This window comes from Salvia miltiorrhiza, chromosome 1 (genome assembly GCF_028751815.1).
Source record: "Salvia miltiorrhiza cultivar Shanhuang (shh) chromosome 1, IMPLAD_Smil_shh, whole genome shotgun sequence".
Classification (NCBI taxonomy): Eukaryota; Viridiplantae; Streptophyta; class Magnoliopsida; order Lamiales; family Lamiaceae; genus Salvia; species Salvia miltiorrhiza.
In genome coordinates this window covers 63,108,000-63,230,129 of record NC_080387.1, presented here as the reverse complement: position 1 = coordinate 63,230,129, position 122,130 = coordinate 63,108,000, and the positions used below count along the sequence as shown (strand labels likewise).

Sequence of the window (122,130 nt, the reverse complement as noted above, 5' to 3'; positions counted from 1 at the left end):
CTGAATTACAAAGTTTGGGTTTCTCACGGGGAAGCACCGCTGTATATGCCGAGAGAACATGCTATAATGAATGAGGATGATGGATTATACAATAACTACGAAAGGATGGTGCATGACCATGCTGGACCTAGTAATTATCAAGATCCTCCGAATCTGGAGCAGCCGCCCAATAATGACGCTCAACAGATTTATAACATGTTGGATGCAGCGGATACTCCATTGTACGCAGGATGTGACACGTACACACAATTAAGCTGGATGACTCAATTCATGAGCATAAAGACTGAAAGCCACATGTCAGAGAGGACTTACAATCAGATGTCTTCGATGATGAAAGCTGCTTTACCAGAGGGTAACAACTGTCCAGAAGACTTCTATAGTACGAAAAGAAATCTACGTGGTTTGGGTTTGCCAGTAGAGAAGATCGATTGCTGTGTTAATAACTGCATGTTGTGTTGGGGGAAACTAGTGAGCTACATAGTTGTATGTTCTGTGATCAATCACGATATAAGGACAGCTTGCGTGCATCTGGGAGTCGCCGAAAGAAACAAGTGCCCGCCAAACAGATGCACTATAATGCTCAGCCACCTCCACCCCCTGATGCCGATGATGATGATGATGATGATGATGATGATGATGATGATGATGATGATGATGATGATGCTTAGGACTTTCCGTCTTTTATTACCATGCTAGACTTATATTTATGTATTCAAACAAAATTACATTTGCACTTTCTTTTCAAATTTATGTTTTATTGAACTATATATTTCAAGTGCTTTAATTATTAAAACTATATATGTTTTATATATTTATGGCAATGATGATGATGATTGCATTTAACATAAACAAATAAATTCAAATCACATTGATGAGGACTGAAATATGCACCAGCGCTGTGCACTATATAATGAGAACATTTCTATTTATGCTTATGATTAGTGTTATTATTATTAAGCTAACCAGTGCAGGTTTAATTGAAGACTTGGGATAGTAAAAGAAATAATAGAGCTTCCGGCGTAGTCAAGCAAGCATAGGCGATTCAGACCAAGGTCAATGTATTAAAGGGGCTTAAGCCCAATCATCTTAGTAAATGGGCTTGAGGCCCTAGGGCTTATTTACATGCTTATAAATAGAGACTTAGGAGTGGGTTAGAAGGGGATCATCTCATTTTTTATTCATTCATCTATTGTAAAATGTAATTCTCTCGATTATAGTGGAAAAACCCCCAAAACCCCCGTGGACGTAGGTCTTCTCGACCGAACCACGTAAATCCGTGTCGTTTAGTGCTTTTCTAGTTTAGGTGTTGGTTTCATAAAACACCACACATTATAATAATCAAATTAAAACACTTTTGGTGTATTAATGTTTAAAAAAAAATAAATATTAAAATTAAATATTAATTAAATATTTTACCGACGATAAAAATAAGGACCGAAACGAACTCGATCACTAATTAACAACATATTTCAGGTATTATTTCCACATATTCAAAGATTATAAATATATGAGTGAGTATATAGCATTTAAATGAATTAATAGATGTAGATATATCAATAATACGAGTGTTCTGTACTGGTGACCACTCGAAAAAAATTTCAAAGTTAAGCGTGCTTGACACAGAGCACAAGCAAGATGGGTGACCCACTGGGAAGTCGGGTCGCCGACTGGAAAGTTCGTCTAAAGTATGGAATACCGTATAAATACGGAAATAAATTGTGGATATACAATAAAATAAATAAATAAATAAATAAAACAAAAAAATTAAAATTAAAAAAAATACCCGTTTTGCCCTCGGTAAAAACCCGGGCCCCTCCGGCGAAGGGCCACCGGACGGTGGTGGCTTATTACCGACGGCGTTGTGCCGCCACCAATTAGCGGCGGCAATCGCCGTCGCTAATTTTCCGGCAAGGCTCCGCCGGACTCCGGTGGCGTATTACCGACGGCATTAATGCCCTCGGTAATTAGCGGTGGTTGCCGCCGCTAATTCTCCGGCATTGCTCCGCCGTTTAACGGCAGAAATTCCGGCGGCAAAGCCGCTGTTAATTGCCGACGGCGGCCGGTCGCCGCCGGTATTGTCGTTACCGACGAGTCGATTAGCGGCGGCAGCTTACCGTCGGTAACACTATTTACCGGCGGCCGTCTTTTGTTACCGACGGCATTTTGCCGTCGGTAATTAACGATTTTTTTGTAGTGTCACTCTCATACTTTATCACTTTTATACTTTATTAACTATACGGTTGAAATACTAATCTACAATTCCTTAATTCTCGTGCGGAAATCAAATATGTCAAGATTCGTGGAATTAAGAGAGTAATACATATTTTTATAGAATATTTCAAAATAGAAAAAAAGAATAGAAAAAAAAGTGCGCACTGTTATGACATGAAGGGAATAGATGAGATTAGTGAAAATGACCACTCATAGCTCCTCTAATTCGACAGTCTCTTTTACAATATGTAATCGCTACAATTTAGAATTGTTTGAGAATAATAGCTATTTATTTCCTTTATTTGCATTCAAATTGGGAAATAGTCATAAATCTTGATCACTAGAAAGAAAGAGTAAAAAAAGATTAATTATAATTTATGGTTCGAATTTTGGAGTCACTTATAAATATGATTTAAAATTCTAAAAACATAAAAAATAGTCTAAATATTAAAATCATTTATAAAAATGGCTCAAACTTCACAAAATATGAAAAAGAAAATGACATAAATTTTGGAGCGATTTCTAAAAGTAGTATGAACTTTGAGTTATTTATTAAATTGCATTAACTTTAAAAATACAAAAAATTCACATGAATTTTGAAAATATTTGTAAGCAAGTCTCGAAGGTTGAAGTCATTTGTAAAAATGGCATTAACTCTTAAAAATACAAATATAATTTGAATTTTGAAGATTTGTAAAAATGGTTTGAATTTTTTAAAAATATAATAAATAATTTAAATTTTTAAGATTTGTAAAAATGACCTGAAATTTAAAAAATTTAAAATGACTTGAATTATGACGACGTAGAAGGTTCAAAGTTGCTATGAAAAGTATGTGAAATTTCTTTGTTTGTGCGTAATTACTAATAAGGATTTTATGGACTAAAAAAAAATCGTGTTGTCAATAATATTTTACAAGATAAAAATTATTTGTGCGAGATTAGAATTCATAGGAGAATGGAATTATTATACTACTCCCTCCGTCCCACGAATCTTGACACGTTTTTCTTTTTGGGCCGTCCCACGAATCTTGACACATTTCCAAATAAAGTACTCCGTAATAATTAGTATTACTTTCTCTCTCCTACTTTATCACTTTTATTACCTTATCTTCTATACTTTATCACTTTTAATTATTACATTCTCTTTTCTATTTTATCACTTTTATACTTTATTTTTTTTTAGAGGGAAAACGTACGATTTTATTCACTTTTATATTTTATTAACTACACACTTAAATTACTAATCTACAATTTCTTAATTCTCGTGCCGAAATCAAACGTGTCAAGATTCGTGGGACGGAGAGAGTACTTTCTTATGAATATTACAAGTGGATTTATAATTTCCACATAATTTTCACGTGAATTTCGAATTTTTCACGTTGTCATAATTCGAATTTGAAAATGTAGCATGCCATTTTGATATATTTTATAAAAGTTGACGGCATTTTTTGTATTTAATAAAGTTCGAGTCATTTGTTTTAAATGACTTCAAAGTTCATGTCATTTTTTTTATTTTTTAAAGAAATGCCAGTTTTACAAGTAACTCTAAAGTTCATGTTATTTTTATAAATAAATTAATATTATTTTTTTCATAATTTTTAATATTTGAACTATTTTTACAAATAATTTTAAAATTAATTTTTTTATATATATTTTAAAGTTCGGCCATAAATTAGAACTGAGCTAAAAAATCATCATCTAATCTATTTACAATCTAAGCCTAGCCTAGTGTGGGGTCCATGTAGTTAAGGTCCATGTGGTGTTCCCTTTCACCCCTTATTTATTTAAATCCATCTATTTTTCCGCGTGGGTCCTGAAGAATCTTTTTGAATTTATTCATTACTTTTAGCCGTGAATTATTATAATCTTCTGTTTTTCTTTTTGATCATCAATAGACAATATGTATATTTTTGTTCGGATTTGAGGATTAGATTTGATCTAAAGATCTAAAGTGACCATGGATAAAGTGTAGCTACATCATAAAATGGAGGTTGAATATTCAAATTTAGAATGTACAAATTTATCTCAAAATTACATAAGAATCGGACTAACATTCTTGTGAACTTTCGTACTCAAATTTATCAAAAAAATTATTGTTATTACAAAATAACATAAAGTTTATTTCATAAGAGACACAATAACTAATGAAGATTATTTGTATTAATACAAGTTTGTTTCTTTCCCCTAAAAAATTATCACCGATGGATTGTGAACACACACTTGACTATAATTCTTTTACTTTCAAATATCACTACAAAAAAACGCACGATTACCGACGGCATTTTGCCGTCGGTAATAAGACACGGCCGCCGGTGATAAAGGCTACCGGCGGCGTTACCGGCGGCAACTCGCCGTCGCTAACCGGCTCGTCGGTAACCCCATTACCGACGGCGATCGACCGCCGTTAGCGGCGGCGAGATCACCGTCGGTAATTTTCACCGGACGGTGGTGGCGCACACGCCGGAGTTGTTCGAGGTATTACCGAGGGCAAAATACCGTCGGTAATTACCGACGGCATTTGCCCTCGGTAATATTTTTTAATTTATTTTTTTTTATTTTATTTATTTATTTATTTATTTATTTTATTTATTTATTTTATTTATTTATTTTATTGTATATCCACAATTTATTTCGGTATTTATACAGTATTGCATAATTTAGACGAACTTCCCAGTCGGTCATCCATCTTAGTTGTGCTCTAAGTCAAACACGCTTAACCTTGAAGTTCTTTTCGAATGGTCACCAGTACAGAACACTCGTATTATTGATATATATATCGTATCTATTAATTCATTTAAAGTCTACTTCGATATAAAATATCATATATATTCATAACCTTAGAATATGTCGAGATGATATACAAAAAATATTGTTAATTACGGATTGGGCTCGTTTCCGTTCTTATTTTTATGTGGGAAAAATATTTATTAATTAATTTATTATTAATTTTCGATTTTTTTTTTATCAATCTAGTTTATACACCATTCATAACCTTAGTGTTGATTGATGAGTGAATCACTAATCAAATTAACATTATTAAGTTATAATTATAAGTTTCTCACTAACAATTTTGAATGCTTAGCAATAATATTAGAGTAGTGATGATTGATGAGTGAATCACTAATCAAATTAACATTCTTAAGTTATAATTATAAGATTCTTACTAAGAATCTTGAATTCTTAAGTAATATCTTACATTAGTGATGAGTGATGTGTGAATCACTAATCAAATTAACATTATTAAGTTATAATTATAAGTTTCTTACTAATAATCTTGAATGCTTAGTAATAATATTAGATTAGTGATGATTGATGAGTGAATCACTAATCAAATTAACATTCTTAAATTATAATTATAAGTTTCTTACTAAGAATCTTGAATTCTTAGTAATAATCTTGGATTGAATTCTTAGTAATAATCTTGGATTAGTGATGATTGATGAGTGAATCACTAATCAAATTAACATTCTTAAGTTATAATTATAAGATTCTTACTAAGAATCTTGAATTCTTAGTAATAATCTTGTATTAGTGATGATTGATGAGTGAATCACTAATCAAATTAACATTATTAAGTTATAATTATAAGATTCTTACTAAGAATCTTGAATTCTTAGTAATAATCTTGGATTAGTGATGATTGATTAGTGAATCACTAATCAAATTAACATTCTTAAGTTATAATTATAAGATTCTTATTAAGAATCTTGAATTCTTAGTAATAATCTTGGATTAGTGATGATTGATGAGTGAATCACTAATCAAATTAACATTCTTAAGTTATAATTATAAGATTCTTACTAAGAATCTTGAATTCTTAGTAATAATCTTGTATTAGTGATGATTGATGAGTGAATCACTAATCAAATTAACATTCTTAAGTTATATTTATAAGATTCTTATTCTTACTAAGAATCTCGAATTCTTAGTAATAATCTTAGATTAGTAATAATCAATGTTTAAATTTTCACTTGTATTTCAATATATATTTGATTTTAATGTTTTTGTATTTTTATCTTTGATCAATTTATTAGATGATAAATGAAAAAAAAATAAAAAAATAAAAAAATAAAATTAATTACCGACGGCATTTGCCGTCGGTAATTAGCATTTGCCGTCGGTAATTACCGGCGGAAAAATGCCGTCGATAATTTTGGCCGGACGGCGGTGGTGCTATCGCCGGATGTCACCGGCGGTGGTGATAAGCGGCGGCCGGTTGCCGCCGGTAAATACCGACGGCAATTGCCGTCGGTAATAAATAATATATATTTATATTAATATATATTTAAATTAGCGACGGCGTAACCGCCGCTAATTAGCGGCGGCCCGTTTGCCGTCGGTAATGCGCCGGTAATAGTCAAAAGGCGGGTCGCCTTTTTTGCCGCCGCCGTGCCGTCGGTAATTGCCGGCGGCGGCGCTGCCGTCGGTAATTTTCGTCGGTATTTACGCGTTTTTTTGTAGTGTATATGCATGATTAAAGATTTGTGGCTAAGCTTATTTTAAAGATGTTATTTCAATGACTTATAATATATTTTAAGACTTATAAATTGTCAAAGATAATTATTTTATAAGTTTAAAAGAGAATTTTACGGTAGGAAAAAAATTGTTGGAGAGAAAAAATTAAAAAGAAAGGAATTTAATATAGTATATGATGAAAATAATAAATTATAATTGAATAATATTTATAAAATAATTATTGTATATAAAATATTGGAAAAATAAATTGAGTTAAACAAATTTATTTTTAAAAAAGCTTATAAACACTTAAAACCTATTTTTACTATTTATAAATTCTCTAAAGATTATTTTATCTAAACATTTTGAAAATAATTATAAGTTTCTAAATAATTTAGATAAACATCCTTTAATTTACATGAATGAAAGAATGAGTGTGATTCTATATTACAAAAGCTTTCCCGATTAATTCGTAATTTTTAAAGAATATTTGTGGATAAATTTTCAGCATTTGTACACTATAGAATGACAAATAAAACGGTATCTGAAAATAAACCAATAGATGAAACTTATTGACAAATGACAATGAATGGAGCCAAAGAGTGACTTTCTAGAAGGAAAATGGGGTAAATTTCATTTTCAATATTTGAAAATCAAAAGGGCGAAGGCGCCAGCTGTGACGTAATGGTGATAGGGGCGTGACGGTAGCGTGACGTATTGGAAAAATTATGTGATAAACAGATAGGATTGACTTGATAGCTTTGATGCTTACACCGAAAGCTTGTTTTCATTATTCCCAATACACGGACAGGCTTGTAGCCCAAGACTCTTCCGGCTTAGCCGGCTCGGCTAATCCATTTATTCATTTTTACATATTTCAATAAATCTACCTGACCATAAATTGATAAAATTTGATTTATTTAAAATTTATAGTTCAAAATAATAAAAATTTATTTAATTTGAGTATTTTGTATATATTGTAGATATTTTTTATTTTATAAATACAAAATATTAAACGATAAAAATTTGTATACAGAACACTAGAACAAGCTAAATCTTTTTTATCTTGATTAAAAGAATTTAAAGAATCAGGTTTCTTTCAATTAAATTAATTTATTGTTTATCATAATGTGGCCAAATAGCTTCACTCATAATTTATCAGATTTAAGTTCGGTTTCAATGATGCTATCCTACATCAGTTATTAATAAGTTACCATTGTTTTATTTGCTCTGATATCCTCCAATTTCATTTATAGAAAATTGAGCATATACGTTTCAAAATCAAGATTTTATTGAGTAATTAATGTGAATTATTTTATTATTAAAACATATTTTTCATTTATTTATATTTTAATTTATTTAATATTTTATTATTATTTAAATAAGTCATTTAATTTCGATGTGCGTCGTGTGCATCGCACGAATGAATGTTTTAATTATAATTATATACTAGTTTAAATAATTATGGTGGTGCTTTAAAGTGGACTAAGTTACCTTTAATGACTCAATTATTATTGTATTTGAAAGATAACACTTTACACATTTTTAACATTCTAAAGAAAATAAAAATAAAAAATAATTTGACAGTTATCATTTAAAGGTCCATCTAACATTATTTAGACGCTTGGGCGACCAGATCATTTGATCAGGTGACTAGATGATTAAGATGAATGTTTGTGTAAGAAATGCGCAAGATTTTTCATAAAAAAATCGGATAAATTTATCAACATCTAAATGTATTCAAGTATGTTCACTTAATTTTAACATAAAACCCTTGTGTATATAGAAAAAGGTACTTTCTATATACAACTTAAAAATTATGATATCTTGCCTATCAACACAAGTGATAAATGTCATTTAGTTAGTTTTGTCCAATGAGCGCCCATCAGTGTTGTGCTTAAAGTTATTTAATTAATTTATTGAAGTAGACTATATTTATCTCCGTCTTAAGTTCCTTTAGCACATAAGTATAAATGAACCATTCAAATTGATTTTTCATAAATTGTTTTACCGACACACAAACATATAGTATTTATTGAAACAGAAAGATTAAATTATACTATAATTAATATTATTAACTTTTAGGAAGACACGAAAAGAACAAAATAATAAAGTTAACAGCGTTCGTTACACAAAAACATACGTGTTCTATTAAAGAAATTAACAAAGAGGCATAGCTACAAATAAAAAAAAGCCCTGAATAAACAAATTACATGATTTATGCAGATACCACAACTTTTAATAGTTGAAATTAAGTCAAATTCTCCATTTAAAAAGTCAAATTATTGTACAGATCCTGGATTAACTTGTTATTACTCCCTCCGTCCCACTCTAAATGTCCCATTTGCCATTTTGGGCTGTCCCACTCCAAATGACCCATTCCCTTTTTGGCAAAACACTCTCTCTCTATACCTAATATTTAAATAATTTCCACCAACCCACTTTATCTACTTTATACCCACTTTATCTACTTTTTACACATTTCTTAATCTTCGTGCCCAAAAGAAAGGAGACATTTGAAGCGGGACGGAGGGAGTATATACTAATATGAATGGAAATTAATTGATTCACTGTGACACGTAGCAGACATCTCACAACCCCATGCTTAGGAAAATGAGTTGCGAGCTACGTACACGAGTGTATTTGAAAACAAATAAAGCATCATATCTTATTAATTATGAAAATAAGCGGAAAATGATTTCAGGAGTCAGGACTTTTCGATTCACATTTAAGGCAATGATTTAGAAATCACGCATACAATGAACTTTTAAATATGAATCATGTGCCACAAATTATAGCAATAAAATTGAAATAAAAATAATAAAGTCATGCGAAATAAATCCGATCAATAAAATTCAAGCTCGCAATCTCTTAACACCCTCAAATAATTAAAGCCACACAAGATATGCCATAGTTTCGTATTTCAGAAAATTATGCATACAATTAATTGTTATTTTTTGTTTTAAAGAATAATAAAATAAGATGAATTGAAAAATTCGTTCAACAACAGAAATGGAAAGTTTCAATTATTTAAAATTCTAAGATTTTACCTAACGTATATGGATATTTTAAAAATGCCACTAATAAATACTACACGAAACAAACTAAAAATTTATGTATTGATCCTGACCTGTGCGTCATCGTTTACTTAATTAATTGGACGTCCCACGTTAATCAACATATACGATGCGCCATATCTCATTGGACCACTATTGACTTCATAGTTGCTACCTCCAAAACTAAATATATTCATAAAATGCGGTGAGGCATTAAAGTATTTTTCTTGTACAAGATCAATACTGGTTTATGTCTACAAAAAGTATACTATTTTCTCTTTTCGAACATAATTCTACTTTTTATTTTTAACTACAATCATTCTTTTTTGTATGACACATATTCAATTCAATCATAACAACTAATTTCTACTCAACGCATATCTATGAACTATTTTCTTAAAATTCATCCATTTGTCCCACTATTTTTTTTTTAAGTTGCCTCATTTCAAATGTCATCTTTTTCTTGATGAAAAAAATTAGTCTAATAACAAAGTGAGAATTTTGGAGTCCACGTCAGCTTAATGGGACGAAGAGAGTATATTCTTAATGGACGTCGGATGTAGTATATAATTAAAATATTTTATATATTATATTAGTTTCATGATTAATTTGAATATATATGGTGCAATTTGTAGTATTCATTTTGATATAAGTTCAGATCCTGAAATTAAATTTCACAAAAAGTAATAATTTAGTGTATATGGATTCATAATTTTTTACGGCAAATTGATCAATATTGATTTACCACTTATTAGGTCCAATACATCATAGCTATATACTTTAGATTAAACAACAAAACCTTTTTTTTTTATCAGTGAAAGAGAAGCTTTATTGGCAAAGAAAAAGAGAGAATCCAAGGTACCAGGGATACCAAGAGTATTACAGAAAGGAAAGTTTGTGTTCACAAGAACACCAAGAGGAGAAGGGAACATTGACATCCACAAATTGGTAGATCTTGTTCCAACTCCAAACTCTACCCTTAAACTCCAAGACAAGCTTCTTAGCATCCCACACCCTACCCTCAAACCTGCTCTCGTTTCTATTTTTCCAAATCAACCACACAATCCCAACCCAAAGAGCAAGAAGCAGTTTTCTCCCTTTCTTCCTTCTAACACCAAAGACAAAGGATTTAAAGTGTTGAAGAATACCTTTAGGCTTTGCTGTTTTAATGTCCAGCCATTGAAAAATTTCATCACAAACCATCTCAACTTTGGGACAATGCAAAAAGATATGTTCCGCCGTTTCTTCTCGCATCACACATGAATTACACCAACTCTCTTCGACTACGACACCAATTGCAACATTTCTCCTAAGCAAATTATCGCATGTAGGCAATATGTTAAGCAAGACTCTCCATGCTGTCACAGCTGCCTTATGGGGAGTCTTAGCCTTCCAAACTTGAGTTGCGTCGCTACCCGTTTCCGTCAGCTGCCCGCTTTTAAAAGCTTCAATGGTATCATAGCCCGCCTTTGTTGAAAAAGCAACGTCATTGCTAGGTTTCCACCGCCAGTCGTCTGCCTTCCCTGCACAAGGAGTAATATGAGAGATAAAAGTCCTCAGCTCCTCCCACATCCCTCTTTCCCTCTCTCTCAACTCCCTTCTCCATCGGATCTCCCAAATCCAGTTCCCGTTCTCCCAAAAACCCGCCTCTCCCACCAATCCTCTTTTATTACCACATAAATTGAATAATCTTGGGAAGACGAATTTCAGAGGTTTACACCCAACCCACACCTCGTCCCAGAAGCTAATCCTCATCCCATCACCCACCCGACGAGAAATGTTACTTGAGAACCATCTCTCGTCCTTCTCCCCACTCTTCGCAATTAATCTCGCCCACCATCCCTTTCCACCACCCCTGTTCTCCAACCTGCATTCTCCCTCTATCCCCCAGCTCACCTCACCATAAATGGATTTAACCACCCTAGCCCATAGAGCTTCACCCCCCGTCAAATATCTCCATAGCCATTTAAAGACCAGTACCTGATTAAACCATTCCAGATTCCGAAACCCCAGCCCCCCTCTCGTTTTTTGTAGCAAAGAGCACTCCATTTGACCTAAGCAATGCCACTTGACTCCCCATTTCCCCCCCAAAGGAACTTACAGAACAGAGAATTAAGCCTACTAATCACAGTTTTTGGGATAAAAGAGAAAGAAAGTTGAAACACCAGAATGACTTGCAACACCGATTTGATCAAAGTAATTCTCCCAACAAGCGACAAGGTTTTTCTCTTCCATCCTCCAATTTTCTTAGCGACTTTGTCAACCAGGAAATTCCAATCCCCAATGCAGTTCCCTCGGCCGCCCACCTTAATACCAAGGTAGTTACAAGGGAAGGCGCCCGCCTTGCATCCAAGGATTGTTGCCCATCTCACAACTTTTTCTGCGTTCACCGACACACCCATGATGCAACTCTTCTCAAAATTAACCTCCAGCCCCGACAAGAACTAAAAGAGCAGAAGCAGGTTCTTGATAGCCAACACATTCCTCTCATCTTCATCAAGAAAAAAGATAGTGTCGTCTGCATATTGCAGATGAGAGATCGAAATTTTCTCTCTCCCCATCAACACTGGAACCACAATCTGATGAGTTGTAATATATAACTATCATAATAACACAAAAAATTTGATTATAGTATTAAATTAGTTTACAAAAGAACGTACAAACATGGTAGTATTAAATGCTCAAATAGCATTCATAAACTAATTCACAATGTAACTCAATACATTACGTACATCTCGCAGCCAGTAATAAATTTCACACTAATTTATATATGATCGTGATTATATATCTTACATGCATTAAAAAAAATGTAATTTCCTAATCCAATTTATCTTTCATATACAACTGTTAAGACTATTATATACCTCATTCACAGTATTATTTTCACTTCCATTTATAATAATAGGGTCCACAAGCTCTATTCACAACAATAGTTACTATTGGATCCAAACTCCACTCACAACAATACATATTACTATTAACTATTGTCCATCATTTTCTTAAAACTCGTGTCGTTCATAAAGTGAAAATGATACGTGGACAAAGAGAATACATAAAAAACGAAACGTGCCAAAACACACTCGGAACGAAATAGTATCATCAAAAAAAAAAACTACAACTTTATCTTGACACATTTTCCTTGATAAATAAAACATTTCCCATGAATCTTGACATATTTCTAAATAAAGTAACTTCTATCTCCTACTTTATCACTTTTATTACATTCTCTCTCCTAATTTATCACTTTTATACTTTATTAACTACACACTTAAAACATTAATCTACAATTTCTTAATTCTCGTGCCGAATCCAAATATATAAAGATTTGTGGAATGAAGAGAATAATATATTCATAAAGAAACAAAGAAATGATAAAGAAATTATTAAATAATAATAATAATAATGATAGTAAAAGATAAGGTACGGTCTGCTAACAGCGAGTCTTGTAGTAATAAGGCGCTTACTTTTAAACGAAAACGCGTTTTCTGCCAACGTCTTGTTTGTTTGTCTGTCTCGAATGAAAATCTTTGGCTGTCTGTTTGCTTGTCTGCTGCTGAAATCTTCCTTAAATAAGTATGAAAGCGTTCTTCGCAATAAACTTTGTCTGCATTCTCCCGTAATACAAAACTGCGGGGCAGTAAATTTTGACCAAATAAATCCAATTATTTAGGAGTATTTGTTACACGCTCTGCACAGATCGAATTTTGATGAATCATATGTCATTGATCATCAATCAGAACATTATTACCTGCAGCTGTAGAATTCCAAATTGTAATTGAGACTAATTTCTACTATGCTAACACACCTACTCATAGTCGCATACAGTTTTAATAAAATGATTGATTGGATTGTGAGTGAAATAAGAGTTCCACTTTTTATATAAATATTAAAATAATTAAAGTGAAATAAATTTTCTAAAAATAAAAAAATCGAATTTGAATATCGGATATATGCAATACAACCCAATATCCGATCGGGTATAGAGTATCGGGTGGAGATCGGGTATTAGGGACTAAAATATTCGTGTATCGGACATACCTGAATTACCCCATTAATATTTTTTTAAAAAAATTTCGATTAATTTTAATAAATTAATACTTCATCTGTCTCAACTTTTAGTATCCATTTGAGAGACACAAATTTTAATAAAATGGTTGAGTGTGTTATGAGTGGAATAAGAGCATTCACAATGGTGGTGTCTTAGAGGGGTGTTTTAGGAGTGGGCCCCACCTAAGACACACCCCTCTCCAATGCATTGTGTCTTAGGTGGGTGCTTAAATCCCCATTTCCACAAAATTCATATTTCTACACTTTTATTTTTAAATTTCTAATTTCATTAAAAATAAAATTAAACATTACAATAATTTAAAGACATAATTTAAATACCATAAAAAAAATAAAAATTACACTAATTTTCTAGGACTCAATCGGACCAAAATGAGACCAAATGTATTTTTAATTCAAATTTCATTAAAATTTAAATTAAACATTGCAGTAAAAATAAAAATTACACAATTTAAATAATAAAAAAATTACATAATTTAAATAATTAAGATTTTTAAAAAAAAAACAAAAAAAAAACAAAATTCCCCACCCACCTACTCCCCTTTTCTTCTTTCTTTCCCCACTGACTCCATTCCTCCCCCCCCCCCATCTGCGTCTCCTTCCCCCTTCCCCCCATCTGCGTCTCTTTTCCAGCAAAAATTCACTCCAGAGTTTTCCTTCGCCAAAATTCACAGGTTTCCTTCGCCAAAATTCACGAATTTAGAATTTTTTTTAAAAAAAAAACGGCGCGTCCTGCACACACGCCTCCTCTTCAACCCGTGTCTAGGCTTCGCCTCGGCCTCGCACTTGGCCGGTTCTCCAGCGCGGCGGACGTTTCTTCACGCCGGATCGACGCTCCCTTCGCTCCATGCGCTGTGGATGCTCTAAGGGTCTCACCTTTTATGTGGGTGTTAAAATAATTAAAGTGGAGTAAACATTTCACCTACTTTTACTAAAAATAGAAATGGATACTAAAATGTGGAACAACCAAAAAATGAAAGTTGGATACTAAAAGCTGAGACGGAGGGGGAATGAGATTCAGTGTATCACACCTTTATGTCCCACTTACTATTTAATTTATTTTCTTACATATTTTTTCTTCAATTTTAACTTTATATGCTTTAGCTTAATTTTGTGATTATTAACTAGGGTTATTCCATCAATCTAGGGTATATAATTATTTTTTATCATTTAATTTGACTTTTATTAGCTAATAATAGTTGATACATTCAAAGTTATGGTATATATTTGTTTTAAAATTAATTTTTTAAAATAAAAATTAAACATAATTCATAGTATTATAATAAAGTTTATTTTATAAAAAATATTTTTAAAATAATAAATAAACATGAGTTTAATTTTTTTATTGGGACGGAGAGAGTATAAAACTATATTACTACCCGAGTAGTTAGGATACTCGGGTAGCCCGAATCTTCTAATTCGGGTACCCGATTAATTGGAATTGTGGCCGCCGCTGTGAAATCAAACTTTGTCGGATACCGAATACCCGAGTCGGGTATCTGAGTTGGGTATTAGAGTACCCAATTATCTAATCGGTACGGGTACTGGCTACCATTTTCGGTAATTTTTCGTGTTCGGCACCCGATTTTTTCGAGTAGAGTACCCAAACCCGATTCCCACCTCTAAAGGGTCCTATCTATTTTTTATTAAAATAGAAATAAATTAAAAATATGAGACATTTAAAAATGAAAATATGGATTACTAAAACTTGGGACAGGGAGATTTTTTTTTTGCTACAATTTTATATTTTTTTGACTGTTAACATATAATGTGTACTTTTTTCGTATATTAATTGACATGATTTTTTTTAATCATGATATGTAATTTGGAATAATTATTTTGGCATTTTATCATTTTTAAAAATTTGAGGCTAATATGAAGATAATACTATTCAAGTGGTAGTAAAACTACATGATCATTGCCGTCGATGGAATAACATTGAAAAATAACTTTTGAAAATAATACAGTACTTCTTTCATCCCCAAATAATTTTCTAGGAGGGAGAGACATGAGTTCCATGTTGCATAGGTACGGAGGTGTGGATACGGGGGCGATACGATACGAGTACGGGGATATAGGTTTTTTAAAATTACAGGGTGCGATTCGGCAATGATACATCTAATTATTAAAATTTTATGATATATAATGCTTATAAAATATATACAATTTAAATTTTCTTAAATTAATTATATGTAATTTATATTTTATTTTATCCAAAAGTTAAGCATTTTCAATTATATAAGTTAATTGAGCAACAATATAATGATTCAAATATTATTAGTCCAATATATAAGTCATAACTGAAAATAAAATTATCAAAATAACCTTGTGTAGGCCTTTCGTGCACGAGATACGTGAATTTCACCTATGAAATTTGATAATCCGGTTTATTTTTATAAATTATTTTAAAAGATACGCCACGTGGCGAATCGGGTGCGAATCCGACGAGAATCCAAGAGAATCGCACCCTAAAAGAATCCGATTCGCCGTACATGCTAATTTTTGAAGAATCCGTGCATCATAGCATGAGTTTTAAGAAAAAAAATGTGAATAGTAAAAATAAATGGGGTCTTTATAGTGGTGAAAAAGCGGAAAATAAGAATAAATAAAATATTATTAGTGATGGAATATAATTTATAAAAAAAATTATTGGAGACAATTCAAAAATAAAAATTAGAAAGTTATTTGGAAATACAGGAAGTATTTTGGATGAAAAGAGGAAATTAGATAAACGCATTTCGAGCTTTTATAATAATGTAGAGGAATCACGGCATACTTATATATGACTCAAAGATTTTTTGTCCAATCATTTGTGTTCATTGTTATTGATCCATAAACCATATATAGTTATAGAATACGCACGATGAATGTGTATAATCATTTCCCTATATATATATATATATAGGGTGTGGTTCTAGAGAGAACTACATTATTTGTGAGAACGGGAGAACCATCAAATCTAATGCATCCACTGTAAAAATTAATTAATGCATTCGCTGTTAAAATTAATGCACTAAAAAAATAAAAAAAAAATGCTCCCTTCAGGATTCGAACCCGGGATCTGCATTCATCCAACAAGATGATGCATCCACCGTAGATCTTGATGATCGAATGGCTGAAAATGGTTCTTCGGTCTTCTTTTATTTATGGTTCTTTCCTGAACCTCTCCCTATGTATATATCTGTTCGTTTTTGTTTCACGAATTCTCTATTCTCTAAATATTTAGCATTCTCTGTTTAACCTTTCTCTCTCTCTCTCTCTCTCTATATATATATATATATATGTGTATATATGTATATATATATATATAGATAGATATAGGGAAGGACTAAAATAAGAGCATTTATTAAGATATAAAATAAGAATCATTTTCAGCCCTTAGATCATCAAGATCTACGGTTGATTCGTAATCCTGTTGGATGGATTTATGGTCCTGAGTTCGAATCCCAAAGGTAGCAAAAATTTATTTTTCACAATTCATATTTTTATACAGCGAATTCTTACGTGTTCTACATAAAATTAATACATTAAAAATTGCTCTTATTTCTTATTTTAAGATGTGCTCTCACAGTAGCTTACACACACACACACACACATATATATATATATATATATATATATATATATATATATATATAGGGAGAGGTTCAAATAAGAACCACTAAATAAAATTAGAACAGAGAACCATTTTAAACCATTCGATCATCAAGATCTACGGTGGATGCATCATCTTGGTGGATGAATGCAGATCCTGGGTTCGAATCCTGAAGGGAGCAAAAAATTTATTATTTTCGGATGCATTAAATTTAATAGCGAATGCATTAATTTATATAGTAGATGCATTGATTTTAATGGTTCTTATGTTCTCACGATAAGTGTGGTTCTCACTATAACCGCACCCTATATATATATATATATATATATATATATATATATATATAAGGGTTCAACAGAGAAGCTAAATATTGTGGAGAATAGAGAATTCGTAAAATAAAAACGAACAGATCTATAATTTTAATGAACAGATCAATGTACCGCATGAACAACAATTTGCCCCGGGTTCGAATCCTGCTGGTGGCGAGTTTTTCTATATTTTTACTAAATACGTCTGTTCATTACTTATGTTGATCTGTTCGTAAAATATATAGATTTGTTCGTTCTCTCGAAAAAGATAATTCTCTGTTGAACTCAACCATATATATATATATATATATATATATATATATATAGGGGGCCGCTCCAATGAGACCCCCTAATTTTAGTGAGATCTAGGGCACGATCTGGTGCGTTTATTTTATCAATCCTATGGCTGATATTGTATCTGGAGGATGATTTTTTTTCGCAGGGTTCGAATCCTGGAGGGAGCAGAATATTTTAAATTTTGTTATTCATCAGTATATACTGCATTGTTCATCAGTATATACGGCTCTGTTCATCAGTATATATGTCTTATTCATTACGAATTTTTTAAATTTTATTTTTCATCAGTATATACATCTTGTTCATTAGATATACGTTTTGTTCATTAGTATTATATGTCTTATTCATTGTACTCATGTTACACGAAAAATAGGGGGTCTCACTGGAGCGCGCCCCTATATATATATATATATATATATATATATATATATATATATAGGGGAAGGCTAAAATAAGAACGCTTCTTAAAATATAAATTATGAACCATTTTCAGCCCTTAGATCATCAAGATCTACGGTTGATTCATCACCTTGTTGGATAAATTCATGGTCCTGAGTTCGAATCCCAAAGGTGGCAAAAAATTATTTTTCGCAATTCATGTCTTTATACAGTTTATTCATGCGTGTTATACATAAAATTCATGCATTTTTGCTGGTTCGTAATTCTTAAAATAAGGGTGGTTTATTGAAAATAGTTCTCCGGTCTTCTTTTATTTATGGTTCTTTCTTGAACCTCTCCCTATATATATATATATATATATATATATATATATATATATATATATATATAGGGAGAGGTTCAAAAAAGAACCATAAATAAAAAAAGAACGGAGAACCATTTTCAGCCATTCGATTATCAAGATCTACGGTGGATGTATCATCTTGTTGGATGAATGCAGATCCTGGGTTCGAATCCTGAAGGGAGCAATTTTTTATTTTTTTTTTAGTGCATTAATTTGAACAACGAATGCATTAATTTTTACAGTGAATGCATTAGATTTTATGGTTCTCACGTTCTCACAAAGAATGTAGTTCTCTCTAGAACCACACCCTATATATATATATATATATATATATGAATGGAATAGCGGTATAAAACCCCTACTTGTATATCTCTGTAGATAGAGGGTTCAATTATCACAATATATGAGATTGGACATGATTCTCACTTGTGCTTCTTATCTCTAGTTTGTAATAAAATAGTTGAGCTTTGTAATGTTTAAAGAACGGAACGCTTAATTCAATTGGTAAAATTGAGACACTAAAAAATTCTTATTTATTAGAGATTTTAGATTCAATTCCGTCTGTGTGTAGTATAATTTTTTCACTTTTGTGTGAATAATTTTTCCACCTTTGTGTGAGTAGAGGTCCCGCCCGCGTGCAGGTTACTTATTTAATTAGATAGTAGATACATTTGATAATTCAAAAAAAAAAACGGCCACTTTTAAAAATTAATAATAGGCAATGTAGGTATTTCATGCCATGAGAGTGACTAGTGCATTACTTGAGACATTATTGTAACTTTTATAATACACTCGGTTATTTTTTTTATTTTTTTCGCCCTAAATGTGATTCATGGAACTATGCAATTTTTGTAAATAGGCCTCCCAGTCAAAAGACCCCGAATTTGGTTCATATATCAAGATCAAATGACTTTCATTTTTTGGATTTGTGACATTTGGGACCAGATTTTGACGTCAATAGTCAATAAGAATGACATTGCTCCATTTTATTGTATTTATTAAATATTAAATATCACGACTCTTGGTTGAGGCTTGAGGGCACAATCAGAAAATGATGTTGGTGTCAAGTGAAATGAATATTGTACTCCTTACTTTTGAATCAATTTACCAAGATTTTAATAAAAAAATAGTTTGTGTGTACTTACGTGCAAAAAAATATAGCCAAATTTAATTAGCGTCTCTATTTATAAAATAATTTAATGTATAATACTTCGATTCAGACTAATCAGAGGTACAAATTTATTAATTATACATGTTCGTTTGAATAATCGGCCTGATTCGAATATATTGATGTTAATATGATATAAGTATTGTATAAACTATTTTTAACTGCTCGCTTATGATTTGATTTATTCTTTTAACTGGTTCAGATCCATCTAAATCACGAGTGTTAGAGTTTGGTATATTCTACATTTTGATTTGTTATTTCTATAAACATTATGGAACGACGTTAACTTACTGAGATACAAGTTGTGTTACCTGTCAATTTCAGAATTTACACCAAATCTGCAATCTTTATGGATAAGCAGAAGAAATTTTATTCTAAGTATAATTCTTGTTGGATAAGCACTCGAATTTATCAAAGAATTTTATATGTGATGAACTTCTTTCATTAAAGGATAGATATCAAGATTATCATGGAGAAGTCCTACTTGAAGAATGAGTATATGATTCTGTTGGAATAAATGGCTTAATTAATCCATAATTATTTTGTAATTAATGGGATTAAATGGCATATTTGGAATCTACATTTTGAGTAGATTAATTTGGTATATTTACTTGTTCAAATCTATTAAGAATTGAATGAGTAATTAAATGCCAAAAGATAGCCATTGAAAATGGAATGTGGAGTGTCATCCCACATTGGAAAAATGAGGAAGTTGAAAGCTATTTATAAAGTGCTCTCCACCATAAAGGAACAATCAAGTGTGCTTCTCTATGGTGGACCATATGGTGCACCCAAGTGGGTTTTGACTTAGCCTTTTAAGGCTAAAACTCAAATTCCTACGAGCACCTTCCGAGGCCGAGCACGTGCACGTCGCACTTGTCGCAATAGGCGCTTTGTAGGCGCACTTTGCACTTAGTCGCGAGGAGCTTTGAGGAGCCTTTAGTTTTGACAACTGAAACGGTGGCTCGTGTGACGTGGCAGTGACGTGGACCATGTGGCTCGGTGACGTGGCACCGCGTGGCGGATAAGGAATCTGGGTGGATGGGGTTGCTGACGTGGCAGCGGATGGATCAGGAGGTGGGGTAGTTGGCTCGCACCCCTTGACCGAACCAGTGTGATGGTTCGGACCACTGCTTGGTTCGAACAGACACCCCTCTGCAGACACCTCTTCATCGCACCCTTCCTACTCCTATAAATACAGCCCTGCAGAATGAGATTAAACACACCAACAATTAATTCAGATAATTAATTCGTTCATTCTGTCTTCTAGTTCATACTCAAGTCCCGAGTATTCTGTAGTTCGCCGGAAGTTCGAGTTCCTAGTACAAGGTCTCGTACTCATTCAAACCGTTGTATCTTGGGGACATTTGCCATCAAACCGTGTGTACTGTGCGGGGCAATTTTGTCTTACGGAGAAAGAGTCCAACTCTTGCCTCGGTTCCTACATTCACATCGTTACTCTGTCCGCATTTCTACACTCATCAATAACAGATTCTACATCTATAAAAGACAAAGTCTTTCTAGAAGTTAAGTTCGACCGTTTTTATTTTCTTTTGTTATTGTATTGTTTTTGTGAGTTAGAGAGAGATCATACAGTTGATTGTGCGTATGATCTACTCCGTTGTTCTTTCGTAAGTTTTCAGATCGAGCTTTGCTTGTAAGTGTGTCCAGTACTCACTTTTTCGTGATGGCTTGAGCAAGATATGTTTGTTGATTACTTTCATTGTTCGAAGTATTGAGTTGTAAGGGATTAGGTGTGTTCGTCAAAGTTCACATCTAGAAGGTTAGTGTTATTTAACTTTCAATATGATGCAGCCCAAGGTTCGTCGTTAGTTTAAGAAGTTTAGAAGCAAGAATTGATGAAGAAATCAATTGGAGATGGTGGAGTTGGCGTGTTGGATAGTCCACCTTTGATTACGTGCATTTGGGTTTAAGTTGAAAGACTTTATTTATTTATTTTCAGCCTTGTTAATTTCGTATTTATTTATTTTCAGCCTTGGGGTATAGGGATTTCATCGCCTATATCATTATGTGGGTTAGATTCAGAGGTTTTGGGAAGTAAAAATGACGACGAGAGAGGAGCCCAACGAGTGGAGAGAAGTGAGACAGAGAAGGGTAGGTTCTTCCCGTCCCGAGCGCCCTCCGGCGAGGCACCCCCAAACAGCCAGCCATAGGTTCACCCCCAACCCCCAGCCTTTCGGAAATCGGTACGCAAAAGAACACCAAGTGAATGAAGCAACTTTCTTCTTCAAAAACTTCCCAGAAGGCACCAGAATCGATTGCCTGGAGAGATGCTTCAACAGGATTGCCAAGGTGACTGATATATTTTGTCCAAAAAAAAGAGATATTAGAGGAAATCCCTTCGGTTTCGTTCGGCTACAGAAAGCTTTTGATACAGAAAGACTCCTCGAGGAATTGAACAACATCTGGATAGGGAGCTATAAAATCAGAGCCTATATCCCCAGATTCGAAAGAACTATCTTCAAAGAAAACCCAAGAAGAGGTTTGGAGGGAGGAGACGCAAACCAACCCAAGATTCGTAGCGGCGATGCAGCGATGAAGAGAACAACTTTCAATTTTTCAGATTGCAGGAGAAAACCAGGGAAATCTTTCGCAGAAGTTTTAGGCGGCACCAACAACGCATATGAACCTCCGGCAGATGAGGTTCTCGGCTTTCAATCTACGGAAGAGGAGATGGAATGGCTCCAAAATTCCTTCACTGGTTTCGTGAAGGCAGATTATGTGTGGGAAGATTTTGAGACCGAAATTAACAGCGAGTGCGCAGGATCGCTTAAGGTGTCCTCCCTTGGGGGTAACCTTGTCCTCATCCAAAGCCGGAACCAAGAATCGGTTAAAGACTTAATGAAGATTTCGATGAATGGACGAACTTTTGGTTCGAATGGGTAAGGCCTTGGTCATATGTTGATGTGACCACACAAAGAGTGGTCTGGACCAAATGGTTCGGTATCCCTTTACAAGCTTGGACCTCGAGATTCTTCCACACTCTGGGAGCTCGATTGGGCATGGTACTGAAAATCCATGATACCACGACTGCAAGAAACCGGCTGGACGCGGCCTTCATTCAAATGTCTACTGGATTATCTTCACTCAACAAAGTTTTCGACTGCAAGATTAATGGGGCTTCCTTCAAAATTAGGATCGTAGAGGTCGCCGAACAACTTCCGATGGATACTTCACAGATGATAGACGAAGAAACCGACTCAGAAGATGAAGAAATATCTGAGGATGACGGAACAGAGGCTTTCTTTGGTCTTCCGGCAATAGCTCAGGTGGATCTGAACTCCGGCAAATCAGCTGACCCCACTTCAGTCCAACAGTCTCTCCCTCTTTCACCAATAGATGAGGAAGTCGTCTCGACTCCCCAAAAAGACTGCACGCCGCATTTAAAAGATCAATCATCTGATCTTGTCGTCCAAGAAACTACCAACACCGCCGAAAGACCATGCTGTCAAGAGATTGCACGCGGGAACCTTGAAGTTGTCGACACGCCAAACCTTTTTCTAGAAACTTTGGAGGTGGACCAGACCCAACACAGCCCAGAGCGCCCAACAAAGCCCACCTATCCGGATGAAGGTATGGATCATCAGAAAATCTTCGGGCCCATTCGTGATAGGCCCGTTCTGGAAGAAGTTTCTCTTTCAAGTGAAACCCAAATTGAAATCGGCCCAAATATTTCAATTTCGCCCCACACCTCTGCAGCAACAGAAAAACAATCCCTAGCCTCTCCGCCTCGGAAAGCCATCTGCTACAAGAAGAAATCAGGTATTGAAAGCTCTCTGAAATTGGGACTTAATCGATTTCTCCAAAAAAGATCAACAAAAGAAATAGCAAGAACTCACTCCAGGAAATTGATGGAAAGAGAAAAAGCAAAAGGAAGGGCTAGGCTTAGAGAAGCCTCTGGTACCCAAAAATCTAACACCAATCCCGACGATTCTGATGCAATCGACTCAAACCCACAAACCTTCTCTCCTGTCATCGAAGAAGGACTCCAAATTTGGGATTTTGGGAAACAAATTGGCCTTCTGAGCAATCATGGTGATCTCGATATGGCCAAACAACTGATGGTACGAGAAGAAAAGGCTGGAAACGAGAAGCTTGGAGATAGGGCAGTGTCTGATCAATGAAAGTTCTTTCCTACAATATCCGTGGACTTGGGAGCAAAGTCAAGAAAAGAGAAATCAGAGAACTCATCCAGAAGCAAGGTATCGATTTCTGTCTTATTCAAGAATCAAAGTTGGAAAGTATTGATGAAATTGTTTTAAAGACTATCTGGGGGACGGAAAAATGCGGATTCGCCTTTAGGAAAGCAGAAGGAAGGTCAGGAGGGATTCTTTCAACGTGGAACTCATCAAGTTTTCTGAGCTCCAGCAATTGGGAGATGCCAGGAGCTCTGATAGTCAATGGCAGATGGATCCCTGGTAACCTGGACTGTTGTTTCATTAACATTTATGCACCACAATCATTGACAGAAAGAGAGAATCTGTGGAACACTATTGGCTTGGTGATTGAACAAAGTAGGGATTTACATGTCTGCATTGGAGGTGATTTCAACTCAGTCAGATTTAGATCAGAGAGAGTCGGCAGGGGTACACATTTTTCAGAAAGAGATATCCAGAATTTTGATCACTTCATTAAAAACAACGATCTGACTGAGGTTCATCTTCAAGGAAGAAAATTTACTTGGTACCAACCACAGGGCCAGTGCAAGACAAAGCAGGACCGGTTTCTTATCAACGACAAATGGATTGGGAAATGGCCACATACAAAAGCGAGAGGATTGCAACGATCTGTCTCGGATCACATCCCAATCCTTCTGGAAACAAAGTCAGTAGATTGGGGCCCTAAACCATTCAGGTTCATCAATGCCTGGGTGAGCCACCCAGATTTCTTGGAAGTGGTCTGAACTTCTTGGAATCAAAGTGGCATCACGGGATGGAGGAGCTTTGTTTCCAAACAAAAATTTAAAAGGCTAAAGGAGGACCTCAAGAAGTGGAACAAGACAAGTTTTGGATCAATTGAAGAGAACATTGGAAAGCTTAAGAATGATATTTGTTGCTGGGATGCAATCGACGACACTATGGGATTGGAAGATGATGAAATTATTAAGAGGAACGAATCAGTGGCAAACCTCTTCCTCCAACTCAAAAACAGAGACAGCCTCCTTTTTCAGAAAGCGAGAGATCGATGGTTAACTGATGGTGACGTCAACAGCAACTACTTTCACAAGGTTATCAACGGCAGGAGATTGAAGAATGATATCTCAGGTCTTCAGGTGAGGGACAGATGGCTCGAGGAACCAGAAGAAGTCAAGCAGGAGATTAGAACCCACTTCCAAAATCAGTTCAGAGAAAGAGAAATGATCCGGCCGCATATTCCCGAAGACTTCGTCTCCATGAAAATCTCGAATGATATGAAAACAAAGCTTGAGCAGCAATTCACCGAAGAAGAAGTGAAAGCGGCAGTTTGGAACTGCGACGGAAGGAAAAGCCCAGGGCCAGACGGCTTCAACTTTCTCTTCTTCAAAACTTGCTGGGAAATCATTAAAGAGGATCTAATTGAAGTCATGAAGGAGTTCCATTCGCACGGGAAACTCGTGAAAGGTAGTAACCCTTCCTTTATAGTGCTCATTCCGAAAAAGAACACAGCATCTGAATTGAAGGATTTTCGCCCAATCTCCCTCATTAACTGCCTCTACAAAGTGATTGCGAAGATTCTTGCCTTGAGGATGAAGCAGGTGATGCACTCAATCATCTCAGATTGTCAAAGTGCTTTTGTTGAAGGGAGATTTATCCTAGACGGGGTCATCTCACTCAACGAAATCATCGATGAAGTTAAAAAGAGGAAAAAGAGACTCACACTCTTCAAAGTTGACTTCGCCAAGGTCTTTGACACCGTTGATTGGAAGTTCATCGATCTTATGCTTGAAAAAATGAACTTCAGCCAAAAGTGGAGAAATTGGATTTCAGAGTGCCTCGGTTCCGCCACAGCCAACGTTTTGGTAAACGGAAGCCCTTCGGGCGAATTCCGCCTGGGGAGGGGCCTCGGGCAAGGAGATCCCCTCTCCCCGTTTCTGTTTCTTGTTGCAGCAGAAGGTCTTCACCTTATCACGGAAAGAGCGGTTCAAAAAAATCTTCTGGAACCTGCTGAATGTGGAAATGGAGCCATTCGAATCTCTCACCTTCAATATGCCGACGACACGATTTTTGTGGTTTCAGGGAAAGAACAGAATGCGTGGGCTCTCAAATGCATTCTCAAAATCTTTGAAATGCTTTCAGGCCTGAAGGTGAACTTCGATAAGAGCTGTCTTCTTGGGATCGGCATCCCCACCCCTGCGAGAGAGCAATTGGCTGCCACGCTCAACTGCCAAGTCGGTGATTTCCCAACCAAATACCTGGGAATCTTGATTGGTGCACGTCTGTCTCGTGCGGAAATCTGGAATCATGTGGTGGAAAAAATCAAAAGGAAAGTTTTCAGCTGGCAACATCGTAAAATTTCGTTGGCTGGGAGAATCACGTTGCTTCGTTCGGTACTTTTCTCTTTACCGATCTACCAACTCTCTTTTTCCCTTTTACCCAAGAGTGTCCTTAAAAAATGTCGTTCCATCATGAGTAACTTCTTGTGGGGGGGGCGGGGGAGACGAAGCGAAAAAAAATTCATTGGGTTAATTGGGGTCTTCTTTGTGATAGTGTTAACGAGGGTGGACTTGGTCTTAAAGACCTTGAGAGCTTTAACAAAGCTTTGATGGTGAAGTGGATTTGGAGGTTCTTGAAGGAAGAAGATGCCCTCTGGGTTAGAGTGGTTAAGGCAAGGATGGGGGATTTTCAGTGGGATGAGAACGGCATCTGCTTGGCTAACAACAGACAAAGAATTTCGGGTTGGTGGAATAGGGTGGTGGCCTTGAGTCGGGGGGATGAGGGGAAGTGGCTGAGGGAAAGCTTAGAACTTCAGCTAGGGGAGGGCGATACTATCTCTTTCTGGCATCACTGCTGGACTGGAAACCATAGATTGAGGGACCAATTTCCAACCCTCTTTCGTCTTAGCACTAATCAAGATGGGGTGATCAAGGAGATGGGACTTTGGGTCGAGGGAGTTTGGGTGTGGAAGCTCGAATGGTCTAGAGAGTTAAGGGGGAGAGACTTGGGCTTGCTTACTAATCTTTTTGCTATTATCAACCCTTTCAAAGCTTGTGCAGGGAAGAAAGATGGATGGTCTTGGAAACACTCCTCATGTGGCCTTTTTTCCGTCAACTCAGCATACAAAGCCATCAGATCAAATTCGAACAGAACCGAAGCTAGAAGAAAAGATTCAGTTTACACGAAGATCTGGAACGCACCGGCACCCTTCAAAGCCAAGACCACCGCATGGAGGATCATGAAAGAGAGGTTGGCAACTTGCGAAAATCTTATTAAACGAGAAGTCATCAGTCCCTCGACAGAAGCAAACTGTATCCTCTGCGCTACTCAAACTGAAACACTGGAACATCTGCTCTTCACTTGCCCAAAAGCAGACGAGATCTGGTGCGACTTCTTGGGATGGATCGGGAAAAAAACAGCTCTTCATCGACGCACAAACGCACACTTTCTTGCTTTTACTAGCCTCGGAAGCAAGGCGGATGTTCAACTCCTCACAGGTATTTGGATTTGCATTGTCTGGAGCATTTGGAAAGAAAGGAACAACTGTAAGTTCAACCAAGGAGAATGGAACAGACAAAAAATTGTTGCGGAAATCAAAACGAGGATCTGGAGTTGGAAGTTGGCTTTCAAGATACAATCATCCTCCTTGGATTTTAAGGACTTCTTCTCCAATTCAGGAATCCTTTGTTGAAGTTTCTGGGTTCTTCTTTCTTTGTTTTTCAGCTGCTCTTTTTCCTATTTCGACTCTTCGCTTTTCTCTTGTAATGGTACCCCTGGTGCCATGACTCTCTCCCATTTTTTCTCTTAATTAAAGTTTCTTTGCCTGATAAAAAAAAAAGATTCAGAGGTTTTGGGATTTTTCATCCTTTTGTTCGTTATCAAGTCTTTCGTTTGCGTGTTCGTTTGAACGATCTGGCAATGATCGTATCACAATATTTCATCATTGTTGAGATTTTGGGAAGTTATAGACTTATAGTGGAATAGAAGGTTGGGTCTTCTTGTAAGTCCTGATTTAATCTCACATACACAATAAACAGTTTTCTCTCGACGAGGCTCTCCAGACATAGGTGTTCTATCATTGAATTGGGTTATCATTTTTGGTGTTCGTTTTTGATCTAGTATTTATTACTTTATGTGTTATTGTATCTTAGTATTAACGCAGTCTATTGCGAATTTATATGTGTAGTTGGACAGATAGCATTTTCAATAATTAATATTTTCCTTTCTTGCCCATGGTGTGACGGTGTCTAATCATACGCTATTATTCCCATTTTTAATATACTAGTATAAATCTATACTATATTAAAAATGAAGTTTTTAATTTCAAATCAATTTCAAATTGAGTGACAATTTTGTAGTTAAAATAAAATTGAAAGTTTATTTATAAGCTATACATCTTTTTTTTAACTTCTTATTTTTCTATTTTATTTCTTTTTTAAAATTGTGAAATTCAACTAATTATAAAATATTTGATATGCATATCAAATTAAAAATCATGACAAGAACTTTAATTTGATATATGTTATGTAAATATTGAATTTAAAATATAAAAATTATACTCCCTCCGTCCCAACTTTTAGTATCCAACTTTCCTTTTTTGGCCGTCCCACATTTTAGTATCCATTTCTATTTTTGGTAAAAGTAGGTGGGGCCTTTACTCCACTTTAATTATTTTAACTCTCACATAAAATGTGGGACCCTTATTCCACTCACAACACATCAATCAATTTATTAAAACCCGTACCGTTCTCAACTGTATACCAAAAGTCGAGACGGAGGGAGTATTTATTTAAAGATTAAAACTTAAGAAAATTCTCTCTCCTCTCTCCTCTTATTTTTGAAAAAATCTATATATTTTTTAATTATCTTTTAATTTATATTGTTTTCTTTTTTCACAATATCATTTTTTATTAATAAGAATTATTCTTCATTATTTTTATATTAAATTAAAATATATTTATCCTAAATTATAGTATTTTTAATTATATTTACAATATTTATATAATAATTAAATAATAATCAATTTTATATATAATAAAATATAAAAATATTTTTCGTGCTTTGCACGAGTGCAATTCTAGTTACATTAACATACGTGAAAGTAAAGCTGCCTCGAATTAATTATGATTTAATTTGCTCGCTTGCGTGATTGTTGAAAATAAGAAGGATAATTAGCGTATGTGTCATCGACTTTTATAATATTTTGAAAAATGTTCATAATTTTATAGTGCTTATTTATTTAATTTTTTTAATTTTTTGATATTTAAAAAAATATTGTAAAATCAAAATTCTGACAAGGGTGACTCACCAATCACCATTTAGTTGCCAAATTTTTATAATAATTTGAAAATCATTTTTTGAATATTACAATAATCGAAGACACAAACTACACTTACCCCTAATAAGAATCACATTGCGACAATTATTGATCTTGAAACTAACTCTTAAAACAATTTGAGCTTAATAAATACTCCCTACGTCCCACAAATCTTGACAAGTTTGATTTCAACACGAGAATTAGGGAGTAATAGATTAATATTTTAAAAGTTTGGTTTATAAAATATAAAAGTGATAACGTATGAGAAAGAAGGTAATAAAAGTGATAAAGTAGGGAAAAAAAAGGTAATACAATTATTATCCTATTTAGAAATATGTCAAGATTTATGGGCGATCCAAAAAAAATACGTGTCAAGATTGGTGGGAGGGATGGAGCGGGCATAAAAAGTGTGTATAAAGACGAGATAAAATTGTGGTATTGTGGTATTTTATGGAATCAAAATTAAGTGATTGAGATTTGATTTGTTATTTTATTGTGTGTGTGGAGCCACATCATGTAAATTTTCTTAAGGAGTGCCACGAAACAGGGGTGCATTTATTGTATATGAGCTGAAGTCACCTCGCATTGTAGTCCACTCAAAAGTACTACTTCCCCGTCCACTAATTCAAGGTCACTTTTCTTTTTGGTCCGTTCACCAACTGAAGGCCTATCTATTTTTAATAAGTTTTATTCATATTTTAATTGGTGGGCCCCAATAAACAATACACTTTTTCTCCACTCAACTAATAAACAATACACTTTGTGGGCCCCTTTCTCCACTCAACCAATAAACAATATATTTTGTGGGACCTTTTCTCCACTCAACTAATAAAAATACTTTTTTTCTTAAAATCCGTGTTTTTTCATGTAGGTCTTGAATTAGTGGACGGATGGAGTAATAAAATAGAAGTCTTGGACATTAAAAACTATCTGTATATAAAAGCATTTAATAAATTTGACCCTTTTATATTTCAGCTCAAATAATATTTTACTTAAATACTAGTCATGTACAAAAATTGCTCTTCCCAATTAAGCACTTTATAGAGAAATCTCCCTAATATTGATATATGAATCTGCATTAACTTCATAGCATAATTCACTTACATATTTATCAATAAAATTAAGAGCAAAATGAAGAGCAAATATTAAAGAAATAGGGATTTCAGAGTTTCTTTATCTTTTTTTTTTTTGGGGGGGGGGGGGGGGGGGGGGGGATTTTTCGGAGGGGTTGTTATCTATTATACAAAAGAATGAAAAAAAGAAGAAGGTTTCTTGTAATTCCGTGTTATATGGAAAACAAACAAAACATTCATTTTCTCTGTGAATGATTGGACCATAATAATTTATACTACAAATTATATTCTTCAGTCGTACGTCGTGGCTAAACCATGGGCCGTGAATTTCAGAGAATATAGTTCTCAATAAATTTCAATATTTGTATACAAAATTATGTGCTTATTCATTTACTAAAAGAAAATATTAATAATGCCACTCCAGAATTAATTCGGTCTAAGAGCATCTACGCGATGGAAGGCGCTGAGGAAAATTGCTAATTGATGATCCCCACCTTAGCGCCTCCCTCTCACATAGCTCTATAAGTGGCACTATAATCTTTCTTTTCATTTAATTATATTTTTACTTTTCTATTTTAAAATTTAATATTTTATTACAATTAAAAATTCAATATTATTTTAATTAAATTAAAATATAAGATTTTAAAATTAAAAACATTACAATAATTAAAAATTAGGTAAAAAATTTAAAATTTTAAAATAAAAAAAATAAAAATTCCTACTTTTAATCCAAATCCCCACGCCCATTTCCTTTCTTTTATTTCTTTCCCCACCCACTGCCTCCCCAATTTCTCTACAATTTCTCTTCTATTTTTTTAAGAAAATCACGCGTGTTGTACACGCGCCGCACACAATTAATCCCCTTCGTGCTCAGTACTATGCCTCGCGTCCAACACGAGCTCCAGAGGCACTCCAATGGCAACGACGCTTTCTTCTTCAGCTCGGTCCTGCACTAAGGAGTCTGCGCTGAATGTTCTAATGATATTCGTTATTCTGCACTTTCTCAAAAAAATGTTATAGATTTTGTATCACATGTGAATTTGTTAAAGCTTCGATAATTTGATATCGTTGATATAAAATACTCCATCCGTCCCATTTAACATAGCTCCTTTAGTTTCATTGAAAGAGTCATGTTAAGTGAGACCGATGAAGTATTAATTATTGATCACAATGTCCATATGGAGAAATATGCCAAGGAAAATTTTAGCATGTTTACTAATTAGTTTTACAGTATATAAGATTTAAGAATTAATAACCACCTATATTCTTTTTGTTTCAATTAATAATCACCTTTTGTTATTTGTATTAATTTGTTTTAGGGTTAATTGCATCAAAATACCTGACATTTTCCCAAAATTTGGTTTTTTGACAAACTTTTTAATTGTAACAAAAATTTTAGCGACGTTTCAATTTATTGCAATGTCCGTCCCGCATATATTTCCGGCCAAATCCATTCATTTCCGGCCAATTTATTTTACTACGTTTCAATTTATTGCAATGGATTTGAGACGACAATGTTTCATTACTCGGCACGACATGCCACCTAAGCTTTATGGGGGTCCACCTCAGCATGAATTCGGCCGGAAATATACGCGGAACGGACATTGCAATAAATTGAAACGTAGCTAAATTTTTTGCTACAATTAAAAAGTTTGTCAAAAAATCAAATTTTGAGAAAAAATCAGCTATTTTGATGCAATTAACCCTTTGTTTTACTTGAGCAAACGAAGAAACGGTGTTAAAGTCGATTTTTTTCCCCTCCTCAAAAGTCGAGGAATGATGTGTTGCACACGCACGGGCCCATGTAATAAGCACAGTGACCGCACGTGTGCTGCTTTCACTTTAACAAAAGGTAATTATGAGCATATTAATAATTGAAGGGGAAGCCCTTAATTTTCGTTGTTCAAATAATTTAATAATTTTCTTAATAAAAAGAGAATACTTAATTAAGCTCACTCTTGTTTTCACAAATAAACACAAGGTCCATGCACAATTGATAAAAATATTCACGTAATTAAATCATGTACATTTTCTTTTTTCTGTTTCCTTTCCATTTTCCCTCCATCGTTTATGGCCCTCTAAACAACGAAGAGGGTAAACAAAATCTCATCAAAAATGATAAAGCCAAAAAAAAAAGGTAACAATGGATATAAAGCAAATATTATAATTAATAATATGGTAAGATGCATGGGATTTGATATTAGAGGAATCCTTTCAGATCAAGAAAGGTATAAAAGATTAAAGCAGAATACAAATTGCACTAAAAAGAGGCCTCCCCACTCCACTTTATTTTTCTTTTTCAAACTTTTTAGAACATTCTGCTACGTTTATTCATTTATCGGGATCGGTGTAGATTATTTTATATATCTATTTATTTTGTCTTCACTTTTGAAACAGAAGATTTAAGACTTATGATGTTAACACGAGTGAGGTTTGTGAGATTATTTTATTTGGCAACAAAGGAAATCAATGATGTGCTTTTCTGTATATATTTGTAGAAGATTCGAATTTTCGGAAAGTAATTAAATTGCTTTGCGCTTTTGCGGGGAAAAATTCTAAAGTTGTAATTTGCCACCGATCAAAATGAATTGATATTCTACTTTAATTTACTGTAATAGATACAAAAAAAGAGTTGTGGAATATGAACATTTGTAACTTTATACGAACAGGTGCCCCACCCCACAAACCATATCAATATGTTAGCTAAGTATAGTGAAATCTTATAATTAAATTAACTTTGAGATTATAAGTTAATTAATACTCCCTCCGTCCCAAACGAAATGTCCTATTTCTTTTCGGCACGGAGATTAAGAAATGTGTATAAAGTAGATAAAGTGGGTTGGTGGAAATTATTTAAATATTAAATATAGAGAGAAAGAGTGTATTGTCAAAAAAGGAAACAAGACATTTCGTTTGGGACAGCCCAAAAAGGAAAACAGGACATTTCGTTTGGGACGGAGGGAGTACTTAATTTATTTAAATAATGGTATATCGATTTCCATAAATATAGTTCTGGACAAAGTTAATGTATTAAAACACCTTGTGTGGTGTAGAGATCCCGTCTATTTGTGGTGTAGCATATTTTTCATCTTTGTGTGGTGTTGAGATCCCTTATATATGTAGAGATCTCGCCTGCTTACAGTGTAATATATTTTTCACCTTTATGTGGTGTAGAGAGTCCATCTATATATATATATAATATAGTGACTCATTTGATGATGTGTATCCCTGATGTAATTCAAGATAAAAAGAAATTATATTAGGGTCCGTTAGATATATTCATGTGTGACTAACTTAAATGCGTCATACATCTATCAATTTTTATTGCAACTACTTAAATATAATGACCTCCACTAAAATCAATCACATGAAAAGAAATATTGAAAGCGGTAATAATTTTAACACTTTTTTTTTCCCCTGTTTTTTGGAATTCGAATCCATAACTTTTGGACACAACTAAAAAATTTAGAAATGAATTCCACACAGATTTAAATTTGAAAGTGCAAATATATTTATACTTGAACAAATTACAATAGTGTTCATACTTGTATTGTTTAAAAATAATCAAAAATCGATGGGACCCTATATATTACTATATAGAGGTCTCTAAAAAATTATTAGTCTATATTAAAATTTGTCGATTTTTCACTTGGCCCAAGTCGGAAATTGAAAAGAATATTTGTACGAAGTCGGACCAAACTGTTTTAAAAAAACCCAAATACGCAAGCACAAAGCCTGTAAAATTCCCCAAGTAAAAAAAAAGGCCTGTAATATTGAGCCCAATTCATCCTTTGCTATTGGAAAGTCCGACGGAAAAACCGAACCGGGAAAACATCAATCTCCAGAACTCGCAGACCCACCGACAGCAATTGGTTTTCCGGCGAATTCGAAAAATGAGAGCTGCCGTCGATCTTTACCGGAAGAGTTTAAGCCGCACTCTATGGAGGAATGGGAGATTCTACTGTACGGACCAGAGCTCCAGAGTTAAAATTTTTGACCGCAATCTCAAGCGCAAACAAGTTCGGACCTTAATTTTCCTCTTTCAAAATTACGTGCTTGTCGATATTGTACATTGAATTTTCATTTAGCTAATTTATTTCTTATATTCCATTTTTAATGCTCAATGAGCAGCGAGATAGAGCCGCGTGGATATTGCGCCCCGGGGATTCTTTGGTGGATGCAGTAGCTGAGAATTTGCTGGATCGGTTGGAGGTGATTTTTTTTTTTTTTCAGATGAATTTTTTAGTTTATACGAGTTAGAATTTTGTTCTTGATCAAATTGATTCTAGCTGTATTTGAGGATCGTAGTGTTTCTAAGCTGGAAAAAATTGTTAAATAGACATTTGCTCACGAACTGGTTGCATAACTCAATATATTTAAATAGAATTATTGAAATGTGTTGTATTGTCTTGTGATTGTGAAGCTATTCACATTTGATAGAATATGCAACCACTAAATTTAGAACTCTTTCTTATGAGTTATTTGAACCTTACTGGATGATGTAAAATGAATTCTATGATTGGTGGTGGTCTGTGCCTTTATCTTTTCATGTTGGGATTTACTCATTGATGTAGTTTAAGATTTTCTGTTTCTGTTGAACCAACTGCGAAGAGTTAGACGACTAGTCTCATGATCTTGCATGTCTTATTTGACATCATGTTGAATACTAGCTATTTGTGATTTTTTCCTCCTAATTTATCTGATTTGGGAACGTATATATAATCCTGGAATGGTTAGTTGTACATAAATAAAGTGCTATTTGTGCAAGATATTCTCGTCTGCCCTTATGTTGGATCTATGTATGGTTTCTGGAACTGTGCTTATGTACTGTTCTAAGGAGCTCCTGCATATTCTATACATATCGTGAATGGTTATGGTTTGAGGACATTTCCTGAAAGCTCCATGATGGTTGTCCTTTTACCCTTGTAGGACTGTAAAAAGACATTTCCTTCAGCGTTATGCATGGGGGGTTCTTTGGAAGCAATTAGGCGGCTGTTGAATGGGCGTGGTGAGTCAAAATTTTCTAGTGTTCGTAGCAGCACTTCTCAGCTTGTAACTTGGAGTTTGGGGAGTTAAGAATCTTATGTTAAAATTTTAGCTTGATTTTCCAATGAATAGGGGCATGTTTCTATCATTTTCAGGTGGCATTAAAAAGCTTCTAATGATGGATGCTTCAGTTGACATGGTGAAATTATGTGAGCAGGCTGAAATAAATTCACCAAACAAAAATGTTGAAACATCTTTCGTTGTTGCTGACGAAGAGTTTTTGCCTGTGAAGGAAAGGTATGCATGATCTTCTCTGCATCTTTTAGTTCTTAGAACCTTGACAAGTCATTGTAAAAAAGAACATGATTAGTTCAATGCTTTTTTCATGGTTGTTTAGCTCCCTGGACCTGGTTATTAGTTGTTTGGGACTTCATTGGACAAATGATCTTCCTGGAGCCATGATACAGGTTCTGCTTGTGCTTTGGCCTAAATTATTGTGGTCATCTTCAGTTGCAATGAATTTCTCTAATCTTCTTTCTTTTCTTTCAACTTTCATCAAAACCATTTGCTTTATTCTGCTTGTTGCAGAGTAGATTGGCTCTTAAGCCCGATGGCTTATTTCTGGGAGCTATTCTTGGTGGAGAGACTTTAAGGTTATATCTTCAAGTTTTTTATATGTGTTGGAGTTCTTTGTGTTTTCTGAAAGGCCTTAGTTTTTGTTTTTCAGAGAGCTAAGAATAGCGTGCACTGTGGCTCAAATGGAACGTGAAGGAGGAATCAGTCCTCGGTTGTCACCTTTGGCCCAGGTATTTCTTAGTCAATTGTATGCTGTTTAGTTGATGTAAACACCTTCTGGTGTTTATTATCCTCACATGTAATAGATGTTGACACCTAGTTCAACAATCCAGAAATATCTGAAACCAACCCTCAGTGGAAAAACAAGCCTCATTAGTTGATGTCTTGTAGAACTTCATGAAAATTAACATGTTTTCCTAAATATATTCATATTTGACTGCTGTTTAAGCTAGCTCATAGTTTTCTTCGTGAACAACATTATAAGATGATAATATTATATATACACCGCTTTTGCAAAAAAAAATTTCTTCCTATATGACGATGATTGTTCTACGATGCTTTTTGAATGTGCTAGACTTGTGATAATTTTGGTGCTAATACAGAATACTTCCATGATCAATATTCCATGTACATATTTACGGTGGTGATGACATTCTGGGAATAAGGAAGAATATAGCTACATATGTTTACTGTCTTGTGGGTTAAGGCATTCTTAATTTGATTTTATAGGTACGTGATGCAGGAAATCTTCTAACTAGGGCAGGATTCACCCTTCCTGGAGTTGATGTTGATGAATATACTGTGAGATATAACAGCGGTATGTGATATATTTTGATGGTTTCTGGATCTTAGCATCAAGTCCTACTGCATCTGACAATTTGTTTTGCTAAAAGCTTGTTATGAATTTCGCCCTAGAAGTGATGCAATCAAATTCCAATCTGATTTTGAAACTTTCTTCTAGGCATTTTTTCTGTAACATCAAGGTTTCTTTTAAAGCATTATGTTCAATTTTGTCTTTATTCAGATAAGTGATAAGTCTATTCATTCAAATTTTCACCACATATATGATATAAAGACTGATACTATGAACTCTCTGGAACCTGAAATTACATAAGATAGTAACTCTAGCATGCAATTTTATCGTTTTGTTTGTTGTTTGTGCATCTAGATGTTGATATATTTTCTAACTTTTCCTGTTGCTTGAGAGTAAACTACTTTAGGTAGTCAATTGTATTCACTAATGACACAGTCACTTTGGTTCACTTGAAAACTCTGATGTCTTGTGAACTTCCCAGTTTGTCGTTTGTTTTTATCATTTATTCTTTGGTAACACATCTTGGAATCTGACTGTAATTGTCAATCATTTTATAGCTTGAGTTTATTCTTGGACATACATAAATTGTGATTTACTTTTTCCTTCAAGGTAGCTCTGGAGTTGATAGAGCATCTTCGAAGTATGGGTGAAACTAATGCTCTGTTGCAAAGGAACAAAGTAAGACCTATACACTGTTTTACATCTGCTGAGAATTTGTTGATATTCTTCCTAAATGTCTTTGAGAAGGAAAAACCTAGCTTCAAGATATAGTCTCCTTCCTCACTCTAACATCAAAATTGAATCAGAGTCTAAAGAGGGATACTGCACTGGCTACAGCAGCCATTTATGAAGCAATGTTTGGTACAGAAGATGGCACCATCCCAGCAACATTCCAGGTAAACTTTGAACTGTACTTTATATGTGTCATGTACTTTTGAAGTTAAAGAAAATTGTTCAAAAGAATTCATCCACAAGCACTTGAACCCAATAGATACCATCTCACTTGATTTCATTTACTTTTGCATGCGGTGATATTGCAAGTGAAAACTCACCCGAATATACCGAATTCTGTTTGTAAATCATGACAGAAAGGGGGATGAAATCTAATTTTAAATGACATGACATGATTTGCAAACGGCATTGAGTCAGACGAGTTAACTACCATGTTTATATATACTTGAGCATCACCATGTTATCCCCTTCCTGCCCTCGTGGTGGTTGTGCAGGGTTTCCCTCGAAACTGATCTTCTTTTTGTGGAATTTATCGCATAACTCATGTTCAGGTCATATTTATGACTGGATGGAGGGAGCACCCGTCGCAGCAAAAAGCTAAGAAGAGAGGATCCGCCACTGTATCTTTCAAGGACATCAAGAAGGAGTTTGGTGGTGATACTTAGTGTGTCGAGATTTTGTTTGAGAAGAAGAAGAAAGCTCGTTCGAGGCTTTAGGGTGTGGGCACTCCCTTTCTTTTCTTTGAGAGGCGCTAGTTGGGCCATGGAGTTCAAGATCTTTTAGTACACAAAGATGAGGAGGAAGAATGAGAAGAGAAAGAACCAAACACAAGATTTTCGGGAAAATTAAACAATTTTTTCAGTGTGTGGAATTGTTTCCTTTGATGTAATAAATTGATTATCATATAGATAGTTACTAGTACTACTTACTATATACTGGCTATAATCTTATGCATTTGGAGGGTTGTAAGTTTAACGTAATGGCCCATTTGATATGTTGTATCATTATTATTTTGTTAACTTGGCCTCATTAGCTCACTTTATATTATCTTCGGACTCCGATTTCACATTTTATTTTGGATTTCTTAAAAATCAAATGGGAAAATGAAAGTTATTAGAAATGACAAAACTGTTAGATTTGCATCATCTTTTTGATTGGTTCCTCCTTCCAGTTTGCCATTTGCGCATTCTTGATCTTCTTATTCACTGTTATGAACTTCTTTTCTTAATCATTATTCTATGCGAATTCTTGATAAGAGCATTTTGGCGTTCTTTACTTTAAGTCAATTCTTCTTTTTTTGGAGAAATAAACCTGAAATATATAATTACTAGACTCAAAAACCCACATGTGACTACTTTTACCTATTCTTTTAGCTGGGGGAGAGCAATTAACATTTAGAGTGTCATAAGGTTGAGCAAAAACCGAATCGTAACGCAAAATCGAATCGAACCGCACCGAAAGCTGTGCGGTTCCGCATCTGTTGATGTGGTTTTAAAAATTGAAAATCAAAAATTTTCGGTTCGATTTTGATTTTGCACCGAACCGATATATAGATATATATATATATATATATATATATAATATTAATTTAAATTATAATTTAATTGTAAACCCCAAAACTAACAATCCATATCAAAACTGAAATATGTTGCACCGCTGCTACTATTAGGTTTGAAATCGGTCCTCTCCTCTCTCCATTTCCGATCTTTGATCGCCCGCTGTCATCTCTCCCTTCCGGCGCGTCGCGACTCCCTTCCGGGTTCTGCGGCCAGCCCCCTTCTCGGCTTCCCCCCTCCGGCGCGCGACAGCCCGCCATCCTCTCTCCCTTCCAGGTTCCGATGCCAGCCCCCTTCCCGGCTTCCCTCCTTCGGCAGCCAGATTTTAAATGGGTTTTTTCGGAAAAGAAAAATAAAAACAAAACAAAAAATGTATCGATTTGATGGACCAAATCGAAATCGACGGTTTTATTGGTTCGATTTCGGTTTGGTTTGATACCTCCCATCAGTGCGGTGCGATTTTTATTTTCAGCGTCGATTCAGTTTCGATTTTCAAAATTTGGTGCGATTTTGCACTGAATCGAACCGATGCTCAGCTACTGATGTTGATAAAGATTGTGAGTTGCTCGTATTCAATACGGTTAGTGAATTGTGGAGTCAAGTTTTAGGGTTGAGAAAATAAGCCCAACTTAAATCCAAATTTGATTTAACATAGGGTAATTTTAAACACAGCCCCCAATTTTCTCACTATAACCCCTTATTTAAAAAAATAATATAAATAATTATGATTATACTATTCTACCCTTATAGCCTCATTTAAAAAAAAAATGTGACAAATTAATAGTTAAAAATTAATTTAGAAGAACATCAAGTGTAATCTCTTGAAAAATAAATCTATTTTATCGAAAAAAATAGATAAATGTATAATCCTAATCTCTGAAATAAATGTTTCCTTCTTCCTCCATCACAATTTCTCGTTTCTCCCCCCCCCCCCCCCCCCTTTCTCTCTCAAATCTGGGGGGAAATAAATCAAAATTCTCTTGTTTTCTCATGTCATAAAGATCAAATTTCCACAATTTCAAAATTTTGAAAACCTCCAGTTTTGCAGATAAAACGGAAATCATGAATTAAGTAAAATAATCTGTCCACATTCTTAGAGTAACTGTCGTCAATTCTCTGTTGCAGCCTGCACCTGAGACTTTTCAACTCTTCGATGACATAATTCTCTTGTCTGGTGGAAGGATTGTGTACCAAGGCTCTCACCACAATGTTGTAGAATTTTTTGAGAGCTTGGGCTTCACATGTCCCGAAAAAGAACAAAAAAGTTGCAGACTTTCTTGATTTCTTCAAAGAGTAAATGTTTTCTCAATTTTCCTTTCCAGTCACACTATCACTAACATATTTTGTAACATCAAGGAAAGATTAAGAGTTGTAATAGGCGTAGGGACGACCCTTATAGTTTGTCTTTGTGGAAGAATTTTCGTAAGCATTTTGGTCGTTTCACATTGAAAGAGAAATAGGGCGTAAAATGGGGCTATAAGGGTATAACAGTACCATTCTAATTGTTTTTATTTTTTTTTAAATAAGGGGTTATAGAGAGAAAATTGGGGGCTTTGTTTAAAATTACCCTTTAACATATTAAGCCCCAAAATCCAAATTATACGACAGTCCTCATAATTGAGAATTAAGAAATGAGCCCATTGGGGGAGGGAGTAGAAGGAAAGGACAAAAGCAAGTCTTCTTAGCAAAGCCGAAACCAGTGAAGAATTGAGAATTGAAGGTGAAGATTAGCTGCTGCTCTGCAAATGGAAGCCTACCGAATCACGCTGCCGCATATGGCCAAATCGAGATGGAGGAAACTTGCACTCATAATAGCCGCAATCCAGGCTATGAGGGAAAATTCATCTGCAAAGAAATCAATCTCAGCGCCTGCGTCATCTTCTCTGAAATCAAGAGGAAACCCAACAGCTATTCTATCAGATTATTTTTTGGGGGTTAACCCTAATTCTTCGTTTTCACCGTCGATGATGCCACTGAAATCAAGGTGGAGAATACTGAAGCACGTGATCGTTGCAACCCTAAGATTTCAGGCTGCGCTAGGGAGGCATCTCGACTCTGAATTGAGCAGTAGTTCATCTACATTTCTAAGCCTTGAAACAGACGAAGCTTATAGTCTTCATGAAGCGAGTGCATCCGGTGTTTCTCAAGGCAATTCTCCATTTTCGTTTGACGATCTATTTCAATTTCCTTCTCCATCTCCAATCGACGATTTAGTTCAATCTCCGGCATGGATGACGCAGGAGCGGGACCCTCCTTTTGGATTTTCACCATCTTTATCCAGATGGAGAGTATTGAAACACGTCGTCGTGGCAACCCTAAGATTGCAATCAATCGGGAGGGGTGGTCGAAGATCGCCATCAAGATGGATGAAGACATCAGACGCCACGGTGAGGCTAGGGAGGGATCGGAGTCCACCATCAAGATGGATCAACAAGATGAACGCACACACCTTGTTGCAGGTGGTGACCTCGTTTCCCAACTTGCCTGATTTTGACCTGAAATCCATAATCCAAACAGACGATATCTCCGGCAAGGTCTACAGAGTCGTCCATCGGCAGACCGGCCAAAGCTACGCCTTGAAGGAATTCCCCGATGATTCCTCTCAACGCCAACAAATCAGCGGCGAAGTCCAGATCCTAAAGGAATTGGATCATCCCAACCTCGTCAAATGCTACGACGTCGTCTTTGGTGATGCCGGTGTGAGTTTCCTCCTCCTCGAGCCCTTGGACTGCGGATCTTCTAACATAACTAGTGAATCCGACCTAGCTAGTTTCGCTTATCAACTTCTCTTGGGGTTGAATTTTCTCCACCGGAATAGAATTTGGCATGGAGATATCAAACCCTCCAATATTTTCGTTGATCAATCCGGCCAAGTCAAGCTCTTGTACGTAGGGAAGACTTTGTCTAGGAAGCCGGCGATTTCCGCTGAAATTGGAGCAATACACGACGGATTCTCATGGGATATATGGAGTGTGGGGTTGTGTATTCTCAAATTGGGCAAATATTTGAAATGGTCTGACAGAGATTTTGGATTTAGTGAAGATTTGAGTTTGTCGGGGGAGAAACAGCAGATTTGGTCGGCCATGGATGTAGAATTCAATGAACCCTTGTGGAAACCGTCGATGGAACTGTTGAAGCTTCTCTCAGCTTGCATGCAGACAGATGTACTGAAGAGATGGACAGCCGAACAACTTGTTCATCATCCCTTCTTTGATCAGCTTCCACTGAAGAAAGAGGTTCAACTTCCACCAATAAAGAAAGAGGTTCAAACTTCACGATTAATGAAAGAGGATTTTCAACTTTCATCAAAAGTTCGAACTGGGAAAGAGGTAAAGGATAAAATTCTACGGGATTTTAAGGTTAGATATCTTATGAATAAATGCTTAGAATTACTAGTCTTTGGATTATAAAATTAATTCAAGTATTTATTCAATTCTGCTTCTGTTTACCACGATCAAATTGCAATTATAGTCTTAAATTGAAGTAAATTCGATTTTCTATGGATCTTCGGTGGAGATTGTGAGGAAAAATCGAACCTGTTTGTGTGAGTTATGTTTAAGGCTATGTAGCCTGTTTAAGCTTGTCATTAAAAGAAACTATTGGATATCTATACTAAGGCTGCGTTTACTTTAAGGCTACGTTTACTTTAAGGTTGCGTTTACTTTGATGGATAAATTTATCTATGAAAAATGATGGATAACAAAAATTTATGCCTTTAAATGTGTCCTTTGTTTTCCAACATTTAACATAAAAATATTTTTCCTTCCTTATTTTCACTTCAAAGATGGATAATATTATCCACCTAAAAATGGAGGGATAATATTATTCATCTTTAAAGTGAAAATAAGGAAGAAAATATGGTGAACTACTATTTTGTGTAAAATGTGAGAAAAGAAAGGGGACATCTAAAGATATAAATTTTTGTTATCCATTCTTTTCCATAGATAAATTTATCCATCAAAGTAAACGCAGCCTAATGGATAAATTTATCCATGGAAAATGATGGATAACAAAATTTTATGCCTTAAAATGTCTCATTTTTTTCCAACATTTGACACAAAAGAGATGTTCACCATTTTTTCTTCATTGTTTTTACTTCAAGGATGGATAATATTACATGGATAAATTTAACCATCAAAGTAAATGCAGCTTAATAGAAAAAGAGCTTAAGGCACAACTTGTGAATTGCCTATTTTATCCATATTATATATTTTATTTTACATATTATATATAAGAATATATTAATTCATTAGATATTACATTAAATCTATGTGATATATTTTTATAGCTATTGATAAGGCTTATAAATAAATATATCCATCCAATAAATTATCTAATAAAAGTAATGAATTAATAGGTTTTTTTAAATAATAAATTATCAAATAAAATAATATTAATTACATGTACAACGGACATTCTTTCTGCTAGTATAATTAAAGGTCCAGAAGATAACAGAAGATATCAAAAGAGACGATTTTCATGCATGCTACTGGAAGTTTAGCTCCTTAAAACAAAATTTCCATTTCTTGTTTGTTTGTGTATCCATGGCCGTGCCTCGTTGTTTGTTAAACTAACGGTAAAATTATTGATGACCTTTGCTGAAGGATACATTTTCTTTCTATTCTGAAAGAATGGAACCGACGAGTCCTGTAAAGAAAAAACCCAAAATTTCTATAAAGGATGATCCAAAAGATTCAACGAGTGGAGTACCTCATGAAGTTCCTGAGAGGTGCATCGAACATTGCAAGCTATTTCTTCCGGATTGTGAATTTGAAAAGGATAAATTAGTATGGATGTGGATAGCTGAAGAATGCTTCGAACTAGGAGCGACTAAAAGAATGGAGGATGTTGGTAACTTGTATTTCGATGCTTTGGTCCAGAGGGAAGTCATTGTAGCTTCCAAGTTTGATAGTATTCTGAGGCAGATGATGTACAAATTTAATGCATCTCAAGTGTCGGAGGGGGTCCTTAAACAAGGTAAGTATTTGAGGATAAGTCCAAGTAATATGAATGAGATCTACAGCGAGGCATTACATCTGACATGGAAGTGTAAGAGGCTTGACCGAACCTTTTCTGATGCTCTGAAGAATTTCAAACAGTTGCATACGCTTGTTGTGCATGGGGATCGCTGTGCTGTCACCGGCCAACTGCCCAGCGACTTCTTTTTGGGTTTAAAGCTGTTAAGAACATTGGATTTGAGTCGCACTCATGTAGCAGAGGTACCAGGTTCCATTGGAAAGTTGGAGTCACTGCGATATCTTGATTTCTCTGGGACTCCCATCCAGCGCCTACCTGAATCAGTTGATCGCCTCCACCGTCTGCAAACACTAAACCTTAAATACTGCGTTGGACTTTCTGCTTTACCAAGAGGATTGGGGAAGTTAGTTGACCTTCGCCATGTAGATCTCGACATTGTTAGTCAATTGAAGTCCATGCCCAGAGGGATGGGAAATCTAGTAAAGCTTCAAACTTTACGAGCATTCATCGTGGGGAGAAAGCATGATGGATGCGGCATAGGAGAGCTGAGAAACATGAATGAGATTACAGGGCCTTTTTGTATATCAAGGCTTGAAAATGTGTCCGATGCAGAGGAAGCAAAGGAAGCTGCGCTATCGGATAAAATTTATATGGAGAAGCTGGAGTTACGATGGAATAATAGTGCAGATGACGATACAGCTGAAATCTTGGAATCCTTGCAACCACATTTTCACCTCAAGGAGGTAGTGTTGTCGTTTTATGGTGGATCAAGACTTCCGAGGTGGATAAGTAACCCATCGTATACTGATCTTGTCAGCATGACTCTGCACAAATGCATAAATTGCGACATCCTGCCCTCCATTGGGGAACTGCCGTCTCTCAAGATTCTCAAGATTTTCCACATGGAAAACGTGAGGAACATCGACATGCTGTTTTGCAGGAATGATGATAGTAAAGTGGTTAATGCATTTCCAAGGCTGGAGCAATTGAGTGTTGAGGGCATGCCTGTGCTTGAAGAATGGAGTGGAGTAAAGGGCGGTGATTTCCCCTGCCTTTGCGACCTTTCCATAAGATACTGCCCAGAACTGCGTCTTCTTCCATCTCTGTCGCATCTCTCCTCTCTTGATCGCTTGGAAATAAGTCACTGCAAGCAGCTAATTTCTTTGACGGAAGGGTCATTGCCTGCTTCGCTTGAATCTCTGATAATAAGATGCTGCCCAGGAATAAACGAGAGGTGCCGCAAGGATGGAGTAGATTGGCCCAAGATTGCTTCTGTTAGGAACATATGGATTGATTTGGAAAAATTGTCTTTAGATTAAAGGCGTGCATAACTCACATTTGTCCATTTTCGGGCTCTGTTTATAAATTGGGTAAATTTAAACATGAATTTGTTTACTGCCACGCGTTTGATTTTTTGAAAACCTATTTGCTGCTTTGGTATGTTAGAGACTTGGGCTGTTCAATTTTTCAACCGACCTTGTCTTCTAGTGACTTCGACTGTTGATTTTTTGTCTTTAAAAGAATCAACTATTCTTAGAATAGTTCAGCTTAGGTAGGTAGGTCGTACGTTAAAATATTCCTAACTAACATTGTCATACGAACTTGACATTATTTTTAGTAAAACAAGATCGCATATTTTTTTTAGTATTATCTTAGTTCGATAAACTTTAATGTCTTTATAAAGTTTATGTACTCCATCCGTCATTGACTCCCTTTTCTTTTTCACAAATTCTCATCCGCGGTCAACCACATACGATGCGGGGTTTGAAAGTTTATATTTTTTTACAATAATATTTACTTTTATTCATAAGAATCTTTGCTTTTAATTATTTTCATTCATTAATATTTTTATTCTTAACTATTATGTTGGGTATCTTCGCCTAGCCGGGGGTTCATCACTTGTTTCCCGATAGTCCGATCGCCTTCACGATTGCTCAAGCAAATCAAGGATCCCAAATCTTCTTCTATCTTTTCCTTTCTCTTTATTCCAGAGCCTTCCTCTCAAGTCCCATTTCCTGCAAATAAAACCACCAAAGAAGGTTAGAAGGTTAGAAGTTTTAAATAACAGAGAATAAACGTAAATGAAGGAAAAAAGGAAGAAATCAGAGTTTAATCGGTGGGAAAAATTGTGTCTCAAAGACACTATTTGCTCAGGTTTTTCCCACGGTGGCGGCGCCCTTACGGCAACAATAATCAACACAACGGCTCAGGTGGACAGAGGAGGTCAACTCTCAAACACTCAATGGAATTCCGATGGTCAGGAATCTGGCTACACAAACACTCAATCGGAGCGAAGTTCACACCCACAGTCACCAACAGGAGACCAAGAACAGGAATGCAGCGACACTTCAAGAAGGAATAGCAGAGCCTTCCAAGTAAAAACAGTGTGTAAAACTTGCACCGATGGAAAGCTCTGTAGCAGGGATAAATAGGGTGAAGGGGAGTTAATAGTTTGGGAACACAAAGAGGAGCAACCATTAATAGGTTGGAGAGCTCGAGGGGGAGGATTCTAGGGGTCAGAGGGAATTTAGGGTTTGGGGGGGAGATGAAGGGGTAGCAGCCGAGTTTTTGGGGGTAGAAAGACGGATGAGGGGGTATTTGTTTTAGGGTTAGAGGGAGGAATGGGCTGAGGGAGAGCTGGGCCCAGAAATGGGCCAAAAAGGATAAAGAATATTGGGCCAACACTCCACATATTTGATTATTGAATCTTAATCGAGCTCGAGCTCGTTTAAGCTCGGTGAGCTTGAGCTCGTTTAAGCTCGTCTCATACATGCTTCAACAAATTGTATATATTATGATTATATTAGTAATCAAGCTATAATATAAGGATAAAATCGTAAGTTTTTTGAAAGCTCGATTAGGCTCGCGAGCATAACGAGTCGAGTATGATGAAACTCGAACTCGGGCTCGATACCTAATCGAGTAGCTCGAGCTCGACTTATACCGACACTACTAAAAAAATGCTCATACGTAACAATAATTTTCCGTTATCTATGTATCAAAAAAAGCATTCTATATAGTGGTGTTATGTATGAGGGTGCTCATAGATAACGGTAATATACCGTTATCCATACTATATATACATAATGGTAAATGAGGTATACATAACACATTGATTATCGTTTTGTATGAATATAATACATAACGGTAAAATCTGTTATAAAATGTATTTTTTTCGTTATGTATTGTAATTATACATAACGGTTTTTATATTTTACATAACGATTAATTACCGTTTTCGTATAATAGCAAATATAACAATTTTTTACCGTTATAAAACTTATTTTTTTTCGTTATAAAATATATTTCTTATATACTTTATTGTCGTTAAACATAACGTTTTTTGTATTTTACATAATGATCATTTATATTATGTATTTTCAAATATAGAATTCAAGCATATTTTTTCTTGTTTTATAATTTCCTAAATGCAAATTATACAATATACAATATTCTCAAATACAACACATACAACAACTAAATCATATAATATTATATAAATATTTAATCATCCAAATAACTTCATTCATCCATAACCAAAATGTCAAATATATCTAAATAATTTAATCATCCGTCATTTACAACCTTCAACAAATGGCACTCTGAAGCAGTTTTCAGTCAAAGTCAATCTATCCATCCAAACTTTCATCCTGCAAAAACACGGGATGAAATCTAAAAATCAAACGCGATCAATTCTAAATATTCAATCAATCCTAATTACAAAATAAAACTTTTCACACCACTCACACTCTAAAGAATTTAAAATTTGAAAAAAGAGCGATATCAAGCTCATTACTAACAAATACTTAGTTTTCTTGATCTCGTCAAGCAACTCCAAAGGCAACAAACAATCAAATATGCGAGACAAAAGACTACCTTCTAAAACTTTCCCTCCAGTAAGTGTGCCATCCAAACCATACCCATCATAGCCTATAAAACAGGTGCCCCAAACAAATATGAAAGATATAATTTTCCTACCGGCAACATTAAATTGATTTTTTATAGATAACACTAATATGTAATGCGTAACTTAATACTGTTATAAATACATTAAAACAACACCACATACATAACAGAGTTTTGTAAAATCGTTATGTATCATTAAAAGTGCATTCATATATAACGATTTTTTAGCAAAATCGTTATGTATGAACCGTTATCCCTATTTTTTTTTAGTAGTGCTAGTCGATTTCGAGTAATTTTCGAGTCGATCTCGAGTAACTTGTGAGCTAGCTCAACTCACTTACACCTCCTAATTTACACAATTTGGGTCAGGATGTGGGTTTGAATCAGGATACGGGTCAGGGCCTGGATGCAGATCAACCCGATTGTACTCAATTTTTTGTATTTTAACTATGGCATGTCGGACGTGTTTTACTGTCATTTTTTCTTTTTCCTTTTGAGATACAAATTAAAGATGACATCAAAATTAAATTATATTATACGGAGTAATAAATTAGTCAAGCTGTTATAAATTAATCATAATTAAACCAACAATAACTAAACTAATACAAATCAGACCAAACAAATAGAAATACAAACAACCCACGTAATGTTATCAGACATTAATCTAGATCTTGATATGGGCGTTCGGTTGCCGAGATTAAATTAGCCCGATACTATTTAAGATTGAGTTGGTTTAAGACTAATTTTGTCATAGGGATACATCAAGACTAATCCTATGTGGCACTCTCCTAAGATTGAATCATTGACCGTATCCACCCAACCGAACAAAATATGATAAGATTAATCTAATCTAGTCATATCTAATCCTTCAAACCGACAGTGACTTATTAATACTACTAAATCCTTATATTTTCGAGATACAAATCGAGGTTTTAATTTTTTATTAATTAATTAAGCACAAAAACATGCATACTAATTGTTGATTAGATCGCCTCAAAAAAATTGTTGATTAGAAATAAAATAGCAAAAAAAATACGGATTATTTATGCAATTATATGATTACGTTTGAAGACATTGTCAAGCCAAGTTTTCACTAAAAAAATTTATGATAATATGTAGATAATGAGATTTTATTTTACAATAACGAGATATTTATAAGAAATAATTTTAACTAATTCAAACACTAACTGAATTTGAATTTAACCATACCCAAAAAATTCGTACTACTTCTTAAAAGAATTCGTACAAAATTTGGATATTTGTTTTTTGATTTCTCTAGTTATTTTATAAATATATAATATAAAATATATAACAGAGGTAAAATAGGCAATTCACAAGTTATGCCTTAGATTGCTTTAGACTCTTTTTCTATTAGTATAGGAGTATAATATAAAATACTATGATAGGAGTAAAATAAACAATTCACAAGTTGTGCCTTAGGCTCTTTTTATATTAGTATAGATTTTACACTACAAACAATATGGTCACATTTTTACTATACTAATTTAACTCTAGTTAATAATCGTGCTCAAAAGAAATGAGACAAAGCTAATAGAACGGAGGGAGTATATATTCATCATGAGAAAAAAAATTCCTTTAAATCTCTTATTTTTTCACACAAGCTTATTTCACCGTTTCTTCATGATAAATTTAGGGCTAAAGATAAGTATCCTAAACGAAAAACAAGGCAATGAAGTAACACATACCCTCTTGTTCCGCTTCTATGAACTTTTTTTTCTTTTTGAGAACCCGGCCTGGGCATGTATGCTGTCCTTTGTATGTGACCTCAAATACAGTCCCATCGTCTGACCTCTGTACTCGTTTTTTAGCCAAACAAGTTTTACTCTGAATGCATCTATAATAGCCTCTGCATAAACATTATTTTGTTTATAATAACGTAAATAAACAAGAAATATCACCGACTTCACACTCAATCTAATTATCGGGCACCACAGAGTGAGGAACTTGGCATTGGATATCAACTAGGATATCACTTATTGAGCATAGATTTATGACCTTGGATATTTGGCATTAAGGATAGCTTTCTTGCCGTACTTCCTCCAAGCATATCCATCCTCGTGTGGTAGTTCAGAATCAGAGGATGCCTCAATCTTGACAATTTTATTTCTTCTCTTAAAGTATTCCCTACAAAGCCAATCAAAAGGAGTTTGAAGAATCACCTTATGTTTTCAACAATCAAGTGCTTGAGAAATATCAAAGTCACCTTTTCCACAAACGGCTTCTTGCATCTTTGGATCCAGTTGGAGAGTCGGGAGGATCTGATAACGATGATATCCCTGACTGACATTGTCCCTGTGGAGCACGCCCCGTAAGAATCAATAGAGCCTCTTCATGGGAAGACAACATTCTCTCCAAAAATCCATCTTGCTCCTTGTTGGAACAACACTCTTTCACTTGCTCCATCCCTTTGCTGATCTCACTAACCACTGATTTGTACAGCTCAAGATACTCGCTTTCCATCCTCGTGCCTATCACAAAATCCAAACATTCACTTATACAACCCAACAACCAGCAAGAGGAAGTTTTGGACAGAATGTTGGAGGAATAACTCATTTCTCGATCCCACATTTGTTATTCTGTATAATAGTTATGTTAAGATTCTCCACGATTTTTCTAATGCTATGCAACAATCAAATGCTGCTTAAACAGGAAAAAAAACTGGTTGTTTTTTATAATCATCTTTTTTACCTCGAACAGCCACCGCGTATGATTTGAAAGAATCACACAAATTGAACACAGTAGCAAGATACAATCAGAACGGAAAAACTCCAAACATTTTTATAATCCATGAGAAACTATAGCTACTACAGAAATCGAAGAGGAGTACGAACCTGAAAAATTCGAGGCGTCCGCAGATAGTAGAAGCAAGAAACGATAAAACAAAGATAGTCAAGAAAAATACACTGAATATCGAGATCGAACCTTGACGAGAACTATCTGCAAACTGCTAGTCAAGGAGAGGGCTTTGATAGAGAAGACTATAACATACGAATCGAGAAGATAATTTTGCCCATGAGATATTTTTCTTCAAGTCAATTCAATTCTTGTGAATAAAAGAGGAACACCAATTAATCCATCTATACCTATTACTATAAAATAGGCTTGTTTTACAATATTTGATTTACTTATTATGTCCCTATTTTTAAATCAATTTTAAAGGCAATGATGTAATATCATATTATTATTATTATTATTATTATTATTATTATTTATTATTATTATTATTATTATTATTAACATACAAGAATCCTACGCTAATCACAACTCTAAATAAGTTCAAATTCTTCAAAATTACTATACTACTTTCTTCTTTCTTCCCTCTTTCGTTTACCCTTTCATCATAAATAAGTTAGTGAAATAATTTACACTTTTAAACTCTTTTCGCATATATAAGTTTGTATGCTAATCACATGCATGCAATAGAGTCGTTACCTAATTAATGTAAAAAATTTCAATTCATACAATTATCAATAAAATTACATGGTTATTATGTATTATGACCATTTTGTGTCTCAAAATTTGATAAACCTATCAATATTTTGATTCAAACTTATTTCAAACTATATAATATTCTGATTAATTTTGAATTATTATTAATTTGAGTATATATATCTAAAGTATGAGTACTCGCAATTCTTCATTCACATTTAGCTAAAAAAAATTCTTCAACAACACCAAAAAAATATAATGCCAACATAGCTTGATGCGTGAATTTTATTTTTTATAGAGTAGGTTATATAATTTATAGGCATAGCCAAACCATCTGGCTATACATGAGTTGGAATTTTTTTTCTTAATCTTTTTTTTAATATTATACGTGATATTACAACGGCATAGATATACCCACAAAGAAATGAAAAGGAAACGTTCTAACCTAAAATAGTAAGTAATACAATGTTTTGAGAATAATATTTATTTATAGATATACATTAAATAATATTTATTATATTTAAATCTATTGTTTATAGTTGTAGGTTCGGTGCTACATAAATTAAAAAAGGTATGTCCGATTGCACTTATTGCGGTCCTGCGAAATATCAATATGAGGCTACTTTTTGTTGTGATAATGAAAAAGTTATACTTCCTTTTTCTGAAATTCCTGAAGAATTGTTCAAAAGAATCTATAAATTTTCAAAGAAATATCCGCTCATACAATTGTCTATTCCATTTGCAAGAGAAAGAATTTACTATTTTTTAGCATAAGGAACAGTTTATCATGATCTTTAGGAATTGATCCCACAAGATTCAACTCCTGGCTTATTTCAATTATGTTTATGAAACATGAAGCGAGGTAGAGAACACAATGAACAAATTATATCCTAAATAGTAGTGAAGAATGTCACAAAATTTTTGGAGGTCGATCCATATGTAAAAGTTTTTTGAAGATTGAAAGATTATTCTTCTATATATGTAAAGTTCAAAAAACATCATAAGTATAATAATCCAGAAATTATAATAAAAAGAAAAAGGGAGGTTTGTCAATGGATAACGTTGAACTTCATATATCCAAATATGTGAACTTAGATCAACGAGTATATAATTCGATCTCCACATGCAAATCAAATTATAAGGTAATAATGACAACAATATCATTTGAGCGAGATATCATGATTCATGCTTATTCAGATGATAGACATAGAATAAAGCATATTATTATGGGTCTTATGATCCTTTCCAGTATCCACTCATTTTTTCAATAAAGTAAAGATAAGAACAGTTGAAAAATATTAAAGTTATTTGCAATCAAATTTTGAATCAATTAATCCCTAAATTTATTTGCTTCCATTTTGAATCAATTAATCTAAACCAACAACTTAATATTGACTATAAATCTCGATTCTCCATATATTCGAGAACCTTGAAAATTTAATGAAGTCTTTTCCTTTGATCTCCTAGACATTGTCTTCTATCTCCAACTCATTTTTATTTCAATAAATGTTTGTGATGTATTCTTTCATTTTCACAAGTGTCATAAAGCAAAATAATAAGAATGTATCACGTCGAGAATATATATATTTGCTATAAACTACAAATCTTAAATATAAAGGAACCCATACTTTTATTAGCAGGAAGATTATGTTGATATGTATATAAAATTGGACACGACAAGACTATATTTCTATCGCCTCAACCAATCAAGTATGAGAGCAAAATTATATCAAAGAATTGTTGATAATGTTTTCAAAGGAGAATTGTAGTGAGAGAATGAAGTTGGCAAAATAATTATTTTTCTTGCAACGTTTACCGGGGGTCCAACATTAGATATTAGATGCAGATATCTTGATGCATTGATATTAGTACAAAGAATTAGAAAGTCAATTTTATTTATCACAATGACATGCAACACAGAACGAAAGGAAATACAAGAAAAAATATATGTTAGTCAAACAACTCAAATATTCAAGAATGAGAATTTTGGACATGTAGATGCACATATTCATGTAATTGAAATTCCAAATTGAGAGTTACCACATGTCTGAAAATAAGATCAATTCTACAAATGAAATTGACAAGTTTGTGTGTGTTGAACTTTCTGACGAAGATTTTTTTTTTTTTGAGTTATTTGAATTAGTGAAAAAAACATATGTTGCATGGTCTTTGTGGAGAGAATAATCCAAAAAATTTCTATTGATGTGAACATAAATTTACATTTAATAGTTTAGACTAATTAATAGTTAACATAATTGCTTTTAGTTTTTAATCTTTTATTTACTAGCAATATTTGACTTTTCATAATTTTAATACGTATTTTTAACAAACTTTATTCACAATAATTTTCTCAATGTTATACTGAGTATTGCATCTAATATGGTTGATGAGGGGTAAACTATGTGTCAAAAGCGTTGTGCGGATATAGTGCTAAAATCTTTCCCTCTACTATTATTATTATTATTTTGGACACCCAGCATTGATAGCTCAGTTTTAACAGCTTTGGACCTTAGCTCTGTCTCAGCCTTGGAACTTAGTTTTGTAGCTTAGCTCTGCCTCAGCCTTGACAATCCAGCTCCACACCATCCATTGACAGTTCACCCTCAAAACCATTATTATTATTATGAGATTTGGGCTCAATTGCCTTCATTAATGGGCTTTAGGACTAAGTTTACTTTATAACTTATAAATATGATTCTCATTTGTGGATTGAAGGGGGGCTTTTTTCATTCTTATGGCATGACTCAACTTTGTTATTGTAAAATCGAATAATTAATAGTGAAATTTCTTGATCTCCTTGAACGTACATTTTTCTATTGAACCACATAAATTCTTGGTGTTATTTTCTATTTTCATTTATTTTGTTGTTGAGATTAATTTCATGCTCTACAATAGTTACATCGTCTATAAAGATAATTTGTAGCATAATATTACATCAAGTAATTCAGCATCTACAAATACGTGCTACGCATGTTTCCTCTGCTAGTAATTAAAAATGTGGAAATTCAATTCAATAATGCCATTATTTTTTAATCCCATATTTTTTACAGGAGTGTCATTCCTCCAAATTACCTGCGGAAGAAGGCGAAGACTTGGAGTCGTCGCTGCAAAATATCCAGCTTGCTCAAACTCTCTTTCTACATTTCCTCCACTGCTGAAGCAGCGAACATCCATCTCAAGACCTCAAAACACATGGATTCAGTTCTTCAAGCGGGCGTTGTGTCGGCGCCGCTGCAAGTGTTAATCGACAGGTTTGCTACCTTTGCTGTGCAAGAGACGAGCCTAGTATTAGGCGCCGACGAAGAATTCCGCAAGCTGCGAAGAACACTCGAAAGGATCAGAGCAATGGTCGGCCGCGTGGAAGAAAATCGCTCATTTTTCTCCAACAGAATCAGCGGCGAGGCGTGGAAGACGTGGCTAGAAGACGTGGAAGCGCTCTCCTTCTCCGCCGATGATCTGCTCGACGGAATTGAACTGGATCTAGCGAAGCGCGCGGCCAATCGAGACGGACTGCAGGTAAGCGATATGTTTACTTCACCTTCTAAATTGACCGTACCTCGTCAAGTGAATAAGATTAGGCTAGAATTGGAGGAGATTGCCAGAGAAATGGATGCACTTTATAAGACCGAGTTCACAAAATTGGGCTGTAAGTGTAATCCAGCTTACAATGGTGGTACAAGTTCTTTGGTGGATGAGAGGAATGTGATTGGGCGTGAAGGGGATAAGAATGTGATTGTTCAGTTGCTGTTGGATGAGCGTTTGAGCACAAGTAGGGTTTCTGTTGTTCCCATAATTGGCATGGGCGGGATTGGGAAGACGACTCTTGCTCAACTTGCTTACAATGACAACAGACTTGTAGACAAGTTTGAGCTGAAGATGTGGACTTCTGTGTCAATGGATTTCGACACCATTCGCATCACGAAGTCGATTGTAGAGTCTGCATTGGGGAAAAGGTGCAAGTTGTCCGGCCTTGATCGTGTTCAAGTTAAACTTCAGGAATTGATTCGTGGCAAGAGGTTTTTACTTGTGTTGGATGATTACTGGAGTGAGGAGCACAGAGATTGGGATATCCTGTCTTCTCCTTTTAGAGTTGGGGCACATGGTAGCAAAATCTTGTTGACCACTCGAAGCATGATTGTGTCGCGAATTGTTGGAACAGTTCCTTCACATTGTGTGGAGAGCTTAAGTGAGGAGAACAGTTGGGAATTGCTTAAGCAAAGAGCAACTTCAGGTAGAAATTTGACATGCGAATTCGAACAAATTGGAAGACAGATAGCAATGAAATGTAAAGGGTTGCCTTTAGCAGCCAATACTCTTGGAGGCATGCTGCACTTCAAAGATGATCCAAAAGAATGGATCTCTGTTCTAAACAGTGAATTGTGGGATTTGCACAGTGGTGACAATGACATCTTTGCAGCTTTAGCCTTGAGCTATTATCATTTGCCGGCGCATTTGAAAAAATGTTTTGCTTATTGTGCCATGTTCCCAAAGGATCATGACTTTGAAGTCAGTGAGTTGGTTTTTCTATGGATAGCAGAAGGATTTGTGCATCCCACCGGAGCTATGGGGATTGAAGAGCTTGGCTATGATTACTTCAAGAATTTACTCTGGAGGTCATTTTTCCAGTCCTCGGGTGTTAATGTCCGTGGTGGAGAAATGTATAAGATGCACGACCTTACTCACAGCATGGCTCAACTTATCTCGCCCCGTACTTGTTTGCATCTGAAAGATAGCCAATCAAATGAAAGTCCCACAAGTTTCAAGAACACTCGTCATGCTTCTATGGATTGTCCGAGCCGGCAACCAAGAGTGTTAGACGGTTATCATTGGTATGAGAATTTGAGAACGCTTAAAGTCATGTCTGTACATGGTGGCAACATTAGAGTTCCATACCATCTTTTTCTGAAATTGAAATCTTTGAGAGTGTTGGATTTGAGTCGTATTGGCCTTGTTGAGCTACCCGAGTCTGTTGAGCACTTGAAATATCTTCGTTATCTCAATCTCTCTGAGAATGGCTTCATGAAACTGCCTGAGTCACTTGCCAATCTCTTTAGTTTACAGATACTAAAGCTTGAGCAATGTCCTAGGCTTCGTGATCTGCCAAGAAATACGAAGAAAATGGTTAGTTTGCAGCATCTTCATTTGGACATGAAGCAGCTTAACGAAATGCCACCAGAATTTGGAAGGTTGGTCAATCTCCAATCTCTATCTGCATTTATCGTTGGGAGAACTGAAGGGCATGGCATTGAAGAGCTTAAAAACATGAAGCTTTTAAGAGGATGCCTTTCTATCAAGAATCTTGACTATGTGCCAACTATGAACGAGGCCAGGCAAGCTATGCTAGACACGAAACCATTCCTTGATCGGCTTGAATTGGAATGGAGTGGCTATGCAGACAGATACCATCATGAACAAATTCTTCATGGTCTTCGACCACATGAAAATCTGAAGGAGCTAACAGTCACCAAATATAATGGCATTTCATTGCCGAGTTGGTTTAGTACTCCGCTTTGCAAGCTTTCAAGTATTATCTTGCAGAGTTGCAAGAACTGGCATATTCTTGCCCCTCTTGCAAAGCTTCCAGATCTGAAATCTCTTACTATCGAGGGCATGCTGAATTGGTCTCAAGTTAACCAAGACTTCTCTGGTTTTCAATCGTTGGAGTCTCTCACGATGAAGAACATTCCAATTTTGGTTTCATGGGATCTGTTCCGTGGTAGTCGATTCCCTCGCCTTCACACTCTTCACATTGATGATTGTCCGATGCTTACCAATCTACCGTCGCTTGTGGATATCCGTTGTTTTCATTCTTTGGAAATCAATCAATGTCCTAACATTCGTTCATTGCCACATGATGGTTTCCCTGCTTCTCTTGCAGCAGTGACAATTTCAGACAGTGATATGCTCACAAACAGATGCAGAGTACAAGAAGGTGCCGATTGGCACTTGATTAAATCAGTTCCAAAGATAGTGATTGACTATGTGGAGATTGATTGGGACATGAGAAAATTTTAGAGAAAGTTGATTGACTAGCTTTTGAGCAAATGTTAAAGTTTCATTTGTTTCTGTATTAGTTGAAAGATAGTATTTGCATGCAATTGCTTATGTTTTTCCGTTGTCTGTATATTTAAGGGTAGTAGCAAAAAATATGTGTAACTTTGCACGGTAAATACTAGGGTTAATAGCCAAAAAATACACGAACTTTCACCAGATTTGTATATTGCACATGACCTTAAAAAATAGCCCTAGAATACACCACTTTTTAATTTAATCACAAATTGCACACGGCGAAAATTTCGGCAGCTCTTAAGTTTGACCGGCGATGACATGGCATTACTCGTGGCTTTTTTTACACGCTAGCAAGCCACGTGGGCAAAACGACGTCGTTTTGCCCAGAAATTAAATTAAAAGGTGATTTTAATTAAACAAAGTCTGATTAATTAATTAAACAAAGTAATCCAATTCATCTTCTCCACCTCTCCAGGCAGCGCCATCTTTACCGGCAGCGCCACCTCTCCAAGAACCCCTCCGGCAGCAGCGCTTCCAGATTCAGGTCCTCCGCACCCTTTCCCAGCGATTTGCAGCCTTCATCCTCTCCCCGCCCTCCCTCTTCATCCCTTGCCCACCACGCCTTCTGCTTCACCGGATCGTGGATCCCCGCTGCCCACAATCCACCATCGATTTTTACATGTTTATGCTCCTTCTTCTCTCGTTTCTCACAGACACAGACACAGACACACACACACACGTTTCTGCTCCACTACTACCGCCGCTGCCTAAAGCCCTAGATCCCCAAAGTTGTCGCCGCCTCGCCCTCCTGCAAACCCCTCTTCCTTCATCGTCCTCGCAGAGGTGCGTCGTCCAACACTCGTTGCCCCGCCGTCTCCCTCTTCCCCCACGATTTCCGCCGTCCTGCCGCCCTCTCCTGCCCTAATTTCGCAAATCCGAACTGGCGCCCTTTGAAACCCTAATTTTCGCAGCGGTCGCAGGTTAAAGCTCGCACACCTGCTCTCCACCACCACCACCGCCACCGTTTCCCCTCATTTCCAGGAGGAAGGCAGCGATCGAGATTTGCAGAATGAGTGATCGAGATTTGCAGGAGGAAGACAGTCCAGACGGGAAGAAGGTCCAAACGATAAATCAGGGGATTTTTCCATTTTTTTTATTTTTTTATAATTTAAAAGAGCTTGACAAAATGATGTCGTTTTACTACATCGGAAAATCGTCCACGTCAACAAAATCCGGCAGCCACGTCACCACCGATCAAGGTGTTAGTCAACGCGGGTGCAATTTGCGATTAAATTAAAAGGTGGTGTATTCTGGGGTTATTTTTAAAGGTCATGTGCAATTTGCAAATCTGGTGAAAGTTCGTGTATTTTTCGGCTATTAACCCTAAATACTACTCCCTGGGACGGTATCTGAGACTCTTTCTATTTAAGGCGTTCCACTGTAAGTGAGGCTCTTCCTTTTTTTGGTAAAGATTTTACCTTTTAAACACATTTTCACTTTTTCACCTAAAAACAAAATACATTTTTCTTAATTTTCGTGTCCAAAAAAGGTCTCTCATACAGTGGGACGGAGGGAGTACTCAATGACCCATAATTTGCTCGACATTTTTAAGATATTTCCAACTTTTGATAATGATAGATTAAAATTCATTCAATTCAATTTGTATATTTTAAAAAATGTGTTAATTTGTCATATTGATTATCTTCAGTACATTTTTGAATTCAATATATAAATCTTAATCTAATTAAAGAGGGAAAATGAAATAAACCTCACGATTTACAAATTAGAGTCTTACACTGCTTGGATATCCCTTTAAGGATAGGGAATATGTAAACTTTATTATGCAGGCTTCGAATTTTTATCCAATTCGTTCCAAAAACTTAAATGGCTTATAGGCAAAAAACTCAATTCCTAATGAAGTATAATTTCTCATAACAAGGATCTAATCAATAAACATGACAAATCTTGCAAAACAATATATACTCTTTATAAAAATAAAGATTTTTTCCATCTTGATCAACAAACGATCTTAGGCTAGATATGTATCTGAGCAGAACTCAGAATAAGAGATTAAATGTTTGCATCATCAAGAAAAACAAGACTTAGCATCCAAATTTTCTTTCCAATAAGAGTCACAATTCAGATTCAGTAGGAGAGAATTCCTCAACGCCACAACAATTAACAACGTCCGATAATGCTTTGACAACCTAGCCAGAAAAGAAGAGCAAAAATGAGTCGTCTTGTAAGCATGCATGAAGTTGTAAATTGTAATAGAAAGTAAGCAATGAAGAAGAAGAATGACCTTGTTCATTGAGTATCTACTCTTGGGATCCAAGCTAAGGCATTTATCGGCGACGCGAATGAGCCAGTAGAGCTGGTAAACATCAGGGGTATCTTTGAGCATAGGATCTGTCAATTCTGTGTATTTCTTGTGCCTCAACAGCGGCCTGGCCTGCGACATATGGAGTATATTATAGTATAGAAAGAATGCAGATGGGAAGTTTGTAGAATTTACCCATCTCAAGAAGCTTAGGCCATGTGTGTCTTGGACAGTCTTTCTCCCTGTGATGAGCTCCAGCAGCACCACGCCAAACGAGAACACATCAGCTTTACTCGCTTCTTTGCCGGTCTCACCATACTCTGGTGCTAAGTGCTCAAAGGTCTTCATGGCTGATCTCTTTGGTAGCTGCCCCGACCACTCTCCCAACGCCTCGTATTCATTCCTCACTCCATAGTATGACACCTGCAAAATTCATACCATTCATTTTTTAAAATCATCAACCATGCGATGCCACTGTATATTTAAAATTATTCATTTTTCAACTTACACATCCAACCAGCCGCGTCAATTTTTTCAAGTCGAAAACTAGATAAAATGAAGGTACAATTGATACAAAATCGATACTTCATGATTGATTTTTTTTATAAAAAAAAACATCTTTAATAATTCAGGACATAATTAATACTACCAAAGTAGTTATAACAAAAAGAGCAGTGTAAAGACCATTGGTTGAAAATCATGTGTTACGAGGATGTTGCTTGGCCTCATGCTGCCATAAATTCCTTGTTCGTGCAAGTATTCCAACCCTTTAGCTGCACCGTATGCTATGTTTATTCGTATTTCCCAGCTCAACTTCTCGTTTCTATCTGCATAAGAAAGAAAAGAAAAATCATACTTATTCATAGAATAAAAAAACGGTTGATACTAATATTTTGTATACTCAATTTTTAGCATTTTTAAAAAATATTCTCAACTTTCATTTTTAATAAAGAATCCTTAAATTTCAGTGTTTTTCAAAAAATATTTCGTTATACAAAATTCAGCAATAAAATGTCATTATTTCGCCAAGAAAACTAAACTAAAACTCCACTTCAATTATTTAACAAAAATTCCAACTCATTGTTGTTCACGATATGACAAAAATTCTTGAGGAGGAATTTTCTGGCTTTTTTAGCGAAGCAACATTGTTTTATTGAATGAGGTGGAAAAAAAAAAGAATTTCAATTAAAACTCCGGTGAGTTGACTCGTATTTTCATAGCCAAATTTTGTATTGTGGAATATTTTTTAATGGAAAACAAAAGTTGGAGACATAACGTTGAAAGTTAATTGAGGAGAGGGAGAATGATTATTAATCCTCAAAAAATGTACATGTAGTGAAGTTTAAGGGGAGAGATGATTGCCTGATAAATGTGTGTTGAGAGAGGCGTTGCAGACATATTCATAGACAAGGAATCTGTTTGATCCTTCTGAGCAGAATCCAAGGAGCAACGCTACATTGGGATGCCTAACTCCCTCAAGCATCCCAACCTCTCTCTCAAAATCATCCTCTCTCATTGCTACTGAAGGGGTCTCCCTGATGAGAATCTTCCTCTGATCGTTCAACAAACCCACGTAGGCTTTGCTTCCATGATCAGACATCGAGTTCTGAGGGCAGAAGCCGTTTGTTGCAATCTGCAGCTCAGCATAACTGAATCTCTTCTTAGCTCTATGCCATTCCCTTGTGTCTCTGCATAATGTGCACACCAACTTGCTGCTTTCCCACTCTTCCCCTGCACCTCCATTACAATCATTCATTAATACACACACACTTCCACATCTATGTTTTCTTCAATTTTAAACAACTAATTATCTTTGTACAATAATTTAGGATATGATTGATAGCAGTAAAACAGTTTAAAGTGAATTTTTATAACTTACTACTTTTGTGGTTAGTAGTAATCTCCTCTTTTGTGGCAGCTTCATTCAATTTGAGGCGGTCTTAAAATCTCAATGCTGTTGTCGGATTTGATTCTAGATATTCCACAGGATAGGTTTTTGGTGAAATACTTTAACTCTTTCCTCAGTTTCCTGTAAATAACCAAATTTTCAAGCATCATCAAAATATGTGATCTTATATATGTTGTAATTTCAGATTTGAGTTGAGTATATATAATTTGCAAATACCTTCCCAGAATTACATGTGTGGCCTGGTAGCTCTTGGCGTATTCAACTGCAACCTCCTTCAGCATGCCTGCTTCCACTGTCATCCCAAACTCAACCTACACATTCACAACGTACATTAGGTTATATATATATATCTTGATTCGATTGTTTCCTAATTCACCTGTAACATATGAGCAGCCTCCACCATCTCTTTAAACTCCGCCGAGTTTGAGTATCTGACAAGCGTCTTGTGAGTTTCTTCCTCGATATCTGCCTTGTGTTTGTTATAGGTTGCAGTACTTGAATGCGTCTTGCTCGTGGATTCTAATTAGTATATAGTTTCTCATTCATGAATCATAATAATAATATATGCTTAAAAAGAAAAGGATTAATTGCTTACTTAGCATGAGGCCACATCCCTTAGCATGAAACCTGTGTTCATCGGTGAAAGCTTCAGTTATGACAAGAAGCTTGATGATGCCGCCATATCTGAGAGATAAGTCAACCACAATGCTCCTAAGAGAAATGCTCAGCTGCTTCGAGGCATCATGAATGATCAGCGCCCTCGTTGCCATCCCTCGTGTTGGACCGCGCCTATACGCATCAACCACCTACAATTAGCCTTCTCTTCATGCTCAAACACTTTCATAAATTCTTCACATAGGCCAAAGAAATAGCTCAGAACAAGCAATAACCTTAAATCTTGTTTTTGACAAAAGAATATGAGCATATTATGAAATAATACTGAGTTACCGAAACAAAGTTAATATCAATAACAATGTAATTAAGCTAAAAAAAGATCACCTAAACGGTGCAGTCGGAGAGAGAGTTTGAGACGAAAGAGGGTAATTATATATTCGTGTTGCTCCATTTATTAGCTCGAAGAAATGTGTCCGAAATATATAAGAAATTCTGTAGCTAGCAATTAATATTTTTTTTTCTTGTTGATTTCTAGTCCGTAGCATTTGAAAATTTTGTTGTTTTTAGTAATGAGAGATTAGTCATTCAACCTCTGTGATCACTATGCCTGTTTCTTGTCTTAGTTAGTTACGCTTCTTGGATTTTCTGCAAAATGGGGCCATCCATTTTCACTTAGTACGATGATCACGACGAAGCTAAAATATTCCACAAAATGATGAAAACGTTGTTAATTACTGATATATGTTTATTGACCTGAAATTCCAATGCTCATATAGTAGATGTCTTGTTTTGGTATATGTCTGTAGGGATGAAGACAAGGATTCCTCAGTTCTTGGTCCATCTCTTCAGGTTTGAGGCGCCGCGGTTTTTGTGCAGACGTCATCGCTACTCATAAATCTTCTCCTTCAAACTCGTCAAAAGGGCTCTTTCATCTACTCTACTGCAAATCAAAATTGATCCAAATTATGTGCGTGTGTTAGCTAAGCGGTAAGGGGTTAACGCCTAAGATCAAAGGTCTTGGATTCGAGTGGTGCTGCCTTTAAATTTCTTTATTTAATACTGTTAATTTATCAAAAAAAAATTGATCCAAATTAATTAGCAAAAAAATACTTAAATTGTTTTCTCAATCCAAATAGAACTAAAACAAAATGCATGTAAAAGAAGAAAAAGCAGGTACACTGTCACATGAGCATGAAGAAGACAGCACAAGAAAAATAGAATAAAGCAATCTCTTTTTCTTTAGTAGTCAAAATCTCCCGAGGAAAAAGAAGGGGTAAAAAGAATATGAATTGGGTAACATTAAATAAAAATAAGTAAAAAACACATACACAGAAAATGGGCTGGTTGAAAATATAAGAAGCCCATTATACGAAGGCATGTGCAGCCCAATCTCACAATGGAAGCAACAGATAAAGACAGGTACAGGTAGAGTGCGCCATTATTAAACTCGAGTTTTGTAAGTAGAAAAAACACAGATGTCATGTGGCATGTGTGTGTAATTATCATTTCATCACACTAAAGAAAAACAAAAACACCGCTAAGCTAAAACACTCACACACACACACACACAGAGTTGCTTTTGCAGTCTTTTCCTACAAATCTCCAATCTCAAGCATAAGCTTTATTTGTGCTAAACATATATAATATACATATTTTACATGTTACTTTACATATAATGCAATTGTTATCGCCTTCATTCTGTGTAGAATCCATCTGGGTCTTTCTCGCTTATCTGGATCAGAGGTACGCACATTCAAGATGCTTTTTTTTTCTTGATTTTTTGTCTAATTACATTTGTAGAATTTAGTCTTTTAGGGAATGTATCTAGTTTGATTTGTTGGAGAAGTGAGTTCTTCATATTCTTTTCGAATTTAGTGTTTGTATTTTGGTAATCTCAATCAATGCATTGTGAAATTATTGCTACAAATGGCGATCGATTCTCTTGCATATTGACTAGTTTGGGAAAATGATTTGTGTGTTGGTTATTTGCATTGATCTGTCTTTCGTCGATTGTTGTCGTATGTTCGAGTTGATCCGTTGTCGGTGCTGTAATTTGGCTTAATACTTTTGAAATTTGTAGCAGAATGTAATAATCTTCTTCATAAATGATGTTGATTTCTCTTTTGAAAAGGTACAAATGCAGGAAAGATCAATGCCTTAATTGAATGCAAATTAATGAAGTGAGTTGATTGAATTTCGTGTTGATTATGTTCTTAGCTACCTCATTTATCGTATTTTTAACAGGTTTGTTTGCTGTGATGCAAAATTTTAGTGTGATAGGATGTTTGGTTTTTGTGTTGATTCTATGCTTAGCTACTTCGTTTTATGCAATATCTGTAGCTACCTAGCAGTTCAAACTCTGTAAAAAGACCTTCTGCAACTAGGGAAGGAGCAAGAGAGATCAAAGATGTCGAGCGAAGGGGCCGCTCATTGGTGTTACAATTGCCAGGAACCCGTCTCTCTCACGGGGCAGAATCGGGTTTGTGCAAACTGTGAAAGAGGTTTTGTTCAAGAGCTGGATGATGCAATTAGTATGAACACCGAAGAAAACAGCCAGAGGCCGAGGTTTATGGAAGCCCTCTCGAATTTCCTCAGACAGCAAAGGGCTGTTGGGAGCAACATATCGGAGGTCATTGATGGTAATTCATGGAATTCACTCCTTGTGTTTAGTGGAGACATGCCGGTTAGAATGCCAGGCAGCGGCGGCATCTTGGAGTTTCTGAATGAAACTCTAGGGTTCAGGCGGGAAACCGGGGGTGACTATTTTGTGGGTCCAGGAGTCGAGGAATTCCTCGAACATGTGACCCAGAGTGATCAACGCGTGCCTCCCCCGGCCTCAAGATCATCCATTGATGCCTTACCAACTGTCAAGATTTTGAAGAAGCACGTTCGTGCTGATTCGACCTGTGCTGTTTGCAGAGAGGATTTCGAACTGGGATCTCAGGTGAGGAAGCTACCGTGCAAGCACTTGTACCACTCGGATTGCATAGTGCCGTGGCTAGAACAACGCGCCTCATGTCCAGTCTGTCGCCAGGAGCTGATCGGTCAGCGGCTAGGCAATGACTGCAATAGTCAGAACTTGTGGGGGCAAATCCGTAGCAGAAGATGGAGCAGGAGATGGAGTCGTAGAGACGAAGCAACGACAGCAGCAACAACGACAACAGCAGAAGCAGAGAATCGGGGAAGGCGGAGGAGGAGGTGGTCTTTCTTGTGGCCTTTTCGTTCATCTCGTTCCAATCCTAACCGCGGTGAGACAGTCGAACCGACCTCGGTTCCGTACCATGAACATAACCAACATGAAGAGTACTCGTATTGGCCTTTTGAATATTGAAAATCAATTACAGCAAATCCTGCTGTCTCTTCAAATTCTTTGTGATCCTAGTATTCATAGTCAATGTGATCGAATAAATGTGAGGATTATTATCATTGTTATTTATCCATCTTCAGTCTGCACATTGGCCTTTTGGATTATTATCATTGTTTACAGTTTTATATTCATATTTCCATTTACAGTGAACTTGTAGAGTTGGATAATGACATTTCTAACTGGGTTCCAATTTTAAGGAGATAATTTCTAATGAAATGCATATATTCAAATGTCATACATGGCCTCATTATTTATTACGACGTTGAATTATCCAGCAGCCCTAATTTCGTTGCGACAGAACTTACTTCCATACTTTGCTGAACCAAAAACAAAAGGACAAATAAGGCAATAATCAACACATCTAGAAATTAGAATAAGATATTCAACATAAGACCCCAACTGAGAGAGTACATTGTCTAAGAAAGGAAAGCTAGGAGCTAAACGGCTATTCAAAATTATGAGAATTCAGTATAATAGTAGAGGTTACAAAAGTTACAAGCTCAGCCAACCACCGCCGTTCACGGAAGTCGAGATTTTTCACCAACCTCCGCCATCTGAACTCTTCTTGGCATCCCCCCACCCCGAGTTACTCGCATCCGCACCAGAACCACCGGCATCTCCTTCTCCCCAGCTACCCCAACCAGTGCTGCCGCCATCACCAGCATTGCTGCTGCCACCACCACCCCCGCCTCCGCCTCCACCTCCCCAACTACCTGGTGAGTCCTGGGCTTTCGATCCAGAAAAGCCGCTCCCCCATCCACCACCACTGTCACCATCCTTGGAACCCCACTTTTGTGATCCGCGATCTTGGTCCTGCCTGTCACCCCTACCACCACCATAAGAGTCTGAGCCACGGCCCCGGCCCCGGCCACGCCCTCGCCCACCATATGGTCTAGGTGCTCCACTGGGATGCCCATCACCATTTCTGTAGTCACCCCTCCCTGAAAGGAAAACCAAATTAGATGTCAGAATCTCTTATGGATTCGCACAAGTTAATTAATCATTTCAAATCTTACCACTTCTAGAGCCAGAATTCCTGTCTCTGTCTGAAGACTGCCCTCCTCTCCAGCCTCCATCATTGGATGAACTGCCCCAGCCACCACCAGAACCAGACGAGCCCCCAGTTGCAGGACTCCTCATAGGCACCATTGCAGCAACTGATCGTAGCGACGGAGAATCAGATGAGTCATCAATATGTTTCTGAAAATAAGCCACAAGACGGTCTATATCCTCAAACATTCGTTTCCGGAACTTAAATCCCTTTGGGTATAGACCTATGTACTCATGATGAGGATTAGAACTCCGTATGTAAGTTAGGATGAATGTGCCAGGATGCTCATGAGATATTCCAAAGCAATATACAATTCTCATAGGATTCTCGGCTTTTTCAATTCTGAGGAGCTCATCAACTTCAGTTTTAGTACCCCTCCTGAACTTTCGGTAATTCAGCATCGACTTCAAATGAGCTACCAGTGGATCCACATAACGATCCATTACCTGCATAAAGGGTTAATCAGTGCTTACAGGGAAAGACAATATCTATGATGGAATTAAGGGCATAAAATATTTTATTTAATTAATACAACTCCATAGATTACTTAATAGCATCAGTCTCCAAAATAACAGCTCCTGTAAATCACCTCATCAAGATCTTCAAATGTATCCTCTCCGATTTTCAGTGTTTTCCCTATTCGAAGCAAGCTGGTGATATCCTTGTGCTCTTTTCCACCTTCTACAATGTCCTTGTTAGCATATACCCCATCATAAACTTTCAGTGTTAAAGTCAAAAATGATGGTCCACGGGAACTAGGGCGGATGACACTTTCACCAGGATCCTTGTCGGACAAAAACTGTTGACAGGCATCAAAGGGTGTAAGAACTCAAAGAAACGGAAGCATTGAAACAAGAGTAAGTAGCGATGCAGTAGGCTATTACAAAATGTCAAAATCATGTAAATGCACTTTTACATGAAATCAATATTTGAACGCAATAGCATGAATCTACACCGATCATAAATTACATTATGGAAACTCGCATGTGGATGCACCTTACATTAAGAGGTGGTAGTCACAATAGATCGCATCTAAGAAAAAGATCCCAATAAATATCAGAACACGTGCCAGTGTCAAGCAGACCCACAAATGAATCATGAAAGATACAATAGAAGATTACAACAAACCTCTATCGCCGTATCAGACGTTATATTTTGGAAGCGAGGGTGAACAATCATCCTCGGCTTGAAATGCTTCTTTGCAAGCTCCTTCTCCTTACGAGCTTTTTCCTGCACAGTTTGCAAATTGCTGCGTTCTTCGTGATAGTAAGGATCCGTCTTTCTGTGACTCTGGTAACGGTTATTCCTCATTTCACTTTCTCTACAAGTTAAAAACACCTGATAGCGATTCTTCTGAATTGATTTAATTCTGCAAGTCAAAATATCGCCATCGCGCAGCTTATCATTCAAATCATTGATGTCCCTCCAATCATCCATGTAATCCTCCTTAGTGAGTATGCCAGTTAACCCAGATTCAAGGACGCAAATTGCTTTCTGAGGCTGCACCTTTCGAACTGTGGCCTGCACAATTCTTCCTTCAGATAGTGCCTCTTCAGTCTCCCCAGAGATCATATAAAACTCTTCATCCTGACCTGGTTCTACGAATGGTCTGCGACGATCCTGAAAGCCTTCCATCAATTCCAATCTAATATCATTAAGGGTTTCTTTCTTGGTTAGATGATTTTTCTGTTGAGCATATTCATGAACATCTACAGCTCTCAGTAAATGTGGCTTCTCCCTGACATGCTCGATAGCCATTTCTAGGACATCGTCGTCGTCATTTGCATCATCATTCCCATCCTCCCGATAAATATCCTTGGCTAAATCTTGTGCGAGAATGTATGATTCCGGATGAATTCTAGTGTCATCTAACAGATCAATAAATTGACTACTACTGGAAGTCAATCCGCTACGTCGCACTCGGAGGAACCCAACAGCATTAATAAAAACCTTTTTGCCAAGCCCATGAGATTGCAACAGATCTTTCCTTGTGAAGATGGCACCTGCTCTTACTAGGGACCTCTGGAGAGAAGATGCTTTTCTGGGTCCTAGCCCGGAAATAAATTGTAGAGGAGCAAATAACCATTCATGACTGGCAGCCAAATTAACATCAAGACCCACCTGGTTCGTTACATCCACCATAACTTGTTCAACCATTCCATACTTCTCATCAGGAGTAAGAAAGTTCTCCAAAGGATTAAGCTTCCAAGATAATATCTCTTTACCCGGACCACATAATGTGGCCACCATTGCTAATGGATTCTGAAGATGGCGTCCAAGACCCACAGCACGTCTAATGATACCTGAAAAGGGGGGGGGGGGGGGTCTTGAGCAAGCTGACGCATAAAAACTGGTACAATGGAGACAGCAACATCCACATGAAGCGTGGTAAAGGAACCATTTATCGTGTTAAAAAATATTCAAGGATACCTTCTTGTGAAGGAAGCTGATCAACTGAAATGCGAGAATTTTCATACAGATGAGGAAGAGATTCATCGCCATAGACAACATTCAGATTATCCATCTCATGACCAACATCTCGAGGATTATCTTCCACCATCTTGAAGATTATCTGATAATGGAATGGGCGATAATATAAAGACCTCAAATATTTTCACAGTTAATGAGAAAGACATTCCAATACAGGAATAGAGATAGTATTTCATACAAATAAGTGACAGTAAGAACCAAAAATAGTGCAACTGTGTACCTCATAAATATCCTCCTTCAGCCGCGTACAAGACAAATTAGTTGCTCCTAAAACTACAATATGTGGTTGGTGGTCCATCATAAACTTTTGCACTCTCTGCTGATCATTTCTTTTACGTTGCTGTTCATTGACACTTTGGACCGCGAAGGTTGAGGGAGCCAGCATGCAATACATCCAAAACTTCTCCAGATGAATCCAACATCACAAAGGTTGTAGCTGGCTTTCCAGGACCCCAACAGCAAGCCATAACCCTGGGCGCAGTTTCTTCATCAGAACTGACATCATTTTCTTTCCGTTGGTATGGTGCAACGGACACTTTATCCCACAATAGCCTCCCATAATCTGAGAGTAGCCATGATTTCGCTCTACTTGTCAACAGTGATCTTGCTTCTTTTTCCATTGAAGGAAGAAGAAAATTGTTAAATGCATCATTAAGTATCAGTTTTCTCTGCTCATTCCATAACTGAGCAGATTTACTTACACCATCACTCAAATAATAATCATTTGAGTCACTTATCAACTTTTCAAGGACTACTTCAGGCAGCTTGATGGTAACATGCAAAAGCTTCTCCTCTTCAGCTTTCTGAATCAAAAGCCATTGAGCATCCTCAAATCTGTTAAGCGGTTTGTCCCTCAACCACTTAACTCCAGAAAATTGATGAAAAGAATCAATAGCTGTGTTTCCATCAGGTGTAGGACTAGTTGACACTACAGCGTTGTCCATAAAGATACTGCGTACATGTTTCCTAACACATGGTTCACAGCTAATCTCGACTGCTGCCTGTTTTTATCATGAGAAGTTAAGAATATTTTTAAACCATATAAAAACCAGCCAGTATTTAAAAACAACCAAAAAAGAAAACTTCTATGTACCATGTGCCTCGCGCCTTTCAACACAGCTTGAGGTGTCTCAAACATTGCACAGGTGAAATTAGAAGCCATTTCCTCTGGTGTTTCCTTAGCATCCTCCAATTCATCCATTCTCTGCAAAGAACAAAGCCCACTTGATCAAAGCATTAAAGAAGGGCAAACAGGAAAAAGATTCCTACCATTTTCTCCAGAGATATCTGCAAACCAAATTGCTCAGAACTGTAACCAAATTTGCTTGCAACCTCCCACAGTCCAGCTTTACTACAAATGCTGTAATGTGATTTTCTCTTTGGTCTTTTATACTGCCCTTCATCTAGGACAACTTCGCCTGGGGGGAAGTGCAAATTAAATTTTGAGTCTACATCATCCACTTCTCTTTCTGAATCAGCAGCTTCGAGCGACTTAGTGATAGATTGAAAGAGCTGTTCATTTAATCTTAGGCGTGTCTCATCATACACTCTCCTTTTCTCTTCTTCGAATCGCTTAGAGTAGTATGACTGAAGAGCACTTTTTCTTTTCAGAAGAAGGAGCCACTTCTGATCCAAGTCCTGAATTGCCCAAAGCACCTGCAGCACAAGACTCCTTTTAGTATGTATCTCCAAAAACTCGCAAGCTGGTCTTCCATCTATGAAGTATTGAAAGTCAAATGCACAAATTTACGAGCAAAAAAATTTCTACTATGAAATTCTTTTAGCAACAAGAAAATCTTCTAGATGGAACTACGAAATGGGACTTCCCAACTTCATACGTTTACATAATAAACAAGCACATTAGTACAAAGAAGACATATCGGTGAAAGGAAACACACTTTTGAACTTAAAAAGGTTACCTGCCATCAAACAATACTAAAAAGGAGATGGAGGAAAAAGTCATAAGCAATTAATATGAAATACGCACCTTGTGCCACTTCAGTGTAGGCTTTTGGTTAGGATCATTTCCAATGTCAGCTTCACAATCAGTTGGATCCTTTAGAAGGCTTAATATTTCCTCTTTCCTGTACATAGCAATGAATGGGACCTACAATATGGATAAACAGATCAGAAAACAAATAGGAGACTTATCCTGCATTGCAAATCATTAAATGCTAATTTATGATATGAAAAAATTAACAATCATAACATGTTTTACTAAAAAACATACATCTAACTTCTGGACATGAATGAACTCGAGGAATCTAGCTATATGCGGCTTCAGCTCAGTATCTACTTCTTCATTTGTGGTACCATTCCTGTTGAACAAAGGTGCGATACCACTGACAAGTTGATTGTGTATCCACTCGGTCTCCATTTTGACACTGAACTCATCTGTTGGAGGGCGACCTGTACTTTCCTCAGATATCTACATAGAAAGGCATGAATTTACAACCAAAGGCATAGCATGTATGATTACAAATATGCCACAAGATACTCAGCAAACCTGCATTCTTTCAGGAATATCGTTTTCCCGAATTTGATCATCCTTTTCCGTCATGTATTTTTCAGAAAGAACACTAGGATCAAACTGATCTTCAAGACTTCTTTCGCTAGTTTCACCAAACCTGTCCCTCACATCTATCTTGCGAAGCCTCAGGAGATCTTCAACATCACCAAAAATTTCATGCGCTTCCTGGAGGGCAGATGAGGAAATCCCTGGCCGCTGCCTGCTCTTCTTAGGTTTCTTTCTCCTGCATACAGATGTGAAATGTTCATTAGATATAATAACATTAACAAATATAGGGTCTGTGGACATACCTCACAGGGGCTCCATGCTCATCAACTTCTTCTTCATCAACAATAAAATCAGCCATCTCGTCCTCGTCACCAATGTCTGCATCCTCTTCTTCTTCAAGCTGTTCATCCTCCTCTGCAATATCCTCAAGAGGTTGCCCTATAATAGTTTAGAAAACCCAAGATCAATAATAATCTATACTTTCAAATGCTCAAGGAAGAACATACTTGGAATAAGAAGTTTACCATCATCATCACCAAACAAGCTACGCTTGAGCTTCTCCTCTGCAGTTCGCCCACCCTTCCCACTTCCATCAAATTCTTCTTCATCGGCAAACCCGGAAGGCTCTTCTTCTGCATCCCTCCGAGCCTTTTTCAGTCTCTTAAACTTCTTACTTTCCTAATAATTAGTAAAAACACAAAACACCAACGTAAAATCCAGATTTGCTGCAGTAAAAAAAATAAAAGACATAAATGCTGAAGAACTCTAAAAAACCAAAAAAGAAGATGAACTCACGAGCTTTGGACGATTGACAGATATATTGCTTTCCTGGAGGAGTTCATAATCATCCTCATCAAGCATGAATTGTTCCCTATGTTCATTCAATTGATTATCAACAAAAATAAGCTTTTCTTTCTCCACAATGATTCAAAGTTTTATATCTACCAAAAAAAGACCTTATAAGAGATAATAAGAGTAACAACCTTTTCTTTCTTTTCTTTTTCTTCTGCTCCTCATCGCTATCAACTCGATCTTCTTCCTCGTCCTCTTCGTCCTCAACATCGTCCACTATAAATCCATCTTTTTCATATTCATCCTGTCCTTCCTCTATTCAAAATAGAGGAGTTCCATCAGACAGCCACCAATAAAATGAAGAAACGAATTGAAAAGATAAAATGGTTGGTGTCTGCGCTACGATCCAAGGTACATATTTCAGAACAATCCCACCGACCTACTATTTAAATAGCACAGCAGTCTTAACAATAAATAATCAAAAGAAAAATCATTAGGTGATAGTGCAGTACTAAATCTCTCTAGTCTGCATAAGGTAATTACTCCATGGACAGATAAACATCGAATAAGAAACCACAAAGAAAACACCAGACAATGATTTCCATCCCAAAAAAAAAAGGTTAAAAAATAAAATGAAATAATGAAGAGTACATTTTAATTGCATGCATTAGAACCCCCGTCATGCTTCAACCAAAATGCTTTTAATCTAACTTTAGTAACGAAAAGAATTAAGTCTGCTAGCTCACCCGAAGCAGATGTAACTTATCCGAATGCAAGAGGGAAACCACAACATAATTTCACAGTATCGACAACCCAAAAAGTTCTATAAAACAATAGAAACTGCAAGTGTATAGCTCTCGGGAATACGGAAGAACAAAATTCGGCGTACCATCGTCTTCTTCATCTTCATCGTCATCGCCACGATCACCACCTCGGTCTCCATAAGGCTCCTCGTCTCTTTCTTCTTCTTCTTCGACTCCGATCTCATCTGCGAAAAGTGATTAACACGAAAATAACCCAATCAGCTCGACATATCAAGCAAACCCAAATTTTTGACAAATGAATAATTTTTTGGGCGGAAAATTGTACCGTCATCGTCGGAGATCACATTTTTGCCAGCCATTGTGGTGAAATCGCAAAAATTGCTTCAGGAATGAGGCGAAACCCTAGAAGCGGCGTAGTTATAATTTACGGACACAATTTGTCCGTGAGTGTGGAGAAAATGAAACTGGTGGCAAACCCTAGTACACGGAAAGCCGGAAACCCTCTGATTTTCACTCCTCAATATACAGAAGGAGGAACCAATCACACACAGTCACACACCCAGTGTGTGTTTGCATATGAGTGATATGTGTTGTGTGTATATGTATGGGTTAAGCGCACTTGTTTGTGTTTTTTTAAAATATATTATTATGAGGATTTAGGAAATTGAATATTGGCAACATTAATTTAAAGCAGAATAACTTTAAATAATGTATGGGCCATAAGAGGCCCGTTATGCGAAGATTTAGATAGGCCATCTAATAGATAATTGACCCATTTCAGTTCGTTATCTGGCCCATAAAATTCTAATCTATCTATTACTCCCTCCGTCCGCAATATCGTTTCCACATTGTGGATGGTGTGGGTTTTAAAAAAAGTGGTGAATAGTAGTGGATATTGTAGTGAGTGGAAATTTGTGGACCCTACTTCTATAGATGGAAGTGGAAACGATATCACGGACAGACCAAAATGACAAATGTGGAAACGACATCGCGGACGGAGGGAGTATCTATTATTAAATAGAATACATATTGAAGACCTATCCTTCATTCTCTATCTTATGTGACACTCCGACAAATTAGTATTATGGTCATTCCCAATTCTATATTATTATCTATTATTAAATAAAATACATATTGAAGATCTATCCTTCATTCTCTATTCTATGTGGCACTCCCACAAGTTAGTATTTTGATCATTCTCAATTCTATATTATATGGCATTTTTACATCTTTTCTTCATCCATCCCATATTGAAATTATCATAAACTCCAACAATTCATAATCTATATAAAAGGCTCAATCTTCATGTAGACATTAGGCCATCTATTTTTTCCACATTGATATAATATTTAATCATTGAAAAATATAGATAAAGAAATACTTATAATATGTATTTCAAATAAATAGTTTTCCACATGTTTTTATAACTGCAATAGATTTTCACATTAAATTTATAATAAACTTCATAATTCAAAATCTAAAAAGTCAAAATTAAATTTTAATATTTGCAAACCTAAATTAAACTAAACTTGGTTAAAGTAAATAAAATGATCGTTAGATATATTTTAAATAAATAAGTAATTTAATTTAATTTGGTCATATAAAATAAAGAAAATGATAGTAAGATATATATTAAACTCATAACCTAAATTATTAATCATAACCTCATTTGATCATGTATATAATTTGAAATAATCCTCATTTTTACATTAAACTCATAACCTAAATAAAAAGCTTAATTTTCATTCATATTTTAGCTTTTCATTATTCTCACATTAATATTCTATTGAACTTAATCACTGAAGATCTAGATAAAGAAATACTTAAATTATGTATTTCAAGAACATAGTTTTTCATATATTTTTTATAATTGCAATAGTTTTCCACATTCAATTGAATTTGGCTATATAAAATAAATAAAATGATACTTGAATATATTTTAAATAAATAGGTTATTCAATTTAATTTGGTCATATGAAATGAAGAAAATGATACTAAGATATATATTAAACAAATAAGCTCTTCAAATTAGTTTGAAATAAATCATCATTTCCAAATAATCTCATAATAATCTAGATAAAACACTTAATCTCCATTCATATATTAGTCTTTTATCGTTTGAATTTTGGTTAAGACGGATGATCAACTAAGGTAACAAATTATATTTAATTATCTATATATTTCAATAACTTAAATAAGTATGAGTAGTGGTGGATATTACTATAAATTGGCCCTCAATCAAAATGTATAGTAAATAATTCTTTATTAATTTTCAAACAAATACAGGTGTAGATTTATAAATTCAAAATGAGTTTAATCAATTGTATAATATCCAAATATGTACCTTAAATTTGATTTTTTATATTTTGTTATTTATCTATGTACTATATCAATTATCTACATATTGAGAGGTCTCCATTATTCTTTATCCTATGTGGCACTCTCACAATTTATATTTGTTTCACTCTCAATTCTACACCATATGACATTTTTACATTTGTTTTCATCTATCCCCCATTGAATTTATGATAAACTTCATCAATTCATAACCTAAATAAAATGGTCAATCTCCATGAATATATTAGCTCATCTATCTTTCCTACATTGATATATTCTATAAAATTTAATTATGGGAAAACCTTGATAAAGAAATACTTATGATATGTATTTTAAATAAGGGTTAAGTACCAAATACCCCCCCAACGTTGGGGCCCCTATCGCGTATAGGACCCTATAGTCAGGGTAGACGCTGTTTACTACCTCAACGTGGCTAAACCTAAGCAAATCCCCCCCTCAAATACCAAATACCCCCTACATTAAGTCACTGTTGGGGGGGTATTTGGTACTTAATACCTGATTATAGGGTCCTATACGCGATAGGGGCCCCAACGTTGGGAGGGGATTTGCTTAGGTTTAGCCACGTTGAGGTAGTAAACAGCGCCTACCCCTGACTATAGGGTCCTATACGCGATAGGGGCCCCAACAGTTGGGGGGGTATTTGGTACTTAACCCTTTAAATAAATAGCATTCCATATTTTTTTATAGTTGCAATAGTTTTTCATATTAGATTTATATTAAACTTCATAATTTGAGTCTAAGAAAACTGTAATTAGTTTTCAATATTGAAAACCTAAATAAAAGTATAGATATTCTCGAAATAAATAGGTTATTCAAATGAATTTGGTCATATAAAAAAATAGTACTTAAATATATTTTAAATAAATAAGTTATTCAATTTAATTTGATCATACAATTAAAGAATGATACTAAGATATATACGAAATAAATAATTTCTTCAATTTAATTTTGGTCATGTAAAATAATTTGAAATAAACTTCACTCCCCCACTAATCTCATAAAGATATATCTAAATAAAAGGCATAATCTTCATTCATGTAATAGCCTTTCATCTTTCGAGTTTTTGTTGAGATGATCAGTTAATGTAACAAATTATATTTAATTATCTATATATTTCAATAACTTAAATAAGTATGAGTAGTAGTGGGTATTACTATAAATTGGTCCTCAATCAAAATGTATAGTAAATACTTCTTTATTAATTTTCAAACAAATACGAGTATGGATTTATAAATTCAAAATGAGTTTAATCAATTGTATAATATCCAAATATGTACATTAAATTTGAATTTTTTTTAATATTTTGTTATTTATCTATACTATATCAATTATCTACATATTAGAGAGCTCTCCACTATTCTCTATCCTATGTGGCACTCTCACAGTTTATATTTGTTTCATTCCCAATTCTACACCATATGACATTTTTACATTTGTTTTCATATATTCCACATTGAATTTATATTAAACTTCATCAATCATAACCTTAATAAAAGGGTCAATCTCCATTAATACATTAGCTCATCTATCTTTCTCACATTGATATTCTATAAAATTTAATCATGAGAAAACTTTGATAAATAAATACTTATAATATGTATTTCAAATAAATAGTTTTCTATATTTTTTTATAGCTGCAATAGTTTTTCATATTATATTTATACTAAACTTCATAATTCGAGTCTAAGAAAATTATAATTAAATTTCAATATTTATAAACATAAATAAAAGTATAGATATTCTCGAAATAAATAGATTATTCAAATGAATTTGGTCGTAATAAAAGAAATACTTAAATGTATTTTAAATAAATAAATTATTCAATTTAATTTGGTGATATAAAATAAATAAAATGATACTGAGATATATACGAAATAAATAATTTCTTCAATTTAATTTTGGTCATGTAAAATAATTTGAAATAAACTTCATTCTCACATTAATCTCACAATGATCTATCTTAATAAAAGGGTTAATCTTTATTCATATATTAGCTTATCATCGTTCCCACATTGGTATTTTGTCTTTCATGCATTAATCTTTATTGAACTTCACCATTAAAAAGTATAAATAAAAGGATTCTTCTGAGATGCATTTAAAATAAATAGATTATTCTATTTAGTTTGCTCATGAAAAATTACTTCAAATACATTATCATTCCCGAATTGATCTAAAACATTATCGCATATATTGAATCTATATTAAATCTCACAATTCAAAATTTAAATAAAAATAAATTCAAATAAATTACCATTGCCGAATTTGATCATATAAAATAAATAAAATGATGCTTAGATGTATTTTAAATAAATAATCCATTGATTATATAAAGAGCTACATATTGAAGAGCTCTTCACTATTCTCTATCATATGTGGCACTTTCACAATTTAGTATTATTGTTTCACTCTCAATTTTACACTTTATGATATTTTTACATTTGTTTTCATCTACCCTACATTGAATTTCTACTAAACTTCATCAATTCACAACCTAAATAAAAGACTCAATCTTCATGAATACATTAGATCATCTATCTTTCCCACATTGATATTCTATTAAATTTAATCATTAGAAAATCTTGATAAAGAAATACTTATAATATGTATTTCAGATAAAAAAAAATAGTTTACCACATTTTTTATAGTTGCAATAGTATTTCACATTAAATTTATATTTATGTTAAACTTCATAATTTTCAATGTCTAAAAAAATTGTAATTAGATTTCGATATTTGCAAACCTAAATAAAAGTATAGATGTTTTTGAAATAAATATGTTCTTCAATTGAATTTGATCATATAAAATAAATAAAATAATACTTACATGTATTTTAAATAAATAAGTTATTCAATTTAATTTGATCATATAAAATAAAGAAAATGATACCAAGATATATATAAAATAAATAAAATTTTCAATTTAATTAGGTCATATAAGCATGGGCGCTTACGTTAACATTAAAATGACCATGACCATCATTGGTATGATAATATACGTGACATCCAAATCAATCGGTGTTCAGATTAAGTGAGTAGAGTAACATTTATATATTTTTAAAATTCATGTATGTTCATAAAAATATAAGTAGTTAGACGTTAGTAGCAAGCGCTAGTGTTTATGTACTCAATATAATATTTATTTATTAGTATTAGAATAATGCTTAATAAAATAATAGGGATAAAACAAAATAAAAATCTTATCCAAAAGTCTGGAATGTCAATTTATAAAAAAACAAAACTTCTAACACTAAAAACAGACTTATTTGAAAATGAGGAAGGTGTCATTATTTAGCACGTCGGCCGACATAGAAGCAAAAACCACACGGCCAATGAGTCATTTCCTTTCACTATCCAACAAAAAATTTAAATAACAGAACCATGATATTTCACACTGTCCACTAAAAATAGCATATTGCCTTTTTTAAGGATAAAAATTACTACTACATAGTACTACTATTCAATATAATTTTCGACGTGGCCATAACTTCGTCGTCAATTAAAAGAATCGTTTCTCCAATTATTCTTTTATCTAGATTCATAAATTTGTAATTAAGGGTTAATTCAGATATAATTAGAGGTTAATTAATTACGATGGAAGCAGAGAAATGCGGCTCATCATAAATTCGCTTGTCTGCAATCGTATAGAAGCTTATACGTACCCGATTCCATTGCATTTGTCAAGCTAACTTTAATTTGTCAAGAATGCTATTCTTCACGTTATATTCAATTTTTGTATTTTGCCTTAATATTTTGGAGAAAGATTGCCAGAGACTATTCAATCATTAATTATTAACTATTAGTAATAATTTATTAATTATGGAATGGACGAAATCTCAAACCAAATAAATAAACTGGCATTATCCTATATGTTTGTAGTCTTGTAGATAAAAAGGTTGCGACCTGGTAGTAATGGGCACATCTAGGGATTTTTTTTGTTTTGGAGGCGAAAGAATAAAATATTACTTATATTTTTTATTTAATTTATGTTAGTAGTATTATTTATAGGCATTTTAGTAAATTAACATCGTTTTAATGATTTTTTTAATAACACTTTCTTAGTTAAAAGACATATTATACCGCCCATTTATTTTTCTTTCATTATTTTCAAATTTGATAAAAAATAATATTTTCATTCATCGAATTAAAATAATTTTTTTTAAAAAGTAAAATTTTCCCATTATCAATATATAAATTGTTATGTCCTAGCATCTTATCTATCACCAATTAAGATAATTTAAATTAAAATAATTACAGTAATATATTTTAAGATAAAATATATACAACATTTAAACCCTAATTTATTTTATGAAATCACTTAAATATAACTAAATATATATACATATAAACATAAGTTCAACGAAGTATAGAAATATAAAAGTGTGGCGTGGTTTGGAAGCACTGCAAGGATTAAAAAAAATAGATACAAAATACATAGCATTACATTATGAAGATATGTATTACATTGATAAATTAATCAAATAACAATTAAGATGGTACAACTAAACCAATTATCCAAATAAATAAATATCACACACCAGAACTTGAACTAATAACCTTTTAAAAGAGAGAGATTTTAGTGTTACAGTTTTACCACTTGGACTACGCCTCCTTAACACTGTATGAATTTTAATGAATGATTGAGAAATGTGTATAAAGTGTAAAATGACCCATCAAAATTAATTTATTAGACAATTAATAAATGATTTGTGAGATTAATTTTTTATATGCATTAAATGTGAATAAAATTAAAATATAAAAGTAGTACAAAATTTTGACTCACCAAGATGACAAAAAGAAAATTTTACGCTTTTGGTGAATAGAGTGAGTGCAAATTTGGACTATTAATAAAAAATTGAGTTATTAGCGCCTAAATACACCAATTTTGAGAGTAGTTTGGTTTTGCACATGAACTTTAATGTTGTAGTAATTTTATCACAAATTCAAATATCAGATATTCGAACTCTATAAAAATCTTACGATTTACGGGTTCAGAGATGTCTTATACCACTACAAGAAACTGCGCCTTTAACGACCGAAATTTTCGGTCGTTAATTTTGCGGCCTTAACGACCGATTTACGACCGTTTAACGACCGATTTTATTTTTTATTTTTTTTATTTTTTAACGACCGAAAATTCGGTCGTTAATTATTATTTTAATATTTTAATATTTAATTTTTCTTAACGACCGAATTTTCGGTCGTAAAAATTATTTTTTTTTATTTTAATTATTTTTTTAATTTTAACGACCGAAAATTCTGTCGTTAATATATTTTTTTTTATTTTTTTTATTAAAAAATATATTTTTTAAAAAAATAATTTTTTTTTCGAAAAAAAAAATTAATTTTTTAACGACCGAATTATTCGGTCGTTAATATTATTTTTTATTTTTTTTTAAATTTTTGTATTATTTTTTTATTTTTTAAATATTTTTAAAATAAAAAAAAATATTTTTTTAAGGGTAAATATCATATTAAACCTTAAACTATACCCGCTTTATCAAAAATACCCTGAAACTTTTGAAATGCTCTCTAAACCCTCAAACTATCAGGATTTTATCAAATATATCCCGCATCTTTTTTCCGGCCACCAGAAATGTGACGTGGCTCGCCGAATGCCACGGTGTAATTTAAATTCTATTTTTTTTAATCTATGTCATTTTTTTATTCTCTTTTTTTAGTCAAAATCGGGCCAGTCAAGGAAATAAGTCTCCTCACTTCAAATCAGCGTCGCCTCCCTCTTGGAAATCCGGCGATCCGACGCCTCCGTCCCATTGGTGGCTCTTCGCCCCCTCCCTTCTCGCCAGACTCTCTCCCCCTCTTCCTTTCTCTCTCCATCTTCATCTTCTTTATAGATCTCTTATAATTCAGCGGTGCACCAAATCGAGCCCTAGCTTTCCCCTTAAATCACAGGCCGTAGCCGCCCTCTGTTTCCGATCGGCGAGAGTCGCCGTCGTCGTCGGGTCTTCAGACTCCCGGTACCACCGCTGCCTTCGTCCTGAAATTGGCAGGGTAGTGCTCGACGTTCCACCTTAAACGAGCCCTAGCTCTCCGCCGACTCAGGCGGAAATCGCCGATCCTCATCCTCCTTCTCCGGTGGTATAGGCCGCAACCTCTGCAACTTCCCATCAGCTCTGCTCTCTCTCCCTGTGTTCTTCCGGCGGACAGCAAGCCTGAGGCTGCCACTTTCTTGCCGTCTTGGTGCCATCGTCGGAGGCTTCTTTGCCTCGACGACCAGGGCAGTCACATCGGGTTCTCACAAGAAGATTGCGACGTCAAGGCAGTGGCAATAGATGCTACGCCTTTCTCGCCCCTTTTCGACAACACTCGATGAGCCCTAAATTAATTTCCAGGATGGATTGAAAAAAAGAATAAAAAAATGACATGGATTAAAAAAAATAGGATTTAAATTAGACTGTGGCATCCGGCGAGCCACGTCACATTTCTGGTGGCCGGAAAAGAGATGCGGGATATATTTGATAAAATCCTGATAGTTTGAGGGTTTAGAGAGCATTTCAAAAGTTTCAGGGTATTTTTGATAAAGCGGGTATAGTTTAAGGTTTAATATGATATTTACCCTTTTTTTAAAGACCGAATTTTTCGGTCGTTAAAATTATTTTTATTTTTATTTATTTTTTATTTATTTTAATTTATTTATTTATTTATTTTATTTATTAACGACCGAATAATCGGTCGTTAATATTATTTTTCAAATTTTAAAAATTTTTAAAGTTCATTTATATTTTTATTAATTTTTATTTTTCGATTATATATAAATATTTAATTATTTTTTATTAATTTTCTATTTAATTATTATTTTCAAATTATAGAGATTATTTTTAATTATTTAATTATTATTTTTCGATTATTATTTAATTATTATTTTCTATAGAAATAATTAATTATTTAATTATTATTTTTCGATTATTATTTTATTTTTATTTTTCTATTTCTATTTATTTATTTTTTATTAATTTTCTATTTAATATTATTTTTAATTATTTTACAAATTTAATTATTTTTTATTAATTTTCTATTTAATTATTTTTCGATTATATATAAATATTTAATTATTTTTTTATTATTTTCAAATTATTTTTATTTTTATTATTTAATTATTATTTTCAAATAATAATAAATTATTAGATTTATTATAATAAATTATTAGACTTATTAGATTTTCTGAATTATTGTTGTATACGATTATTATTTTTCATACTCATATTTTCTTTTCTTTATTTAATTACGATAATATTAATTTTTTATTATTTTTAATTCGATCGTATATTTATCGTAAATGTTTAATGATATTTTATATTATCTCGACATATTATAAGGTTATGAATGATTAATGATATTTTATATTGAATTAGAGTTTAAATGAATTAATAGGTACTATATATATCAATAATACGAGTGTTCTGTACTGGTGACTACTCGAAAGGAACTCCAAGGTTAAGCGTGCTTGACTTAGAGCACAAGTAAGATGGGTTCCCTACTGGGAAGTTCGTCAAATGGTATGCAATTAAGGTCAAAATACATTAGAAATACACTAAAAATACTTGTGGGATACAAAGAGATTAAAAAAAAAAAATCGAAAAAAAAATATTTTTTTTTTTTATTTTTAACGACCGAATTTTTTATTTATATTATTTATTTATTTTCTCTTTTTAACGACCGAAATTTCGGTCGTTAAAAATAAAAAATCGGTCGTTAAATTTAACGACCGAAAAAACGGTCGTTAAAACTCGGGCGACAATGCAAACAACGACCGAAAAAACGGTCGTTAAATCGGTCGTTAATAATATTAACGATCGATTTTTGGGTTTTAACGACCGAAATTTCGGTCGTTAGAGCCGCATTTTCTTGTAGTGTACGATATCTTTTAGAGATGTCCTATACGATGTCATTTTTTAAAACGTCCGATGAATACACATCGATATTTCGACTTACTATGTTAGCTTTTATTTGAGCAAAAATTGAATTTTTGACATCGTATAGGACATCTCTAAAAAATATCATATAAAGCATCTTTAAACCCGTAAATCGTAAGATTTTTATCGAGTTCGAATATCTAATATTTAAATTTGTGATAAAATTATTACAATATTAAAGTTTATGTATTTTTTTATATCTTTTACTAAAATTAATTATGTGCAAAATCAAACTACCTCCAAAATTTATATATTTAGGTGCTAATAACCCTCAAAATTTTGAATGATCTTGATGCATGTCACACGAATCCCACCTTTTAAAAATATATATATCCAGAGTATTACCATAAAAGTGCGCATACTCAATTTACTTTATGCATATGTGTGTTTCGACATTATGCATGTTTCTTTTTAAAATAATGCATTTTTTGTGTTTAAAATTAAACGCAAAAATACTTTATCATTAAAGCTCGTTTAAAACTTTAGAAAACATGAAAAATCCCAAATCATTGTTGGGAATAAATCCAACAACTACGAATAAGGACGTCGGGATCGTCCAGTACAATGAGCACTAGCAATCTGAATCACGAATAACGTTAGAGTCCTTCTTAAAACATCGATGGGGGTGTCGATGGAAGGGCCTCCGACGCTCAAATCAGTAAATAATATTAAGAAAAATCTAATTGAAAGTAATTGAAATATAGAAAGAGAAAGAGTAAATCGGGTCGATCTGGTCGACGGAGTTGAAGGGCGATTGAGCAATGAGTGGGGGCCGTCGGATCGTCCCGGTTGATCTCGTCACCGAAAACCTAAGGCTGAGAGCGTGGAGGCAGAATAGTGCGAGTGGGGAGAGAAAGTGGAGAGAATGTGTTGGAGTGCGAATGATTGTGTGGGCCTATTGATCTAGTCGAATGATATTTATCTCATAGCAGAAGAGCCATTAGGGTTTTGCCCGTGTGTACCCTTAAGCCCTAGTCGTTCCGATTTTCCTGAAATTGATAACCATGACTTTATCCTACCTTATTCCCTAAGTCGTCGCCCTTTTTAGGGTTTGATTCGGTTGACCTTGATGAGCTAACATTTGGGCCAACTTAATAAAAATTAATCAGATCTTTTTAATTGGACTAGCCAATTGGACCACGAATATATTTAAATGGGCTATACGAATTTTATCCACTACAACCATTATACAAATAAGATCAACAAATATGATTTAGTACCATAAGATTGGAATTATGTATGATTCCTTCTTTTTAAATAGTCTATATTCTCTCATATCTAATTAAGTTGATCACTTTTTTTTGCACGAGATTTAAGAAACTAGTGTTTTAAGTGTATTTCATAATAAAGTGAATAATAATTAGATATTTTATCGCTTATATTTATTCCATACAAGAAAATTGATCAATTTAATTGGAATGACTCAAAAAGAAATATTGATTAAGTTAGTTAAGAAAGAAGGAATAAGTACGTGTGTACCAACACAAACAAGGTATATATTATCAATATACACACCGCCCATGCACTAAAAGATATATATATTACTTTTTTTAAAGGATGACTATATAAAAAAATACTTAGAAATATGTTGTCCGTGTGTTGTGTTGTGTTGTGTTATTAACTTATTACAATTAGACTATTCTTTTATGTATTTCAGTTTGAACCTTACCATGTGCATACATATGTTTCAATCATAAATATAATAAGCTGAGAGAAAGGGCACATTACAGAATATTCCAAATAATATAGAAACTCCATTTGGATTTTGTTTTCATTTAAATAAAATTGCAGTGCAGATGAAGCCAAAGGCCGGGTGCAAGTTTAAATTACAACTACTTAGATAGACCTTTTCGACCATCTAATTTGACAGCTTATAACAAATGGATACATCAAGTAATTGCTAAGCACAAATTAATAAAAAAAATATTTGCTCTTTTATTATTCATCTCCTTCTTTTTTTCTTATTAGCTCACCCTTTCACCTATAATTCTGTTAGCCTTGCATTTTCTACCAAAAAAGAAAGAAATAATTCTAGGTTGGTTGAGCGTCCACTTCTAATTCATGGGAAAATAGTGTAAAATAAGACTTGCTATCATGGTTTTCAACAATGCATATTTAAATACTTATAGTTTCTATAAAAAGAAATCACTTAATTGATATTTCCCAAAATATAGGTTATGGTTATTAAGTGATACAGCATACAGTCAATAAGTAAGACAAATAAATAAGTTAATGGTGGAGTGATTAACATTTAATGCCCAAGGTCTGTCACAAGATTTTTAAATTTTTTAATTTCTTCAACCGAAAATGGAAAAAATAAATGAGACAATAATGAGCCAACAACCTTGTTTAAGACTAAAATGTGGTGCCATTTTCTTTTCTTTTCAGTTTTCACTGCATAATGACAGTAATAACTAGAAAAAGATAATTCACCTACTTGAATATGTGCCCAAAATGAAATCATAATTGTATTACTTATCTTTTGCAAATTAGTAATTTGCCATTTTTTTTTATCTGATAATATTGCTCATTCATGAAAATACATAATTATTTACTCGTTTTCATAATGGATGAGTCGGATTATCTCCATTCCAAATATTACATTATAGAAACGAGTAAGATTCAACATTTTATCAAACTTACAAATTTTATCTTGTTACATGAACTTGGTCTACTTTTTGTAAGGTTAATATATATAGTTTATGAAAAAAAAATTAGTGTTTGTTTGATTCATAAAATCAAATAAATCGAAGCACTTTGAGTTATTTTTTAAATAAGGGGAACTTTGTAAAATTGTTAAATTGCTACATCGATATCCCAACTTGAGAAAATGTGTTTTATGAATGATTCTAGACAAATTTTCGATGTTTTTAATTATTATTATTCATCATTTTGATAGAAATTCAGACTGGTCTATGTATTGTGTGTGTATTTAGTTTTGACATTAGAAGCCAAAAAATAAACAATGTAAATAATCTTTTCTTTTTGTGCAGTTTATCACAACACTTACAATAATAACCAAATTCGGAACAACCTTAAATTCAATTATCCACTCGACCATTTCTTCACTGAATCTAAAGCACTATAATTATGATAATATCACCGATTAGTTAATCGGCAAAGAGTAGTAAACTATACCTTCAAATTTATTTAATAATATCAACAAAAATCGGTTACAATAGAGTAAAACAAAACAACAAAAACTCAATTCACATAGCCGTATAAATCGCAAGTCAAAACGAACTCACCCATCAATACGATCTCGTGAACATTACCAATATTTAGCATCGATTCAATGAATCTATGCTTACCGATATATACTATCGATGCAATGAATCAATGAACTATAATTTCTATATCCAAGTAGTTGCATGTCAATAAATCATTGACTCGATATAGTGGGTGTTTCCAAGCTCTTTAAAATAATGTATAAATTGCTTAGAAGTTTATAAGTTGTTTTAATGTTTGTCAAATTTGAGGGTAATTTGGCTAGCTTATAATTTTTTTAAATAACTTATAAGCTCCTTAAAAGTGTTTGACAAAATAGACTCTTAAATAGCTTATAAACTATAAAAATAACCTCAAGAGCTTATACATTTTCCTGAAAAAATAAGTTCTTCTATCCAACTTATTTTATCTTATAAGCAACATTTATTTTACAAAATAACTCAACTATAATTTTTTATTTTCATTATATATCATTCTAATTTCATCGCACTTTGATTTTCTTTATCTAACAAAGTTTTTCTCTCTCTAATTTTTTTTTTTCTAGCTTATAAGCTTCAATTATCCAAACATTTTGACAAACTTATAAGTTGTTAAGAAATTATATCTTATAGGCTCTTGAAATATCTTATAAGCTCGAAGAACTTATAAGCTCTTTAAAATAAGCTTAGCCAAACACCCATAAAATAAGCTCTTAAATAAGTTATAAGATTTAAAAATAAGCTTCGAAAGCTTATAAGCTCCCCAAAAAATAAGTTTTCCTACCCTAACTTTTTTTAATAATCTTATACACAACAATCATTTTACAAATATTATTCAATTACAACTTGTTATTTTCATTATATACCATTTCAAATTCATCTCTTCAACAAATATTTTTTTTCTCTCTATAGCAATTTTTTTTTCTCTTTGACCTATAAGCTCAATTATCCAAATATTTTAACAACTTATAAACTCTTAAAAACTACTCCTTCCATCCCCCAAATAATTTTCTGGTAGGGACGGCACGGATTTTAAGGAAAAATTGTTAAATGTATTGATAAAGTATAAAAAATGTTATAATTAATATTGAAAGTGATGAAAAGATGTTTATAATTAATTTTAAGAATGATGAAAGATTGAAAATGAAGAACAAATAAAGTATTATTAATGGTGGGGTAATGTCAAAAAATGAATAAGAAGTTATTTGAGAGACGTCCAACAAAGAAAATATAGCAAGTTATTTAAGAGACGAAGGGAGTACATCTTATAACATGTTGGAACTTATAATCCGTTTAAAATAAATTTAGCCAAATACCCTCATAATTTATCAAGTGCTACACTTTACATGAGCACTACTTCTATTTAGTTCACGTTAAGATAGATTTTCTTATATTTATATTTATATTTATATTTATATTTATATTTATATTGATTCCAATACCTTATAAATTATTTTTGAGATTGTTAGTGTTTAGTATTGGTGATACTCATGTTTGATAGTTGTCATTATGTAGACAAATGTGTTTGTGCTTTCAACGTATCTCTCAGTGTCTGGTACTTTGGTTAGTACAGTCCAACTCAAGCACGACTCTTCTTAAAGTATATCTCATTTGTTCATAGATATATCTGCTCCCAATATGCAGAGCAGTTATAACTCCTTGGTTATTCTAAGATAAGGAGTTATCTACAAGAGTCCTTGGTTTATCATATCTCTTCTAGGGTTTTCAATCGCCTATATCTATAAAAGGCCGAAGAGATCATCATATGAAGGCGACTGCGTTTATTACTCTTATTCAGTGTTTAAAGAGTTGTTTGTGAGTATGTCGAGTTCGTTCTGTGAGTGAGTGAACGAACTGGTGAGTTTTGCTTTTTACATTTGTAAGTAAAGTCTGTGGTGTTTTGGGTTTCTTGTTTTTCCCTTTACCAGCTTGTTGGTGAAGATTATTTCGTGGGTGTTGGTGGTGAATAAGATGTATTCACGGTTAGAGAATTGATTGTTGTTCTTCTCTCAATTGTTTACGGTAGGGAGAGGTTGGGAAAATATTGTGGCTAGAAGATTAGAGAGTCTGTCGTGTAAGTCCTACATATCTTATCATCACTAGTAAACGATTTACTCTTGGGCGTGGCCCCCAGACGTAGGTTTTACCACCGAATTAGATGAACAATTATGGTGTTCAGTGTTCTTACTTTCCGTAATACGTTTACTGTTACTTTGTAAAGTACATTATCTGATATATTGTGGTTGCGAGGTTTATGAAATTGGATAGGTAACTATTTCAGTTAGTTTTATAAATTAAATAAGAATTAAAGTTCAATTTGTTAATATTATCTTTAACCTTAAATAATTAGAGCATTCATAACATAGAGTCCTTGGAGAGTCATCTCTTTAGAGTCACTCTCCACATTGGAGAGTGATACTTTTTAAATATTAGATCATCGACAACAATTTATGAACTTTATAGATTTTTTATTTCATTTTCAAAAATTAAAATTAAAATTTTTTATTAAATAATAATGATCGAATTTCAAAAAACAAACGATCCACTTTTTTAAAATTGCGCGCAGAAGCACACATGCCTGACTTCTTCGGCTTCAAATAAGGCTCGTTTTATCAAGACTGAGGGCTCGGTGGGGCTCGAGTGCTTCGAGCCTCGCTGTGGATGCTCTTCATAAAAATAATAAATCGAGCTTTAATTTTTTTTAATTTATTAAATTAATAATTTCAATAACTATTTATGAAATTTTAAAATTAAATAAATATATAAAATAATAAAGATAATAACATGATTTTTTTTTTTGACTTGGGAGAGTCGGGGAGATAATAACGTGAATTAAATACGAACGATGGTCATATAAAATACTAGTTACATATTACATATGATTTCTGTTTATCAAGATAACATGAAACATATGATCGCGTCGTCCATCCTGAACGCCCCACCCACCGCCGTCGCCGTCGATTGTTGTGCCTCGCCTCGCTGTCGCCGTCACCGTCGATTGCTGCGCCTCGCCTCGCCTCGCCCTCGCCGTCGCCGTCGATTGCTCGCCTCGCCTCGCCATCTCCGTCGATTGCTGTGCTTTGTCGTCGATTGTTGCGCCTCGCCGCACTGTCGATTGCTGCCGACCTCGCCTCGCCTCGCCATCGATTGCTGCCGACCTTCCTCCTCATCGCTCGACTGCCGCGCCTGCCGCCGAACTCTGCCCACCTCCGCTTTACCCAGCAGGGTGACATTCTTAGTGGATGCGAATCATTTTAGAGCTTGCTGTGAAAACTTGGATCGGAATTGAGTGACAAGTGAGAAGACCGGCGACACCACCACTTCATCGTGCTCGCGACGACGCCGACTCGCCTCTGGCAACGGGAGTTGCAGGCCATCAACCACCAACTTAAAAAGAGAGACATCAGCTGCCGCAGATCACGATCGGCTCCCAGCTGACCTTCGTAGCAGACCTCCGTAGCAGATCTCCGCAGCAGTAGACAGGTGCCGATGACCTAGCAGATCCAGCAGTTTTCCGTAGCAGATCGGCGCCGATCTTCACAGTAGCAGACCAGACCTTCGCAGTAGCAGACCGGCGCAATCCGCTCCCAGCAGACCTCCGATCGGCTCCCAGCTGACCTTCACCGCAGCTGAACGACGTCGTTCCTGCAACACCCAGCAATCGGCTCTCAGATCCGATGCCGATTGTGCTTCCAGAATACTGATTGTGCTCTGGTTTCTCCCAGATCTCGAGAACTTTCTCCGCGGCGACGATTTTCCTCCCTACGGTACAGTTAAGGTTTCGTTTCTCGACTGCTTGGTTGTTCTGTATGGTTCTGTGAAACTGGATTGAACCGATGTGATTCTATCTGCTGTCAAATTAACATTGGTGGTTTAAATGGAATGGAGAGAGGTGAGGAAACGAAGGGCTGGCCAACCTTTTTCCGAGAGAATACCGACAAGACACCAAAGATACCCAAACCCTAGGAACACAAGCCTCAGTTCGAGAAGAACCTTTAATGGAACAGATGGTGGTAGATTTGGGAGGCAATCGACGAGGGGAGAGTGGAATGGGAGGGATAAGGCGATCACCACTTTCTTCGTCAACAATTTGCCAGACGGCTGCAGCGCGGATTTCCTGAGAAGAAAGTTTGCCACGATCTTGGAACCTATCGAAGTTGTTTGTCCAAAAAAGAGGGATTTGCGTGGGAAAGCTTTCGGTTTTGTTAGGTTCGGGGGGGTGAGTTTTCCCGATAAGTTGCTTGCGGATCTTAACACGCTATGGATCGGCAGCTATAAAATCAGGGTCTATAAACCAAGGTTTGAGAGAGAACTGAGGGCTGAAAGGCGGGAGGATCCGAAGCCTGATAAGAGTCAGGAGAAACCTCGTGTTTTTGAGAGAGCGGACAGGAAAGCTGGAATTTCCTTCAAAGATATTCTCACGGGGAACGAAGGAAAGGAGACACGAGCGGAAGAAGTACTTCACTTCAAGCCAACGGATGAGGAGAAAGCTTGGATACAGGGGGCAGTTACCGGTTTTCTGAAAAAGGAGTTCTTGTGGGAAGAGGTCAAAGACGAAATCATGGGAGAATGTTCGGGGAAACTGAAAGTTTCGACAATTGGAGGGAATTTCGTTCTCTTTCAGAGTGCATGCGGAGATCCAACTGAAGAAATCCTTAAAGAGATGGACGAATGGTTTCGGTTCTGGTTCTCGTGGAGTAGGAAATGGAAGATTGGCGATGTTTCGCATCAAAGAGTAGTCTGGACCAAATGGGTGGGTGTGCCTTTACATGCATGGAATCCTCGGTTCTTCAACGATGCATGTGCTAGCTTTGGTGTGGTTCGTAAAATTCATGAAGGTACCGCGACAAAGGAAAAGTTCGATGAAGCCTTCATTCAGGTTGACACGGGCCTCCATTCATGCGACAGACTTTTGGATTGCGTGATCGAGGGGACGTGTTTCAAAATTCGTGTCGAGGAGGTCAGAGATGCACCCAATCTCTGCGTCAGATGTCAGGTGGAGGAGGAGAGGACAGAATCGGACTCCGATTGGTCTTCGGAGGAGGTCTCAACGGGGCCGGCAGATGCTATTATCGAGGATGACGAAAAGAAATTTTACAAAAGCGGCAGCGTTTCATTGTCCCAAGAAACAGTCTCTTTGATTCCAGCATCGTGTGAGGGGGGTACAATCGAGGGCACAACCGAAGGCCAGTCCAGTAAAGAAGAGGAAGGCCCACATCATCTAGAGAGTGGCCCAGGAGATAAGGAAGCATTTTCGGCCCAACCCTTTTTTGACTCTTGCGGTTTGGTCTCCTCGAGCCCCCAAACAAGTGGAAAATCAGCGTCTCTTTTGGTGGAAGAAGTCACAGTGGGAAGGGAAGATGGATTTGCGGGAGGTCAGGTGGGAGAGAGTTCATCCTGTCAAGTTTTTGCCAAAGAAACGAGGCTTTCAGCCGCGTCTGGATCGGAGAAAGACAAAGAATGCGAGGGCCAACCACGACAGTCAGAAGATAAGGAGAGAAGCATTTTTCTTCAGGAAATCACCGAGAAAGAAACCGCTGGTAAAGCTCTAGAAAATAACAAAAAGAAACAGAGCAAGAAATCGAAGAAGGTGAGCCAAATACAGGGAGATAATAACGGATGGGGAAACTTCATTGCGGATCTGGAAACCGAAAGTTTGGAAATTTGGAAATTAGGGAAAACTTTGGGGCTTTCAAGCAAACTTACAGATCAGGAGATGGCAGCGCAAATTGAGGGCCAAGAGGAAGGCAGCGTGAGGACAGAAGCTGGGAGTAAACCAAGTAAGTGTCCATGAATTTTCTATCATATAACATTCGGGGCCTTGGGAGTATTGGGAAACAGAAAGATGTTAGTGAGATTGTCAAAATGCAAAAGATTGACTTTTGTTGCCTCCAAGAAACAAAAATGACTGAGTTTGATTCCTCGGTGTGTAACTCTTGGTGGGGTATTGATAATTTTGATCTTGTGGTTCGGAATTCTGAAGGGCGGTCTGGTGGTTTGGTTAGTGCTTGGAATAAAAATGTTTTCCAAGCTTCTAGCAAATGGGACGTCAGCGGGGCTGTGGTGGTGAATGGAAAATGGGTTCAAGATGATGTTGTGTGCTGCATCATTAATGTCTATGCACCAGTTGGTTCGGAAGAGAAATCTAGACTTTGGGATGTTATAAAAAATATAGTGGAACAAAATGCCGATCGCAGTGTCTGTGTGATGGGGGATTTTAACGCAGTGCGGAAGAGGGAAGAAAGAGTCGGAAGTGGGGATTCTTATGGGGCAGCAGATGCAAGAACCTTCGACAGCTTTATAGGTGATAGTGATAGCGGCCTTACAGAAATCAGATCCCAAGGGCGCAAATTTACGTGGTATAAGCCGAATGGGATGTGTAAAAGTAAACTGGATAGGTTTCTGGTTAACGACGAGTGGCTGCGTCAATGGGAGGGGTCGACGGGACGTGGTCTGCAGCGCACCATTTCGGATCATTGCCCTATTGTTTTGGTGTCAAAAGCAGAAGATTGGGGACCAAGGCCTTTCAGATTCCTCAATGTGTGGGGGTCACATCCGGAGTTTGAACAACAGGTTAGGAAAGTGTGGACGGCGAATGGAATGACGGGATGGAGATGCTTCGTGGTCAGTGAAAAATTGAAGAAACTGAAAACGGAATTGAAAGAATGGAATAAATCCACTTTTGGGAATATTGATGAAAGGATACAGGTTTTGAAGATTGAATTGCAAGCTCTTGACCAGAAAGATGAAGAGCATGGGATTGAGGAGTCTGAAATCATTCGAAGAAATGAAATCCAAGCGAATATTTTTCTACAGCTGAAAAACAAACAAAGGGTCTTGCAACAGCAAGCCAAGGTTCGGTGGCTCAAAAGCGGTGATCTTAACACGGGTTTCTATCACCGAGCGATTCTTGGGAGAAGGAAAAAGAATGAAATCTTGGGATTATACTTTGGAAATCAGTGGGTGTCTAATCCAGGGGAGGTCAAATCCAAAGTCCGGGAACACTTCGAAGTCTTCTTCAAAAAAAGGACACGGAATCTGCCAAACCTCCCCAATGATTTCCTCAAGAAAAAACTCTCCGATGAGGAGAGCAACTGGCTGTGTAGGGAGTTCAATTTGGAGGAGATCAAGGAGGCGGTGTGGAGCTGTGGTGGCGACAAAAGTCCGGGTCCAGATGGGTTCACGTTATCCTTCTGGAAGAATGCATGGTCGACAGTAAAGGATGATCTTCTCCAAGTTCTGAAAGAGTTTTTCGAGAACGGGAGGATCCCCAAAGGAAGCAATACTTCGTTCATTGTACTTATTCCGAAGAAGGAAGGGGCAGAGAAGCTGGATGAGTTCCGACCGATCTCCCTGATCAATAGCTTATACAAAATCATTGCAAAAATCCTTGCAGGGAGGCTGAAAATGGTGATGGGGTCTATTATCTCGGACAAACAGTGCGCTTTTATCAAAGGTCGGTTCATTCTTGATGGAGTGGTTATTCTCAACGAAGCAATTGCGGAAGCCAAGAAAAAGAAGATTGGTCGTATTTTCTTCAAGATCGACTTTGCTAAAGCTTACGACTCCGTTCAATGGGATTTTCTTGATGCTTTATTCGGTCGTATGAACTTCAATCAGAAATGGCGGAATTGGGTGAAGGGATGCCTCGACTCGGCGTCAGGCAGCGTGCTGGTGAACGGATCATCCACAGGTGTCTTCAAAATGGAACGAGGTCTTCGGCAGGGGGATCCGTTGTCCCCTTTTCTCTTTTTAGTCGTCGCCGAAGGGTTAAATGCCCTGATGGAGAGAGCTACTGATATCCAGCTCGTGGCTCCGGCTGTTCTGGGGATGGATAAAATTTCTGTGTCGCATCTTCAATATGCAGATGACACAATCTTCCTGTTGGCAGCTAACGAGGGGAATGTGACTTTAATTAAAAGGATCCTTCTTCTCTTCCAATTCCTTTCAGGGCTCAAAATCAACTTCGACAAGAGCAACTTGATGGCAGTTGGTGTCGAGAATGCGTGTTTAAGGAGGTGGGCAGGATATCTCAACTGTAAGGAGGGATCTCTTCCTTTCAATTATCTCGGTATCAAGGTTGGGGGACGGATGAATAGCAGTGTGGAATGGAGTTGCGTGGTGGAAAAAGTGTTGAGGAAAATCAGAGGTTGGAAGAAGAAATCTCTTTCTTTGGCAGGGCGTATCGTTCTTGTGAAGTCGGTCCTTCAAGCCATCCCAGTGTTTCAATTGTCTTTTTCCTTCATTCCTAAATCGGTAATTCACGACCTCAACTCCGTTTTTGGAAAATTTTTGTGGGGGGAAGTGGCGTGTCTAGGTCTATTGCTTGGTTCAAATGGAAAGACATGTGTGTCGACAAGCTTCAAGGGGGATTGGGCTTTCGAAACATTGAATGGTTTAACAAGGTCTTGGTGTTTAAATGGGTGTGGAGGTACTTGGTCGAGAGGGAGGCGCTGTGGGTCAGGGTGATTAAATCCTTGTACGGGGATTTGTCAAGAGGGGTGGGAGGGGAGTGGAGGGTGGAGAAAAGGGGCGGGATGAAGGGATGGTGGTCGAAAATTGTTGGGAGAGCAGGGAGGGAGGAAGAAAAGTGGTTTAGTGGCAATATTCAAAGGATTATGGGGAATGGTAGAGAGGTCAGTTTTTGGGGTGAGACGTGGGTGGGGAACAGCCACCTCAAGATCCTCTTCCCTAGACTTTTTAATCTTAGTCTCTTTAAAGATGGTAATGTGCAGGAGGCTGGGGAATGGACGGAGGAAGGATGGGTGTGGGATCTCAAGTGGCGAAGGGAGCTGAGGGAGAGGGAGAAGAAGATGGAGGAAAATTTGAGGACAGTCATTGGGGCGCTTTCTCCTTGCCTAGAACTTATGGACGGCTGGAGCTGGAAGAACGCAGCGGGGGGGAACTTCTCGACTAAAGCGGCCTATGAGGAGTGCGCAAAGGCGGAAGGTGATCATTTTGGGAGACACATTGAAGCTACTGCCCAAATGTGGACGGCACAGGCTCCTCACAAAGCCAGAGTGACAGCTTGGAGAAGCATTTGTAACAGGCTGCCAACCTGCGAAAACCTTCTCAAAAGGAATGTCCTCATCCCAGCCGAAGAACAGTGGTGCAATGCATGTGTGTGGAGGGAGGAAACAGCTGAACATTCTTTTCTCCATTGTCCGAAAGTCGATCGCGTGTGGGACAAAATCCATCAATGGATTGGAATGGAAACGGCTAAACCACAAAAAGTCGAAGATCATTTCATTTCTTTCATTGGAGGAGGAAGAGGTAAAAGAAACAAGAACTTCCTTAAAGCTCTTTGGATTGGGACTGTTTGGCTGATCTGGAAGTATAGGAATGAGAGTAGGTTTGAGAACAAGAATTGGGAGGTGTCCAATCTTGTTAATGAGGTCAAAGGGAGGCTTTGGAGCTGGAACAAAATCTACCATATTGTCGAGTTCAATGTTTCTTTTACCTTGTGGTGCTCTAACGAGTTCGCACCACTTGTTTGATGTTTTTGGTACTCCTAGTACCACCCCAGTTTTTTAATGAATTTTTTATTGATCAAAAAAAAAAAAAAAAAAAAAGTATAATAGATTAATAGTAGTCAATCGAGAAAATTACAGTTGATCTAATGAAGTTACTGCACGATCTTCCATCTCCCAACAATGAAACCGTTGAATAAAAAAAAAGCCAATTTTCCTCCACCCCTTAACCACTCACCAAAAAATCCCCTCTCTCTCTCTAACCTCAGAGAGAGTACAAGAAAAGGAAGGAGGAAAAAAAGGGAGGTAGCTACGAACTCTCTTTCACCAAACACACACCAGTAATGGAGTCTATCAGAAAAACCCTCGAAGAAGAAAACCCGCATTGCTGAAATTACTGCAATGGGTAAGGCGGAGGACGAGCAGTCTCAGCCGAGTACACCACTTGATGCTCGGGGTACAACCCCAGCTGCAGGGAGCAGCAATGGCTGCTGCTTAGGCTGCACTAGGCTGCGGAAGTCGGTGACCTTTAGATGCGTCTTTGTTTTGTTGCTCGGCGTAGCAGTGTTGCTGTCGGCCGTTTTTTGGCTGCCATTTTTTCGGTTCAGAGATCGTCAAGATCCGGATCTGGATTATGCAGGTTGGTCGGATTTATTTGTTTGTTGTTTATTGTTAGATATTTTTATTTTTGAAGTTTGGTTCAATTGTTTATGTAGTACAATTATCAGCATTTCTTTTTCTGTACATGCAGATATGTATGTCGGTCCCGTGGTAAGTCGGTGGAATTTTGTGTGTGATTTTTGATGGTTGAATTTTTGAATTTTAGCGTTGAGACGGCGCATTTTGGTTTTAGGAGCTTGGATAATGATTTGAATTTCTTCCCTCTTTTGATGTTTGAATTAGAGTTTGTGTCGAACTCGAAAATATAAACTTCCCCTTTTCTCATTGAAAGTTCTTAATTGTAATTGTGGTTATTACTAAATTGTTAATTGTAATTATAGTTGTATTTATCCTGAGATCAAATAGTACTTTAAATGCTTTTTGATATCTGATGATTTGCAAATTTATATGTATCTTGTAATTTTGCATATGGCTATGAGTGTACTAGCTTGGATTATGCATTTCGAGTTGTTGTAGGATGGAATCTGAAAAATGAAGTGTATTCTTTTACAATATTTCTGGAAACGCTTTTTATTACTGGATGAAGGCAATGGATAGCTCAACTGATTTTTGGGAGATAATGAGTTTGTTAGTGTCATAAATGAATTTAAGCTCAATTAATGACTTTGTTTAGGAGGATTAGTCAACTTTGTGCAAGTCTCATAAATGAATTTAAGCTCGAATTAGGCTATATCGAACTTTTAAAGAAATGCAGAATCCAATGTTCACTTTTGGTCTAGAGTTTGGGAGTATTACTGTGGTTGGCGCTGAAGTTCACTTTTGCTGCCCCAATAGTTTTTGACTTGGTATTTTGTTCATTTATGATTTATCACTAAAAAACACAACTTTTTTTGGGTGATATAATTAATGAAGCCTTATAAAGCATGTAAATATGTGAGTAATAAAAAGGAAGCACAATTAATAAATCTGAGCTGTTCTCTTGCTTATGAATTTGTTAGAAATGAGAGATGCTGGTAGAATTTTGACGGTGAAGAAACTTGGGACTTCTTTACCCTCTAATGAAACAAGAACATAGATGCTGGCAGACATTTTAGATATTTTTTCTTATTCTTTAGTTTTACACGTCTCACAACACTTGTATTTCAACTGGATGTAATAGATTACTGAGGGAGAGAGTTGTCGAGCTAAGGAATTCAATAAAACTTTTCATTTTTTGTTTTTCTTTCTTATTTATCAGGCACGATTCAGGTAAAATCGTGTTATGTTCCGAGTTGTGTTATGAGTAGTAGGTTGGTTTGGTTGATAGAAGATTCTCTATCACTTAGATTACATTTTTTTCTAATCTGTTCCATCTTTTACATTTCTAGTGAAGTTACTGGATAAAAGCATCATTATATTGTCTTATTGAGGAAGGCTTTTATTTGTTATGCCGTCATATGATGTTTGTTTGATATCATCCAGGTTACGATATAGTGGCGAGTTTTATGCTGAGCAAGCCAGCATCTTTTCTCCAAGATCATGTCTTGCGACTCGAGGGTGACATTTTTGATGAGATGAGCTTCCCCTCAGTTAAAGTACTCCTACAACCCTTGCTTTTTTTCCTTTTATTTTTGTTTCTTTTAGATCGGACGTATCCTTGTTTAACAAAAACATGTCAAAATTTTAAATATTGGCAACATTTCGATAACTTGTGTTGCTAGCCATTCTTTCAAGGGATTTGAAGGGATAACCTAGAACCGACCCTGTAACTTGTAACCATCTCTAAACATATGCTGCTGTCCTTTTCTGTTTACGTGATCTTAATTAGGTTTCCTTTCAGGTAGAAATAATATCCGCGAAACCATCAGCTGAACCAAACAGAACAAGAGTTGTGTTTGCAGTCGAATCAGATTTGACAAGCCAAAGTTTAATCAGAGACTCCTTCATGTATCTAATTTCGCGCCAATCAGTTCTTCATTTGACGGCATCTTTGTTTGGGGATCCATTCTCCTTTGAGGTGCTCAAATTTAGAGGAGGCATCACTGCTAGTCCCGAACAGAAAGCGTTCCTCATGCAAAGTGGGCAGATCCTTTTCAACTTCACCCTAAACTTCTGCATCGATCAAATCCTAAACAATTTCGATGAACTTAGGAGCCAACTGAGGATGGGCTTAGATCTGGCTCCATATGAGGTCTGAGGATCTTCTGTGCGTTGCTTTACAGTTCTAACAGCTTTCCGTTTGACCAAATATGCGCTTCCTCTTTGTGCCACTTAACCTTTTGCAAAAAATTTTGATACTTTGCTCCTTTTTCTGAAATGCAGAATTTGTATATAAGCCTGACCAACTTTAAGGGTTCAACAATCGATCCTCCAACAACAGTGGAGTCGAAAGTTCTCTTGGCAGTGGGTATTAACTTCTCAAAATCAAGAATAAAGCAGCTGGCTCAAACTATAACCAGATCTCATTCCAAGAATCTTGGTCTGAATAACACTGTGTTCGGACGGGTGAAGCAGGTTCGTCTTTCATCTATTCTGCAGCACTCACTTGGTAGTGAAGGCAGTGGTCCATCTCCATCACCATCTCCTGCTCCATCTCCGTTGCCGCGCTCCCATCTTCACCACCACCCCCACCACCATCACCCCTACAGTCCTATGGCCAGTCCTGCTCCTCACATTCCACCTTCACCATCAACAGGACACCATAAATCAGCAACTGGGAGAGGACCGCCTGCGTTTACACCCGTGCCTGCACCAGCACCAGCACCAGTACCAGTAAAAAATAAAGCAGCACCACCTCCAGCTTGTCATTTTGGCAATGGTAATAAGTTCCCTTGGAAGCACAATAAACACCCTCGCTCGGCTCCTTCTTCTGCGCCAGGCTATGCACCAAATGCAGCTCCGTCACAACCAAGACATACAGACTCCCCACCTCCGAAATTGTCTCTGGCTCCAGCGCCAAGTCCACGTCACGTAGCGTATATTCACAGCCACCCCCCATCGAAGAGTGAAGTTCGTGCAAGGCCATTGGACATAATGGTTTCACCCTCACCATCTCCATGTGAGTATATAACCCACCACCCTCATAAACACATATTTCGAGGTTATTTCATTGTTTACTAAAATAGATTGGAACTTTGGAATCCCAAGGTCCTTAATATATATATTTTTTAATCATTTGAGCTAATTTTGCTTAATTCATATCCCATTAAAAGAGTGAGATTTGGGAAATCCTAGTAATAAGGATAAAAATAGTCCCAAGTCCCAATCATGAAAAGTAAACGGCCTCCTAATTGATTGCCTTCTTTTGCAGCCTCTACAGGTATCACCGGCTCGAGTGTACAGGCTCTACTGCTGCTTGCATTAGTGATGTTTCTTCTTCCGTAGCTGCAGGAGAATGAGAAGCATAAGTTTAAGGCTGGGGTCGCGATGGGCTTAAGATTTGCTTGTGCAAGGAATTTTGGTGGCGTGAGTGAGGCCATGGCTCAAGACGGAGTGCAGATAAGTTGTGCTGTGGTTTGTAAATATTTTGATTGAAAATTCGAGCGGCCAAACCCATCTAAGGTCAAAGTCACAGAGGTGACAGGCCGGTGATGAAATGCGCTGCCGCCGATTTGTGTATGAATATCTCTTCTGCTTAAGTTTAAGGAGGGAAATTTCCACAAATGTAAAAACATCACCCCTTTTTTTTTGGTTTCTTTAAATATTTTACTTATATATCATAATTCATAATCCAAGATCCTAATGGTCCAGATTTGTCTTCGGATCCCGTGATAGGTTTTTTCTTTGCAAGTGACATGTAAAAATCATTTGATACTTAGAATTGGATAAGTACTTGTTTATTGTTTCAATGTTTACACAAATTAATAAAAATGTCACAACATAAACATAGTATCCAACGGTTAAAAAAAAAACACCTTTGCGTTCTGAAAGTTATCTTTGGTACCTAGAAGTCAACGTGTTTTGTAGCAACAAGTATGTGGCTTATCTGACGTAATCTAAAAATTTGATGTGAAACTCTTTAATTCAAAACAAGGTTATTCTTATTTCAATTAATGTTATATAATTTCAATACTCAATCTTCTCGCTAGAAATCACTTTCAACAATTTAGGCTACGTCAGATATGATACATACGTGCTTCGGGGAAATATATCATCTTCTGACAGTCATAAAATAATTTTTGAAACACAAAAAATATTTTTTTAAAAACACTAGATTTTTCTTTACAACTATATTTTCGTCGAGACATTTCACTAATTCACACAATGTTGGTTTACCTTTTAGAATTTCACATAAAATAAATACTTTATTGCGAGCTATAAAATTATAACATTACAGTTTTTTTTTATTGCAGCTGATGTGTAAAGATTTTTATGTTTCACTTTGGTCGAAGTTAAATTAAAAAAGACCTTAGACGAATGGAAGCCACGTGGATTAAAAAAAGTAGCAACTTCTTACAATTGAATGACATTTTTATGTCGGCGATGTTAATGATATTTGAATTCGGGAAATGTTTATGCATGGAATAAGCGTGATGATGATGTTGACATAATTTCGACTTTGATGATATTTCGACTTTGAAATTATGTGCACAAAATTACAACACATAATAAAGTTGGTAGTATCAAATATCTTTGAGGGGCTAAAAGGTCATTTAACAAGTGGGAATGAAGAGAGCTAGTGTAATGAAATGATCATGTCTAGCCATAGACAGAAAACCGTCGCGCGGGAACATCGGAGCTCGAGAGAATATCTGCGTTTACCAGTTTTTTTTTGTTTTTTCTTTTTTTCTGAGGAAAAAAAGGGGTGGGTTATATATAAATGAAAAAAATAAACAAATGAAAAATTCCTGCATGAAAACGTAAAAAAAAAAAAAGTCGTAATTTCCGGTAGGAAGGTTTTTTTCGGTGACGGAATAATCCGCTCTCGCGCTCTCCCGTTGCCGTTGCCGTTGCCGTTGCATCACCCTGAATACCTCACCAGTGTTCAGGGTATACGAGATTCCGTGTTTTTGCTTTCCCCTTTGTCTTAAATTTTTGGATTTATGTAATAAATCAGTGAGATTGGATTTTAGCGTGGGGAAGTTGCTTTTGATTTTATTGTTTTCGTGAAATGTATGACTAGTTCGGTCAAATCTTCTATGTGATGACCTCCTTTCCTTAAATATAAAAATAAATAAAATTTGGTGATTTTGAACTTTTGTTAGAATTGTGCAGTGTTGTAGATGAAAGCCTGTATATCTGTTGTGGAACATTTAGATAATTACAGTGTGTACATGTGTGCATATATAAATTTATATTGTGTAATAATTTCATTTATCATGCTCAGAGTGTAAATCTCCTTCCAGCTAATCCATTATCCATATATGAATGAAAAATTAGCAAGTAAGAATTGCATTATATCTGTATTGAATTTCTGCTTTTTGGCTTGCTAGTTTGTTCCGTTGTTACTCTCTTTCTTCTCTCCCTCAATTTTCCACTAAATGAATCAAATTATTTGAAAAATGTAAAACTTATCATTTTCATCATGTGCAGTCCATTTGGTGAGTTTTGAGCAGAGGAGCGAGGGAGGGTCTAATAGAGGGGTAGGCATCTATCTATCTATCTATCTACAAAGCAATGCAACTAAGTATTCTTTTAAATCTGATTTTCATCAAACTTGTTGTTTTTGTTTCGTATAAATGTATAATGAAGGGTGCATATGCTTTCATTTCTTGCAGGTGTACGGAGATTAGCACCATGGTTCTAATCGTAGATCTTTGCAACTATTTCTGTGCAAATTTCAAGTAAGATCATATTCCTACATGGTTTCATACTATTTATCAGTTCTCAGGCAATATGGTTTAACTTATCATCAACACATATAGATGGAGTGAATACATTTAGGTATCTTTGTTCGAGTCAAGTAACACTACAAGCATATGTCTACCCTTGCAGATGTTGTTGTGTAGGTTGAGCTTGTGTATAGACAATGTATTGAACTTGAATGTGATACGTATTTCTCCTATCTTGAGCAAACAGCAATCAGAAAAAAACGTTGTTGCTTGATTGGTTGTGGCACTTAATAGAGAAACTACTATGCTTTGTGTTGCAGAAATGTGATGTCTAATCTCCCAGGACAGACTAACGCAAAATAAATCTCTTAAGAAGCAGCCCTTAGCATGTATAATAGCGTATATCCTCTGCACGCGTCTCTTCAAGATGGCTGTCGCCGTTGATCATGGTCATGGATTCAAGCCATTTACAAGACCCCCACGATGCAGACTCCAGTCCTTCACTCAACTTGACTACAAGATGCTCGACAAGCTCGACCAATCTTTGGAACATGACTGCGAGTTGTCTAACATCCACAAGAGCTTCTCCACTCCGTGCCTATCCAATTCCTCGTCAGTGAGAGACGACCGTGATACCAATTCAAGGATTGAGATCATCATCGGCCATGCTGCACCAAGGGTACGAGCTATGGTCGTGGAGGTTGCCATAGCCATGGCCTCCGGTGTCAAACCTGAGCCAACATCAAGTGGGCTTGGGGGCGCCTACTTCCTACGCTCTCAGAATGGGGACACCATAGCCGTTGCAAAGCCCATAGACGAGGAGCCTCTTGCGTTCAACAATCCAAAGGGTTTGGCTGGCCGTCTGCTAGGCCAGCCTGGTATGAAATGCTCCATCAGGATAGGTGAAACCGGCCTGCGTGAGTCAGCTGCTTATGTTCTTGACCACGACGGGTTTGCAGGCGTGCCACCGACAGCATTAGTCCGATTCTCCCATGTCAAGTTCAATATCAACAATCCGGGATCAGACTCAACCACAATCTACAAGATTGCATCCCTCCAACGCTATGTGAAGCACGACTCTGATGCAGGGGATTTGGGGCCTTCGAGCTTCTCTGTCACGTGCGTGCACCACATAGGTATACTGGATGTGAGGCTCATGAATCTTGACAGGCACGCGGGGAACATTCTTGTGAGGCATGGACAAGACAGGCCCTCTGAGCTGGTCCCAATAGATCATGGCTTCTGTTTGCCCGAGGCACTTGATGATCCGTATTTCGAGTGGCTGCACTGGCCGCAGGCGTCCATACCTTTCTCCGAGGCTGAAGTTGAATACATATCGGGGCTTGATCCCTACAAAGACGCGGAGATGCTGAGAAGTGAGGTTCCTTCGATTGGGGAGTCTTCCATTCGTGTTCTTGTGCTTTGCACCATCTTTTTGAAGCAAGCGACGGCTTACGGGCTGTGTCTTGCTGATATAGGTGAGATGATGACTAGAGACTTCAATGGAGGGGATGAAAACTGGAGCACATTAGAGAACCTATGCATAAATGCTAAGGCAAGATTGAAGAAACAACTAACTGATGACAGAACTATTTCCATACTCAAATGTGACTACCTCAATCAGCATGAACCAGAAGAAGAAGAAGAAGAAGAAGAAGAAGACGAAGAAGAAGATGCTGACGAAGATGATGATGAAGTGTTCAAATTTGATGAGAAACACGAGGATTGCCACGATGAAGCATCACACATCCCTGAAACTCCCACAAAAGGCAAGCCATCCAAAATCCCAAGATATTCATCAATGGTGGTGAAGTTTGCTAATCCGCCTTTGAGTGGAATCCAAGACTATCTGGATGATGATGGGGAGCTAGACACGTTCTTGGACAAGTGTGGCAACAATGTGGATGAGAATCCAAAGGCGGCAGCAGCAGGAGGTAGCTTGATGAGGAGTGTGAGTTACTCGGTGCCAAACTACAAGCGCGATGGACAATGCATCTATTTCGGGGAAATGGATGATGGAGAGTGGCACGCGTTGCTGGAGATATTCCAGAAGCTTCTGCCGGAGGCCTTCGAGGAGAGGAAGTCCATGGACCTGCCCAAGCACAGGTTGGGATCGTCGTGCCAGTTTTGAGCCGTGCTTAACTCGTGCCGAACAAACTATTATGTGTATACCAGATATGTATAGGATGTAGATAAGATATCAGTTTGGAGAGGGAAAGGCCAAAAACAGGCCATCCTTTCCCTTTTGGGCTATGTAGATGATCATGTGTTTTTTTCTCTTCCTTCATATTTTCTGCTCTTTCCTATGTTCTTTATATACTTTACTATTTTATCCAAACAGACTTCTCTACTTCTCAACGTTACGTTTCTCGACCCTTCTTTCTTCTTTGCTTTCCATGACCATGAACAAGTAAGTAAATTTGTTCTTCTCCTCCGCTTTTAAAACATTGCTTTGTAACGCCATCTTTTAACTTTCTGCAATTTCATTACTTCAAATTTTTCAATAATATCATTTCACATATACTCCCTCCGTCCATGAAAGAACTTCCTAAGAGGGAGTGACACGGGTTTTAAGAAAAAATATTGTTAAGTGTATTGAAAGTGGATAAAAGGTAGTTGAGTGTATTGGGAGTGGTGAAAAGATTTTATAATTAATATTGAGAGTTGTGAAAAGTAAGAGGATTATAAGTGGTGGAGTATAGTCCAAAAATAGGTAGGAAGTTCTTTTGTGGACGTCCCAAAAAAGAAAGATAGGAAGTTCTTTCGTGGACGAAGGGATATGATATATCGTCATAGAATTCTTATCGGGTAAATTTTCACTAAAAATGATTAATAGGTGTAAGCAGAGACAATGATAAGACGTTTTTCTTTCAATCATAACGTTGGCATTTGAGTTAAGCATCTCCAATGGTGGGGTTTAGAGGAGATGAAGAACCATTGGGCGGTTGTATCATAATTAGGAGAGAGGAGAGAGGGGATGCAATATTGGCAGAAAGTGGGGTCGTTTGATATTTTTAACTTTGATTACTTTTTTATTTCTATTTTATTCTTTCTATCGATTTTACCAAATTAATTTCTTCTCCTTTTTTTTTAACTCAACAACTGCAGTTTTTTTTCCATTTAATTTATTTTAATTATTAATCTCAACAATTGTGCAGTAGTCTTTTGATTTACATTTTTTTTCAAAAGCCACTGTCAAATAGTGACATTTTTTTTATTAATTTTATTTTTTTGTGAGTTTCTATTTATTACTCCCTCCGTCCGCCAAGATTATGTCACAATAACTATATTGGGCGTCCGCCAAGATTATGTCACTTTCCTTTTATGGCAATGGTCCCACCATCCTCTTTAATATTTTATCCTTACTAACACTCTTTATTTACTAAAAAACCACTCAAAATTCAATCTCAACCACTCATCTCATAAAGTGGTGGGACCCTTTTCTCCACTACATCAAAATCATTACCAATTTTATTAAATCCCGTGCCCAAGCAAATTGCCATAATCTTGGCGGATGGAGGGAGTACTACTTTTTTCATGTTATACGGTTTATATTAAATAAAAAATCTTTATTATTTATCAATTTTGTTATATAATACTCTCTCCGTCCACGAAAGAACTTCATATACTCCCTCCGTCCACGAAATGAGTACCCATTTGTGGACGGCACGGGTTTTAAGAAATGTATGGAGTGTAGTGTGAATAGTTTAAGGGTCCCACTTTTTGAGTGTATTAATTAAAGAGATGTGTGGGGTACACTTGCCAAAAAGGGAAATGGGTACTCATTTCGTGGACGGACGAAAAAGGAAATATGAGTACTCATTTCGTGGACGGAGGGAGTATTTCCTTTTTGGGATGTCCACAAAAGAACTTCCTACCTATTTTTGGACTACACCCCACCACTTATAATCCTCTTACTTTTCACAACTCTCAATATTAATTATAACATCTTTTCACCACTCCCAATACACTCAACTACCTTTCATCCACTCTCAATACACTCAATAATATTTTTTCTTAAAACCCGTGCCACTCCCTCCTAGGAAGTTCTTTCATGGACGGAGGGAGTATTAATAGAATAATTAACTTAATATTAAATTAATTGAAAGTGGGTCTATAGTGATGTCAACAAAAAATTAAATTTGAGAAAGTATTATTGGAGAAAAATAGAAAAAAGAGAATATGGTGATGTGTCTGTAATGATGTCAGCAAAAACTTTAAAATAGGGAGGTACTATTGGAGACAGGGACGGAGCCAAGGGGGACTAGAGCCCCCTCCCAAATTTTGAGTTTTTTTTTTAAATATATATAGATATATGTTTATATCTATTATAAAATAATTTTGTTTTATAAAAGAGTATTTGATTATTATATTCTCTCGTATAAACTTAATTTAAGGATAATTCTGTTATTTAAAACTATATAATCTATGAAATATTGTTTGTTATTATTACTATTATACTTGTCTTTTAATAAAAAATGCCTAATATGTATGAAATGCTAAAAAAAATTATAATGTATTGAAACTAATTTGTAATATATAGAAAATATATAATCTATGAACATGTTGTTTGTTATTATTATTATTATTATGCTTGCCTTTAAATAAAAAATGTCTTAAATATACGGAATGTTCAAAAAAAGTTTTGTGATATATTGAAATTATATAATCTATGAAAATATTGTTCGTTATTATTAGTATTATGCTCGTATTTTAATAAAAAAATACCTTAAATATACAGAATGGCCAAAAAAAAAAAATTCGGGGTTTCAGCCCCCCGAACTTAATTTCTAGCTCCGTTCTTGATTGGAGATGGTCTTATGGGAGAAAAAAAATACTATAATATTTATCCTATAAGAGCATCTTCAATATATGCATCTCCAAAAATGACTTGGGGGGATTTAGGTTGGGGAGGGAGTTGGAGGAGAGAGGAGATGTGGTTTTAGAACCCTGACACACGCACGCACAAGAGAGGTAATTTTTTCTTTTCCTTTTACTTTTCTTTTGCCTTTTATTTGTTTTTTTTTTTTTCTTCTTTAAAATTTTCATTCACGTTCAGTTTTTTCCTTCTTTTTTTGAAAGTGTTTTTTAAAAGGTTTTTGCATTGCCAATTTATTATATTCAATTTTTTAAACTTAAATTTATTTTTGTGTTGTATGTTTTACTTTAAATTAAAAAAATATTTTTTTTGCTAATGATGTTAATATTTATAAAATAATTAATTTATATAACAATATAAAGAATAAATATAAAATTTAAATTAAATATAAATAAATATTAAATGAATTAAAAGTAGATGAAATGTGGGTTCAGAATGATGTCAGCAAAAATTTAAATTTGAGTAGATATTGTTGGGGTGAAAATAGAAAATGAGAATATGATGATATGACTTCGATGATGTCAGCAAAAACCTATAAATAAGGATGCACTACTGGAGATGGTCTAAAATAAAAGAAAAAAAAGACAGAAAAAAGTTGCAAGTTGGAAGGCTTGGAGCATAAGACTTGCTCCAATGAAGACAAAATTAGTTTTAAACAATTTAGTGTAGTGGCTTTTAGTTTTAGCCCCACCAAAGAGGACATAAATCCAAATGATTACTACATATAGTTAAGAAATTTGTGCAGCTAATTGCAGGTTCCGTTCTATGCCCAAATTATTGGTATGATTAGGTTTAATATTATATGCCCGGGCCCACATATGGCGACATCTTAAAATTCTTCATTCATACTTAAAGTACAAAATTTAATAGATAGCTTCGAATTCGGAATGCCTGCTTTTTCTTGCTATGTTCAACTCCATTTCATGATCTCCCACCATGCGCCAAATATAAAAGAGCTGCTTAAAGACCTCTTAAAACAAAAATTATTTAATCCTACATCTTAGAATTAAATTGATTAAAATACGAAAACACAGAACTAGAAAAAAGTATAGAAGAAATTCATTTCCTTGAACAAAGCTTCGGCAATCTAAATTAAGTGCCAAATTACACATAACACAAATCATAGTTTTATTTCTTCACTCTTTTTCCATTTTCAATCCACACTTTGCTCCTCGTTAGAGTTTTCTCCCCGTTTATGAATTTCTTTGGTTTTGGTCGCAGAATCTGGATCCGGATTGCGACCCGGAAGCGGCGAAGATTTTGGTGTCGAAGGTGAAGGAGTTGCTGGAATTCAATGAGGGCTTCGCCGACACTTGGGCTGCCTTTTCTCTTCCGCTCCGGCGCCGGCGGAGTTTTTGGTGGTGGCCGGTGATGTGTTTTTGTTGTTCCATTTTCAGTCGAGGTGTGGGCGAACTCAGGCGCTTTACAAATATACAAATAAGTTTTTATTTATTTTTATGTTTTGTAATTCTATTGTGGAATACCCATAAGACCTCAAAGAATGCGACAACGCAAATTTACATATTTATATTTTCCTATTACAAGGGGCTCACACGAATTAAAAAAAGTGGTACACAAATTAAAAAATGGTGATATTGATTAATAAACTAATTTAAACGAAAAGAAGTATATCCATTAGTGACAATTGACAATATATTTAAATATGTGAGAATTATAAAAATAATAATTAGTACAATTATTTCTAAAAATAAATTAAAAAGATATTTTAAGAATGAATTAAAAAGATAATGAAAGATGTAAAGATGGAGAGAGTATGATTCTAAAGAGATACTACTCCATAACAAGTGGCCTAATTTCCTTTTTAAGCTATTCCACAATGCCATAACAAGTGTCTAGTTCTAAAATAAGCTCCACCACATTTCACCTTTTTACGTTTAATTATCTCTACTTTCATTCCAGTTCTCTCACAAAATATAAGTGAGCTCCATCATTTTTTATTTTTTACTCTTTAATCATACTCAACTAAATTCTCGTGCCGAAACAAATTATGACGCTTGTTATGATACGGAGGAAGTATTTGTTTTCACAAAACATTAGGTAGAGGTATATTAAAGAGAAGAAATATTAATGCATATTAATAAGAAACATAGATTATAATTTCTGGACAAAGACAAGCCCATTTATTTGATATAGCCCAATGAATTAAGATATTGGTTGGAAATTCCTCACAAACCGAAATATTTATTGGGCTTTATCAGAATTTTTGGCCCAACTATTCGGAGCGAAGAATAGTTTCTTAGGAAAATACATTTAAAATTGTAACCATACTCATTACTTAAATATAGTTTTTTTGGGGAATTATACTCAATATAGTTTTTATCTAACATAAAATCTTACCTCAAAAAAAAAAATCTAACATAAAATCTGACAGAAAGAATTTGAATATATGCGATAAAATTCAAATTCCAGATCAAAGATAGATATGATTAATCATTCGAAAACAAAATTTATATCTGTCTAAAAAATTAAATCCGTAAAAAAATCATTATAAGTTAAAGTTAATTTAAATTCATAAAATTACATCGAGTTAAAAATCCTAAAGGTCGTTAATCCACTATCTCTTTTCTTAGAAGAAAACAACATTTAATACAAAATATGGGCTTGCGTGACATGAGAAAATTTCTTGTAACGTATAGTATCTCGATCTTCTTCCAAAATGTTGATTTCTACTTCTTATTGACGCACGGATTCATTTCTTTTTCGTAGACATAAATGACTATATCACACTTCCCTTTCGCATCAAGAAGGAAGAATAGATAGTTTCAGTATGTTCTTGAACACAACGCGAGTTATAAGTGTAGCCCCAAATCCAAATTCCGGCAATCACCCCAAAACACACATACAGACAAGAGAGAGAGAGAGGGTGGCAGAAGAAGGAACGCATCAATTGATCATAACGAAGTAGCTGGTTAGGCAAAACACATAAACATCAAAATCAAAAGTCTGTTACATCAACCTCCACTACCAGAATTAGAAACACTAACGCATGCGAATGGCTGTATTCCTAAAAGCTAACCTGATCAGTCCAATCCATAATCACAGGCATTCAGAGCCCTCCCTATCTCGAACGACACGAACGCATCCACGGTCGCGTACTGCACCTGCTCGGCTGTAAGCCAACGGTTATCCCAGCGGCTCATCGTCACTTGCCGCGGCTTGTCAAACTCCGTCTCCAACACAACGACCGCCAGCCTTTTCAGCCCCGCGTTCTTTAGCGAGTTCATGCCGTACTCATTCGCCGCCAGCTCCCGCAGATCCACGTACCCGGCGTCGCCGCCGATCTCGTAGTCGTTGTACAGCTTCCCGAGGTCGGATTGGATCCCGACGCCGACGAAGGTGTAGTTCTCTTCGGAAAGGAAGTCGGCTAGGGTTTGGGGGATGTAGCGAGAGTGGTAGATCTGGTAGACGAGGCAGCGGCGGCCGACGCAGAGCTGAAGCGTGGCCACGGGGTTCCGGCGGCGGCGTTCGGAAGAAGGGCGCCATTCAACGTCGAGGCCGACGATGAGGCGGTGGAGGCGGCGGCGGTGGATCCACTCAACCTCGTTGATCCACTCGGATACCTTATCCGGGGAGGTGGTGACAGTGGTCGAGATGGAGTCGTCGTAGAAGTAGACGTCGTAGGTGTTGTAGCCCTCCGATGACGGTACGCGGTGGTCCTGAATCGAGATCGCCATTGTTAATGAGTTGAAACTTACTGTGTGCGAGTGTGTGTTAATTGGAGCGGTTTTTGGAAATGAAAGAGAAGGAAGAAATTATAGTAGTATTTGCGTTGTGTCAAGTGTGTGTTAGTTAGTAAATGCGCGTGAATTCATAAAGCCAATATTTAAATTTTGTTTGGGATCAAACCAACTCATTTATTTTTTTTCTTTTGCTTATCTTATTTAGTGAAATTTTTATCTATATATAGTTGCACTTATAACTTTTAAATATGAACTTAAAAATATTTTTAAATATGGACGATCTTGTTAGAACCGACATTCATTAACAAAAGAACAATTCTATCATTTGGTGTTTTAAATAGGAGAAATGTTCAAGCATGCATTTGGTGTTCTAGAGGCTTTTTCATCCCACATATGTAAATTGAATCACCTCCGACTATGGTCGGTCTTCCTACTTTCGGGTGTTTTTGTGATTTTCATAATAAAATTGTCTCATTATTTGAAAAATACAACAAAATAAGGAGAAATGTTATATTCCATACTTACATTTAAGTTTTAACTCACGTTAATGTTGTTCTTTTTATTTTGTATATTCATTTTGATTCTAATAACTTGATTTGTTAATTTTCTCTTTAACTTTCAAACAAGTAATAGAAAAAAGTAATCAAACTTTGATTTTTATATAATTTATAAAACTTATAATCTCAATATATATGAACTATTAAAATCAAATAAATGTATAAAATAAAAAGGTAATTAACAATAATGTAGATTAATGTACGGTAACGTTCCTTTATTTGATAAGGAAAGTAGTACTCCCTTCGTCCCAAACGAAATGTCCTGTTTTCCTTTTTGGGTTGTCCCAAACGAAATATCATGTTTCCTTTTTTGGCAATACACTCTCTCTCTATACTTAATATTTAAATAATTTTCACCAACCCACTTTATCTACTTTATACACATTTCTTAATCTCCGTGCCGAAAAAAAATGGGACATTTCGTTTGGGACGGAGGGAGTATTTTTTTTGTGAAGATGTGTATGAAGTTTGTTTTGGTTGTAGTAGTCCAAGAAAATGCAGTTAAAATTGGTGTTTAATGAAACCAACACCTAAAACTATGGAGAAAAACCATGAACTATACCTAGTGTAATGACTGGAAGAAGACGGAGTAAAGAACAATCGGAAATCTTGCACGAAAGGAGAAAATATCAGTTGTATTTGAAAATGTGAGATAGCGTAAAAAATAATACACGAGCTCGGGCCCTATTTATAGATTTACAAGCAGAGGGGTAAAATAGTAAAAACATCTTCGGTGCATGCGTCTTGCGTGATGGAAGGGTACAATGGTAATTCCGATAATACGCGGGAGACCTTCCCGCGCGTTTATTGGCTCCTCTGATGAAAATGTCTTCTCTGGCGAAGGCGTCTTCTCTGGTGATGTTGACATCTCTGGCATGAAGGACTCCTCTGGTAAACACGTCGTCTCTGGTAAAGGTGTCTCCTCTGGCGATGGTGACTTTTCCGGCGCGGATGACTCCTCTGGAGAAGAGGGCTCCTCTGTCAAGAATGACTTCTCTGGTGCGGATGACTCCTCTGGCTAGAGTCATTCCTCTGATGGATGAAATCCTTCTGGTAAAAATGGTTCTTCTGACCCATACGGCTCCTATGATGAGAGTGATTCCTCTGATTTGTACTCTCTCCCTACTCTGCATATATTGCTCCTCACCAACCACTCCCCCCTCTAGTCTGGTTGAACCGGGTATTCTTCGTGTTCGACCAATGGTGTGTTATCAGCATCAACACTTTGTTGTTTTCCTTGACATCTGTAAATCATAAAGACATAAGCATTTTGACATTATGAGAAAATAAAAAGAAGCCCTGTAAATTGTTCTCTGGCGTTTTTGTTACTCCCGCCCCCTGGTCTGGCTAGTTCACTCTGGAGAGATGCAACCAGCCAGAGGACTCGCCCGCGTGGATGACGTCATCCGCATTAAATGTCTGCCCAGTCTACAGTATTTTTCCCGTACCCCGAGGTTACTTTTTAACCTTTGCGTCCTTTCGCCTTTCCGTAGAAATTCTCATCCGTTGATTTCTTCCGTATGCCACGTGCCGTTCATCCCGCGTGCTGGTGGTTACCCGCGTACAATCTTACTTAGCCGATTCGAACTCCCCTTTTTTCACTATTCTTCTTCTCCAAGTTTTCCGAGCGAATTTTCTGCATTTTCCGGCGATTTCCTCACTGTTCCGGCATTCTCCCACGACCCTTCCGCTCCAGGTTTTACCGTCCATCTTTCTCCGGTCTAGGTAACTCGCGTATCCTCTTCACTGCAATTTTGTGTTCAATCGTAGTGTAGTGGTATAACTGTTGGTGCTCTGATTGAGCGTGCTAGAAACCCTAGGGTTGGCATCTGACAAACATGGTTTTCGTACCTCAATTCCACATGTTTTGTTGTCATTTCCCTTCATGTTTTGCTTGTGAATGCTTGTTTGTGCCTGAATATTTAGTTTTATGAAGATTTGATATCTTTGTGTAGTTTTGGAGTAATTTCAGGAAAAATAAAGGATTAATTGGAGGATTTTGAAGATATGATATTGAAGTACGTCTCGAGAGGAATCCGTGAGTGCAAACGGCGACCAAATCCGAGTCCGGACGAGGGAGAACGGAGCAAAACGAGCGGCCTGCGCAATACGCCCAGTAGCCCGCGGTCACCACCCGCGGCCGCGGGGTGGGACCGCGGGTCAGCTGCCCCCGACTCAGGAGACACCCGCGGTCACCACCCGCGGCCGCGGGGTGGGACCGCGGGTCCCCTGACTCTCCCCCACGTTTGCCGGCCGCGGGCGCGGGCCAGGACCGCGGGAAAAGGGCGGAGCCTCCCCAAGTGGGCCCCAGTCGGGTTTTTCACCCCTTAAACCCCTTTCTCCCCCTTTTCCTCACATTATTCATCATCCCCAACCTCATACTCACCCATTTCCATCTTCCCCAATTCATTCACACCAAACCCTAGCCTCCATTACCACATCTTTTACCAAGATTGAAGGCATTGAAGAGGAGAGAAGATTGAAGAAAGCTCATTAATAGGATTTGTCACTTCTTACTCTCTCTTTCATTTATGTATTTCTTTGATTTTGGTTTGTTGTTTGTGAACATGTTTGGATAAAATCCCCCATTGGTTTGGGGATTAGGCTCATGGATGACGTGATGGATTGATTATTATGCTTAATATATGTATTGATTATTTCCTTGTTATTATCTTTTCAAGCCCTAGCTTTAATTCTTGTATGGATTGTTGGCCACTTTCTATGCATTTCTAATTTGTGATTTGAATCGGGAGAGGATAATCATAATAGATTAGGAGCTTGAAACATATTGACTCAATAAACCGGGAGGTTGAGAGTTGGGTGAGAGTTTACCGATCATTTGTGCTCTTGGGAGTTATAGGTTAGAAGTTGACCGGGGACGGCAACTATGACCCGTAATCTACAGTTTTAGTCGTCCGGGAGGGGGCTAGAACTAGTGGGGAGATCACTCTAGATAAATAGGAATATCAAGACTAATATTGAGCTAATTGAAGTCCATTGCTAATCCATCGTTGCCTAATCCCTAAACCACCTTCATCACTTAATTAATCCACTTTATTTGATTGTTCTTATTTTGTCTTTGAATTTGTTAGTTAATCAAACCACTCACCTCCTTGTTTAGTCTAAATAGCTCTAGCATAATGACTTAAGGTAATCACTAGAATTTGACTACTAATCCTTGTGGAATACGACCTTGCTTCCCTATGTTGCAACTACACCGTATACTTGCGGCGTGGTGAAAATAATAGCGAACAGCATCTCCCATCATGGCCTGCACCTCCGCCCCTCAACCCTCTCGCTCGCCCTCTCCTTCTGCCCGAGACCCTTCATCTTCCTCCCCATCGCGGCAAGATCTTGAAAATCTTCCTTCCCCCTCTGTTTCTGACGAATCTCAAACTGCACCCCCTCCTTCTCCACCTAAGAAAAAAGGGAAAAAGCCCCGCCAACCCCCCAAAAGTGTTCCTCCATCCCGCCTTAGTGTCGCGGAGGTGGAAAAATTGAAAAGCAAATGTAGGCGCCCTGAAGGTTTGAAGTTCGAGGCCTTCTCTAAGAATTCAACGCCTCCCGAGAGCCTTCACCATCACAAGTTGATAGTTGTTTGGAAAGCCCAGATAGAGGCTGGTTTAAGGCTCCCTCCCCCTACCTTGCTGGTTGACGTTTGTAATTACTTTCACATCCCCTTTTTTCAAGTCGCTCCTTCTGCTATCCGGAGGTTATATGCCTTCCATGTTTTGTGCCGGGCTAACGGTGTTGGGGACACCGCCAAGCTATTTTGTCAGACCCAGACCCTTCGCATGCAAGGCAGTCCCTTGTATAGTTTTGCCTCTCACCCTAAATATCCTACTACTTTTCTTTCCTCCCTGAATTCCTTGGATAAGGGCTTCCTGAAATATTATTGTTATGTGCGCACCCTTTTCGGCAACTGGCGCGATTATGGTGCTTCGGAGCTGGAATGGCATACAAGTCGCACTACTTATAAACCAGCCTCTCCCGAAGTCCCTTCTACCCGTGACCAGAGTATTATAGCTCACCTTAATGCTATGAATAAGGCCCAGCCTCTAGACTGTAGGTACCTGGCCGAGAACAATTCCTCTCTGGCATATAATGGTCTGTTTCCCCTGTATCCAGAGAGATCAATAGGTAAAAAATATACATTAGAAAACACATTAGCTTTTGTTACCCTGCTTTTAATGATGTGAAATTTTGGTTTGCAGATATGTCTTGGAGATCGAAATGTGGGGACAATTTGCCTGACACCCCTTCTCTTGCTGGCAGCGGAGCACATGGCCCAAGCGGTTCTGCTTCCGGAACAAGTCCTTCGGAGCAGCCTGCTGGGTCCGAACTGATCCCCATTCCCCCTGTAGTTGAAATCCCAGAGGGGAATGTGGAAACCTCGCGCCCTTTTGATGCGGAGGAAGTTGATGCGGGGGCTCTTGTTCACAGAGGTAGGCACTCCAGTGCTGGTGATGCCGCTGGCACCCATGAAGAGGATATCCAAGTCGTGGATATTACCGATGAGGTTCCTTCACCTGATTCGGCTCCCGATGCCACCCTTGCCGATCTTACGAAGAAGAGGAAGAGAGGTTCCCTGATCTCTGTGGGTGAGAAGGAGAGACAGGAGGGCCTAAAAAAGGCTGGCAAGTCCTCAGAGCCAGCGAGGAAGTCTGCTGGTGGTGTGAAGATTCTCCCTCCTGCTGGGGACAAGGGCAAAGGGCCAGCGAAGAAGTCAGCTGGTGGTTCCAAGGTTCTCCCCTCTGCCGGTGGAAAGGGTAAAGGCAAAGCTGTGGTGCCCTCGGCTGCTGAGTCAGAGGATCTTGTTCCTGGGCCCATTTCGAGTTTATCGGGTAAGGAATTAATTAATGCGCTGATAGCTCGTGTCCACTCGGAGGACCAGGAGAAAGTGGAGAATTTGTCTCGGGCGTCCCTGGCTACTCAGCTATGCCAGCTAGCTCTTCAGGTACCCTGCATATTATATCTTTGCCATAAAAAATTCGAGTTACTAACCTCTCTATTATTCTGTTGGGCCCCCCTCTGTTTGCTTGCAGGTGGAATCACGGTTATGGGGTGCTGTTAAGTGCATCCATGACTATGATATGGCAGAGAAGGAAAGAGAAAAAGAGCAGGCAGAAGTTGCCAAGCGCGATGATGTTGTTGCTGGAGTTGTGGAGCGCTTGAGCAAGGCTGAAGCGGAGGTTGTTGAGTTGAAAGCTAAATTAGCTCAGGTGGAGGTGGAGAGAGCGTCCTTGGCCTCCGAATTGTCGAGGGCCACAAAAGAGGGCCATGAATGCCTGGCCAGGTTCAAAGCTGGTTATGAAAGAGACTACGAGGAAGCCAGGCGGGGCTGGAAAAGGATACTTGTGGAAGCTCAGAACCGCGCGTTCGTCCTGGGGGCTCGAGATCAACGCCTGGAGTATTTCTTGTCTCCGCGGGGTCAACACTTCCTGGGGTTGATGCTGGAAGGCACTCTGGAGGCTTTCAAAAAGACTCCCGAATACTTGGAGGATTTTGGACCCCTCTTTGCTTATGTGATAGAGCAAACAGCTTCCAAAGCATTGGAGATGGCGGGGGCCACCCCAGAGCAACTTGCCACTTTGAATTTCAGAGCCCTGATGGATAACCTCCAGGATGAGGAGATAAATAAGCGGATGGGGATCCCTGCGCATTCTCCAGAGAAGCCAGAGTGGTGGTACCCAGTACTAGAGAAAGCCATTCCCTATTTTTCTCTTGGGATTGGATCTGACTCGCTGCCCTCTACTCCCGTGTATGCACCTGCGTTCTCTGCTTCCCTGGCGCGCTTTGTGAACCGGCTGCGGGATCCTTCTGGCGGGAGCTCCCGAACATTTTCCCAATTCGGCCTGGAGCCTCCCCTGCCCTCTGACTTAGCGGCTTCTGTCTTCACCGACTCTGCCTCTTCCCCCGCTGCGGTGGAACAGCTGTTCGACCTGTACCAAAATGAGGATCTGTATGTGCAGGAGGCTGCAAAGTTGTTGGATTTGGGAGTTCGTCTTCCTCAAGTGAAGGAAACTGGCCTGTTGCCCGTGTTCACAGAGAAAGCCGTTTCTGGCCATGCTTCTGCCAGTGGTGTTCCTCCCCCAATTTCATCTGCCTCTGCTCCTGTCTCCTCTGCTGCTGCTCAAGCTGCTTCTGTTCCTCCCTCTTGATGTTCCCCCTTTTTCTCCTGACTTTATCAAAAGGAAAATTTTGTAACTCTTTAATTTGTACCAACTGAACACTTACCGCCGGTTTTTGATGTACATCTTTGCTTCTTGGGCATGCTTTAATGAAATTTCATTCCCATGTCCGCTTCTTTCGTCTCTGTTATTTGTGTTGTTTTCGCTGCTTGTTGAGGTGGGACTTATATTTCCGTCTTTCCCCTATTGATTTGAGTTGACTTGTTATGATTGTTGTTGATGCTTCTCTGATCCCCTCCCTTGGAGTTGCTTTAATTTCTGCTATGAGGATTCTGATGATTCATCCGGCGAGGATTTTGATGATTCCTCTGGCGAGGATTCTGATGATTCATCCGGCGAGGATTTTGATGATTCCTCTGGCGAGGATTCTGATGACTCCTCTGTCGAAGATTTTGATGACTCCTCTGCCGAGGATTCTGATGACTCCTTTGGCGAGGATTTTGATGACTCCTCTGACGAGGATTTTGATGACTCCTCTAGCGAGGATTTTGATGACTCCTCTGGCGAGGATTTTGATGACTCCTCTGGCGAGGATTCTGATGATTCCTCTGGCGAGGATTTTGATGACTCCTCTGGCGAGGATTTTGATGACTCCTCTGGCGAGAATTCTGATGACTCCTCTGGCGAGGATTCTGACGGCCCTTCTGGTAGAGGTTTCACCACCTCCTCTTACGAGGATTTGGTTGACCTTTGTATTAGGGATTTCACCGCCTCCTCTCGCGAGGGTTTGGTTACTTTCTTTGTCAGTGATTTTGCGCTTCTCATCCAAGCTTGAACACTCTGCGCGGAGCATGGAAAACCCGGGGGGTGCAACCAACTTTCGCGGCTTACGATTAAGTGCTATCTCTGCGCGGAGCATGGAAGGCCCGGACGGCACAACCAACTTTCGCGGCTTACGATTGTCAGGAACCTCTGCGCGGAGCATGGAGGGCCCGGGTGGCACAACCAACTTTCGCGGCTTACGATTGTCAGGAACCTCTGCGCGGAGCATGGAGGGCCCGGGTGGCACAACCAACTTTCGCGGCTTACGATTGTCAGGAACCTCTGCGCGGAGCATGGAGGGCCCAGGTGGCACAACCAACTTTCGCGGCTTACGATTGTCAGGAACACCCTGCACGGAGCATGGAAAACCCAGGGGGTGCAACCAGCTTACGTGACTTATGGTTAAAGCAACCTCTGCGCGGAGCATGGAAAACCCGGATGGTGCAACCAACTTTCGCGGCTTACGATTAAGTGCTATCTCTGCGCGGAGCATGGAAGGCCCGGACGGCACAACCAACTTTCGCGGCTTACGATTGTCAGGAACACCCTGCACGGAGCATGGAAAACCCAGGGGGTGCAACCAGCTTACGTGACTTATGGTTAAAGCAACCTCTGCGCGGAGCATGGAAAACCCGGAGGGTGCAACCAACTTTCGCGGCTTACGATTAAGTGCTATCTCTGCGCGGAGCATGGAAGGCCCGGACGGCACAACCAACTTTCGCGGCTTACGATTGTCAGGAACACCCTGCACGGAGCATGGAAAACCCAGGGGGTGCAACCAGCTTACGTGACTTATGGTTAAAGCAACCTCTGCGCGGAGCATGGAAAACCCGGGGGGTGCAACCAACTTTCGCGGCTTACGATTAAGTGCTATCTCTGCGCGGAGCATGGAAGGCCCGGACGGCACAACCAACTTTCGCGGCTTACGATTGTCAGGAACCTCTGCGCGGAGCATGGAGGGCCCGGGTGGCACAACCAACTTTCGCGGCTTACGATTGTCAGCAACCTCTGCGCGGAGCATGGAGGGCCCTGGCGGCACAACCAACTTTCGCGGCTTACGATTGTCAGCAACCTCTGCGCGGAGCATGGAGGGCCCTGGCGGCACAACCAACTTTCGCGGCTTACGATTGTCAGCAACCTCTGCGCGGAGCATGGAGGGCCCTGGCGGCACAACCAACTTTCGCGGCTCACGATTGTCAACAACCTCTGCACGGAGCATGGAGGGCCCTGGCGGCACAACCAACTTTCGCGGCTTACGATTGTCAGCAACCTCTGTTCTGGTTGAGCATGACCCCTCTGCTCTGGTGGAGCGTAATTCCTCTGGTTTGCCCTAGTCTTGCTGAGAAGCAATTTTTGAATTTAAAAATTGGGACCTACGGGTATACACCCTACTCCCCCCTCTGGTGACATGTGCAATACTCTGTTATGAACATGTTGGCCCAATTATTTCTTACTCCCTTCTTCGGCCCGTAAGCTCATGCGGGCCCATTACCCCTTAGCCCATTTCTTAAGCCCAGTATCGCCTCTATATATATCCTCTTCCGATCCTTCAAACCCTGGATCTGTTGATGTTTTGCCTCCCTAGATCGGTTGTAAGGCACTCAAGTAAGGGAATTTCCCCTCTAAACACTCACATCCCTGAGGGCTCCGCCTTTTCCCCTGTGCTTCTGGTGTAGATCTCTAACTTTGTGGTTGTAACGAGTGGAGTTCCCTTGCTTGAGTGTTTTATAACCAGGCTTCTCAGATCTAGACGTTGATTTCCCAGATCTGGGCGTTGGGTTTCCGGATCTGAGCGTTGGTTCCTCAGATCTGGCCTTTGGTTTGTTCCTCCTCTGTATTCTTTCTTTTTGGCATTTTGACTTGTTGTTTTTCTTGGTATTCTGCAGACACAAAGTGGAGTTGAAGTAGATCTGAGAGGTGAGCGTGTCCCAGCCACGAAGAAGAACTCGGAGTGTTGGATCGTGGAAGAAAAGGTGTTCATCCCTGATGTTTGTTTTCCCTCTGACCTGCTAAGAAGCAGTTTTTTATTTTGAATTTGTAAATTGAGGATTACGGGTATACACCCTACTCCCCCCTCTGGTGACATGTGCAATGCTCTGCATGAACATGTTAAGTGGCATTTGTAATGTAAGAAAATGATAAATAAAGTAAATAAAACGACACCAGGGAATTCCCTAGAACCACATATCTGTTTTATTGATATTATGGCCCCGGACCTCGTTAAAACCCCTGTGGGGAAAAAGAGTATCCGGTCTACAAAGCGGTCATTCCTGCTAAGAAGCAGTTATACATAGAACTTTTTAAGTGTGTTTATATTCCATGGCCTGGGGAGAGCTCTGCCGTCTGAATCCGACAGTATGTATGCACCGCCTCCCAAGACCTCTGTGATGATGTATGGCCCTTCCCAATTGGCTTCGAACTTGCCCACCGCCTTCAACGCATCAGCTCGTTTGAGAACCAAATCACCATTTGCCAATTTCCTCACTCTGACTCTCTTGTCATATCCTGCTTTGATAATGCCTTTGTACTTGGCCGCTCTGACACGGGCTTCCTCCCTCTGTGCCTCCACCAAGTCCAGCTCTGCTCGGCGGAGCTCCTCATTGTGCTCAGTGTCATACGTGGTAATCCGGTATGATTCTAGTCGTGCCTCTGCTGGTATCACCGCATTGGATCCATACACCAGCGTGAATGGTGCCTCCCCTGTCGCCGTTTTTGGACTAGTCCGGTGAGCCCAGAGAACGGTATCCAGCTCCTCCACCCACTTCCCTCTGCTCTGATTTAGCCTCTTCTTGATGCCCTCACATATGGTCCTATTAGCCAATTCCACTTGTCCATTTGCCTGTGGATGAGCCACCGAGACAAACCGCTGTGTGATATCCATTCGATCGCAGAAGTCCGCAACCCGTTGCCCTGTAAATTGAGTCCCATTATCAGACACGATGATGCGTGGCACTCCGAATCTGCAACAGATATTCCTCCAGATAAAACGTTCCACTGTAACTTCATCGATCTTGCTCACGACCTCAGCTTCGACCCATTTGGAAAAATAGTCCACTGCCACAATGAGAAAGCATTTCCCTCCAGGTGCTGTAGGCAGCTTCCCAACTATATCAATGCCCCATTTATCAAACGGACAAGCAGCGTACATTACACCCATGGGCTCCCCTGGTATGTTGATTTTCCCGGCATGCCGCTGGCAAGCTTCACACTTGCGGACAAACTCTCTGGCTTCCTGGTTGATGTGAGGCCAATAAAAACCTGCCCGAATGATCTTGCGTACAAGGTCTCGAAATCCGGTGTGTCCGCCGCAGCAACCTGCATGAATCTCTTTCAGAGCAAAGTTAGCTTCCTCTGGCGATAAACATTTTAGCAGAGGTTGAGTAAAAGATCTTTTGAAGAGTTGATCATTGATTAGGCAGTAATTTTCATAGC

The 122,130-nt window shown here is 36.7% G+C and overlaps 11 protein-coding genes across 28 annotated transcripts; 6 read left to right on the top strand and 5 right to left on the bottom strand.

Annotated features, from left to right (window-relative positions):
* The first annotated feature begins 34,163 nt into the window (after positions 1-34,163).
* LOC131003738 (putative methyltransferase At1g22800, mitochondrial) lies at positions 34,164-38,568 on the top strand. Its single transcript, XM_057930287.1, has 11 exons — positions 34,164-34,460; positions 34,573-34,653; positions 35,371-35,449; positions 35,583-35,724; positions 35,825-35,894; positions 36,016-36,080; positions 36,155-36,233; positions 36,733-36,820; positions 37,431-37,495; positions 37,624-37,713; positions 38,101-38,568. Exons 1-11 carry the CDS (start codon positions 34,335-34,337, stop codon positions 38,212-38,214), a joined length of 999 nt encoding a protein of 332 aa, XP_057786270.1. The 5' UTR covers positions 34,164-34,334; the 3' UTR covers positions 38,215-38,568.
* A 2,149-nt stretch (positions 38,569-40,717) lies between these two features.
* Positions 40,718-45,465, top strand: LOC131003138 (uncharacterized). Of its 2 annotated transcripts, none has more exons than XM_057929628.1 (2): positions 40,718-42,434; positions 43,710-45,465. In XM_057929628.1, the coding sequence occupies exons 1-2, from the start codon at positions 40,851-40,853 to the stop codon at positions 45,399-45,401; spliced, it is 3,276 nt and encodes a 1,091-aa protein (XP_057785611.1). In that variant the 5' UTR covers positions 40,718-40,850; the 3' UTR covers positions 45,402-45,465. The 2 variants fall into 2 exon arrangements, with proteins under 2 accessions (XP_057785611.1, XP_057785603.1); XM_057929620.1 differs by having other exon boundaries at positions 40,718-42,464.
* A 2,086-nt stretch (positions 45,466-47,551) lies between these two features.
* Positions 47,552-51,088, bottom strand: LOC131003859 (probable WRKY transcription factor 41). Of its 10 annotated transcripts, none has more exons than XR_009094840.1 (6): positions 50,932-51,082; positions 50,213-50,477; positions 50,005-50,133; positions 49,695-49,855; positions 47,959-48,056; positions 47,552-47,732 (listed from the first exon to the last, which is right to left on the bottom strand). XR_009094840.1 is itself a non-coding variant. In XM_057930439.1 (6 exons), the coding sequence occupies exons 2-6, from the start codon at positions 50,467-50,469 to the stop codon at positions 47,728-47,730; spliced, it is 606 nt and encodes a 201-aa protein (XP_057786422.1). In that variant the 5' UTR covers positions 50,470-50,477; positions 50,932-51,088; the 3' UTR covers positions 47,552-47,727. The 10 variants fall into 10 exon arrangements, 9 of the variants coding, with proteins under 9 accessions (XP_057786422.1, XP_057786435.1, XP_057786429.1 ...); XM_057930439.1 differs by having other exon boundaries at positions 47,959-48,012; positions 50,932-51,088; XM_057930452.1 differs by having other exon boundaries at positions 47,959-48,012; positions 50,912-51,070.
* A 3,292-nt stretch (positions 51,089-54,380) lies between these two features.
* On the top strand, positions 54,381-57,536 carry LOC131003174 (putative disease resistance protein RGA3). Its single transcript, XM_057929657.1, has one exon. The coding sequence runs from the start codon at positions 54,631-54,633 to the stop codon at positions 57,451-57,453; it is 2,823 nt and encodes a 940-aa protein (XP_057785640.1). The 5' UTR covers positions 54,381-54,630; the 3' UTR covers positions 57,454-57,536.
* Positions 57,537-59,439: 1,903 nt separating this feature from the next.
* LOC131011344 (probable serine/threonine-protein kinase PBL23) lies at positions 59,440-61,523 on the bottom strand. Its single transcript, XM_057939135.1, has 5 exons — positions 61,130-61,523; positions 60,452-60,594; positions 59,963-60,190; positions 59,750-59,899; positions 59,440-59,654 (listed from the first exon to the last, which is right to left on the bottom strand). The coding sequence occupies exons 1-5, from the start codon at positions 61,521-61,523 to the stop codon at positions 59,580-59,582; spliced, it is 990 nt and encodes a 329-aa protein (XP_057795118.1). The 3' UTR covers positions 59,440-59,579.
* Positions 61,359-62,744, bottom strand: LOC131004000 (uncharacterized). 3 transcript variants are annotated; one of them, XM_057930583.1, is made up of 6 exons: positions 62,676-62,744; positions 62,272-62,482; positions 62,053-62,195; positions 61,893-61,987; positions 61,647-61,796; positions 61,359-61,498 (listed from the first exon to the last, which is right to left on the bottom strand). In XM_057930583.1, exons 2-5 carry the CDS (start codon positions 62,444-62,446, stop codon positions 61,688-61,690), a joined length of 522 nt encoding a protein of 173 aa, XP_057786566.1. In that variant the 5' UTR covers positions 62,447-62,482; positions 62,676-62,744; the 3' UTR covers positions 61,359-61,498; positions 61,647-61,687. The 3 variants fall into 3 exon arrangements, with proteins under 3 accessions (XP_057786566.1, XP_057786558.1, XP_057786561.1); XM_057930575.1 differs by having other exon boundaries at positions 62,272-62,525; positions 62,676-62,733; XM_057930578.1 differs by having other exon boundaries at positions 62,272-62,465; positions 62,676-62,729.
* A 992-nt stretch (positions 62,745-63,736) lies between these two features.
* LOC131003747 (probable E3 ubiquitin-protein ligase RHC1A) lies at positions 63,737-65,762 on the top strand. 3 transcript variants are annotated; one of them, XM_057930296.1, is made up of 3 exons: positions 63,737-64,034; positions 64,423-64,471; positions 64,632-65,762. In XM_057930296.1, exon 3 carries the CDS (start codon positions 64,699-64,701, stop codon positions 65,620-65,622), a length of 924 nt encoding a protein of 307 aa, XP_057786279.1. In that variant the 5' UTR covers positions 63,737-64,034; positions 64,423-64,471; positions 64,632-64,698; the 3' UTR covers positions 65,623-65,762. The 3 variants fall into 3 exon arrangements, with proteins under 3 accessions (XP_057786279.1, XP_057786282.1, XP_057786286.1); XM_057930299.1 differs by lacking the exon at positions 64,423-64,471; XM_057930303.1 differs by having other exon boundaries at positions 63,738-64,471.
* A 237-nt stretch (positions 65,763-65,999) lies between these two features.
* On the bottom strand, positions 66,000-73,926 carry LOC131003102 (transcription elongation factor SPT6 homolog). Its single transcript, XM_057929577.1, is given in 18 exon segments — positions 66,000-66,599; positions 66,675-67,155; positions 67,299-67,508; positions 67,838-69,012; positions 69,140-69,281; positions 69,420-69,557; positions 69,559-70,200; positions 70,293-70,403; positions 70,469-70,855; positions 71,187-71,306; positions 71,430-71,627; positions 71,706-71,952; positions 72,020-72,155; positions 72,242-72,395; positions 72,513-72,588; positions 72,701-72,824; positions 73,399-73,497; positions 73,599-73,926. Coding segments are annotated over 18 exon segments (4,878 nt in total). The 5' UTR covers positions 73,633-73,926; the 3' UTR covers positions 66,000-66,195.
* A 22,453-nt stretch (positions 73,927-96,379) lies between these two features.
* On the top strand, positions 96,380-100,586 carry LOC131003319 (uncharacterized). Of its 3 annotated transcripts, XM_057929852.1 has the most exons (6): positions 96,449-96,877; positions 96,989-97,008; positions 98,320-98,432; positions 98,678-99,028; positions 99,160-99,895; positions 100,148-100,586. In XM_057929852.1, the coding sequence occupies exons 1-6, from the start codon at positions 96,771-96,773 to the stop codon at positions 100,219-100,221; spliced, it is 1,401 nt and encodes a 466-aa protein (XP_057785835.1). In that variant the 5' UTR covers positions 96,449-96,770; the 3' UTR covers positions 100,222-100,586. The 3 variants fall into 3 exon arrangements, with proteins under 3 accessions (XP_057785821.1, XP_057785835.1, XP_057785829.1); XM_057929838.1 differs by lacking the exon at positions 96,989-97,008 and having other exon boundaries at positions 96,380-96,877; XM_057929846.1 differs by lacking the exon at positions 96,989-97,008 and having other exon boundaries at positions 100,157-100,586.
* A 964-nt stretch (positions 100,587-101,550) lies between these two features.
* Positions 101,551-104,958, top strand: LOC131003297 (phosphatidylinositol 4-kinase gamma 8-like). Of its 2 annotated transcripts, XM_057929815.1 has the most exons (4): positions 101,551-101,826; positions 102,555-102,620; positions 102,929-103,989; positions 104,092-104,958. In XM_057929815.1, the coding sequence occupies exons 3-4, from the start codon at positions 103,036-103,038 to the stop codon at positions 104,737-104,739; spliced, it is 1,602 nt and encodes a 533-aa protein (XP_057785798.1). In that variant the 5' UTR covers positions 101,551-101,826; positions 102,555-102,620; positions 102,929-103,035; the 3' UTR covers positions 104,740-104,958. The 2 variants fall into 2 exon arrangements, with proteins under 2 accessions (XP_057785798.1, XP_057785788.1); XM_057929805.1 differs by having other exon boundaries at positions 101,552-101,826; positions 102,929-104,958.
* A 5,424-nt stretch (positions 104,959-110,382) lies between these two features.
* LOC131003932 (3'-5' exonuclease-like) lies at positions 110,383-111,271 on the bottom strand. The gene has a single exon (XM_057930502.1). The coding sequence runs from the start codon at positions 111,180-111,182 to the stop codon at positions 110,529-110,531; it is 654 nt and encodes a 217-aa protein (XP_057786485.1). The 5' UTR covers positions 111,183-111,271; the 3' UTR covers positions 110,383-110,528.
* Between the last annotated feature and the right edge of the window lie 10,859 nt (positions 111,272-122,130).

What these genes read in the sequence shown, in the direction of transcription:
- LOC131004000 (XM_057930583.1), bottom strand. Translation starts at nt 62,446, where the DNA reads ATGGCAACGAGGGCGCTGATCATTCATGATGCCTCGAAGCAGCTGAGC. An exon ending in GGGATGTGGCCTCATGCTAA is followed by an intron (nt 62,196 to 62,271) that starts GTAAGCAATTAA and finishes TATACTAATTAG; the next exon opens with AATCCACGAGCAAGACGCAT. An exon ending in ACACATGTAATTCTGGGAAG is followed by an intron (nt 61,797 to 61,892) that starts GTATTTGCAAAT and finishes GGTTATTTACAG; the next exon opens with GAAACTGAGGAAAGAGTTAA.
- LOC131003174 (XM_057929657.1), top strand. Translation starts at nt 54,631, where the DNA reads ATGGATTCAGTTCTTCAAGCGGGCGTTGTGTCGGCGCCGCTGCAAGTG.
- LOC131011344 (XM_057939135.1), bottom strand. Translation starts at nt 61,523, where the DNA reads ATGAATGATTGTAATGGAGGTGCAGGGGAAGAGTGGGAAAGCAGCAAG. An exon ending in TCTCAACACACATTTATCAG is followed by an intron (nt 60,595 to 61,129) that starts GCAATCATCTCT and finishes TTTCTTATGCAG; the next exon opens with ATAGAAACGAGAAGTTGAGC. An exon ending in GTAGATACTCAATGAACAAG is followed by an intron (nt 59,655 to 59,749) that starts GTCATTCTTCTT and finishes TTTTCTGGCTAG; the next exon opens with GTTGTCAAAGCATTATCGGA.
- LOC131003138 (XM_057929620.1), top strand. Translation starts at nt 40,851, where the DNA reads ATGGAAGCCTACCGAATCACGCTGCCGCATATGGCCAAATCGAGATGG. An exon ending in AAATTCTACGGGATTTTAAG is followed by an intron (nt 42,465 to 43,709) that starts GTTAGATATCTT and finishes CCTTTGCTGAAG; the next exon opens with GATACATTTTCTTTCTATTC.
- LOC131003859 (XM_057930412.1), bottom strand. Translation starts at nt 50,469, where the DNA reads ATGGAAAGCGAGTATCTTGAGCTGTACAAATCAGTGGTTAGTGAGATC. An exon ending in CTTAATGCCAAATATCCAAG is followed by an intron (nt 49,856 to 50,004) that starts GTCATAAATCTA and finishes ATGTTTATGCAG; the next exon opens with AGGCTATTATAGATGCATTC. An exon ending in CATAGAAGCGGAACAAGAGG is followed by an intron (nt 48,013 to 49,694) that starts GTATGTGTTACT and finishes CCTGTTTTATAG; the next exon opens with GCTATGATGGGTATGGTTTG.
- LOC131003319 (XM_057929838.1), top strand. Translation starts at nt 96,640, where the DNA reads ATGGGTAAGGCGGAGGACGAGCAGTCTCAGCCGAGTACACCACTTGAT. An exon ending in TCCGGATCTGGATTATGCAG is followed by an intron (nt 96,878 to 98,319) that starts GTTGGTCGGATT and finishes GATATCATCCAG; the next exon opens with GTTACGATATAGTGGCGAGT. An exon ending in TTCACCCTCACCATCTCCAT is followed by an intron (nt 99,896 to 100,147) that starts GTGAGTATATAA and finishes CTTCTTTTGCAG; the next exon opens with CCTCTACAGGTATCACCGGC.
- LOC131003297 (XM_057929805.1), top strand. Translation starts at nt 103,036, where the DNA reads ATGGCTGTCGCCGTTGATCATGGTCATGGATTCAAGCCATTTACAAGA.
- LOC131003932 (XM_057930502.1), bottom strand. Translation starts at nt 111,182, where the DNA reads ATGGCGATCTCGATTCAGGACCACCGCGTACCGTCATCGGAGGGCTAC.
- LOC131003747 (XM_057930299.1), top strand. Translation starts at nt 64,699, where the DNA reads ATGTCGAGCGAAGGGGCCGCTCATTGGTGTTACAATTGCCAGGAACCC.
- LOC131003738 (XM_057930287.1), top strand. Translation starts at nt 34,335, where the DNA reads ATGAGAGCTGCCGTCGATCTTTACCGGAAGAGTTTAAGCCGCACTCTA. An exon ending in TTTTTGCCTGTGAAGGAAAG is followed by an intron (nt 35,725 to 35,824) that starts GTATGCATGATC and finishes ATGGTTGTTTAG; the next exon opens with CTCCCTGGACCTGGTTATTA. An exon ending in TTCCTGGAGCCATGATACAG is followed by an intron (nt 35,895 to 36,015) that starts GTTCTGCTTGTG and finishes TGCTTGTTGCAG; the next exon opens with AGTAGATTGGCTCTTAAGCC.